General features: G+C 41.2%; 4 protein-coding genes and 3 pseudogenes across 5 annotated transcripts; 5 read left to right on the forward strand and 2 right to left on the reverse strand.

Annotated features, from left to right (window-relative positions):
- Positions 1-23297: 23297 nt before the first annotated feature.
- CD274 (CD274 molecule) lies at positions 23298-40735 on the reverse strand. Its single transcript, XM_054727142.1, has 7 exons — positions 40720-40735; positions 36638-36703; positions 34831-35172; positions 27826-28110; positions 25912-26016; positions 24344-24403; positions 23298-23320 (listed from the first exon to the last, which is right to left on the reverse strand). Exons 1-7 carry the CDS (start codon positions 40733-40735, stop codon positions 23298-23300), a joined length of 897 nt encoding a protein of 298 aa, XP_054583117.1.
- An 8625-nt stretch (positions 40736-49360) lies between these two features.
- PLGRKT (plasminogen receptor with a C-terminal lysine) lies at positions 49361-96577 on the forward strand. Of its 2 annotated transcripts, XM_054727191.1 has the most exons (6): positions 49361-49500; positions 51356-51476; positions 53274-53360; positions 87128-87258; positions 88004-88113; positions 96256-96577. In XM_054727191.1, exons 3-6 carry the CDS (start codon positions 53280-53282, stop codon positions 96375-96377), a joined length of 444 nt encoding a protein of 147 aa, XP_054583166.1. In that variant the 5' UTR covers positions 49361-49500; positions 51356-51476; positions 53274-53279; the 3' UTR covers positions 96378-96577. The 2 variants fall into 2 exon arrangements, with proteins under 2 accessions (XP_054583166.1, XP_028006387.1); XM_028150586.2 differs by lacking the exon at positions 51356-51476.
- LOC103289198 (replication factor C subunit 1-like) lies at positions 60451-74264 on the forward strand (annotated as a pseudogene).
- On the forward strand, positions 68896-69040 carry LOC114232793 (small nucleolar RNA SNORA48; annotated as a pseudogene).
- A 14644-nt stretch (positions 96578-111221) lies between the features above and the next one.
- LOC129151750 (prorelaxin-like) lies at positions 111222-113737 on the forward strand. Its single transcript, XM_054727649.1, has 2 exons — positions 111222-111408; positions 113397-113737. The coding sequence occupies exons 1-2, from the start codon at positions 111222-111224 to the stop codon at positions 113735-113737; spliced, it is 528 nt and encodes a 175-aa protein (XP_054583624.1).
- Positions 113738-121661: 7924 nt separating this feature from the next.
- INSL6 (insulin like 6) lies at positions 121662-127286 on the forward strand. Its single transcript, XM_008145055.3, has 2 exons — positions 121662-121959; positions 126883-127286. Exons 1-2 carry the CDS (start codon positions 121674-121676, stop codon positions 127224-127226), a joined length of 630 nt encoding a protein of 209 aa, XP_008143277.2. The 5' UTR covers positions 121662-121673; the 3' UTR covers positions 127227-127286.
- A 197-nt stretch (positions 127287-127483) lies between these two features.
- On the reverse strand, positions 127484-128745 carry LOC129151751 (26S proteasome regulatory subunit 10B-like; annotated as a pseudogene).
- Between the last annotated feature and the right edge of the window lie 15434 nt (positions 128746-144179).

Here is a 144179-nt window from a genome sequence, read left to right on the forward strand (position 1 = left end):
CATTATAACCCACAAAATAAAAAATGTCCATGATGCCATATTTACGTAACTAATATAATAAATAATCATATGGAGAAAATGAGGCTTTTGCAATGAACAAATATAGATGAAATGAAGGAGAGAAAAAATGTCACAATTAGGCAAACACCCCAGAAATAATTGTTGCATGTAAATCCCACCAATGGTGTTTATAGAGGCTACTCTTTTTCAAATCCTCCTCTCCCTGCTGCCCTACATTCTTAATGATCTTAAGGAAGAAACTGAAGTAGAAACAAAACACACATGAGAAGTCTAAAGATTTAAACAGCAGCCTACCTGAAATTCTTTTAGGAATAAGGTGGGATATGTGTGCATGTGCACATATTATGAAGATTTATAGAAAAAAGAAAGAATTGTTAAAGCTATAGGAGCATTTTTTAATTGTTTTGTGCCACAACTCTCAGCATCCATTAAATGCTTTACTGAGTTAATAAATAAGTGACCCTTCTTGCTCAAGCAATGAAGAACTAAAACTGAATTAAAATTCAGCCTGCTCAGAGTTATGAAAATAGAATTACAGTTGAGGGAAGAAAAGAAAAAGAAGATCTTTCTGCCAGTCTATAACAGGATTTATTGGTCTCATTTAAGTTTGTGAACAAACCTAAAACCAGTGTGTCCCCCTGGAGAACTGAGTGTAGAAAGCGTCCTGGACCCACTGTCAGCATGGAAGGGCTAGGGAGCCAAGAATCGACTTGGTGGCTTGATTTTTCTTTGTCATTTGTTTATCCTTGTAGAAGTAAGTGCCTGTGGTACCAACAACCTTTATCAATTATTTTACTTCCATTTCCCACCATGCCTGAACATAGAGAGTATCCAGAAAGTTAAGTCTTAAGAGTATTTTTATTAACTCCTCTAAGTGATCCTAGACATGTCAATACCTTGCCCACCTCTAAGAGACTTGCTGAACATTTTTAGCAGCCTCTTTAATAATCAAACAACTCATTATATTCTTTGCATTTAGACCCAGTCCTTCATGATGCAGTTCTATTAACTTATTTTCATCTGTTATAACTTTGATAGAGAAAGACACCAGCAGGTAGGCACTATTTTAAACATTTTAATGGTTCCTCAGTAAGTTAGGTCATAAAATTATTATATGATCTTGCAATTCCCCTTCTAAGTATGTACTCAAAAGAACTGAAAAGCAAGTGTTTAAAAAAATGTACAAGAATATTCATAGCAGCACTATTTTCAATAGCCAAAAGGTGAAAAAAAAATCCTTTATTTCTATAAACCAATGAATGGATAAAGGAAATGTGGTATGTCCATACAATGTAATGTTATTTAGCCATAAATCGGAATGAAATACTGATACATGCTAAAATATAAATGAACCTTGGAAAGATTATGCTATGTGAAAGAAGTTAGATACAAAAGGCTTTATGTTATATGAATCCATGTATATGAAATGTCCAGAATAGGCAATCCATAGAGACAGAAAGCAGGTTAGTGGTTGCCAGGGACTGGGGGAAGAGAAAGAAGGAGAGGTAACTGCTTAATGGGTATGGAGTTTCCTATTGGGTGATGATAATGTTATCAAATTTAAAAGTGATGATGGTTGCACAACAGTGTAAATGTACCAAATGTCACTGAGTTGTGCATTGTAAAATGGTGACTTTTATATTATACTAGAGGCGCGGTGCACAAAATTTGTGCACTGGGGGAGGAGGTGTCCCTCAGCCCAGCCTGCACCCTCTCCAATCTGGGACTGCTGGCTCCCAACCGCGTGCCTGCCTGCCAGCCTGATCACCCCCTAACCACTCCCCTGCCAGCCTGATCAATGCCTAACTGCTCCCCTGCCAGCCTGATTGTCCCCAGCTGCCCACCCCTATCAGCCTGGTCACCCCTAACTGCCCTCCCCTGCAGGCCTGGTCCCCCCCCAACTGCCCTTCCCTGCTGGCCTGGTAGCTCCTAACTGCCCTTCCCTGCAGGCCTGGTCCCCCCCAACTACCCTCCCCTGCCAGCCATCTTGTGGCTGCCATCTTTGACCACATGGGAGCGGACATTTTTTGCGAGGACGTGAGGGTAAATTTGCATATTACTTCTTTATTATATAGGACTAGGGCCCAGTGCACAAATTCGTGCACTTTGAAAGAAACTGTGGGCCGCAAGGCTGCGGTGGGCACAGGGGCGGGTATTGGCCCATCCTCTGTGCCCCCCACCCTGGCCCTCCCGCCGTGCCCCCCTCCCCCAATCCCCTCTCTGCTAGCAGCCCCGCTCCCGCTGCTGCCGCTCCCACACGCTGATGGCGTAGAGCGAGTGGGGCCGATGCTGTCAGTGGGTATGAGTGGTGCCTACTGCCCTCAGGAACAGGGGGAGGTGGAGAAGCCCTCAGGGGCAATCTGGGCCAGCAGCCATTGCTCGCACCCACTGACGACGCCAAGCGATTAGGACCGGAGACAGGCACTGGCAGCGGATGCGAGCAGTGGCTCTGGCGCCAGCAGTGGGTGTGAGCGGGGCTGGTGCCAGCAGCAGATGTGAGCACTGACGGGACTGTGGCGCGCGGGAGCAAAGAATTTTCAGTAACCAGCAGAGGCTTGCCCCGATGATAGTGACCAGCACGCCGCCTTGGTCTGGTGCTCCCGCTCACCTGCTCCACCATCCCACCGCAGCCAACACCCGCCATGTTCCACACGCACCCCTTGGTGGTCAGCACATGCCATAGCAATCAGTTGTTTGGATGCTCAATTGTTCAATTGTTCCACCATTCAGTCTATTTGCACATTAGGGTTTTATAGAGAGAGATGTATTTTACCACAATAAAAAGAAATTAATTTCAGAAGAAGGATTATAGGTGAGGGACATGGGGAGGCTACAGGCAGGTAATGAAGATGGAGAAGATGATTGTGAATGCAAACACAAGAGTTAGGCCACTGTAGCCTTCCTTGTAGCCCCACTGTCTGAGAACTTGTGTTGATAATTCTACTTCTTTTATTCAAGGCACTTCCAGTTTAAGTCCTCTGACACTTCCAGTTCTTGAACCAACTCCCAATTGCTTATCCTGATACCTAAAGATATATGGTTGGCTGCTTTCCCCGCCTCTTCACTGCCTACTCTACATTTTGAGTTCCTTGTCACCACAAGACTGTCTATAAAGCAAACACTGTACTTTCTTGCTTTATTTCTTCTGTTTACCCTATATACTGAGGATAAAGTTCAAGATCATAGTAGGCTAAAGATATTAGTAGTGTTTCAGTCAGGCGTTTTAAAAATGTCCCCTTTGAAGAGCTTACAAAGAACTGTTTTCTTCCACCCCAGTGGCCTATCTCTTCTGATGGCAGAGTCCTACTCAGTCCTCAGAGCTCTGGGACATGAGGTCAATTCCAGCCTAGCTTTATCTGTTTGTGTTTACTCAACATGTGGGAAGGAACCCATAGATAGCCTCAGGGGTATTGTGAGGTTGTAATTATTATTATTTTTTAAAATATATTTTTATTGATTTCAGAGAGGAATGGAGAATGAGAGAGAGATAGAAACACCAATGATGAGAGAGAATCATTGATCCACCGCCTCCTGCAGGCCCCCCACTGGGGACCGAGCCTGCAACCCAGGCATGTGCCCTTGACCGGAATCAAACCCGGGACCCTTCAGTCCACAGGCCAATGCTCTGTCCACTGAGCCAAACCGGCTAGGGCGAGGTCATAATTATTTAATTCAGTGATGGGTTCATTAGTGTTCATTTCATTATACTTCAAAACTTATAACTATATTCTCTTATATGTATCTATATTTCATGATACTTTTTTCAAAAATAAAAATAGCTTCAACCCTAAGAACGATGCTAAAAGTTTAAGTCCTCTAAATGTGAAACATTCAAGGACCAACCTGATCTTCCAAAACGGCTGTAGATGAGTTTCTTTCTAGGCTTGCCCACTTAGGATGAGAATTCAAGTGGCTTTAGGGTTGGAAAGGTCCTGCAACCATGTTGATCTACGTTCTCTTTGTCTTCTTCCTTGAAATCAGAAGATAATAAATAATATTAATAAAGATAAATAATAAAGTATTTTCTGATCAACAAGGAAAACTAATCATCTTAACCAACACACAAGTGTAGAGAGTCAATCAGCTCAGGCCCCAAGCATTCCCGCTCTTTCTTGCTGGGTAGGCCAAGGATGCAGCCTGACTGCTCTTTATCTGGGCCATTTCTCAGGGCTGTGTTTGCAGGGAGCAGACTTGAGGAATGAAGTAACCTCTGTCACAAAAAAAGCAGCTGTGCTGACCACTCACCATAAAAGTAGTAGATTTGACAGCTCACTGTTCCTCAGTTAAGTCACAAACCTGCTGCGTCCACCTCAGTGTCCAGTCCAACTAGGCCCACCCCATGCCCTCCACAGGACTTGAGGCACATGGAAAACATCTCATGCTCATCATGAGCCTACTCAGGCTGCTTGCTGCCCTGTGAGTAACAGAGTCTCCTGCCTGCCCCCCTGAAACAGTAACAAGGCTATCCTGTTAACCTGACAGTAGGGTAAATTCCAGCCCCTCACAGAGCCTGCCTGCTTTGGTGACAAAGCTTAGATGCTGATAGAAGCATGGCATTCTGAAAGAGAAAGGACAAGAGCCCTCAGTAAATATGGGTTATTGGGTATAAGAACACTCCCTGAGATCCAGTAGGAAATGCTCTCACCTAGGTGGTGCTGAGGGTGGGAGGGTAGAGTAAGGGTCTCTCACTGTCCTGGGTGTTAAATGAGGCTGAGCAACAAAAGGTAGGGTCAGAACAGATCACCCAGAGGGTACTTTGGTTGTGGCACATTCTCCTCTGGGGGAGAAGGAAGGATGTTATCATGGCAAAAGCCCCACACCTCAGCCCAAAGGTATGCAGGGTGACTGTGGCTGATGGGTCAGAGGTCCCCAATGCTGAAATAATGGTGCCAGCATTGAGGTTACAGAGTTTGGGGTAGACTGCAAAGAAACTTGTTTGTTGAGCCTTGTGGTGGGAGGCCCCGTGAAACAGACTACATGCAAAGGATCGCTTACTGGCACTGAGCGGCTCTCTCCCCGTCTCTCTCTCCCAACTTCAGCAGCATCAGGGAAGAAGGCTGAGTGTTCTGGGGAACCTAAGGGAGGAGAGAGAGGATTCAAAGGCTTATGGCTCTGTTGGACAGAGGTACTCAAGTCTAGTTATTTCCAAGCAGACGTAGGGTGAGCTAAGCACCTGGTGGCCCAAAGTGCTGAGAATACAGGTGTGGATGAAAAAGGGACCCCCTTTTAGACCTGACAAGCTCAGGGGAGGTCTGCATGGCAGGCCTCACAAACCCAGAAACTGAAAATAATCACATAGGATGGTCTGAACATGAAAATTCCCAACTAAAAGTGGGTGATGGTGGTAGTCACGTCCTAGGGCAGTATCTTCCTGACAAAGGTCAGTCTTTTCCTCAATGATGCCTGTCTATTGTCTTTTTTATTCCAAGATAACATACCTTTGAGTAATCATCATTTCCAGACCCGCTGCACTAGAGCACACCCCCCCCACCCCAGATTCTCTCATTATTACCTCATTCCCGACATACCATCTCTATGTGCTGTGTAATGCTAATTTTTAACTATCTCATACACACCAATGTAAAAGAAACATGTGTCTCTTTGCATTTTGCTTTTATCCAATCCTTCAGATTTCCTCACTTTGCTTTCTCCTGCCCCCTTAATCTACCACCAAATGAATTTCATGTAACCTTACATCTCCTCCTTTGATTCCAGTGTATAAGATAAGTTGCAAAACTGCATTCTCCTGAGCTTTTTCTCAACCCATTGAGATTTTGCTTCCCAGCAGTTCTCAGTTTGGTTCAAACAAACTCATAAAAATTATCTATTGGTTTGGATATTTCTTATGTAGACACATGTTAAAATTAGTGACTTCTTTATTTAACAGGAATTCTTACTGTGAACTTTTTGCCAGATGAGGTAGAAAATAAAATAAAAAAGAATTGATATGCAAGCATTGCTTTCCTTAACTATTACTCTAGAATCATAAGGCCATGTGGCTTTAATTTCCAGCTACTCATTCCAGAAAGGATGTTTATTATTTGAACAACATTATTTTCTAGGCACTGGGGATGCAAGACATTGTTTCTGCCTTGGGGGGCGCATGTCCATTGTGGGAAATGGCAAATGAACAGAAATACTGTACCAGGTGATAAATGCAGGCCTAGAGAACGCCCACTGTCTCCCAGCCTGCTCTAAGGACAATCCCACTGGGTGCAGCTGGGGCCTGTCTCTTGGCCTGAGAGGAGGTTGGTAATGAAGGTGAGGGGAAGTATAAGTGTCATAAGACAAGTAGCTACTAGATCCATATATGGAATACAGTGGGGACTAATTAATTTTAAGTTGGATGGCCAGAGAAGGCTTCCCTGTTTTACAAAAGAGGAAACTGAAGCTTAGAGGGATTATGTAAACAGGTGGCCAGTGAGAGGCTGAAGAGCCTTCGGGAACAGCAGGGAGAAGACAGAATCCTGCTCCCTCACTCCCTGGCTCCTCATACCTCAGCCCCTTTCACAGCTCCCTGAAGATAAGGAGCCAGTGAACTTTACTTGGAGCAGCACAGAGGTCATGATCAGAGACCTCTGTCCAAAACTCTGTTTCATCTTTTACCAGCCCTGAGTCCTTGAACTAATGACTTTCTCTTTTGGTTCCTGTTTCATTGTCTGTAATATAGGGATCATAAAAGACCTGCCTTATAGCATTGCTGTATAAATGATTTGAGACACGCAAAGTGCTTCAAACAGGGCCTGTTGGTATATATTAAGTGCTCAATAAATAGTAATTCTATGATTTGTATGCTATCACCTGGTTAGTGTGGCCAACACAAGATCACATTCCCAAAACCTAGCTCAAAGAGCGTATAGGGGGGATAAATGGTGATGGGAGGAGACTTGACTTGAGATGGTAAATACACAACACAATCCTATATAATAAAAGGCTAATATGCAAATTGTACCCTCAACTAATTCAAGGAGTTGGACTGGAATTACACCGGGAGTTCAACCAAGGGGTGGGGCCAGCCAGCCAATTACCCGCAGCCCCTCCCCCCAGCCAGCCCCGCCCCCTATCCTCCCCTCTCACTCGAATTGGGGCAGGCCGGTGGACCCCACCATGTGCACTGGGCCTCTAGTATACAGATGATGTATTATAGAATTGTATACTTGAAACCTATATCACTTTATTAACCAATGTCACCCTAATAAATTCAATAAAGACGTAAAAATCAAAAAAACCTTAGCTTATTTTCTCCCTCAGAATTAAAATATAAAAAGCTACATGATATGCATTTCTAAAATAAATTAAGAGTCTCCATAGAAGTAAATTGAAAATAAACTAAAATATAAAAAGCTTAGGGGTGATTTTTGTTTGTTTTGTTTTTTGCCGGTTGTAAAATGACACATTGTATTATTGTAAAATAATATTTAAATAAAAAAAGAAAAATTACCCAAATACCTAACCCTAGAGTTAATTGTTGTTAATATTTTGGTGACTATAATTCTCTATAGCTCTCTGGATATGTCTATATGAATGGAAGTTTAATTTAAAGTGTCCTTATATCAGAATGCTGCTCAATGAGCTGCTTTTATCACTCATCAAAGATATTATGGGCATCTTTTCATGTCAATAATTATAGATCCCATGATTATTTATAAATCTTAATTACTATTCCATTGTCTAGCTATACCATAATTTATTTAAGCCATCCCCTAGTGATGCCCACTTAGGTTATTTTCAATATTGTTGATATTATAAAAGAACAGCACCACGAATGATGCTGTATAGTTGGCTCTGAGCCCTAGTCTAGTTATTTCCTGGAAACACTTGCTATATGTGGAATCTCTGGGTCAAAGGGTGTGTACCTGAAGACATATGTCCCATGTTGTCAGCCTGCTTGACTGGGCTTTTGTAGAAACTCAGGACCTAGTTGTGGGAATGCAATTAGGCCAATGAACAGTTTGAGGGAACGCAAATAGTTGGAGACTGTCCCTGCCAACAGGTTTGAACATGCTCCTATGCTGGCAGGTAATTTTTCAGGCCTGAGGAGGGACTCTGTGGGAGAATTTACTGACCTCTTTGTTAGATCACCAGTGCCCTACAACTTCTCTGAATAGGTGGCTTTTCTAGGAAATCAGGTTAAGGAAGTTCAATTGGCTGAAAAAATGTTACTTAAACTTTTGAGGAACCTTCTAAGGATATAATGCACAAGGGAATTTTGCTCCCGTCAGGCTTAGGGAAGATTTTTCCTAGCCCCAAAGTTTCCTCTTCACTTAGCCAGTGATCCTGAGCATTATTCCTTAGCAAAAAAGGCTGGAATGTGAGGCAACAAATAAGAGTGGTGGCCATGACACCAGCAGCTTCCACTGGCTAGAGATAATGAAAAACAGAGAATGCAGAGGAAAAGGCCACAGGCTGGGTTGCATCAAGACTTGGCTAGTTCAGACTGGCTCCTGTCATAGGTGGAGGAAGGTAAGGAAACACCTGGCCCCCCACCCTAAGCTAGAGGTCAGCTACACATTTCACGCCAGCCTCCCTTCCTGATGCTCTTCTAGGGTGGAAGCTTGGTGTGGAAGAGTAACCAAGGGATTAGCGGAATGTGCAGTCTATTTCTACTTTTAAGCAATGCTTAACCAAAGAGGAAAACAGTAATACAGGTTAATATTTACAAAGGTCTAAATATTGCCAGAGCAGTTCTAAGTGCTTTACGTGTATGAACTCATTTAACTCTTGCAACAATCCTAGGAGGTAGGTATATTCGTTGTTTATAAGTAGGGAAACTGAGGCACAGATTGTATAGACAATTTGCTGGAGATTACACATTGAGTAAATAAGAGAGCTGATATTTAACCCCCATCACCTAGCTCTGGGTTTTCTTTGTTTACTATTGCTCCTCTTTATTTCTGTAAAAATGGAATCTGCGATTTCTCTTCAACCAGGCACTACTAAAATAATCCTTTAAAAAAATGTATATCAGGGATAGCCTTAGAGAAGCTAATGGGAAGTGAAACCTTTTAAGAATGATCAAAAGCTGATAAATAAGAGAACTGAATGAGCCATCTCCAGACCTGGGAGTGGGAAAGAAAAAAACGTTAGTGGCCGAACCCTGGGGATTCATGACATTATCTGACAGTGACATGCTGTGCATTAAAAGTAGAAGGTATGTGGGCATCTTTGCTTTCTTACTCTTTGTCAACTCTAGTTCTTTTACTTTCCCCTCCCTGTTTCTTCTGTTCCTTCTTCATAGGCTGCAACTGCTTTGTATTCACACTAGACATATACACTACTGATCTCTCTTGTATATGTTCTGTGTGTGTATATATATCGATTTACATCTATCTATATATACAAGCATACATATTTCCTACATAAATAACTTGTCTCCACAAATGATTAATTTTCTAGAAATGTTACTAAGTAATCAGATTTAATAAACATTTTACTCCATGCATTGTATGTCTAAGCTTGTGAAATTATGTCCTGACTTGTTCAAGAGAATAGGAAAATAGTTGGGTCAAACGAGGTACTAAAGACTGCCAGAGGCCCAGTCAGAAGGCCCATTCTTAATATAATACTGAGAGTGAAGAAACAGGAATGCCGGAAAAAGTGACCAAAGTGTGGACAACCCATCATACGGCGGATGGAAAGGAAGGAAACTGGGAGGGTTGGAAGGGCTGATATGACAGGGGGAGCAGCACATTCCATTATGGATATAACAGCCAGGATATTAACTCCCTGTCATACCTTCATCTGGCAGGCAAAACCCTTTCTCTCCTAGCAGGAGACTTAAGGATACTCATGGTAGCCACAAGCTCAATTGCAAAAGACATTTGTTATTTGTTATGTCTTTTCTTTTCAATAGATGTATATGTATGTATGAGTGTGTGTGTGTGTGTGTGTGTGTGTGTGTGTGTGTGTGTGTGTGTGAGAAATTATTCACTTCCAGTAATTTCTTAAAGTTCAAACCAGAGAATTTTCATAACCATCTGATTTTGAGTAAGTAGACTCCTGGTTTACTTCATCCTCTCCACAATTGTAACTCTTGATCTCCCAATTGTAACTCTTCTCTTCATAGCAACCAAACTCAAGGCTTCCCTGACTGTCCACAGAATTTACCAGTGTCAACCTTTCACATAATTCAAAAGAAATATAAAAAAGAAACTTCTTTTCGAGCTCCATGGCCTACATTCATAAATTGTTCTTATTAGCAATTTGTGTTCTCTGGATTCACTGTCTCTAAAAGTCCCAAATTTTTTCAGGACTTAATACTCTTAACTAACCAACCCCCTTGAAAAACAATGAGAAATAATATTTCTTCTTTCTAGGCAATGTAATAAAATCATTTTTGGAATTAAGAAGGATATATATCCTTGGATTTAATGACTATCAAGAAAATCTCAAAAGGACTTAAGGCTGTCAACAGTAGTTTAGATGAAGCAGAGGACGGAATCAGCAATTTGAAAGATGAAGTAGCAAATAACACCCAATCAGAAGAGCAAAAATAAAAAAAATAAAAAAATTAGGATAGTTTAAGGGGACTTTGGGACAAAACCAAGTATAAGAACATTCAAATCATAGGGGTATAAGAAGAGAAGAAAGAGAGCAAGGAATTAAAAACCTACTACTCAGTCATAAAAAGGAAAAAAAAATCTTACTTTTTGCTACAGCATGGATGGACCTTAAGGGTATTATGCTAAGGGAAATAAGCTAGTCAGAGAAAAACAAATATCATATGATTTCACCTATATGTGAAATCAAATGAACAAAATAATAAACAAAATAGAAACAGATTCATAGATACAGAGAGCAGACTGACAGCTGTCAGATGGGAGGGAGTTGGGGGCTAGGTGAAATAGGTGAAGGAATTAAGCAAAAAAAAAAAAACCCAAAACAAAAAAACCCTCATAGACACAGACAAGAGTATGGTGATTACCAAAAGGAAAGGTGGATGGGGGCAGGTAAAAGAGGGTTAAGAGGGGATAAATGGTGACAGAAGGAAACTAGACTTTGGGTGGTGAACACACAATATATAGATGGTGTATTATAGAATTGTATACTTGAAACATAGAATTTTATTTACCAATGTAATCCCAATATATTTTTTAAAAAAATAAAAGAATGCAACTTAAAAAAAAAAAAAAGGAAGAAAAGAAAAAAAATGATGAAAAACTTCTCTAAGCACGCAAAGGAAATAAACATACAAGTCCAGGAAGCATAGAGAGTCCCAAACAAGATAAACCCTAAGAGACCCACACCAAGACACATCATAATTAAAATGCCAAGGGTTAAAGACAACGGGAGAATCTTAAAAGCAGCAACAGAAAAGCATTTAGTTACTTAAAAGGGTGCTCCCATAATACTATAGTTGATTTCTCAACAGAAACTTTGCAGACCAGAGGATTTGGCACCAAATATTCAAAGTGATGAAAAGCATGGACCTACAACCAAGATTACTCTACCCAGCAAAACTATCATTTAGAATCAAAGGACATAAATAGAGAGGATCCAAGATGGTGGCAGAGTAGATGGAAGCTACACTCACCTCCTCCAAAGACTAAATGAATTAACAAAGCATTCAGAACACTGCCTAGCATTTATTAGATACTAAAAAAAGTTAATACTATTTATTAAATCTTTTCCATATGTTCTAGTGTTGTGATATGGCATAAAACATATGGAACTACAAAAATACCGTATTTGGATTAAACTCAGTGGTGCACCAAAATACATAAACTAACTCTCAAAGGTTTGATCAAATTCAACTGAAGCAGTAGAGAGTGTAACAATTGAGTTAAAACTACTTTAAATATTTTCCAGTGACTCAATGTTTGTGTCTATATTTCTGACAAGTCCTGTTATTTGTATGTTTTGTTTTTTTGGGGGGAGTTATGCCCTTAACTAATAATAATATATTTCCATCTTCATGTTTTTAAGGGCAGTGTGAATATCTGGGTCATCTCTGCATTCTCCATAATGCCTAGAAGATACAGTAGATGCTCAACAAATGTTCAATAAAAATGGTAAGTTCTCATTTATGGTGCACTCATTTCTGTGTAGTTAGAAACCAAGCTGTATCATTGTTTTGTTATGATTTTGTGTTCAATTTGACTAAAGAATAGACGGAAATTTAACTTAAGGTATAAAAAGAGAAATTCCTTTCACTAGAAAGCTGTTTGTTCTGAAATTAGCAAAGAATGAAGCATCTTGCTTTAATAACAAAACAAAATATAGTTTATCCAAAAAATTTACTAAATTTCCCTAAAAATGTTATGTTATGCTACACAACTGTTTTACAGTAGCTCCATAATAACTGACATGAGGGATGCCAGCTCAATAAAAAAGGAATTGATGACAGAATTTTAAATGTACAAATTGAAAAAGAAAAGAAATTCTAGTTAAACATTATGAAAAATTCAAAAATTATTAAGACTTGGACCATCAACCCAGCAGAACTTTAATTCAGTTATTTTAACTTTAAAGATAGCAAGAAAAGTTAAATATTTTAACTTAAATGTTTTTAATTTTTTAAAATAAAAATTTAATAAATACAAAATTAATTTTAATAAAACATAATTTTTAAGCCCAGCCAGTGGCTCAATGGTTGAGCCTTGACCCATGAACCAGGAGGTTGCAGTTCGATTCCCGATCAGAGCACATGCCTGGGTTGCAGGCGCAATCCCCAGTGTGGGGTGTGCAGGGGGCAGCCATCAATGATTCTCTCTCATCATTGATGTTTCTCTCTCTCTCTCCCTTCATCTCTGAAATAAATAAAAATATTTTTTTAAAAAGTAGTTTTTAAGTCATTCATAAAAATAACAGTCTGGTTGGATTCATAGCTCTTACACCTTAAAATAATTTAATAAACCATTTCTTGCCACCAGTGATATCAGTAAACAAATTGACTACATCAGGCATTGTATGCCTCATAGAGTCTTTATTCTATTTCACCCATTAGCAAATAGGCTTAGTGAAGTTAAATTACATACCCAAGGTCATAGAATTAATGAAATTAGAACTTGGGTCTGACCAACTGTAGGTTTTTGAGCAAATTCCCAATCTTCCCAATTATACGTACATTTCTCAATACAGCTAGATTTTTTCCCTTTTCATGGTCATCTAGTATAAAGCAACTTTTAGAGCAGTGGTTTGTGTTTGTTTTTTTTCCTTTTTCTTTTTTTAAGTTCTCTGCTAAAAACTTTAATTATTTTAATCTCATTTTAAAGTCCCTAAACACCCTTCATATTCTAGAAAGACATAACTTTGAATGGTTTCATATACATTAGCATTACCTCAAGCTTGCTAAGTTATCTGTGTCCAAAAGGAAGAAAGGTGTTTGACAGCTGAAGGCTGCTGTTAGTCATCTGCTGTTGCTGATATTAGGTGCTTTGTTTTTTTATCACTCAAGTGTGACATGGCATTTTCTCACAATAGTTCTCTTAATCAGTTTCAGTTATGTAAATTTTGTTGTCTTTTGAGTAACATCTCCATGATCTTTCAGTTTTCAGTTTTTACCACTGCAGAGATATTGAGGTGAAACAGCTTTTTTGTGTCTTATCAAACAAAGGCTGGATGCTCAGTTTGGGGGCAGGCAGCCAAAGTTTCCCACAGAGAAGCCAAGATGCTAAAAGGGGAAGCCTAGGTTGGGGGTTTTTATAGTCACCAATATCCCCTAAAATGCTGACCAAATAGCTTCACCTCACTCTTATGCAAAAACTTCACATCCTCAACTCAGTTCTCAGACTGGATAAATATAAGTTGGAATCATTTTTGCAAGCTTTCCCAAGGTCCAAATGTTTTAGTTATTTCGTATCTATGGAAGCATCTTTCATGTCTATTAGCAGTGGGTTGATTTGGTTCATTTGTTTGTTTACAATAATATAATTTACATCATGTGGATCTAAACCCATAGCTGCTTAATTAGAGGCTATAATTTACCTGATCATGCTTCCTCATACTAGAGGTGTGCTGGGGGTGACACCAGTGGAAAATAGAGGAAAATTAAATGGGAAAAAAAATTCAAATCAGTCGGGTTCAAGTCCAGACTGAAATCCGGTGGTGGTGGAATTTAGTTGTTCAAACTTTCTCACAACTGATGTTTGTATTGGACTTATACATTGAGAGTTACTATTTCCTTCAAAGTTTATAAAAATCCCTGGAAGGCAAGTAATTGAGCTCAAACTTTTAAAAACTATAGTTTATTTATTTATGACTAGAGGCCCGATGCATGAAATTTGTGCAAGAGTAGGCCTTCCTTCCCCCGGCTGTCAGCACCGGCATCCCTCTGGCACCTGGAACTCGGGCTTCCCTTGCAGCCCTGGCTTCATCCAAGTTTGTCCAGAAGGACATCTGGTCTAATTAGCATATTATGCTTTTACCAGAGGCCTGGTGCATGAAATTCGTGCATGGGGGTGGGGGTGGGGTGTCCCTCAGCCCAGCTTGCACCCTCTCCAATCTGGGACCCCTCGAGGGATGTCCAACTACCCATTTAGGCCCGATCCCACTGGACATCCCTCTGACAATCCAGGACTGCTGGCTCCCAACTGCTCGCCTGTCTGCCTTCCTGATTTCCCCTAACCGCTTCTGCCTGCCAGCCTGATCACCCCCTAACCACTCCCATGCCAGCTTGATTGATGTCTAACTGCTCCCCTGCCAGCCTGTTTGCCCCCAACTTCCCTCCTCTGCTGGCCTGGTCACCCCTAACTGCCCTCCTCTGCAGGGTTGATCGCCTCCAACTGCCTTCCCTTGCAGGCCTGGTCCCTCTCAACTGCCCTCCCCTGCTGGCCATCTTGTGGTGGCCATCTTGTGTCCACATGGGGGCAGGATCTTTGACCACATAGGGGCAGCTATCTTGACCTTGTGTGTTGGAGTGATGGTCAATCTGCATATTACTCTTTTATTAGATAGGATAGAGGCCTGCTGCATGGGTGGGGACCAGCTGGTTTGCCCTGAAGGGTGTCCTGGATCAGGGTGGGGGTTCCCTTGGGGCGTGGGGTGGCCTGTGTTGGTTTGCAGGCCAGCCATGCCCCTGGCGACCCAAGCAGAGGCCCTGGTATTTGGAATTTATTTACCTTCTACAACTGAAACTTTGTAGCCTGGAGCAGAGCCAAGCTTCCTGCTCACTCCGTGGCCGGCAGCCATTTCGGTTTGGATTCGTTTACCTTCTATAATTGAAACTTTGTATCCTTGAGTGGAGGCCTGGGCCCGCTAGAGTGTGTGGAAAGCTTGGCTTCCTCTGTTGCCAGGGAAACCCAAGCCTCCCTTCTGGCAGCCATCTTGGTTGGGGTTAATTTGCATACTCACCCTGATTGGCTGATGGGCGTGGCTTGGTAGGTGGGCGTGGCTTATGTAGCAGAGTGATGGTTAATTTGCATATTACTCTTTTATTAGAGAGTATTATTATAGACTAGAGGCCCAGTGCACGAAATTCGTGCACAGAGGGGGGTTGTCCCTCAGCCCAGCCTGTACCCTCTCCAATATGGGACCCCGCAAAGGATGTCCGACTCCCCTAAACGGGCAGTCGGACATCCCTCTCACAATCCAGGACTGCTGGCTCCCAACTGCTTGCCTGCCTGCTTTCCTGATTGCCCCTAACCGCTTCTGCCTGCCAGCCTGATCACCCCCTAACCACTCTGCTGCCAGCCTGTTTGCCCGCAATTTCCCTCCTCTGCTGGCCTGGTCACCCCTAACTGCCCTCTCCTGCAGGGCTGATCACCTGCCCTCCCTTGCAGGCCTGGTCCTTCTCAACTGTCCTCCCTTGCAGGCTGGGTGCCTCCCAACTGCCCTCTCCTGCTGGCTATCTTGTGGTGGCCATCTTGTGTCCACATGGGGGCAGGATCTTTGACCACATGGGGGCAGCTATATTGTGGGTTGCAGTAATGATCAATCTGTATATTATTCTTTTATTAGATAGGATAGAGGCCTGGGTCAGGGGTGGGGGCCAGCTGGTTTGCCCTGAAGGGTGTCTCGGATCAGGTGGGGGTTCCCTTGGGGTGTGGGGCGGCCTGAGCGAGGGGCCTGTGGTGGTTTGCAGGCCGGCCACGCCCCCTGGCAACCCAAGCAGAGGCCCTGGTATCTGGAATTTATTTTCCTTCTACAATTGAAACTTTGTAGCCTGGAGCGGAGCCAAGCCTGGGGCTCCCTCCAAGGCCGGCAGCCATTTGTGTTGGGGTTGTAATTGAAACTTTGTTGCCTTAAGCGGGTGGGCCTGGCCAGGGTGTGTGGAAAGCTTTGCTTCCCCTGTTGCTGGCGGCAACCCTGGCCTGCTCTCTCAAGCTCCATTCTGCGGCCATTTGTTTGAATTTGTTTACCTTCTATAATTGAAACTTTGTAGCTTGAGTGGAGGCTTAGGCCTGGCAAGGGCAAGCGGAAAGCTTGGCTTCCTCTGTTACCCAGGAAACCTTGCTCTCTGTGGCTGTAGCCATCTTGGTTTGGGTTAATTTGCATGCTTGCTCTGATTGGATGGTGGGTGTGGCTTGTGGGTGTGGCGGAGATATGATCAATTTGCATATTTGTCTATTATTAGGTAGGATAGGTAATATGTTCACAGGATTCAAAAGCCAAAATATTACACCAGTAAAATTCTCCTACCAGGAACCCAATATGCCACCCCAAAGGCAACCAGTTTTACCAATTTCTTATGCATCCTTTCTGATATATATGTTTTGCATACATGGCAAATATACATTTATATTTTTTCCTTTCAAAGGTGCAAAATGTATATCTGGAAAGATACATACTGCACATAATATATGCTTTAAGTGTACACAGTATACATACTACTAGTAAGTACCTAGTATGCAAAGTAAGTATTCATAGTATACATGTTATATGCATAATAGTGTACAGTGGCTTACTATCCACTGTTCTGTAACTTCCTTTTTAAACAATAAATATATATTGGAGATCTATTTTATAACAGTACAGAATTTCCTTATTTGTTTACATAGCTATCTAATAAAGTATTCTATTGTTTTGATGTGCCACCACATTTAATCAGTTCCCTATTGATGGGTGTTTGGGTTGTTTCCAATGTTTTTATATTATAAAATTGCAATGAATATCTTTTATACATAGATCATTTTACACCTATGAGAATATAGTGTAGGGTTAATTTCGCTAAATGGAATTGCTCTGTCATTTATAATTTTTATAGATATTGCCAAATTATCCTTTTTAGAGATTTTACTAATTTACTAATTTAGATTTCCACTAGAAATATAAGGGATCACAGATTTTCTTCAATCATTAAACTTATCTATAATAATAAAAGCATAATATGCTAATTAGACCAGACAACCTTCCTGAAGAAGCCGGAGCTGCGAGGGAAGCCTGGGGACCAGGTGCCAGAGGGAAGCCAGTGCCAGCAGCTGGGGAAAGGAAGGCCTATTCTCGCATGAATTTTGTGCATCAGGCCTCTAGTCCTTTATAAAAAGAAAAAAACCCTGCTTTCTATACAGCTATGGTTTGAAAGTTTTGGTCCCCCTCTCCGCCCCAAATTCTAATTCCCAAAATGATGGTATTAGGACAATAGGGTCTTTGGGAGGTGCTTAGGTGGAGCTCTCATGAATGAGATTACTGTTCTTATGAAAGAGACCCCACAGAGATCCCTTGTCCCTTCTACCATGCGAGGACACATGAGCCAGGAAGAGGGTCCTGACCACAACACAACCCTGCTGGTGCCTTGATCTTGGATTTCCCAAACTCCAGAAATGTGAGGAAGAAACTGTTGTTGATAAGCCACCTAGTCTGTGGTGTTTTGTTATGGCAGCCTGAGTGGACTAAAATGCACATACTCAGAGGTAGGCACCTCTCCATTCTCCAGGGGCCAAGTGGGATCTGGCCGCCTTGCTGCAGGTTTCCTAGCACCTAGGATTTCCTCCTTCCTCTGCTTCACAGCTTTTGATGTCCTCTCTTCTCACTGTTTTGAGACATTTTCTTAGAGTCTCACATTCCCTAACACTTGAGTTATTATTTAATTCTTCATAATGTATGTATTGCCTCCTCAGACAATAAGCTCCATGACTGCATGAGCCACATTTAATATCTTTAACTTACCCACAATGCACTGTAAATGCCTGGCAAACACCTGGCAGGTGTTATTGTGGTACTTTCTATGTCTGAGCTTTGGCATGGGGCTGGAGAGGGAAATCGACCCTCAGGCTACAAAGAGAGAGAGGAACTACACAGGGAAAATCAGACTAATATGTTGAGGTATATTGCAATCCTGCCACACAGCCTTCTTCTGTTATTATCAAAGCCTATTCAGTTATCTTGAAAATTACCCCTTCTCAAAATGTAGGCACTGAAACACTATTTGAACTCATTACACCACCATCATTGTCATCCCCATGGATATCAACACCTTGAGAACCTTTGTGGGATCCTTTGGCTAGTCCCTAGAGATAATGCAAGTTTAGAGACTGGGCGGGTCATCACCTCCCTTTACCTCACCTTCAACCAGGTTGCTGCTGCTCATTTCCTCAGGCCTATCTCTGCAATGGGTGTCCCTTAACATTTCTGACCTGCCCTCAATCCTTATATCACCCCCTGGTTTGTCGCCTGACTTGAAAGGCTCTGGTGAGGGATTGAATCCTGGTTGTGAATGAGATTTCACTCCATGGCTGCCTATCTCCCAAGCCTGACTTTCTCCTCAGCCAAGATAGGATTAAACACTCATTTTCTGCATGAAGGTATCTCCTACAGAGTTCACACTGAGTGGAAAAAGGAGATGGGGAATCTGTGTTTACCGATAATGTCTCCTCAATGGAAATGGATATTCTAAACTTCCTGTCCATCCAATTGCATTTTTTTATTATAGAATATGTAATCAGATCATTAGTAAGTGGGGAAAATGGAGCCAAAATATGATAGCTTCACAATAATTAAGAAACTAAGAAGTGTATATTTCAGCCAATATTTGGCTCCTTACTGTCCATTCAAAATCAATGTCATAGTCTTATATACAATACTTTTAAATGACCATTTTACATTTTTTTGTTGAGGGAAAAGATGTAATTAAATAAGCAGCAGGAATTTCAGTCAAAACTCTTTTTAAAGCTTCCCCATAATATCACTGTAATTATGCAGTCTTATTTATTTTTGCCTACTTAATGCTCCACTTTTCCTTAACTTTGCTGATTTGGCAGTCATCCAGGCAAACGTGGTTTCCTTGTTTGGAACACCTCCTTTCTGGTTCATAGCATTAAATGAGATAATGTATGTAACTCTTAGTGTCTGACATAGAATATATGCTCAATGAATGGTAATTATCATGATTATTAATTATAGAACCCAACTACTGACACTTGCTTCAGTTTGGTCAAACTTTAACTTTTCTTAAAATAAAAATAATTCTGGAAATATTTAAATTATAACAAGGAGTCTGGCCAGTGTGCCTCAGTGATTGAGTGACAACCCATGAACCAGAAGATCACGGTTTGATTCTCAGTCAGGGCACATGAATGGGTTACAGGCTCAATCGCCAGTAGGGGGTGTACAGGAGGCAGCCAATCAATGATTCTCTCTCACATCAATGTTTCACTCTCACATTGATGTTTCTCTCTCTCCCTTTCCCTGTATGTGTGTATGTATGTGTGTGTGTATATATATATATATATATATATATATATATATATATATACTGTGTATATATATATTTTAAAAAACCATGTAGAATCTGTCATACACTGAGTGGCCATATTATTATGATCTCTGAATGCATAATAATCTGGCCACTCAGTGTGTGTGTATATATATAATTAGAGGCCCAGTGCATGAATTCGTGCATGGGTGGGGTCCGGCCAGCCCGGGGACATGGGCAGTTGGCCAGCCTGCCTGCTGGTTGAACTCCTGGTCGAGGGGTCAATTTGCATATTAGCCTTTTATTATATAGAATATACACTGAGTGACCAGATTATTATGCATTCAGAGATCCTAATAATCTGGCCACTCAGTGTATATTCTTAGAAATCATCACCTTTTGAGTGTCTGATTCAGAGAAATGACCAAAAGTCTCTATAAAGTGAACTTGGTGACTAATTAAGCTAGATGACAGCATTAAAAGTTCTATACTTCCTTGAATGACAAGTGTTGTCATTTGTTGTAAAACCATAAATCTTATGGTAGGACTCTGTATCAGGCCTCAATTCTAACGTTGGCTTTGCTCTAGGTTTCTCACTTCCTATTCAGAACCTGAAGATTGAATTACATCCAGCTTCATGTGGATTGGCTTACATATCCATGTTTACTGATCCGAGAAGAGTACTCGCATTAAGGAAAGCCCCTTAGTTTCCCTATAGTTCTCTTTACCACTCCTTCTCTTCCACTTTCCCATCCTCAACTCTTCAATTTGAATGGCACAATTTTGACAATTTTTTTTATTCTCCTAAAAGAAGCTATTGACAGAGAATAAAAATTTTCAAATATTCTTTTAAAAATAATTCTTTTGATATTTTTCATTATGCAGGACTCAAGAGCATGCTGTGTAGACACAGAAGCTATGAAAAGAAAAGAACTAGGAAGATGGCTGAAGAGCTTTCAAGTAACTGTGTCCACTGGGATGCTAAATTAGGAGTGGTTTTTACAAGACATGTAGAAAACAAAAAATGGTGATGCTGGTGTACTGGAAACACAATAAGAATGTTTTATTAAATTAATGCAGGTGTATACAGTGACAATCAAATGCAGAATTATGTATCATTTCTGCCTGAGTCATTTACAATAAAACACAAGACAAAGGGCTAAAGTGCTTTATAAATCTAATACCATGAAGGCATTAAGACTTAAGAATGGAGTGAATAGACTGGATCCTTGCTTGTACATCACACAAACAAGGGATATTGTACAAATGAACATGTGCAAAAATATAAGAGAAGACATTTTGTTGGAGATCCTGTTTCTTCAGCTTTGACATGTGAAAAAGCAAAGAAGGTTTTCCTTGTCATCAATCCAGGTAAATGGTTAAAAGGGAAGGAATACTCTGGGAGCCTCTGAGAAGGCATCTGAATCTCAACACCTTTGGAAAGCAAGATCTTAAGAGGCCTCTGTAGTGATGAAAACTGGCAGGACTCAAGGGTTTAAGCATAACTCATGGGTCTTTATTGGCACAGATGAGGGTCTAGGGTCAAGGTACTCTACTGGAATTTCCCAAAAGAACATGTAATTTTGCAAGTACAATATCAAAGTCAAGTTTATACTCAAGAGAGAACAGGAGAAAACAAACAAAATAACAACTTGCAGACATGATTCTGTCACACAGAATTAGTAATAAAGTCATCCTTTAGGACTAAATTGACCCAGTTAGAGCCCATTTTGAGAAAGACAAATCCCTCCTCAGTCATAAAGCAAGTACTTTATGAATTGCTGGTTGTCTAAACGTAGATGTGGTACATATTTAGCATGTACTAAGTCTTATGAAAGATACTAAGAGGCTATAGAAAAGGTGCTCTAGAAACTAACAAGACACACTGCCTGACCTCTGGGAACTTCATATTTGTCCCACTGCTACATATAAAATAATATATTAAATAAAAATAGCAAAGTGTACAGCAGGCATGTAATGTGTTACCACACACGTGGAAAAGAGGAAGAAAGAAAAATATATGCTATACCACAGGTCCTTGGGTTACATTCCTACCGCGCAACGTAATGTGATTTTCGCCGTAAGTCGGAACCCACCTACATAAGCACCTACGTCACTCACATGGAGCACATACACAGCAGTAATGAAGTAAGACAGTAACAAAATTTTAAAAGAAAGATAACAATTCCTGACCTTACTTGTGGTAAATAAATAATAAAACACAGAAAGCACATATGAACATACATCGAAATGACGGAACTTGTTTTTTTTATATAAATAAAGGGGAGATGGCGATGTAACCATGAAACTACATACGTTGAATCTGATGTAACCCGAGGACTGTCCGTGTATATATATGTATTTCCACAAACATTCATAGGATATCTTCAGAAGCATAATAAACAAAAGGCTTCTAGAAAGGCAACCTGGATGATACAAGGATGGAGTGGAGACTTTTTAATGTTTCCTAGTTGAGTTTCTGCATTTTGAATCATGGAAAGGTCTAAGTTAAAAATTCAACTGTATTTAAATAAAAAATAACTGTTAAATAATACCAGACACTATATAAATAAGCATCAGGTTGCATGACAAAGCAAATAAATAAGGGATAATATAATGATAGAAAAGAAATTCAAAAGTTATTTTCTACAGTTTTTAAAAATATGACATCTTAAAAACATAAAAAATAAAATTGATATTGTCTCACAAACTAAAATTGCTTTGATTATTAAAGTGTTTTTAGTTGTCCAGGAACACAATGACTGGCCACCAAGAGTATCTCCCACCTCCACCCCCCCTTTTGGCAGCATATCTAAACTTTCTCCCTCTCACTATCTTTCTCCTCCAACACCTTATGCTATGACACTGCACGAAGTGTAATAATACATTTTCCTACCATTCTCCCCATTATGCTATGAGCTCCTTTAGACTCACATCTGTAGCCTCATTGCCTGGCACAGTGATTGGCATGCAAAGGCATTTCCTAAATGTTTGCTGAATGAATGAATTAGCAGCTATAAATTATATTCTAAAAGGATAGTGGGTGACAGTCCGGGAAATCTGAGGTCTGCTATTTACTACTCCCTAATCCTATACAAACCAATGGTTTGTTCATGTGCTTCCTACATAACAATAATTATAGATACAAAGCACCTAACAAATACTATACATTTTCCTGGACACATACAAGTGATTAAGCAGGAAGTTTAGTTTGGTGACAATATATCTTCCAAAGAAAATCATTCACAACCACATTCACACGACAAGACCCCACAACTCAAAATAAATAGAAAGCACTCATATTTAAATACTGTTACAACACCAGCACTCTCAGTCACACAGAAGACAAATCAAGACACTGATTGGAGGCACTTATATAGGAACTGACCAATAAATCAGGGAATCTCAACTTGTTTTCCTAGGAAGAGCGATGGACAATTTGCGTGGAGGCTCATCATTCAGAAGTTTCCTTTCTCCCTTCCATAGGCACTGATGAGTCTCCCTGTCATTCTGAAGTATCAAGGTTTCCTTCGTTCTTTGTTCTCCTCTTCTTTTCCAGCTTCCATTTTCAGTGCTTGAGCCTTTTGAGTCCTACATCGCCTGCAGCCTGCCGGCCTATTGCACACCTCTGGTCATGCTCAGCTCTGACAAACGCAAACCACAGGCTGAGAATCCCTGCTTTAAGACCAGAAGTTTCAATGTTGGATTACGTCTCCTCAAACTGTGTAGCTGGAGAGCAATAATGAGAAATATTTTATATTTGCTAGATGGTATAATACGTTTGCAACAAGATAAAGGAGTATATTTTTGCTCAAATACCTTTACTTGATAAAGGGTGACCAACCATCCCAGTTTGTCCCAGACTGTCCTGATTTTAAAACTGAGAGTCCCCTGACCTGAGAAACCTTTAGTCTTGAGAAAACTGGGATGGTTGGTCACCCTAGGATGACCCAAACAACCTTCACTAGTTAGCTTCATACACAAAGGAAACCACATAATAAAATCTGCCTGAGCTTGTCCAATCTGATTAGATTACTTTAAAGTTGGGCTTCTTGTGAAGTTTGGTTTCTAAATATATTAAAGTAAATTGAAAACATCATTTCTCTTATTTCAGTTGGGTGAGATCTTTCTGACCTTTTATAAATATAAACATTTGTGGCAAAATGGAATCAAGCAGATAGGCTAAGAGTAAGGTTCTATGGTCAAGCTAATGGGCCTCAAAGCCTGATTTTTGTCATTTATCAGCTGTATGTTTTGGTGCAATTTACATGATCTTCTTGGCCCTGTATTCTCAGATATAAAGTGGAGATAATCCTAGTATTTATCTCCTTCATTTGAGGGGTTGGAGGGAATTAAAGGAGGTACTAACACAGTTCCTGACATACAACTTTCATTGATCGATCTATCTACATAAGTCAACTTGGTCCTCTTCCAGGGAGAAGTTAGGATGCAAAGCAATAGAAACCTAGCAGAGAGAAACTGCCTCCCACCTCAGCTCAAGCCTCTTCCCCCTCCACCCCAACACACACAGAGAGCTGCTCATCATTCTTTACTCTCCAGGCCATCTCTAAACCTTCTCAGACTGAGAGGAGTTCTTATATTAGAGTTGTGAGGCAAAAAGAAGCCAGCAGTTCCAACAGCTAGCATTCTTTAAAAAGAAGAGGAATTATGGCTGATAGATTCCTCCTTGTTATTACTTTAGCTTTTTGTTTCCTTTTTCTTCAACTTCTCAATCCCTGCTAATATTCTTACCATTTTGTTTCTTTGAGTTCATGTCTCGAGTGACACATTTTTCCACATCCGTCATTCTCACTTGAAAAAAAACACACCATTTTTATTTCCACAAAACACAATTCTACATCCCACATAGGGACTCAAGTTTAAATTCCAGGTTCTCAAGAAACATTTTTAATCCCTAGGAAATCTGGTAGATTTCCTTATTCCACAGGTCTCAACCCCTGAGGTTAATTCAACAGTTTAGGGCTTTTGCTCCTAGATTTTCTTTATAAGTATATACTTTTATTTTCCATTCTTCCCTCAGAGAAGGACCAAACCTTTAGGTACTTTATCATGCACTGGTTTCCTAGTCATTTCTAATACCAACTAATAATTTCCATAGGAAAATATTCAAAATGCAAGTTGGTAATAGTCACTTCCTTGGACAAATCAACTCCATCTCAGGATCTTCCTATCATTGAAACTTGGTCCTTATATTCTGGCTGTTTGTGTTCTGTTAAGCACGAAGTATTTAGTCTTTAGAATCAGCAACCTCCACTCCCTCAATTACATTACTTTCCCAGATCCCCTCTTAAAGGGTTGTGGGGAATTTCTCAACAACTACTGGAATTCCCTTCCATTTTCTGCTTCCTTATTGACAACAGATAACTCCATGCAAACTACCATTGTGTCCTTTAGTATACTTCTCAAAGAATTGGAGAAATGTTTTCTCTGAGTCATCTTAAAATGGGAAGAAATTATTTAAATAGGCTCATTTTCCTGCATTTCAATTGTTGCCATAAGTAAACAGAGAGATAAGCACATTCAAATTATTTAGAAAATTGCATAATCAGCAAAATACTCTATGGTAAAAGTATCATAGCTCTACAGAAGGAACTATTTTTATAACTTAGAGTATCCAGAAACCAGCTCAATATAACAGTGCAACTAATATAAGACTCAAATTCAACTAAAACCAACAGGTATTTTAGCTTTTTCTCTCCTCTAAGTCTGTGGTTATTAGTTATTTCCATAATAGAAAGAAACTGCATGATGATGATCTTCTGCAACCTTTATTCACTCCTGCTCTCCTACCCCTCACTTCTATACACATGGATTTTCACTCAGCAATCCTGCTCAGCACCACTGTAATTGCTATTAAACAGTAGAATGTCTTTGTGCCACCTTGCAAAGGCAAGTCAGGTTCCCCTGCAGTCATGATCTGTCACTCCCTCAGAAATGCTCCTACAGTGTGCACTGCTGCCCTCCAATGCTGGTGATGCTGCTGGATAGGAGAATGAACAGGGCTAGAGGAAGAGGTGATATACAGGTTCACACGGTGGCATAGCTAACATCTACTTTGCATAATTGAAAACAAGCCCTGAAAGAAAAGGCTAATTAGGAAGGCAGCATTTTATAATGTTTCCTGGTGGGGGTCCTGCAAGCATTTGGGATAGGACTGTTCCCTGTTACGTGGGACTGCCCTGTACATTACAGCAGGTTTAGCATCCTTGGCTCTGCCTACTAAGTACCATTGTGACAACATGAGCACCCCATACATTTCCCCACATCCCCAGTGAAGACCCTTTCAATAAAGGAAATACCATCTTTTTGTAGACAGAAGACCACTGCCAGGGCTACAAATAACAACAGGATGGCTCCCAGAATTGCCCAGCGAATCCTCTTATTTCTTGGAATTGTAGGTGGTTCTGAAAATAAAAACAAAACAAAAATAGATGGGAAGGAGTCAAGAGAATAATCATCTTTGAAAATGATTGAGGTTAGCTTTAGGTTAATTTTCAAAAGTTCCTGGCCAGTGAGTGGCTGGATTGGTGAGATACCTCCAATATGAAAGTGAGAGCAGCATGGAAAAGTAGAAGCAGCCCAGGCTTTGGAAAGATGGACCTGGGGTTAAATTCTGCTGCCACTCACTAGCTTTGACATATCTGACAAGTCCTTTAATCAGCCTACAAGTTGGAAACAATAAGGCTAATGTTTGTAAAGTGCTTAGCACAGTACCACAGTGGGTGGCTGCTCAATCCTAAATGGCAGCCTTGATTATTTCACTTTCTCTAGTATGCTTTAATATTGAAGTTAACAGCCTAATATACATGGCAAAGATGGAACATGAAGGCCAACTAGCACTGCCAAAGAATGCTCACCTCCCTATATCTGTGGTCATGACCAATTTTTATTGGTCATGACCACAGATATAGGGGACCAATTTTTATCTTTTCTTTTCCCACAGTTTGAATCTCGGGACATCTAATCATTAGTGCCTCTCACCAATCTCCCAATCTCTCTGTCTGTGGTCCCATGCAGGAAGAAAAGGTGGTCCCATGACACATGAGGTTCAGAGACTGCTAACCTCCCACCATTAGTCATGATCCCTGACTACCTAGTTCAAGTTTTAAAGCCACATCAGCAGTCAGCCTTAATCTAGTAGCTTACAGTCTATAAAGCCTGCTCATATCTATTTTGAGTCTCAAAATAAGTTTATGAGTTAGGTATGCCAGGTATAAAAAATATCCCCAGGTTACAGATGAGGAAACAGACTCCAAGCAGTTCAAGTTATTCTAAGTCATTCCACAAATAAGCTGTCATAAAACAGCTGTTAAATGGCAGGAAACCACTAATGCAGCTCCTACCAAAGTGACTCATGCTCAGTAAGAGCATCTTTTCCATTAGCTTTTTTTTTGGGGGGGGAGGGGCCTGGATTATATTTTCCTATTGCTCGACTTTTCTACCCATTTTTTTTAAGTTGTTTTCTCTGAAGTACCTAAAGCTTTACTGTCAACGTCTAGTGGGGGAGAGAGTGGTAAAAAGTGCTTCTCAGAATACCTCTGATTTTATTTAACATCATGCTCGCCCACTATACTTTTTCTAAAGGTCTGAGCCTGTCACCAGACTGTTTCCTGCCTTACCCACTTTACCCACTTCTGGAGGGTAGGGGGATAAAAAAAACAAAATAGCTGAATCTATGCAGGTAGAAGTCTAAAATCATTGTCATACACTATAGCTCAAGTAATCCCATGATAATTTTGCCCAACAGGTTATAACCATATGAGGAAAATGAGGCCTAAGGAAGTTGAGTAACTTGCCCAGGGACACACAGCCTTTAGCCCTATCCACTAAGCAGACTGCCCTGAGTTGAAATGTCATAGACTACCTTGAGGGAGGCAGATGGCCTGAACTGAGTATTCCTCAGGTGCTCTCTTGGGTTCCTCAGCCACAACAGCATTTCTGCATGGATGAGATTGCCTGTTTTTTAAATCAGTTTCCTAAAGAATAGGAACTGTCTTACTCTTCTAAGAGCTCCCAATGCCTTGCACATAGGCTATATTCAATAAATATTTGTTGATATATAAATACTCAATAAATATAGCAATATGACTTGAATGAATGGAGATGAGGAAGCAGGCTGTATATTCATTCAACAAACAGGCATGAGCAGGCATCATGCTTGGTGCCAGGGGATAGCACTAGGCACATTTTAATTGAGACTTTCAAAATATTACCTGGGATGACCAACTCAGATGTACTGTTTTCCTCAAAACCTGATCTCCGAAAAGTGCAGTAGAAAATCTCATTAGCTGTTGTGTTGACTCTAAGTGTGCTGGTCACATTGAGAAGTTTCTCATCCCTCTCAGAACTCGTGATGGTGGTTTTGCCATTCAGGACTCGGTGGTCACTGCTTGTCCAGGTGACTTCAGCCTCAGGGTAACCCTCAGCCTGACATGTTAGTTCATATTCAGAGGTGTCCAGATCCACAGAAATTCTTTGGTTGATTTTGCGGTATGGGGCTAGGTCATGAGCAGAAAGAAGAGAAGTCAGGGCTTTCACTTAGCACAGAACTAGACGTGTGGCTTGGTGTTGTCCACATTAGAAAGAATATAAATCCAGGCTGGTTCTCATAGAAATCAGCTTAATGTTCAGATATGTCAGCAGTGGGGAACTGCTAGTTCTGCCTTAACTCTTCTATTCATACTTGGGTCAAGTTTGGACTTAAAGGAACAATTATCTTGCTATACATATCATATAGCTATTTTCATTGGACTCAAAGTAAATATATAGATTAATTTTAAAAGAATTGTTATCGCCCTGATCAGTTTGGCTCAGTGGATAGAGCGTTGGCCTGCAGACTCAAGGGTCCCAGGTTCGATTCCTGTCAAGGGCATGTACCTTGGTTGCGGGCACATCCCCAGTAGGGGGTGTGCAGGAGGCAGCTGATTGATGTTTCTCTCTCATCGATGTTTCTAACTCTCTCTCCCTCTCCCTTCCTCTCTGTAAAAAAATCAATAAAATATATTTTTTTAAAAAAAGAATTGTTATCTTTAAAACAGTAGTCTTTCTATCCAAATATAAAATATGTCTGTCCACTTACTCAAGTCTTCATATGTTCCTCAGTAAAATTTTATAGTTTTTACATAGGGCACATTTCTTTTAAATTTATTTCTGGATATTTTGTTTTTGTTCTTATAATGCACTCTTCATAAACATGAATCTCTCTGCTTCTTAGGCTACCAAATAAAAAAAAAATCTGATTCTATGTGCCATTCACTTTTCAACTTTAGGTCAATGTTCAGAAATTAGGTATGAAAATAGTATGATGTCGTTATAAAAATTGACACATGTCTCCAGATAAAAATTTTTTAAATCTTATTTTTTAAAAAAATATATTTTATTTTACAATAGTTTTAGATTTATGAAAAGTTGCAAAGATAGTGCAGAATTCCTGCATACTTCTCCCCCAGTCTCCCTCACTCTTAACATCTTACTTCACTACAGTACATTTCTTATAACTAAGGAATCAACATTAGTACATTACTATTAAACTAAACTTCACAATTTATTCCATTTCACTAGTTTTTCCCTAACATCCTTTTTCTGTTCTGATCTCATCCAGAATACCACATTAGAGTACTTATTTTTAAAAACTTTTTTTAATGCTGGCTATTTTAATAAATCATTTAAATAACTATACATAAGGAAGAAAGTTTGATTAAATTTTAGAGAATAGGTTAGGGACACTTTTAGAATTAAGATACCCAGTGTACTATTATTTAGTGCATTTATATCACCTAATATCTTTATTCATGTTTATTCATTACAATCATGTTAACGTGTTATTGTTTTGTAGGTATAATCTTTATCTTACTCCTATAATACTTTAGTGTAACCACTACTGGTCCACCTAGAGAGCCTTAGCTCTCTGTTCCTTTAATGAAGTCCTAACAATGGCTTTGTGATATATTTGGAGAGATTTAATATAGCCAGGAACAAATAAAACTGGAAAAATGATGTGATATTTTTGTCCTTTTAAATCAATAAAACCACAAATGAAAACATTGAAAATCAACATAATCACAACTTGAAAGCACATTAAATATGGTTTTCATAAGTACTTGAGTCCTCAACCTCAAATTTGTTACGTTTAAGTATTGAAAAAAACAAATCCACTGATTACACTTCATGAAGTAACATTACCATAACGGTCTAGTTCATATAGACATAGCTTGATTTCTGGACAATTAAAATTTCAAGTCTAAAATCACAGTTAATGGTAAAGCGTTAAAGGTAAAATGTTTGCTTGTTTACTCTTCCATTATCATTTTTAATGGTCCAGGAATGGGGAGAATGTTATTTCATGCCTAAGCATATGTATAAATGTGGCACAATAAGTGAGTGCACGCATTATACTCATTGATTAAATATCTACTACTTTAGTCTTTAAAGTGGGGCACATGTATTGGGGTATAGAAAATATTAAAACTTCTACTTAGATGCATTTTTATTGTAACAATTAAGAAACAATCTAAGCTTAATAAGCTCTACTGATTGACACTGGGCCTCACTTTGTGTGCCACATGAGGGTCTTGTGGGAAGAGAGGAGTTTTATAAAACCAAAGAAAGGACAGCGACTTGTTTGGGCTTATTATAGATGTTCAGATTCTCTTATCTAGTTTTAACTAAACTACTCTGCTTATAAAAGTAAACAACTAATTTAAAAGTTTCCCACAAAAAAACTGAGGATTGACTAATAATTCAAGCACAGACAAAAAGGAAATGTCAGGAGTGACACTTTTTACCATCACTTTATAAAGTTAAAACAGTAAGTACCTGACAATTCAATTCAGTACAGTAATTGAACCTGACAAGGTACTGGTTAAAACAAAACCTCAAGGCTGTCAAGACCATCTTCCTTTGCTAATGATGAATTTCATCTAAGATACAGTATGCCTTAAAATATTAGCAAATGGCCGAAACCGGTTTGGCTCAGTGGATAGAGCATCGGCCTGCGGACTGAAAGGTCCCAGGTTCGATTCCGGTCAAGGGCATGTACCTTGGTTGCGGGCACATCCCCAGTGGGGGGTGTGCAGGAGGCAGCTGATCGATGTTTCTCTCTCATCGATGTTTCTAACTCTCTATTCCCTCTCTCTTCCTCTCTGTAAAGAATCAATAAAATATATTATAAAAAATATTAGCAAATGATAGTGAAGCATCATAATTAGCAAGAAACTGAAAATGTTACTTATTAAATTTTATTGCATTTGTTTAAATTTCTATTTTTGTACATTATAGAATACATAATGTATTGATTTGAACCATATGAAATTGGTGATGTTTAAAAATGTCAATTTCTTATGATATAACCTATGTAATAGCATAATATATTCCCTATACTACACGTACACATGCACATACGTGTGTTAGTTTAACATGCTTTACTGATGGGGTAGATAATAAAAAACATAGGCAGATCCTGGTTTACTAGATCTAGAGCACGCATGGGCTAATGCAATGGTCACATCAAGACCAAGGAAAGCTTATGGTAGTTTTGAAGTCAACACACAAATCAATACACAGTCCGGAGGTATAAACACAGGCAGTAAAACCTGGTTGGTAAGGGCACACATATCAGAGCCAGATTGCTTGAATTTAGAACCTGGCTTCACCACTTAATAGCTGAGTGAACTTGGGCAAATTACTTAATTTCTTTGGAACTCAGTTTCCTCATCCATAAAATAAAAATAACATCACACATCATTGAATCTAAGATGCCATTACTGCTCTGGCTGGTGTGCTCAGTGGTTACAGCCTCCCCCACACATACATGCACACTAAAAGGTAGCAGGTTTGGTTCCCGGTCAAGGGCATGTACCTGGGTTGCAAGTTTGATACTCGGCCTGGCTGGTATGGCACGTGCAAGAGGCAACCAATCAATGTGTCTCTCTCACCTCAATGTTTCTCTCTCTCTCTCTCTCTCTCTCTCTCCCTCCTTCCCTTCCACTCTATCTAAACTCAATGGAAAAATATCCCCAGGTAAGGATTAACAAAAAAACAAACAAACAAGAAAACAAAAAAGATGTCATCGTTGACAGACACCCTCAGATTCACAGATATAAAAATGTAAAAAATATGCATCTTAGGCATGATGAAGTCCCTACTCCATAGAGTTATTTGAGGACTAAATGAGTTAATTTAGGCCAAATGCTTGGGTCAGGGCCTGGCACCTAATAAGAACTACATTAGTATTAATTACTGCTGTTACTATTAGTAGAACTCCTCCTCCTCTTACTACTATCACTTAAGTGCACTCATTTGAAATATGATCTTGGAAATAAATTTTCATACATCCAAATCTGCTCATGTTTCAAACTGTTTAGGCTTATCCTATTTGAGGTAATATTTCATTCATTCATTCAACAAACATTTCTTGTGTGCTCCTGTCACACTACTTCCCTTATATGCCAAGTCTAGGGATGTAGCAATGAACAAAGCATCAAAATCTCTGCCTTTGTGGAGCATCTATTGTAAAAAGAGGAGACAGACAATAAATAAAATAGATTCATTTAAATGACATGCTACATGATAGATTAGATGGGGGAATAAATGTTATAGAGAAAACTTTAAAAGGGCTGGTTGGTAAATTTGGGGAAGAGATGGTGGAGAATAACAGCAGTTAACCCTGGGTCCACAGGAACAAATTAGCTTTATCAGGTTAACTATGCAATATTTGTTCATTCAGTTGCCCAATCCCAATTAGGTCTTGAAAGTATAAAAGGGCACTTCATTTTCCCTGCTATTAGATTCAATGGTTAAAGGAAATCAACAGTTTAAATTGAAAGTCAGGTGCCTGAAAATCTGGTATTTAAACAAAAAAACACGAAGGAGGCCCTAACACCCACACCTAAAGTGATAATAACAATGGAGTTAATCCAAAACTTCAGTTTCTCATTTCAGTTTTGAAATGCCTCACATTTGAAAGGCCATGGTAAGTAAACTCCCTGTGGGGAAGCTATGTACCACATGTTTGCAGTGATGGGAAGAGAAGCCTGATAGAGTTACTGTGAAATCATTTGCATATGGAGATGACTCAGGAGCTCTACTTCCTTAAATTATGTAGCTCAAGTAACCTGGACATCAACTTCTATTGGTGATTCAGCCTTAGCTGAAATTTGGTGGCTGGCTTTCAATGTAGCTCAATTTAACCCCCAAAACTACGATATGACAAGATGGATGGGGAGTAGGATGCCAATTTAGTAATTTATAACACAAAATAGAATAGTCAAATCAGATATTGGTCATCTACAGTATTCCACCAGGGGCCCCACCTTGGAAAAACTATCAGACCCATAGATTTCCTATTATGTCAAACCATAGGAGAGGAAATTATAGCTCCACAGGAGACAGTACAGAGTTCAGGTGACCTGGAAGAACACCTTTCCTCACTGCAGGGTCAGCTGTCCCACTCTGCATAGGACCTGCAAGCTAATGAGAGACTTATACTCTATACTTCTACTTGACTGCCAGGCTTATGCTCTTCTTTCCTACCACAGATATCTGGCTGTTTATAGGATGATATCTTAATAATTTTTTTCATGCATAGAAACACAGTAAAGTGTGTGATATTTGCTGATGGGCTGAAGAAAAGTTAAAAATCCCACTTGGAATCTCACTATTCTATTTTCATGAGTATCACTGTTCTGGAGAAGTATATGGTAAAATACAATGAACATTTAACCTACTTCACAACACAAGTGGCATTTTCTTGACAACAGTAGCATTAATTGAGCCAGAATCAGAGACCTAGTAATACACCATAAAACAGGTGAATTTCTCCTAATTCATATATAATTTTGATTTTGAGATTATAATGACCAGTTATCCCTTTATGATAAATTCAAACTTTTTCTATTTATTGACCTTTAGATTAATTGTAGTTATCCTAGGAATGGAAATGCCAAGAGATGATTTAATTCTAGTCACATTAAAAGGTGAAAAAAAAGTAGGCACATAATTTTAAAACTGTAAGTAAATAGGGCAGATTTCAGCTTAACACCAGAAAGTAATTTCAACAATTGTGGGAAGTATGTGAGCAGAAAACCCTTTGGGGGAATTTCTGTTCCTTGGGAGTTTGGGTTAGCTGCTCTTGCCTGGGATCCTTTCACCTCTCAATTCTAAGAATCTTAACTGTGAAAGCAGAGGTGGTCAGCTAAGGTGTTTTCCTTTACCCAAACTTTGAACCCAGGTGACCTGATGACATATCCGTGGTTCAGAACTCAGGGATTTGTCACTCACAGTTCGTTTTTAACACTCCAAGATAATGCTGGTATAGATTTTTCAAGATGAATGCCCAGTGAGCATAATTTATACCATCGCTAAGGAAGAATAGTTTTCTCTATTCTTGATATAACTATATTTTGCCTTCATAAATTGATTTCAATTCTTTTAAAATGTGAACCTTATAGGGAAATTTGTTTTTAACATTTGTTTTAGTTGAGTATGGCATAGAGAGGTTCAAAGGAAGGAAAATGCTGGCAGACCTAATAAAATAAAAATAGTAGTTGAATTTTTTTTAAAAGCCTGGAGAAAACACATAAATAGTGGTTACCTGGTTATCTCTGCATGTCATGGAAGATGGTGGCGAAGGGTGGAGAGACACTTTTGTAATTCATTTTATTTCCTTCCATAGTATGTATTACTTTTATAATAATAGCAAAGTAAAGACTGAGAATTTATTTTAGGAAAACTGAATATTCTATGGAACATGGTTCTTGTCATGTTTGGCTGTGAATCTCTGGGGACTGACAAGTAGGAGGGGCTCAAGAAATGCTCATGGGGCCCTGGCCAGTGTGACTCAGCTGGTTGGAGTGTCATGCAGTACACCAAAGGGCTGTTGGTTCCATTCCCGGTCAGGACACACTGAAAGTGGTGGGTTGATTCCTGGAGGGGGTGTATATGGGAGGCAATCAATTGATATTTCTCTCATACATTGATGTTTCTATCTTCTATCTCTATCTCTCTCCATTCCCCTCTCTCTAAAATCAGTAAAACATGTAATTGGGTGAAAATTAAAAAGGAAAAAGAAATGCTCATTGGATGGTTGTGTGAATGAATGAATGAATGAATGAACGGATTGCTACTGTGGAGAATAAGAGTGGACTTCCAAGAATGAAAAGTTCTCATCGCTGATATGATTTTAATAAAGGTTGGGCCTCTTTACCTATAATAATTCTTACCATTGACTTTCAAAGTAATCCGCTTGTAGTCGGCACCGCCATAGCTGATCAAGCAATAGTAAACCCCGGCATCCTGCAGTTTCACATCGGTGATCTGAAGTGCAGCCTTTCCCAAAAAGAGCTGGTCTTTCAATAGATGGGCCCTTTGGCTGTAGCTACTGTGTTGAACTTTCAGGTCTTCCTGTCCATTTACAAACTGAATAACTTTCTTTTCTCCCATTTCCCAGTAGACAACTAATGCAAACAGGTTTAATGGTGTTGTTACTGGGAATTTGCATTCCATTGTCACATTGCTGCCATACTCTACCACATATAGGTCCTTGGTAACTGTGATAGTAAATGCTGAAAAGAAAAATGACCAATCTTCAGAACATGGAAAATTCCTTAAAATTTTTACATAATGAGCACACAGTTTACAAACATTTTACTTGGTCACTTATGTGATAATTACGTTTAAGGACTTACTTAAAATATGTATTTTATCTGGTGGGTTTGAAACACATTTTGGGATGCTATATTTAATCTTTGAGATAAAAATAATAAAATTAGCTAAACAAGTTGTCCCAAAATTCATAAACATACATTACTATGGAAATACTATATGGTGATGGGGTACTTAAACCTGAAGACTTTATCTCATGTGGACATCCTCAGAATGTCCTTTTACTGGACACATATTTGCTTTCTGCGTAGTCTGAATGGCAGATTCCAATACAGTCATGCACTGCTTAACAATGGGGATACATTCTGCGAAATGCATTGGTTAGGTGATTCTGCTGTTGTGCAAATACCATAGAGTGCACTTACACATACCTATATGGTATAGCCTACTACATACCTAGGCTATCTGATATAGCCTATTGCTCCTATGTTACAAGCCTGTATGACATTTTACTGTACAAAATAACATGAGATTAAATTAAGCACAAAAGAAAATAATGCAATCAAAAGATGTAAACACAGGATGTATGAGGCTGCTGTTGGCCTAACATGGCATAATGTTTAGAAACAAACCTTTTTTTATAAGTAGAAAGAGTATTCTAAAATAACAATAAAAGGTATAGCATAGTAAATACATAAACCAGTAACAGTCAATTATAAGTATCAAATATTATGTACTCTACATAATTGTATGTGCTCTACTTTTATATGATTAGCAGTAGAGTAGGTTTGTTTATACCAATCTCACCACACACAAGTGAGTAATGCATTGCACTGTGACATTATGATGGCTACAATGTTACTATGTGATAGGAATTTTTCAGTTCCATTATAATCCTAAGGGACCACTGTGGTACATACAGTCCATCATTGACCAAATCATCTTTAAGCATCACATGACTGTAGTCCTAACTCTTGAACAGTTGTCTGGCCTGAAGTATGTGAGTCTGAAGATTTGGGGATGGTCTTAGGATAATGCCAGTACTGTTGTTACCCTGACACTTTCCAGAATTCTTCCTTAGAATATACTCTTCAGGGAACAGCATATCACCAAGCAAGGTAGATAAAATGATCCTTTTGTTGTTTAAAACACGTATCATAGACTATTTCCCCAGATATTTTCAGTAAATATACCTGAGAAATGAACAATGCATAATGAATAATGAGTTAATTTTGTTTTTTGGTTTGTCCATGTTGCCTAAATCTTTGTCCAATGATATGAGATTATGAAATATGTTTATGAAATAAAGGAGGAAAAATAGAATGTCCTCTCTATTAAAAATTATATGTATTTAAATTTATTTTTGCCTTTAACTTATGGTTAAAATATTTAAACTATATGACAAATCCTTATTTTGTGTCTTACCTTTCAACAAATGACAGTAGGCCATGAGTGTAAAACTAGTAAGTATCCTCATTTTTCTGAAATGACCTAATTATAGAAAACACAAGAAGGAAACTGCTTTACTCAATAATTAAATACCCAGACATTATGAGACTTGGCAGTTCTAACTGAAATAGTCTTCAGATAATCAGACAATGACTGACTTGTAAGTGTAGAAATGCAGCAGGGAATTTAGAAATTCAATACCGTCACTTAACATCCCCAAGCCATTTAAAGCCAAATTTTAAGAAAAGCTACTGTGATGAGGATTTTAAAATTTAATTACAAGCCTTGCAAAAAACATACAATGTACACTTAAAAGAAGCCAAGAAGACAATATTGCACCAAAATACTCTCCATTATTTCCTTTTTTCCCCCCTGCAGTATAACATATCTAGAAATCTAAACCTGCCCTGTGCAAAGCCAGGAGAATCTGATTTCCATATCATCCCACCTCTCAATGCTTCTTTTCTTCCCCTACTCCCTCCAGCAGCTGAATACTTTCATCATACCCTTTAATTAACTATTCAAGCCTTCCACACCACTATTCCAACCATGCCAGCTCTCCCCTAGGTGCCATCCTTCAAAAATCTCTTCTGCTTTTCATTTATTCTAGATAATAAATCCTACCTGTGCAATAAATTGATTCCACTAGTAGCAGGGAAAGTGAAAAGTAGAAACAGTTGGATTTGACTAATTCATACTAAGATGTAAATGCCTTACACCACTCTTTGAGGAGTATTTGCCTAGAGGCTATTCTTCATGTTGTCTTCCTGCTTGAAATTCTCCCAATTCTTTCTCAGCAAACACTGACTGAGAAGCTCCTTTGTGCCTGGCACTATTTCAGGCACTGTGGATATATCAGTGAACAGAAAAGGAAACTTACTCCCCTCTTGGAGCTTATATTCAAGAAGATTTGTAATGGATTTCATCCAAGCTGTTTATTTAATAAAATAGTTTCTCTATGGTGTTATACATACATTTATACACGTTGAGAAGAAAGTCAGTTTTCCTCTTAGGGTGTCTTTGACTTCTGCATACGTATAAAAACTCACAAATGACCTACTAATCAATGTGACACATATATAAGGCAGAAGATTAATGCCCCTAATATATAGATAGCTCCTAAAAATCAGTAAGAAATAAAAATCAACAGGAAAATGAAAAAAGGTTCTAACATACAGTTCAGAAGAAATGATATTTAAACAAAAGAATGCTCAATCTCACCAATTTTAAAAAAGCATAAAATTAAAATATAAGATACCATTTTCCACTTATTAGCTTGAGCAAAATTACAAAGATTCTTAATATTTAGTGTTTTTTGAGGATATGAACCTCTCACCCTCTAATGGTAGGAAGGAATATGAAGTTATGTAACCTTTTTATGGAAGGCAATTTTAAACATTAAAAATTTAAATGTGTATGTCATATTAGCTTTCCCTTCCTCTTCTAGAAATATATCCTACAAAAATAAAAACACATACATACAAGAATATATGTAAAGGGAATAGCATTGCTAATATTAGCTCAAAACTGGGAATACTCTAGATAATCTAAGTGGTCAAATAAATTTTGGTATAGTCATACAATGTAATAGCATTAGGACAGAATTAAGTACATGTACATGTATTGATTGTGCAGAGATGTAAAAAGTAAGTCGCAGAACAGTATATGTAGTAGAAATTCATTTAAAAATATGTGTGTATGTGTTTAAACATAGATATCCAGAATAAGCCATATCAAGATGCTGACAGTGATTATCTCCAAGAATGAAATTAGAGGAAGGATAGGTTGGTTTTCACCTCTCTAACAACCTATACAATCCTTCATGTTCATATACATATACAAAAAGAGTAAAATAAAATGAGTCATCATTCTCTTGCTAGTGTGAGGTGCATAATTCTTATTTCTCTCCTTACCATCTGCACTGTAGATGGGAAAGAGATGGCATTCAGGCCTTGAGAACATAAAGGCTGTTGAAATGAAGCTGCTGTATGATAGCTATCTGACTGTCCTTCCTTGGGCCAGAGTTGATATACTACAATTATGAAATACAAATGCACTAGTATAAACAAAAATGCACTTATTGGGCAGAAGAAAACTTAAGACTCCTAGCAAAGAACCATTGAATAAATTAGAGGGACATTATATCTACTCATGGATTTCAACTAAATTTTGCCAATGAGTGTCTGAAGTCCCAGACAAGAACTGATGTGTTCAAAGACAAAGGAAATGTGAACTGGAGGATAAATAATGGTTCATTCAGGATGGGGAAGCAGGTTTGTCCCTGGGAGAACCCAATATAATACTATGGAACTGATACTACTTCTCTACCTCCCATGGCAGAATGGATAGGAGGGAGAGATAGGGAAAGAATTCAAGCTTTATTTCTCAAAAGTAAGAGTATAGAATGATATATGTTGGTTTAAGGTTTCCTTTGATTTTTACCCAATGTATATGAACTATGATTTGATTTTTAAAAATTCTTAGAATCTGATAATGTATCTCCAAATGAACTGAAAACTCACCCCATTAACAGATCAAGAGAGTTGATCAGTGGCCTTCCCTTCAGTGACCCTGAGACACACTTGTACATTTCCCAGGTCTTGCTTTAATTCCCCACAGTATATCTATGGCTTTCTTTATGACTATACACTAATTGTTGTCCTATAACCTCTACTACCTTCTTCCACTGAAAAAAGCTATTTTTTTTCCTTCAAAGTATCATAGTTCTTTAAAATCTGCTAGCAACTGTCAATGTGAACTGGCACAATCTTTCTGGAAGGCAATTTTCATTTCATTTATTTACTATTGAATTTATTGGGGTGATACTAGTTAATAAAATTATATCGTTTCAGGTATATAATTCTACAATGCACCATCTGTACATTATATTGTGTGTTCACCACCCCAAATCAAGTCTCTTTCCATCATCATTTAATTAAAAGGCCTTTAAAATATTCAGACTCTTTGGCTAAGTAGTTATGCTTCTATGAGTTTACCTGAAGGAAATAATCAGCTATGTCCCAGAGAGCAAAAAGTCTAGAATGACTAAAATAGTAAGTCACTGTAACTATAAATAATCTTTTGCCCAACATGGGGGATTATTTCTGTTTGGTTATCCAGCACCATGGAATATAGCCATTTAAAAAAAAAAAAACACACTTACAAGGCTATTTAATCCATAGAAAATCATCCACAGTGTGTCTATATATTTATTTTAGGTGCAAAAAAACAAGATGGGACAATGGTACTTGAAGTACTCCCTGTGTTATAAAACAAACCCAAACTATTCTTGACATAAGCCACAGTCAGTGTGTCTAAGAAATGTTTTAACTCACCCACTTCTTCCCCCTTTCTTCTCCTTCAGGACTTCTTTTAAGTCTCCAGAGCAAATAGGGCAAAGAACTCGGGTTCCAGTATCCTGGGTCTTACCACAGGAAAGGACCTTAGGGAGATGCTGCAGGTGTGCTGACTTATCCACAGTACACTGCTAGTGAGTGGCTGAGGATGGATTTTCAGCCCAGAAATTTTCCAATAGACCTTCTACCAACCTCAGGACCATATTTATGAACTCACAGAAACATATACTTTCAAGATTGACATTAAGCATAACTGGATCCTGCCTAGGGACAGGCCAATCGTGTTACCTGTTCTTATTAACCTTGACAAGTAATTGGCTCTATTGCCCACCCCCACCCCCACCCCCACCCCCACCCATCCAGCTTTCCTTTTCCCTTCTCTCTTCATCTCAAATAAAGGAGACCATAGACCATACATTTTAAAAATGCCAAGTGAGATAGCCAGAGATTCTGGCCAGTGGGCCACTCGCGGAGATAGCACACTCCCTACCTGAGGCGGGCGCTGCGACAGGGACTGCCTGTCGAACTTGTGGAGGGCGGCACGTTAAAGGCGCTCAGAGCGGAAGGGTGGAATCCCCGCCCCCTGCTGCAGAGAGTTCCGCTGGACGTCAGTCAGCCCGGGCTTTCTCTACAGCTAAAAGTAAACTAGCGGATCCTTCTTCCTTGGAAATATACACGCGTGAAACCAAAAATGAAACTTACCACTGAGGTTTCCCATAAATCAGCTTTTAAAAAGGAAAGCTTCATAGTTCAAATCCAATGTTTTAAAAAAAGGTATAAAACAAACCGAAGCCTGAAATCATCACAAACATTCAGTTGGTTTTGGCTTCAGAACCCAGGCACTTTAAATTCTGCCATAAGGTTGCCCCCTTTCGACAAAACAGCTTTTACAAGAAAACAGAACAACTTGACATAATTCTGCAACATATAGAAAGTGAGAGGTCAGGCCAATATGACTTTGGTTTTTATTCTAGAAAGTGGGAGTGTGTGTATAATAGGAAATATATTTTTAAATTTTATATTGTGATACTTCCTCAGAGTTCCTTGACATAATGACACTTCAATTGCTTCGTCATTAAAAGAATTTCCCATCATGACAACAATTTGTAAGAATGCTCTGGGATCACTGCTATCTTGCTATTCAGGTTGGGGGAGCATGTTCTAGATGAGGCTAAGAAGATCCTTCTGGTAACTGATCTGGTAATTGATCAGATGAGCCCAAGCTGAAACCATGTGACTCACACAGAGGGTGGTGACATAATTTACTCAAGCATTCACCACCTTAGACTTTTAGGTGCTTGCCGCTCTTTCTCCTTCCCTCCTCACATCTTTCTTTCTTTATAAACTTTGTAATTTTTAAATTGATATATTGAACTCTTCATGGTTTGCTTTTCCTACTTATTCATTTCAAATGCAATTCAAAATACTGTATAATGAATATTGAGATGTCCATTGGCTTGGTTATGGCATTTCCTTCCCAAGTAAGAACTTACACATTCTCAGAATAGCACATATTTATTTTTAACTTGGAAAACTACTGAGAATTATATTGCCTTAAAAATCTGGTGGGGAGCCCTAGCCAGTGGCTCAGTTAGTTGGAGCATGGTCCTGCACACCAAAAGGTTGTGGGTTTGATCCCGTCAGGGCACATACCTGCAACTAATTAATATTTCTCTCTCTCTCTCTCTCTCTCTCTCTCTCTCTCTCTCTCTCTCTCTCTCTCTCCCTCTCCCTCTCCCTCTCCCTCTCCCTCTCCCTCTCCCTTTCCCTCTCCCTCTCCCTGTCTTTCTTCTCCCCCCTCCCCGCTACACACCCCTTCCTCTTTCACTAAAAAAAAAAAAAAAATCAATAAACATATCTTCCATGAGGGTTTTAAAAAATCTGGTGGGGAATGTGAAATTCTCTTTAGTCTTAATAAAATCGCAATAGACTTGGAGATTAAGCTCAAAATGCTCCCTCTTGCAAATCTCTTTTCAAGGCCACATAGTGGAATAATGCAGTGTTTTCCCAAATTTAGTTCCTCTGATATTTTCTATTTAATGTTTCTTTAAATGACCATCAAGACCCCAAAACATATATTTCATGACCTGCTAGTGTGGTCATGCCTATCAAGTCAGAAAAAAACCAACTCTAGCGTCACCTACCACTAACTAGTGGAGAAGTCTTGGACAAATAATTTATTGAGTAGTCAGGATTAAGTAATCTCCTCTTAGATAGCCTCTATGACCTATGAATGATTTTTAAAACTGGGCAGGGAGCCCTGGCCTGGTAGCTCAGTTAGTTAGAGTGTCGTCCTGATAGGCCCTCCAAAGTGTCAGGTTTGATCTCTAGTCAGGGCACATATAAGAATCAACCAATGAATGCATAAATAAGTGGAACAACAAATTGAGGTTTCTCTCTCAATAAAATTTTTAAAAAACATAAAACTGTGTGTGTGTGGGGGGGGAGGGACTGTTTAGTTCGCTTTTTAAGAGCGCATTCTTTTATTTTCTTTTTAATATTTTTATTGATTTCAGAGAGGAAGGGAGAGGAAGGGAGAGATAGAAACATCAATGATGAGAGACAGACATTGATTAGCTGCCTCCTGCACGCCCTCCAATGGAGATCGAGCCCACAACCCAGGCATGTGCTCTGACCAGGAATAGAATCCGTAACCTCCTGGTTTATAGGTCGATGCTCAACCACTGACCCATGCTGGTCAGGCTTTTTTGTTTTACCCAAGCAGTATTCAAGGTGTACATATGCTCAATAGGAAAAACAGGAGACAAATGGAATTGACCTTTCTCTGAAGTTGTTGATAGGAATGGAAGGTGTTGCTCATCGTGGGGCTCAGTGATTAACATATTAGTAATCTGAGGACTTGTGATCTTGTTCATCTCACCCACCTGTTTCCATCCTTCAGCCATTCATATTCCATACTGTTTATCAAGCTTCTTAATGAAGTTTTGATATACGTACTCTGGAGTTAGAAAAACAGAATATGTTTAGAAAAAAGATTTTATCACTTAAAAATATATGAACATCTAAACAGCTGAGGGGTTGGGGAGCATCAGTCCAAAAACCCTGTGTAGGTTTTATGATTTGGGTGAAGTAGATGGAAAAGTGCTGAGATAGGAGAAGAGCAGACACCCTGATTATCTACAGTATTGCTATTTCCCAGTTATGACCCTCTTACTTTGTTCATTTTTAAGGGTAAAATCTCATCACTGCCGATGTACTGTTTCTGAGGGTCACCTGCATCACAGTTGACTTGAGCTAGGTGTTTAAATACAGATTTCAGGGCTTTAACACAGATCTGTTGAATCCAGTTTTCTGAGGAGTGGTCCTAGGAGTCTACATTTCAACACCAACCAGAGGTGATTCATGTGCACACTGAAATTTTAAATACTGATTGTGTAATGTTTAAGGGAGGAAAATTAAATCAAGTGTTCTTTGCAAGTACAGTTATAACTTCCTTTCCTCCATCTAATTTGGTTGATTAATATCAATACCACCCTTCACTCTACCTCTGCCCACCTTTTGTTGCCTCCATCTTTGCTATCTATTCATTCCGCATAGAGAGGTGCTAGACAGACTTCATTGAGCAGAACACTTTGCCCTGGTTATACAACTGTTTAAAATATAAGAGTAATTAACATGTGTGGATGGCCAGGGGGCAGCAGCTGTCATCACTTGACAACCATGCTCAGATGCTTCACTTACCCCGTATTTGTCTCCTTCCTTTCTATGCTGAGCTGGGAAAGAGCTGGCCAGGGAAAGAGTGCTTGCCTTCAAAAGGCAGCTCCCATGCTGTGCATAATTTAATACAAAAGATGAGGCCTCCAACAATGTTCCCTGTCCTCAAGGAACTTACAAATCCAGACATAAATATGTAATTACTAGAGGCCAGATGCATGGTATTCGTGCACTGGTGGGGGGCGTGGCCTGCGGGAATCAGCCCACTGTGGGAGTGCTGCTCATCCCAGCCAGCAGAGCGGCGCTCCCACTGTGGGAGTGCACTGACCACCAGGGGGAAGCTCCTACATTGAGCATCTGCCCCCTAGTGGTCAGTATGCAGCATAGTGACTGGTCGAGCGGTTGTTCTGGTTGTTCCACCGTTCGGTCTCTGGGCTTTTATTATACAGGATGCCTTGGGTAAATGCTGTGGGAACTTGGGAACACTGTATGGTAAATAATTTTAAGGAATCTCAATAAATGAATTGAAGGCCATGAAAAATAGAGATATCCTTTCAGAGGATAAAGGGAAATGTTTTATTGATTTAATATCCTAGAACTAAATAACCTAACTGAATGTTGTAGAAATGAAAGTCCCCTTGAGTCACTTCACTTGGTTTAAGGAGATGAGTAAGTTCAATGGCTCTTGTGGAATTGCCTCCAGAAATGGTTTTAAACCAAGAACAATATGAGTTCTAGGTCTAAAAGTGTTCAAAACCCCTGCTTTGAAGGGAACAACTGGGTTTTATTTTCTGCTATGAGTAAGTGGTTATTCAAAACCAATTGTAGTCACACCTGGGTTAACAGGATCGTCAACCTAATCCATTTGCCTTTCATGATTATAGACCCATCATAAAAGAATTAGTAGTTTTTTCTTTTCCTTACTTTTTCTGAAAAGAAAATTAGAAATAACCTTTCTTAGGATATCCTTTCTTAGTTTAAAGAGAAAGAGATTCCAAACATAAACTAATAAACTGAAATTTCAGATATTAAAAAGTCCTATTTAAAAAAAGAAAAAAAATTGGTGACCAATATTGCAGAATGCCTGGATGTGAGGCTCCTTTAGTTAAGGTAGCAGGGGAAGGCTTCTCTAAGAGGCGTTATCTGAGACATGAGTTATGAAGACAAGCATGCAAAGATCTGCAGGAAGAGCATTCCTGGCAGAGGAATCATAAGGATGGAACAAAGTTGGAAAGAAGGTCATTGTGTCTGGAATGCAGAGTGAAGGAAGCAGTGGTGGATCAGATCATATCCTGAAGGTCCTTGTAAACCAAGGGAAGAGGTTGGATTCCAATTACAATGGAAAGTCACTGGATGAGTTAAAGCAGGGGAGTTACTTGATGAATGTTCTGAAAATGTGGTCTAAAGACTAGAGGGGCCAGCAAGGAAGCTTGGAGACCTTTAGGAGCTGTTGCTGTAAACCATATTTTGAAAGTAGAACTTACAGAACTTATTAGAAGTAAGGGAGAAAAGGTAATCAAGGATGGTATACAGGGTGGGGCAAAAGTAGGTTTACAATTGTGAGTATGTGAAACAGAGTTTATTCTTATATTATTACTTATTAATTATTGTTTTATTTCCATATGAATAACTTTAAACCTACTTTTTCCCCACCCTGTATATATTTTAATATGCTGTTCCATAATAAAACCAAGAACAATATACAGGGTGTCCCAAAAAATGTATACACACTTTAACACCTGATGGCTCAATTTTGAAAATGAAATGTATTTTAATAAACACTGCCTTTATAATTATTGCCTCTCTTTTAGAGATGCAGATACTGAGGCACAGAGCTTAAGCAACTGGTCTAAGCTTACATAGCTAGGAAATGGCACAGCTGAGGATTCCATCCCAGGTACTACAGCTCCAGTGTCTGGGCTCCTAACTACAATGTATGTGGTAAAATTAGTATCCTTATTCACACCTGGTGGCACTGTGAATTTGTTCAACTTCAAACATTTAAACATAGAGTTACCATATGACTCAGTAATTTCACTCCTACATATTCTCTCCCAAGAGAATTGAAAACATATGTACAAATGTTCATAGCAGCATTATTCATAACATCAAAAAAGTGGGAACAACCCAAATGTCCATCAATTTTGAATGGATAAACAAAATGTGGTATATCCATACACTAGAATATTACTTAGCCACAAAAGGAATGAAATACTAAACAATGTTGCAACTTGGAAAAACCCTGAAAACTTTATGCTAAGTGAAAGAAGCCATATAAAAAAGGCCGTATATTGTATGACTCCATTTATATAAACTGTATAGAATAGGCAAATCTATTGAGACAGAAAGCAGAGTAGGAGTTTCCCAGGACTAGAGGAAGGGGGAGAATAGAGAGTGATTGCTAATGATACAGGGTTTCTTTTTGGGGTGGTGAAAATGTTATGGAATTAAATAGCAACGATGGTTGTACAACCTTTTAAAATACTAAAGAGTTCTAATTTGTACACTTAAAGGGTGAATTTTATGGTATGTGAATTAGATCTCAATTTAAAATTTTCTAGGTAGGGAGAGAACAAGATTTTCTGTCCATTGTTGCCATTATATTACACTGCCACTTGGCATCACTGTTGAGGAATGGCATCACTGCCACTTAGTGTCACTGCATCACTGTTGAGGTTTGTACAAAGCTCAGTAATACTTTGCCGGCTCAGACCATGTCCAGGCTACAGGTGTGCTCCATGATTGAAGTTTAAGGTTAAAATTCAGACCATATTCCCCAGAGCATGGGAAACACCATTCCAAAAAAGCTTAATTGAAGATCTTCTAGCCTTAGCTCCACACACTGTGCAACTACTTGCCCTCCATAACAGACTGAGGTTTTTGGCTAATCCTGGCTCCCATATTAATGGTGAAATTCACACTGTTTTCAAAAGCATCTATGTTAAAAATAAATACCTCTAAGCATATCTTAAACTTTCAAAAAACTTCATTTTTTTTTAAAGAAGTACTTTATGGATATAAAGAGAAATATTGAGTAATTTTCTTTTCCTAGGGTAGGAGGCTTTCAATGAGTTGAGGATTTGACATCAATTCTCTCTAAAATATTTATACTATTTAACCCAGTATTTCCAAACAAAATATTAAAAAGCCATATATATATATATATCATCATGGCCATATATATATATATATATATGTATATATATATATATATCATCATGGCCATATATATATATATATATATATATATATATATATATATATATACCATCAATAATATCATGATGACCATCTTTATGATATATATGAAGATGGTCATCATGATATTATTGACAATAGCAAAAAAGAAATCAGAAATATCCAACAATGGGAATTGTATACATACTTCTGGGAAATCTGACACCTGTTAAAAATGACACACATGAATGCTATTTAACATGAAAATCTTTATGCTCTAATGCAAAATGATTTGTTAAAAGCAACTATTTGTACATGTGTGTAAAAACATATATACACACACACATTTATACAATTAGAAATAATGCATATACCAGTTAGTTATATTCATTCGATTTGAAATAAATTCTTTTAATCCTCTTACTCCCACATTCTTAAAAATATGTTTATATATATATATATATATATATATATATATATATACACACACACACACACACACACACACACACTTATATATATTTCTCTCAATTACCAGGGTATATATTCTCATAGTCACTTTTTCACTTATATTTCAAAATTGTGAACATATCATACATACAAGAGTATTTATAATGTATGTGTACAGCTTCAAGTGTATCCATTGGGTTTCAATCAGGAATCAGAATTATACTCAATTGGTTTGACTAAAGAGATACTAATGTAGTAAAGAGATATTAATGTAGACACTATTTAAAGGGGTGTGGTGAGGTTGAGAGAATCATCCAGCTGAGGCATCCCAACCATCAAGTTGAAGTTAAGAACCACCAACTTGAGAGTCTTGGTTCAACAGCGGGAAGCCTATATCATTTTTAGACTAAAGAGCAAGGGAGGATGCCCTGGCCGATTTGCTCAAAGGTTAGAGCCAAAGGGTCACGGGTTCGATCCGGGTCAAGGACACGTGTGTGAGCTGGAGCCATGGAGGAGAGACATTTGGTCAAGAATTGCAGGTGTGGAGAGACACAGCCACTGCCAGATCCTTACACCGAAACAGAGAAAGAATGGATAAAACCTATCCTACCTCTCTTTTCTCCTGCCTCCAATTTCCTTAATCCTCCATTGTTTAAACCCAGCTAAGAAGAACCAAGGTGATGTTTTCCAAAAAGGTCAGCTTCTGGGGTAAAGAATAGGGCAGGGGAGGGAGAAAAATAAATATGAGTAAATATGAGGGTAGACAAAGAGAAAACCCAGAGAGTCTACCTGTTTTTCCCACCCCAGATTTATTCTTGCCCTTTGCTCAAATGAAGAGAAGCTCATCCCCTGCACATGAGAATCACAGAATCCTACCAATCATCAAATTGCTTTGAGGTGATGTCAATTTGGGTGTAGTCTAGAAACTAAATTATAATATTTGTTTCCACCAGTACACTTCATGTAAAGTAACAGGGAAAGAGGGGCCAGGGAGGTTATAACCAGTTAACATTGTGTATGCAGAGCTACAATAATCCCTGACTCTACAGCTTGTTGCTAAGTTAAAAAATGAGAATCAAAGCTTCCTACTTTATTCATGTATATTTCCCTTGCCTTATGCACTACCATGGTAAATCAGGATTTTTTTACACTTTAATTTTTGCATGGTCTGAAATTTAAGTGGTCCTGACTTTATCAGGTTACTGCAGTTATCTAATGAGCATTATTATTGTAGATGGGAGGAATAAGACAGGTCCAGTGAATCTCTGGGTGTCATGCACAGTTCCCCTTCCCTTCATTGTATAGCTGCAACCCAATTTCCTCTCAGTCATTGGGATCAGTCACCCCAATTCTATCACTATAAGGAACCAAAATAATCAGGGGGCAATCTCAGCTTTCAATTCAATAGAACCATGGCTATATCCTCAAGTGGTAGCATTTCTTTCCTTTGAACTAGGACTTCCAAAAGTGATAAACCCAAGGTTGTAGAAGAGGTGTGCTGGATATTTTCCATTTGTCCTGTCAGTCTTTGTTCCTAGGAGGCTTGCCTCTATAGAATGCACCCACCTGCCTCCTTCTTTCTCTGGCTTCCTGTCAATCCTCAACATTAAATCTATTCTGCCAGTAGAAAAGCCCTTAAAAATGTTTATAAGGATTATATGTTTAAGTGACAACCTCTCACGAGATGCATTCTCTTCCTGGAAACAGATCCAACAGTGGTGGTTGATACCATTTCTAGAGAATAACAGTAAAACAGTTCATTAAAGTCTAGGGAGTCTTAGCAGGGCGCAGGAGCATGGATTCTCATGTACTGACAAAAGTTCACTTGAAGCTTTTAAGTGAGACTGTCTGTCATTCTGCTTCCTCTGCCTCCCCTCAAAATCTGACAGCTCAGTCGCTGGGTTTTGAATTTGCCTCTTCCACCTGCCCCGTGCCAAGTGCATAACACTGCAGGTCTAGGTCCGGCGCGCGGGCCCTTTAAAGAAGGCAAGGGCTGCGCTGATTGGCTAAGGGTTGGCATCCACTGTCAAGGCTAGTCAATCCGCGAGTTGAAACCCGGTTCTTGCCGCGGTCTAGGGGACCGGAAATCTGAAGATCTCTGCGGCCATTACCGTGTCCCGCTCCTCCACTGCCCGCTGCTAGTGATTGAGAGCCAGCCTTGCGGGAACCGGCCGGCCACAGGTGGGTGGAGAGCGCGGGTCCACGTCCTCCTACGCTGAGCTGCCGGGCCCCAGGCGTGCAGGCCCACGCGGCGCTCTCGCTTCTTGTGTGCGCCCGCCCTTGGCTTCCTTCCTGCTCCCAGTGGAGAAGGTCTCCTACTCGTTTCGGAAAGAATCCCTTCCTGTCGACAGGACTCCGGGCCTTTCCCGTAACCTTGTAATCAAATTGGGAAAGTATACAGAGCACTATCCACGGAAATCAGCATACCATTCAGGAAATACCCAGATTACTGTCATCAGGGCGGGTGGAGTTAAATTAGGGAAACCCTCCGGAAGTTGTAGGTTAAGGGCTGGAATTTGCAGGGGAAGTGGACTATTGTGAACGGAACGGAATGCAACGATTTATTGAAAATGATTGTACTGGGGGGTGAGGGCATGTATGGGAATGGGGTTAGGGAGGCAATGGGGGGATATGGATACATATGTTATACCTTAATCAATAAAAAAAGTTAAAAAAAGAAAATGATTGTAATTATGCAACCAGTCATAAATGTAGGTAATTTGATCAAGAAGTGAGTCAGCGCAGAAATTTGGATGACAGAGGTCGTGGGTTATGGGATTATCCATTTAAAAAAAAACAAGTAGAATTAAATGCATGTTCCTAGCGGTGCCTGTAAATTGCAGCCCCAACACTCCTCAGAAATATTCCTTCCCATTGTAATCTATAGCACAGCTGATACTGGGCTAGAGTATTAAAGAGCCCATTTTAAGGCCTCAGGAACAATAAAAGGAAAAATGCAGTCATTAAGAACTCAAACCAGCATTCTCAGTCCTCTGAGACACACTGGTGTCTAAATTTTAAGTATCAAAAAATTTTTCACCAATAGTATAAGTGTTAGAATTTTTGAAAGGCTTATTTATACAACTGAGTGAATTTAGTTATTCCTATTGCGAGATCACTCTTGCTTATTTTCTTCCCCCACTTTTACTGACAAATAATTGACATACATCATTGTCTAATTTTAAGGTATACAGTATGATGGTTGGACTTACATATATTGTGAAATGATTACCACAACACGTTCAGCTAATATCTATCATGTAGACACAGTAAGAAGAAAAGAAAGAAAAAAAGAAAAAACTTTTCCTTCTTGTGATGAGAACTATTAGGATTTATTATCTTAACTTTTCTATGTATCATACAGCAGTATGAACGATAGTCATCATTTTACTAATATTTTGTGAGTCCAGCTGGTGTGGCTCAATGGTTGAGTGTCAACCTATGAACCAGGAGGTCACGGTTCGATTTCCAGTCATGGCACATGCCAGGTTGTAGGTGATCCCCAGTGTGGGGCTTGCAGGAGGCAGCCAATCGATTATTCTCTCTCATCATTGCTGTTACTATCTCTCTCTCTTCCGTCCTCTCTGAAACCAGTATACACACACACACACACACACACACACACACACACACACACACACACACTGAGTGTCCAGATTATTATGTGTTCAGAGATTATAATAATCTGGCCACTCAGTGTATATCCTATATAATAAAGAGCTAATATGCTAATTATATCGAACAGCAGAAGAGACTGTCCGGATGACATTTCGGACGAAGCGGGGCTGTGAGGGCTGACCAGAGCTGCAAGGGCTGAGCCTCTTGCACGATTTCATGCATTGGGCCTCTAGAGTGTGTGTGTGTGTGTGTGTGTGTGTGTGTGTGTGTGTGTGTGTGTGTATAGTGAGTGGGAGAGAGAAGATTGAAAGTATTATGAACACCTTCCAAACACTGGAAAATGGCTATTAGAGTGGGAAAAGTTGAAAATACTGAACTCCAAGATGTACTTTACAAGGTGTGGTGCACTTGTTTCCAGGTGTGATCTCCTGAGGACCACGGGGAAGCTCCTGGGTTTGCTTCTAGCTTTAACCCTTGGGAACGTTGCCTAACACATTCAAACTACAATATAGACCCAAGAGAGCAAGGCCCAGAAAGAGGTAAACTTAAATCCTAACTTTCCACATAGTTTCTTTCCCCTAGATGGCTGATATACAGACTCTTCCTGTACTTCAAGGGAGGATCTTACCCCTTAATAAATAGTAGCAACTGTAAGAGACATAGCTCTGTGACATACTGTGTGTGTGTGTGTGTGTGTGTGTGTAAGAATAGGATTAGGGGACAATTGTTTTCTTTAGAAAGGTTTGCAACATATGTAAAATTTTAATTATCCACTCCTATATGCAGAAGAAAAGTAAGAAATGGCAAGTCACCTGAGCCAGCCTTTCTCTAGTGTCACTCATTGCCTTCTGCAAACTTTTATGGGAAAGAGACATCATGGAGACTGCCAATGTATAATACATTGCTTCTGCCTTCAGGCAATTTCTGGTCTGCTATTGGAGACCATTGACATGGGACAGTCAGAATTTGCACAAATGAGAGAATTTATGCTAGATCTCCCACTCTCAATGGGTGGCCTCCAATTCTGGTCACAGGATGGAGGGTGGCAGTGGTAGAGCAGGAGAGAAACCTCATGACCTCCCAGGCCTGTTCAGGGCCGTGCTTCTATGGTGAATAACTGGCCTCTTCCCAACACTAAAGCTGACTCTGGACCAGAGGCCCCTATAATTCCAGAGTGTGTCTACGGCCTGAATACAGGAAAGCCACTGAAGTCTGGCTTGCAGTTCTCACTCACCTGGACCCCTAATAGAAGAGATAACTCATTTCACTTGGAATGAAATGCTCTCTCTCCATTCTTCTCCACTATTAGCCAGAACCTAAGATTTTCTGATAGGGATATGGAAAACAGAAGCTCCAATGGCTTCCCACAGAATACTATGAATCCTGGTAGAAGCATTAAAACTGGCCCTCTGCTCAACAGCTCACCAAAGAGAATCAGCAGCATTGTTGAGAAGGAAAGAGCAATTGTAACATCCTTGAGTTTTGCATTCTGAAAGTAAAACAACAACTGAAGGTCTTCTGTACCTACCCAATTGGATTAAGAACAAAGTATTAAGAGTTCTGGCCTCCCCAGAATTGACAGCCCACATAAGATAGACAATACCATATATTCATTTAAAAACTGAGTTTCCCATGACATTTAATTATCCTTATGTTTTCTCCCTTGAGAACTTCAGTGGTAGCTTGAAGAGAATAAAGGTGAAACTTGAGGAGGATGGCCAAGGGATGTCAGGAGTGGGTGGCTGGAAATAGAGGGTGTATAGGAGAGGGGCAGGGATTACAAGAAGAATATTGATATAGTGACTCTGAGATACTTAAAACCTCCTAAAACACAAATGCACAGAGCACAGACAAATCTGTCCTCAAAGTACATGATGCATCTTCTGCATCACCCCCTTCTCAGAAACAAAGATTCTATCATCCAACTGTACAGAAGGTAGAGGATAGATGGTATCCACTCTGACACACACACACACACACACACACACACACACACACACACAACCAGAGAGTTTTTTCTGTATGTTTAAGTATTTAGTTCTTCAAGATTTACAGTGCGAAACAAAATCAGGAAAAATGGAGCCAAATATTTACAGAGCATAAGATTTTGGAAGTCGTCTAGTTCAATTAGCTGGTCTTAGTAAGTGACAGCCAAGCCAGTTAAGTTTGCCCACAATCAGACAGTTAGTTGGGAGCAAGGACTAGAATCCACACTGTGTTCCCAGGTTAGAGTTTTTTTCTTACATTGTTATAAGTTCACAATATTCCAAGGCATAGCATATGAGGGATGCATGTAGAATATATTGTTTTAAATCTCTTTACTTTTTTATATTTAGGTCAAGATGGGGTTTATATTTTCAAAATCTATGAACGAAAACATGAAAAACCAACAGGAGTTCATGCTTATGAATGCTCGACTTCAGGTACTTTTAAAATAATTAAGCTTTTACGTTGTTACTAGAGGCCCAGTGCACAAAATCGTGCACATTGAAAGGAAATTAAAAGATTTTAATATCGCTATTCACCCTTTCTCTATAATAGAAGTGTCAACCAAATTCTTGATAGACAATGACAGATGGAAACACATGTGTGTGATTGGCGCCAGTAAGAGCTTTAAATATATAGATAAACTTGTTTAATTAGACCTGCTTTCTGATTTAGCTAAACTTTTTCCAGCCCAGTGAAGCACCCCAACTTCCTTTTCAGGTAATTGTCAGCAACACAGCAGTAAATATCAATGTGAAGCAGATTATTATTGTAGATCACGCAGAGAGAACAAAGGATAAAATATTTAACTGCAGCAGGGTTTGACTATATTCTGAGCAGTGAGAAAACCTGAACTCATTTTCAAGTTCCACCATTTCTTACTTCTTTTCAGTTGGGTCAAGTTTCTAAACTTTCTAAATCTCAGTTTTTCCGGCTAATGAAAAGAAAATAGGATTCTACCAAGTCTCCTATCTACCGGAACTTCTATGAGGATCAACAGAGATGAGGCATGTGAAAACGCTTTCCAGACATTCGGTTAAACTGTAAAATGTTTTCACCTGGCTATAAAGGAAATCATGTTCCTGGGCTGAAGAAACTCCAAGGAGGCTAGTCGCTAGGGAGAGGAAACCGAGCATTGCTACAAGACATAATTACCCGGTGCCCACAGCCACTGTTTCTGGGCTGGGCTGGGCTGGGCTGTGGGCCACATTTTGCGCCATGGGGTCTCGGCAGCGTTGGCTGCGATTTGGTGGGCTGTCACTCTGGGGTGGTGGTGGGGCCTATGTCCCACTTAGGGGAAACCGAGTGCTGCTTTGTGGGTGCCAGATCCTCGGTGCCATTTATTGTTAAACGGCCTGTCGCTAGGGAGAGGAAGCCGGGTATTGCTACATGCGTCATTACCAGTGCCCACAGCCACTGTTTCTGGGCTGGGCTGTGGGCCACATTTTGCACCATGGGGTCTCGGCAGTATCAGCTGCGATTTGGTGAGCTGTCGCTCTGGGGTGGTGGTGGGACCTATGTTGCTTTGTCAATGGTGCCATTTCTCTGTAAACGGCCATTGTGCATCATGGCAGCTCCTGCGTTGAGTGTCTGCCCCCTGGTGGTCAGTGTGCATCATAGTGACCAGTCAAATGGTCAGAAACACAGTATATTAGCCTTTTATATATATAGATGGTGGTTAAAGTTTCTAACATGTGCTCCAGAAGTATGTTCTCTTTGACCCCAAAAGGTAAAATGCTCTTGGGGCTCTATCCTCAAAGCCAAGATGAAATGGATTGTTAATTATCTAGTGAATGGGCTTTTAAAAATCTCCAATTCAGATAGTTGTGTTAAAATGTCCATACCATAGCCCTGGCTGGTTTGGCTCAGTGGATAGAGCATCAGCCCACAGACTGAAGTGTCCCGGGTTTGATTCTGGTCAAGGGCATGTATCTCAGTTGCAGGCAGGCTTTAGGCTGGATCCCCAGCCTCGGGTTAGGGGCAGGAGGCAACCCATCAATAAGTCTCTCTCACTCGATGTTTGTCCATGTCTCTCCCCCTCCCTTCCAAAAATCAATGAAAAAATAACCTCCGATGAGAATTAAAGAAAACAAACAAAACGTTTCTATACCATAGTAAGAGACAACTGCTTACAATGTAGGGTAGGGAGAATGATACCTTCCTCAAAGATATCTGCATCCTGATCCCTTGTGACTGTTTTTCCTTATATGGCAAAAGGACTCTGCAATGTGATTAAGTTAAGAGCTTGAGATGGAGAAGATCCTGTATTATCTTGGATGATCTGGAGGGGCACAATGTAATCACAAGGGTCCTTATAAGGGAAAGAGGGAGTCAGGAGGGCCAGAGGAGGGGCAGGTGGGGAAGGGGGTGGGAGGGAGAGATTTGAAAATGCCTTGCTGCTGGCTTTGAAGATGGAGTAAAGGACCATGAGTCAAGAAACACAACTTCTAGAAAATGGAAAAGTCAAGGATATGGATTCTCCCCTGAAGCCTCCAGAAGCAGTGCAGTTCCACCTGCCCATTTTAGACTGCTGACCTCCAGAACTGTAAGAAAACAAATTTGTGTTGCTTTAAGCTACTAAGTTTGATAATTTGTGCTATAACAATAGGACACTAATACAGAGTATGAAAACTTGACACTGAATTTATGCATAGGCTGCATAGAAAAGATCAAAGCAAAGTAGATTATCTAATTGTCTATATATAGGTTGTCAAAAAGTATTTTAAAATGTTGTATGTCAAAATCAAGTGTTAAAAGTTTGACTGGAATCATCTTCCTAAAATATCAAATAAAGATCTATAGGCTTCTGTGGCTCATTATGGCTCTGAGAATAGGAAGTCCTACTCTGAGAGAGTATATAGAGTGGTTAAAAGTGAGGACTAAAGTCAGGCTGTCTGGTTTTGAACGCTATCTCTACCCCTGACTGACTATAGGTCTGTGCCTCTGTCTCCTAATCTGTAAGCTGGAGGTTATAGTATCCCCTACATAGGATTTATTTTGAAGAGTAAAGATGGTATTGTATAAAAAGTGTGTAGACAAAATTAACGCCAAGAAATCTATGGCATTTCTATACACCAACAGTGAACTTATAGAAAGAGAGACTAAGAGAACAATCCCACTTACCATCGCACCAAAAAATTAAGATACCTAGGAATAAACTTAACTAAGGAGGTAAAAGACCTCTACTCAGAAAACTACAAGACAATGAAAAAAGAGATAAAGGAAGATATAAACAGATGGAAGAGCATACCGTGTTCATGGATTGGTAGAATCAACATAATTAAAATGTCCATACTATCCAAAGCAATCTATAGATTCAATGCACTCCCATTAAAATACCAACGGCATATTTCACAGACCTAGAAAGAACTCTCCAAAAATTCATCTGGAATAAAAAAAGACCCCGAATAGCCACAGCAATCCTGAGAAAGAAGAACAAAGTAGGAGGGATCTCAATACCAGATTTCAAGCTGTATTACAAAGCCACTGTTCTCAAAACAGCCTGGTACTGACACAAGAACAGGCATATAGACCAATGGAATAGAACAGAGAACCCAGATATCGACCCAAACCACTATGCTCAATTAATATTTGACAAAGGAGGCATGTACATACAATGGAGTCAAGACAGTCTCTTCAATAAATGGTGTTAGGAAAATTGGACAGATACATGCAAAAAAATGAAACTAGACCACCAACTTACACCATACACAAAAATAAACTCAAAATGGATAAAGGACTTAAACATAAGACGGGAAACCATAAAAATACTAGAAAAATCCACAGGCAGAGAAATCTCAGACATATGCCGAAGTAATTTCTTCACTGATACCACTCTTAGGGCAATGGAAGCTAAAGAGAAAATAAACAAATGGGACTACATAAAAATAAAAAGCTTTTGCACAGCAAAAGAAACCACCAACAAAACAATAAGAAAGCCCATTGTATGGGAGAGAATATTTGCAAATTTTATCACTGATAAAGGTTTAATCTCCAACATCTACAGGGAACTTATACAACTTACTAAAAGGAAAATAAATGATCCCATTAAAAAAAATGGGCAACAGACCAAAATAGAATATTTTTGAAAGAAGACAGAAGGAAGGCCAAGAGACATATGAAAACATGCTCAAAGTCACTAATCATCCGAGAGATGCAAATCAAAACGACAATGAGGTACCATCTCACACCTGTCAGAATGGCTATCATCAACAAATCAACAAACACAAGTGCTGGTGAGGATGTGGAGAAAAAGGAACCCTCGTGCACTGCTGGTGGGAATGCAGACTGGTGTAGCCACTGTGAAGAACAGTATGGCGTTTCCTCAAAAAACTAAAAATGGAACTCCCATTTGAGCCAGTAATCCCACTCTTAGGAATATATCCTAAGAAACTAGAAACACCAATCAAAAAGGATATAAGCACCCCTATGTTCATAGCAGCATAATTTACAATAGCTAAGATTTGGAAACTGCCTACGTGCCCGTCAGCAGATGACTGGATCAGAAAACTATGGTACATCTACACAGTGGAATACTATGCTGCCATAAAAAGAAGGAATTCTTACCATTTGCAGCAACCTGGATGGAACTGGAGAGCATTATGCTAAGTGAAATAAGCCAGTCAATGAAAGAAAAATACCACATTTTTCACTCATTTGTGGATAATAAAGAACATTATAAACTGATGAACAAAAAGATAGATACAGAGGCAGTAAAGCATCAAACAGACTGTCAATTTACAGCGGGAAGGTTAGGAGAGGTGGGGGAGATAAGAGATCAACCGAAGGACTTGTATGCATGCATATAAGCATAACCAATGGACGCAAGACACTGGGGGGTGAGGGCATGTATGGGAGTGGGGTGGGGGGGCAATATACACATGTATATTGTGTACAATATACAATGTACACATGTAATACCTTAATTAAAAAAATGGGGGAAAAAGTGTGTAGAACAAGACCTCAAGTCTTTAGAACAATGTCTCTCACTCTATAAATATTAGTTGCTGCTGCTGCTGTTGTTATTAAAGAGTGACAAGAGTGTCTTATGCAGGATAATGTATTTTGGGGAATGGAACAATAGAAGGAATGAGCAGCTAAATTACTGCAACAGAGCAGAGTGATCTAGGGAAGACCAGACATTAGGCATACAAAGCAGCTATGAATGTCACATACTCAGAGTCCTTGTCCAAGACCTTTGGAAATGATAGGGATTTTACTCTTACATCAGTCCCCATGAAGTCAGGATCTGTGAAGGAGCTGGGATTTTAATATATTTGAAAGTTAACAAATTAGCCCGTGATCATTTCATGGATGCTGGCAGAATTCAGGATACACCCATGTTAGAGACAGAGAACTTAATTATTCATAACATAGTAAGGAGAATGAGCATGAGGCCTCCAAGAGCCCATTCCCCTCAAGTCTCACAGAGGTTACAAATATCGCTTTAGATGGGTGCTGGGCATTCAGTGGGTTTGTGGCACATTTGAAGAACACCAAGCTTAGGGAATCTACTGCTTTTATAATGAGCGGTGAGCTCCTGGAGTTGGGGAGGGTTATCTTCTTTCTTTTTTTTTTTTCCCCTAATATGTTTTTATTTATTTCAAAGAGGAAGGGAAAGGGAAAGAGAGATAGAACTATCAATGATGAGAGAGAATCATTGATCAGTTGCCTCCTGTACACCCTACACTGGGGATCAAAACGCAACCCAGGCATGTGCCTGACTGGGAATCAAACCATGATCTGGTTCATAGGTTGACACTCAACCACAGAGCCACACCGGCCAGGCAAGTGTTACCTTATTTCTCAAGATTGTTCACTACAAACACAGCCCAGAGAAATGGCCTGAACAAAGAGCACTCTAGGCCTTGCATTCTTGGCCTACCCAGCAAGAATGTGCTGGGACATTCAGGGCCGATGACAGATTCCTCCTCCTGACAACCTGCTCCTCAGCCCAATTGACCAGAGCTTTGAGAACAAACTTGACTTCTGCCCACTGATTCCAGCGACCACCATAGTGGGCACTGAGGTCAGACTGGCAGGAGCACTATTGGTGACATCAGTTTTCAGCTTAGTTCAATCAGAAGTGAAACAGGCCCAGGCATTTAGGAGAATCTTTGTGGGGCCCTTATTGAGCCAGTAGCTTTGCCTTGGGTGGCAGAATGGGATAAAATTTTTCCCAAAGAGGCAGCTGCTACTTTATGCAAAATTGAGATGATAACAGGGCCAGGCCAGCCATGGCCTCAAATACATTTTAATTTGACCAGCAAATGAGCGCTTGCATTGTAGCTGTCCTGTCCTAGTTAACCCAACTAAAATGGAGATGTCAGGTCTAAGTGGCACAAGACTTCCATGGGTCAGGTGTTCATTTTTAACAAGAGCTCTGTAGTAGGTCAACGGCTGCTTCACATTAGTGAATGGGGTATATTACAGGTTCAGTGTGACGCTGCTCCCCTACCCCTAAATTTCTTTGTTAAAGTCCTAACCCTCACTGCCTCAGCATGTGACCTTATTTAGAGATAGATGCTTCACAGAGGTAATCAACTTAAAAGGAGGTCATTAGGGTGAGCCCTAATCCAATATGACTGGCATCCTTATAAAAAAAAGGGGGGGGGGGAAATTTGGACATAGAGATAGGCATACAGGGACAATGCCATGTGAATATGAAATTGGCCATTTATAAACCAAGGAGAGAGGCCTGAACATTACAGCCCCAGCAATGAATTAACCCTGCTGACACCTTAATTTTAGACTTCCAAACTCCAGACTGAGACAATATATTTTTGTTGTTTAAGCCATGCAGTTTGTGGTTACTTTGTTGTGGCAGCTCTAGGAACTAATACAGGATGTATTTGGTGCCTGTGTCCAGCAGGTGACACTGCAGTACTGGGCCTCTCTGGAGATCAGCTGTGATTTTCTGTTTTTCTTTCTGGGATTCTATATTGTTTCTATTAGACCACGGGAAGGGGCCCGGGAATCCCTGAATGAAAGGGTATCCTCTGATCACTATGAATATTTACTATATAAACAAATAACACAATTTCATTACACATTCATATAACAGGGGAAACAACTAAGATCTTGAAGCAGCTCAGAGGTCACTTTTAATTTCCCTTCCTCAAGGCAAACTTTGTTCAAACCCTATTAGTTGAATTCCAGAGCTTTTTTCCCTCTGGGAAAACAGACCAAAGAAATTAACATAGGTAATTCAGGGTTTTTAGCAGTGTTAGGAGATATGCTATCCCCAGCAGCTGGGGGAACTGGGGAGTGCAAAGTGGCAAGGAAGCTTTTTGCCCTTTGGCTCCTGATCCCAGCATGGGTGCAGCTTCCTCCCATGTGCACCCCTGGCCTCCAAGAGCCCTGAGTTTCAGGCATCATTCTTTTAGCCTCTGCTAGTGCCAATACTCTGACTTGTGTGTCATAAGAAACCGCCAAACCCGTAAAGAATTTTTATGAGTTTGTTTGAGCCAAACTGAGGAAAATTTCCAAGAAGCAAAACCTCAATGGATTGAGAAAACACTCCAGAGAATGGCAGCTTTGCAGCTTGCTTTATACATTAAATTCAAAGGAGGAGATGTAAGTAGGGTTACATGAAATTCTTGGCGGTAGATTAAGAGGAAGAAAGCAAAGCAGGGAAATCTGGAGGACTGGATAAAAAGCAAAATGCAAGGAGACATACTGTTTGTACATTGGTGGGTACAGGATAGTTAATAATTAGCATTTACAGCACATAGAGATGGTATGCTGGGAACGAGGTAACACTCTGGTGCAGCGGGTCTGAAAATGATGATTACTCTGACATTGAAAGGTATGTTATCTTAGATGCAAAAAGAAAATAGACAGGCTCCATTAAGGAAAAGACGGACCTTTGTCAGGAAGATAGTGGCTTAGGATGTGACTACCACCATCACCCACTTTTAGTTGGGAATTTTCATGTTCAGACCATGTGGTTATTTTCAATTTCTGGGTTTGTGAGGCCTGCCATGTGTGGTGTCTTTCTCTAGCAAAGTTAAAACAGATGAAAATAAGTTAATTGAACTGTATAATGAAGGATGGATTGGGGGAAAATGCAAAGAATATAATGAGTTGCTTGATTTTAGGTTTTTGGGGTTTTTTTGTTGTCGTTGTTAATCCTCACCTGAGGATATTTTTCCCTTTGATTTTTAGACAGAGTGGAAGGGAGAGGAAGAGACACAGAGATAAAAACATCAATGTGAGAAAGACACATTTATTGATTGTCTCCCACACACGGCGGGGATCAAGCCTGCAACCAAGGCATATACCCTTGACCAGAATCAAACCCAGGACCCTTAAATCCTCAGGTCCATGCTCCAACCACATAGCCAAACCAGTTAGGGTTGAGTTGCTTGATTTTAAAAGCAGCTGCTAAAAATGTTCAGCAAGTCTCTTAAAAGTGGATCAAGGTATTAACATGTCTGGGATCACTTAGAGGAGTTAATAAAAATACTCTAAAGACTTAACTTTCTGGATACTCTCTATGTTCAGGCATGGTGGGAAATGGAAGTAAAATAATTGATAAAGGCTGTTGGTACCACAGGCACTTACTTCTACAAGGATAAACATATGACAAAGAAAAGTCAAGCCACCAAGTCGATTCTTGGCTCCCTAACCCTTCCATGCTGACAGTGGGTCCAGGACGCTTTCTACACTCAGTTCTCCAGGGGGACACACTGGTTTTAGGTTTGTTCACAAACTTAAATGAGACCAATAAATCCTGTTATAGACTGGCAGAAAGATCTTCTTTTTCTTTTCTTCCCTCAACTGTAATTCTATTTTCGTAACTCTGAGCAGGCTGAATTTTAATTCAGTTTTAGTTCTTCATTGCTTGAGCAAGAGGGGCCACTTATTTATTAACTCAGTAAAGCTTTGACAGGATATCTAGTATATAGAGAGTTGTGGCATGAGACTATTAATTAAAAATGCTCCTATAGCTTTAACAATTATTTCTCTTTTATATTTTAAGAAATGTTTAGTTGAAATAACTTTAAATTTGCAGAAAAGTGGCAAAACTAGTACAGAAAGTTTAAATGTACCCTTGTCTAGCTGATTTAACAGTTTACAATGATCAAAACCAGAACATTAGCATCAGTATAATACTATTAATTAAATTACTGATCCATTTGAAATTTCACCAATTGTTCTCATAATGTCCCTTTTATGTTCCAGGACCCAATTCAAGATCTTATATTGCACTTCATTGTTGTGTCTCATTAGTCTCCTCCAGCCTGTGATGTTCCTCATTCTTTCCCTGGCTTTCATGATAAGAACTTTTGATAAGCACTAGTCAGTTATTTAGAAGTTCTCTCACTTGTGGTTTTTCCCAGTATGTTCTCATGATTAGACTGAGATTGTGGTTTGAAGGATTGTTTGGCATACTATTCTTAAACCACAGAGTGCTATTTTGTCTTTCTCATTGCATCATTTCAGAGGACACCTGATGTGATGTCGTATTTCTGGTTCATTTAATCTTGATCTCTTGGTTAAGGCGGTATCCACCAGGTTTCTCACTGTAAAGTTACTCTTTTTTTCTTTTTTCTAACTGATAAATATCTTCGGATATATACTTGAGTCTGTTGATATCTTGCTTCTCTTCAATCTTTTGCCAACTCATTTTAGCATCCATTGGTGGGATTTACATGCAACAATTATTTCTGGGGTGTTTGCCTAATTGTGATTTTATCACCTTCATTTCATCTACATTTGTTCATTGGAAAAGCTGCACCTTCTCCATGATTGTTTATTGCATTCATTATATAAATACTAGAGGCCCAGTGCATGATTGAATCATGCACATGTAGGGTCCCCTACACACTTTCGCTTTCTATCGCGGGGGAGCCGGGTGCCTGTCCGCTGGTGCACCAGGCCTTTCAGAAGCCTCCGGCTCGGCGAAGGCTTCTGAAAGGCCTGGTGCCTGAGCGGACAGGCACCCAGCTCCCCCGCTTTTGATGGTCCGCTGCGGGACGTGAGCTCGATGCTCCAGAGGCCCCTTCTGTTCCGCGGCACAGCCATGGCGCAGACGTTGAGCTCGCGCAGCCGCTGGCCCAATCAGCTACCCCGGCCACCCCAAGTCCCACCCCCTGCGCCTCCCGCTGGCCCAATCGTGGGCGTAGCGGAGTGATGGTAATTTACATATTACCATTTTATTAGGTAGGATGGTCTCATAGACATTTTATGTTGTTGGTTATAATGTAGTTATTTATTTTATGGCTTAAATTGTTTTGGCTATTGGGAACTTCTTCCAGTTGGCTCCTATGTCCTTTTGATAGATGCTTGTTTTCAAGGATAGTTGCTTATTTTCTGGAGTCATAAGATATTACATATCTATTAACCCTGCCCCAGGTCTGGAATTAACCACTTATTCAAGGAGTCTGGTTCCTTTTGTTAGAGAATGGTATTTAGAAATCGAGATCAGGGCTCTAGGTGGGCTTATTGCTATGGCCATTGTTCTTCAGTCCTCTCAACAAGGACATGCACATATACTAACCCATGCATATTCATGCATTCATACCTATTTCTACATCTGCCTGTAAGTATATACAGAGTGGGTCAAAAGTAGATTTACAGTTGTTCATATGGAAAATAATACAATAACTAAGAAATAACAACACAGGAATAAACTGTGGTTGGATTTATTCACAACTGTAAATCTACTTTTGCCCCACCCTGAATAATAAACCATAAATTCATACTGATACCTCTGATTCCAATCCAGAATGACATTTTAGTGGAGCTTTTACCCTTCTTTATTTGCAATTCTTTCTCAGACAGTGAGAAGTTTTTCTAGAGGCTCCCTGAATTTCTTGGCTCATGTTCCCTTCCTCCCTAAGCCAGCAGATTGGCATCTACATGTCTCTCCAACTCTTGACTCTCTTGCCTCCATCATTCACTTAAGGACCCTTTTGTGATTGCATTGGGCCCGTCTCGGTAATTCCAGATAATCTCCCCATCTCAAAATCCTTTTGTTAACCACATCTGCAAACTCCCTTTCTGCCATGTAAGGTAAAAACCCACAAATGCAAGGCACAGATTTCTTTGGTGGGGTGGAGGTATTATTATTCTGCCTACCACAGGTACTTATGATTTCTAATATTTGCTATTATAAACAGTGTTACAATAAATAACCTTGTGCCTTCACATTTTGTACTGTTGGAGGTACATCTTCAAGGTTGATTTCCAGAAGTGGAATTACTGGGTCAAAGGCGGGTGCCTCGGTAGTTTTGTTAGTCTCACCAACAGAATTTGTGGTGCTGCTTTTTAATTTTTGCCACTGTGACAGGCAAAAAAAATGGTATCTTAGTCTTGTTTTAATTTGCATTCATTTAATATGAGTAAACTTGAATATTAATGCATGCTTGAGGGCCTTTTATATATTTTATTTTTGTGAATTGTCACTTCATTTTTTTTTTAATCCCCTGTCCCTCAATTTTTAAGAGTTCTTTATACATTATGGATTTGACCTCTCTTGGAAATATATTGCCATTTTTTCTTCCACATTGTCATTTGTCTTTGTTTATGGTGGTGTTTTGTGTGTTTTTTTGTTTGTTTGTTTTTTTGATGTGTGTGTGCTTTAATATATTTTTATTGATATCAGAGAGGAAGGGATAGAAAGAGAGCGATAGAAACATCAATGATGAGAGAAAATCATTGATCAGCTGCCTCCTGCACACCCCATATTGGGGATCAAGCCCGGAATTTTGGCTTGATTCCTGACTGGGAATTGAACCATGACCTCCTGGTTCATAGACTGATGTTCAAACACTGAGCCCCAGGTCTGGGCTATATTGGGATGTTTTTGCATGAAAAAAATTTTAATTTTTATGTATTCAAATTAACAATCCTTTATTTTATTGCCTCTGTATTTTGAGTCTTTATTTAGAACATCTTTTCCTATACCAAAGTTACAAAAGTAGCCACCTTGTCTCCTTATGGTACTTTTATAGCTTCATTTACTTACATTTAGCTCTCTAATCCATTTGAAATTTGTTCTCATATACAGTGTTAGATATGGATGTAATTTTATCTTTTCCCTAATGACTATCTCATAGTGTCTACGTTTATTAAAAAACCCGTATTTTCCTCCAGTGATTTGAGATGTCACCTTTATTAAGGGTCTATATGTACTTGGGTTTGTCTCTGGACATGCTATTCAACTGGCCAGTATGTCTATTCATATACCAGTATCACACTATCATAATTAGAGATGCTTTTTAGTATGTTTTGATGCCTAGTTAATCTAGTATATACAAATGCAATTTATCTTTTCAGTGTTTATTATGTTTGCTTTTTCATAGAAACTTTAGTTCAACTTGTCCAACTCTGGAACATAGTTTATTGATTTTTCAAAAAATTGGGATTCCATGCATGTATAAATTTATTTAGGAAGAATTATTAAGTCATCCTATCCAAGAACAGGAGATGTTTTTCCATTTATTTAATCTATTTTGTCTTCCAAGAGTTTATACATGAATTATAGACTAAGCAAACGTTTTACTGTGTGTGGAAAAAGGAAATTTTTAAGTTAATTTTTCCTATACATGATTATAAAAATACTAAAGGCCCGGTGCACGAAATTCATGCACAGAGGGGGGGCATGTCCCTCAGCCCAGCCTGCACCCTCTCCAATCCAGGACTGCTGGCTCCCAACTGATCACCTGCCTGCCTTCCTGATTGCCCCTAACCGCTTCTGCCTGCCAGCCTGATCACCCCCTAACCACTCTGCTGCCAGCCTGATTGATGCCTAACTGCTCCCCAGCCAGCCTGTTTGCCCCCAACTTCCCTCCTCTGCCGGCCTGGTCACCCCTAACTGTCCTCCCCTGCAGGGTTGATCGCCTCCAACTGCCCTCCCTTGCAGGCCTGGTGCCTCCCAACTGCCCTCCCTTGCTGGCCATCTTGTGGTGACCATCTTGTGTCCACATGGGGGCAGAATCTTTGACCACATGGGGGCAGCTATATTGTGTGTTGCAGTGATGGTCAATCTGTATATTACTCTTTTATTAGATAGGATAGAGGCCTGATGCATGGGCGAGAGCTGACTGGTTTGCCCTGAAGGGTGGGGGTTCCCTTGGGGCATGGGGCGGCCTGAGCGAGGGGCCTGTGGTGGTTTGCAGGCCGGCCACGCCCCCTGGCGACCCAAGAGGAGGTCCTGGTATCTGGAATTTATTTACCTTCTACAATTGAAACTTTGTAGCCTGGAGCAAAGCCAAGCCTGCTGCCTGCTCCATGCCAGCAGCGATTTCTGTGGGAGTTAATTCACCTTCTATAATTGAAACTTTGTAGCATTGAGTGGAGGCTTAGGCTGGCAACAGGAGGTGAGGAAAGCTTGGCTTCTTTTGTTACCGCAGAAACCCTCCTGCTCTCAGTGGCTGTAGCCATCTTGGTTGGGTTATTTGCATATTTGCTCCTGATTGGCTGGTGGGTGTGACTTGGCTGGTGGGCGTGGCTTAGGCGTAGCAAAGGTGCGGTCAATTTGCATATTACTCTATTATTAGGTAGGATTCTTGCAGTTGAATTTCTTGCATACCTGGCAATGGACTATATTAACAGTGCATATTATGAAGGGACATTCTTACTCTGAAATATGTGAGACTGAAGAGGAGGAAGAGAAAGAATAGCAGATTTTCCAGGCAGGTTGGCGTAACACAATGGAAAATCTAGAAGGGAAAATGGCCATTGCCTGCTACCAGATGGATTTATAGCCAGGACACAGCTGCCAAGGACTATGGTTTCACTCTCCTTGTGTGCAATGAGAAATTCACAGGCATTGGAATCAGACACACCTGGGGCATGCCTGGCTCCATCACTTACTGGTTGTATAACCTTGAATAAATGATGTAGGCTCTCTGAGTCTCAACTTCATCACCTAAGGTGGGGAGAAGGATACCCAAGTACTAGCTTGTATGGCAGAGGTGATGCTCAATAAGTGTTCCCTTCTTTCCCATTTATCTACTTTCTTTTCCTTTTAAATAATCAATCCTGATAATAGGACCAAGGGGCCAATAAGCCTGTCAGATCCACAGCCTAAAGATGACAACACAAAGACACAGAGTTGAGTAGTAGTATAATATTTACATGTTCTGAAATGGTTTACATTATTTCACATAGGGCTTTTCTTGGAAGAAGAAATGGCTGGATCATTTTCAGTAAAGGAAAATTTTGTGTTCTCTTTGAATCGGTTTGATAAATTAATTTTAACTTCATGATTAGGTTCTGTTTAAGTACATTTACTGATGGTAAATTAAAGAAATATGTGAGCCATTAAATTTTGGGTTAATTACACTAATAATATAATTATATAACTTAGGATTTGAATTTTTGTTATGTTTGTTTGTTTTTTAAATCCTTGTACATGGCTTAGATACCACATTATATAATGTAAAATATTTATTTTCTGTTATGGATCCAAAATGAAAAATATTAATTTGAAGCCCTATTTATTTTGAGGAAAATCTGAACATCAAAACTTGAGAGTTTAAGTTATAATATTAGAATGGGAGATTATAGGCAATTTTCCTCTTTTGAAAAATTTTCTGCAATTATATATATCTTTAAAATATGTACAAACAAACAAAAGCACAGTGAGAGCTAAAGTTGTAGACATAGTACTTTAACATTAGCAACTGCTAATCTGCCCACAGGCTTTTGGTAAAAAGTTGTTATTTTTTTGCACATATTATAATAAAAAAATCAATATTACTATAAGAGGTGAATAGGAATATATATTTTAATTACATATTTTCAGTATTTAAACATTTGAATAGTTAAAGGATTTGGGAAGTTGAAGGTAAAGGGAATTCTATTAGGTTATATATTTTTTTTAAATACTGCTAAAGTTAATTCCCTTCTGAGTAATACTTTGTTGCTATGTCCCTTTAATAAATACATCAATTAGAACTTTCATTTGCAAGAACTGTCATTTTCAAGAACTAGAAACACAAAGCACACAACTATGAAGAAAAAATCTGCTTGTTGTGATAGATAAAAGGGAAGAATGAGTAATGTTTAGAAATAAGAGATATATAGTAAAATGCGAACGACACGGGTTTTGTCTACTTTAGGTATTTCTTTCAACAAAAAGCTACTGCCATTGCATACCATAACATGATATGGAATCTCTCTATCTCTCTCTAATAAGTTTAAATAAACATTTATATATTTATATGACATAATTTTGCCTAAAATTTATAATGTAAAAGGAGGTACTTCAGATGTGAACTTGTCCAGTGACAGGATCCCCAAAACACACCTATTTGCTTTACGACCCTCATTTTCTACCATGTGGTGGTGAACAGTGTGAAAAAAATGCCAGCATGTTTATAGCTTTATCAAGCTGAAAAGTTAAAACATCTAAATAGTAACCACTTCAAAATCAAATTGTTGTCTTGTAGACTTCACCAAGGGGAATCAGTGCTCACTCCTCTCACTTTTCCTTCTTCCAGTGGATACTTTGTGCCACTTTCGTGACTTAACAGAATTAACTTCTTCCCTTGGATCACTGACGTAGTCCTTTTAGACAGTTCAGTATCAACATCTCTTCTGTGATTAAGAGCTTATTATTCTTGGGGAGGGCAGTTCTCTGGCAAGCTAAAGTTCATGACTGGGCAGTAGGCTTCTCAAAGCAATTCTGGAGGACAGCCTTCCTCAGTAATTTAGTGAACCCCAGGGAAGCACCTTGGACAACTGTCTGCAGACACCGCACTTCCCCCTCTCCCAGCCACTGTGGACTTGTTTTGCCAAATCTCTGCAAGCCTCCTACACACCATTACTTCATGCTTTCCTTTGTGTGTTCACTTATTCTTTATTCAACAAACGTTAATTGAACACCTACCCTAAGTGATGCAGATATGAAATTGAACTTAGTCACTGATCATATAGAATGTACATTTTAATGGAGATTAAAGACAACACACAAGGGAAATATGTTCAGTTGAGATAAGCAGTAAGATGAATACTAAGACCCCCTGGCAATGGGCAAGGAGACATCTGATTGGTGATGTTGCTCTTATATCAATCAGGGGCAAAGCAGATGTACAGTCCTTAGTTCATCCTAGCTTGATGCCTATGTCGGTGGCCAGAGCTGATTCATGCCTGAGGCACATAAAAAAAAAAAAAAAAGATGAATACTAAGGCTGGATGTGGGGTCAGGGAAGAGCTGTCTCTAAAGAAGACATACACTGAGTGGCCAGATTATTATGATCTCTGAATGCGTAATAATCTGGCCATTCAGTGTATATCCTATATAATAAAAGGCTAATATGCAAATTGTCCTCTCGACCAGGAGTTCAACCAGCATGCAGGCCGGCCAACTGCCCATGTCACCACACACTAGGGGCCCGGTGCACAAAATTCGTGCACTAGGGCGGGGGGTCCCTCAGCCCAGCCTGCCCCCTCTCACACACGGGGAGCGGGCCTAAGCTGTCAGTAGGACATCCCCTGAGGGCATAAGCCACAGTCTGGCCTCCCTTTGTGGGAGGTGACGGGGCTGATCAGGGAAAGGCACCAGCCCCATCATCCCGCTGCTGCAGCCGCTGCCAGTCACTGCAGCCACCAAGGTGTTTTCATCAACACCGACTCTAGTCCCTTCACCATAAAAAAATGACAACTTTCTTTAGGCATTTTCAAGATGTGTCTTTTCATAGAATATGACATTTCTTTCTTCCTTTTTTTTTTTTATCCTCACCTGAGGATATGTTTCCATTGATTTTTAGAGAATGTGGAAGAGAAAGGGAAAGACAGAGAGAAACATTAAAGTGAGAGGAACACTTTGATTGGTTGCCTCCTGCATGAGCTGAGCCCTGACCTGGACCCCAGCCAGGGAGGAGCCTGCAACCTAGGTACGTGCCCTTGATCAGAATTGAACCTGGACCCTGCGGTTGGCAAGCCTAGGCATTATCCACTGAGCCAAACCGGCTAGGGCAGGTTATGACATTTCTTAGCCCTCCAGCAGCGGACCTTCGTTTTTTTCTCCAGGAGTATGGTGGAACAGCCCTAGATCACCTTTTTGGAATCTTATACCCAAGTTACTAAGAATATTACCAGTGGTGTTCAGGGAGCTTAGCCAATTAGCGATCAGAAAAGGTGTTTCCTCTGTAGTTCACACCTATCACCTCTGATCTCCGGCTCCACCCCTGCCAAGGTCTAAAGCCTCGGGGCCTGGGCAGGGGACTCCCAATTCCCTCCTATCACTGGCTCTGCCCCTGCCCAGTTCCCTCCAATCGCGGGCTCCGCCCCTGCACAGGCCCCAAGCCTCTGGCTGAGGTTTGGAGCCTGGGCAGGGGCCCCCCAGCTCCCTCTGATCGCCAGCTCCACCCCTGCCCAGGAGCCCCCTGGCTCAGGCCCTTCCCAGGTTGCTCAAAACCCACGCGGGGCCTACCTCGGAGTGACCTGGGTGCTGAGAAAGTTCCCAGGACCCAGGCTGCTGGGTGCCTATGTATGCAAATTAACCTCCATCTTTGTTGGGTTAATTTGCATACTCACTCTGATTGTGGGCATAGCGGAGGTACAGTCAATTTGCATGTTTGTCTATTATTAGGTATGATACACACACACACTCAGTGGCCAGATTATTATGCATTCAGAGATCATAGTAATCTGGCCACTCAGTGTATATGGGTAGAGGCCTGAGTAAAGTGAGGAGAAAGCCATGTGCAAAATGGAGCAAATTGCAAGATGGGTTACTTCATCCTTTCTGGAAGAAAGTACCTGGGCTCATCTTACCTTATAATAGACAAATATGCAAATTGACCGCACCTTCGCTATGCCCAAGCCACGCCCATCAACCACGCCCACCAGGAAACCGTTGCAGGGAAGCTGGGGTGCGGCAGAGCCCAAGGCCCGGAAAGCCGCCCGAGGCTTTCCGGGCCTTGGGCGCCAGCGGGGTGCCTGCTCCGATGGCAGGAGCGAGCCGACCTGGGGGGTCGGCTCGCTCCTGCGATCGGGTCGCAGGGACGCTGGGGTGCGGCGGAGCCCAAGGCCACCGCCCAGGGCCAAGCCAGGACCCTGAAAGAAGGTAGAAGGCGGTGCCGGCAGAAAACTGGTGCAGGCAGCCAGGTGAATGAAGGTCTATTGCATGAATCTTCGTGCAAACGGGTTACTAGTTTCCTAATAAGTTGGTTCACCTGTTGCCACTAATAGGAAGCCCACATTTTGTTTTGGAGCCCTCACCTACATAATTAGCAATAAAATATTGGCTTCCATCGTAGAACTTTACTCCATAGAGAATATAAAAAATGGAATTAAATTTTAAACTTTTGGTTAAAACTGTATTTTTTCAATTCTCTTTAGCAGGATAATAGTCTTATTTATGCCTTTATTCTTATTATAAAGAATTAATCACTTCAAAATTTACAACTTTAATGACGAGAATCATGGCAGTTCCCAGAAGGCTTTGAGTGAAGCAGCTTGGAAGTGGGCAACCTGGAAGTCACTTAAGCCACTGGAGCAGTACAGGGCTGGATGCATAGTCTTTGACATCAGCTTCTGGGACCCTCAAGAAACACTGGAGTCTAGAACATACTAAGGATATTTAGAAATTCTTTGGGATTATACCAAGTGGAAAGAAACCTGCAAGTGAAACAGTAAAGAAGAATGAGAAAACAAAGTTTGCTGAAGAAACTGAAAGCCAAAAAAGGAATAAAGGAAGTCAGGCAAATAATTCTTGTAAAGAAAATTACTCTAAGCAGAAGCAACCAAACAAGAAAAAAAGGATCATCTATGATTCAGATTCAGAATCAAAGGAGACAGTGCAGGTAAAAAAAAAATGCCAAAACACAACCAGAAAAATTGCCATTATCTCCTAAATGTGGTAAAATTCTGATAATTATCTACAAATAATTATCTTGGGGCATCAAACATAAAAAAGAATGAAGAAAACACTAAGACCAAGAGTATGCCTTTATCACCAATAAAACTTACCCTACATCAGTGCTTGATTATTTTGGAACTGGAAGTGTCCAAAGAAGAGGGTGGCAAATAAAAGAGCTTTCACAAAATGCAGATTCCAGATTAAATGATGAAGTCGTCACCAAACAATTACAACTTGATGAAAATGCAGAGCTGAGAAGACAACTGAATGAAGATGAAGAGTTTGCCAGAACATCCGCCATGTTGGATAAAGAACAACAAAAAGTCTTAAAAAAAGAAAAAGGCTTGAAAAGACCCCAAAGAGAGTAATAGTTTCATCTATACAAGTCAATTTAAGTAAAGCAGAAAAACATAAATATCGTCATAAAGTAAAAACAGACCTATTTCCTGATGAAAGAACTGCAGTCTTAAGAAGCAAACTAAATATGAAAAAGTACAAAAGAATCTCAGCAACATTCCAATCATCAACTCACAAAATAGGAGAAACTACTTTTCCCTATGCTAGTTCCAACCTTTTGGGGGAGACAGGGAAAAATAAAGAAGGAAGTTAGTTATTCTAAAGAAACAGAACCTATCACCTCAAAAAGAAAAGAAAGTGCCATTGAATTGAGAGACAAAAACTCCTAAGAAAACCAAAAGTTCTCCAGCAAAAAAAATAATTTATGTCCTGAAAATTCTGAAGAGATGCACTAATTATCATGCTTATCAAACTAACATAAGTAGAGAAAGTACCAAAGATCTGGGCTCTAAAGAATTACTAAAGGGAGCTGAAAATTGCTTATATTTGAAATCACTGGTGTGCTGGAGTCCATTAAAAAAGATGAAGCCAGCCCTAGCTGGTTTGGCTCAGTGAATAGAGCATTGGACTGTGGACTGGAAGGTCCTGGGTTTGATTCCGGTCAAGGGCACATGCTCTGGTTGCGGGCTTGATCCCTAGTAGGGGGCATGAAGGAGGCAGCCGATCAATGATACTCTCTCATCATGAATGTTTCTATCTCTCCCTCTCCCTTCCTCTCTGAAATCAATAAAAAAAATAAAAAAGATAAAGCCAAGTCTCTAATGGAACATTACAGAGCAAAAAGTAACTGGAAATGTCAGCAAGAAAACAAACTACCTTGTCATGGGTCATGATAGTGGACAGTCCACTATCCTTGGGGACGTTGGGAACAACCTTGGGAACAAAAATTATTGATGAGGATGGCATATTAGATCTGATTCAAACTATGCCAGGCAAGAAGTCCAAATATGAAATAGTTGAAGCTGAGATGAATAGAGAAAAGTATAAGTTGCAGAGCACACTCCCCAAAAAATGACCAAGGAAAAAAATTAGTCCAACTAAGAAGGAATCAGAATCCAAAAGACAAAAGTGACTTGTAAAAGGAACAGCTCTATAAAGTCAGGAAAAAAGAAAACAAGTGTGTTTCGGAGAGGCCTGGACTTCAAGGAGCAGGTCACTTGAGGAGACAAATGGTGTTAGCCAAGCTAGGAATTTAGCTAATGACAGTAGTGAAGACAAAGTGGAAAATTTGCTCTGGGTGAATAAATATAAGCCAACCTCACTCAAGACCATAATTGGACAGCAAGGCAACCTGATCTGTGCCAATAAATTCCTACGCTGCCTCCAAAACTGGCACAAGGATCTATCTGAAGATAAGAAACACTCAAAGTTTGGTAAATTTGTCGGCAAAGATGATGGCTCTAGTTTTAAAAAAGCATTGCTCTCAGGCCTTCCGGTGGTTGGCAAATTGGAACTGAATGCAAGTGATACTCACAGTAAGAACAGTTTGAGGGAGACTGTTGCTGTGCCACTAAATAATAGCAGCATCGAAGGCATTTATTCAAGGGGAGCACCCCATTTGGTAAGCTCAAAGTATGGCATGGCAGGCAATGAGGACAGGGGAGGAATTCAGTTTCTTACCTTCCCAAGCTGGTTTGAGTAAGTACTTGTCTATGGGCAAACACAAATGTACTGTTCAAGAGTCTCAGAACTTACTCCAGCTAAAGGACTATGCCTATACCAGTAGATGATCTGTCACACATAAGGGATGCATTTGTACAGCCCTTGATCTCACAAGGGGTAGGAGTACAGGATGTTGTTGCTCTTATGGATGTATTATTTTATGAAAAAAGACTTAGAGAATATCATGTAAATTAGCAGCTGGGATGGCAAATCTAGTCCCTTCTCCAAGATCCCAAAGTGAAAGCAGCCTTTACAAAGCAAGAGCAAGCACTAAGGAAAAGCTTACACCTTACTCCATATTCACTGCAGGCAAGCACAGGCCTAGCACTGGATTCTGAGCTCAACCGAGATAAATGAAGATGATTCTCAATCTGATGAGAAAGAGCAAGACGCTATGGAAACTGATGCTGAGATTAAGAAAAAGACAAAATCGTCAAGGCCTTCAAAATCAGAAACAGATAAGGAGTGCAGAAAAGGAGAAGGAAAAATTTCAAAGAAATGAAATCATTTTTTATTATGGACAGTCACTTTTTATTCACCCTGTTGACCAGCCTCGCTGGTCTAGAGAATGCCTTGTTTTTTTCCAAAGAACCATATTTTAGCATAATAGGGTGACGGAGTGGTCCCATTATAAATAAATAGTGATACAGTTAGAAGGGTGATGTGAGAGAGACACATTGATTGGTTGCCTCCTACACATGCCCCGACCTGGGCCAGGGATCAAGCTTGTAACCAAGGTACGTGCTTTGCAACCCGAATCAAACCTGGGACCCTTCAGTCTGCGAGTCAACGCTCTATCTACTGAGCCAAACTGTCGAGGGCACTAATGCACACTTCTGATAGAGGTTGATAGGACTGCTTGGGTTAGATTGTACCTCAAAATGACTGTGCATAATCAGAACTAGAAAATACAGGTGGGCTTTGGAATCAGATTTTAATTAACAATAATATGCTTGGGAACAGCGGTAATAAGGTGACTTTTGTAAGGTTAACAATTTATCCTAAAGACTTTGATAAGGACCAGTGCTGATTTTTTTAAAGGTAGTTACTATTATGTGGTGAAATTTTGTAAATAAATTATAATACAAAACAATCAACACCTAAGATGTCATTCTTTATACACTGTCAGATATCTTGCAAAATGTAAATTAGGAATAAAAATGTTCCACATGATACATGTGAAAAAAATAAAGAATGAAAATCATTCCATGATCCTTCAACTTACTATAAAACAAAGGTCCTAATTTTGGTGAGACAAATTGTTTCAGTCCTTGTAGCTTTAGAACTATCCACACTGGCTTCCATCTATTACATTAAGACCAACAGTGATATAAATGTCTCCTAGTACAGACTGCCCAGAAAGCAAAAGTATTTTCCTTCCTCTTTATTTAATATTTTTCCGTTCAGAGACAAATCCAGGTATAGGGATAAAGGGTTCTAATCATTATGTCATTTTCTGTCCCGTATTCTCTCTCTTATTTCCCATTCTAATTGTTCTCTTTATGTACCTTGATTGTGTTCTTGGTTTCCCTTGAATGTCTAGTAGCCCTTGGTTGCCTGTACATATATATGAAGAAGTAGGTTGATTAATGTAAGTAACTGGCATGGATTTCAAATGCAATCTGTGGGCAACATGTGCTAACACAAGATCTTCTCTTTAGGGTGAATGAGCAAGGGGCAGGTTTAAGAACCCCACAACTATCAAAAAACAAAGATTTATTTGGGGATTGAGCATGGTATCATATTCAGACTGAATAAACTGCCTTTCCTTTTTTCTTTCTTCCTCTATCACTGAAGTCCAGTATTGCTTTAATATCATCTCTTCTCTCTGACCCAATCCAGTAGAATAGGAGATTTTCTTTGGAGAAGATTTGACTAGGAATAAACACCACTAACTCTCTCTATATGTTGGAGGGGTGGGGTACCATTTATGTCACATGGGCAGTTGTATAATTAAGCCTCTCCAGCATTTTTATAGACAGAGGAGTCCTACCCTGAGACTGTTTTAGGTTGTAGATTCTTCTACTCTTGTTTTACCATCATTCTAATCTCATCTGCTTTCTCTCTTTCAGAAATTCCTCAAAATTTCTGACTTGCTGATGGCATCCTTTCTTGTTGTCCAGGCACCATTATCGATTTATTCTTTTAAAAAATGTTACTAGTTTATTTTATGTAAATAACTATAAAACATAAAAAAAATGAATAGTCTCTAATTTCACTATCCAGTAATCTCTACTTACACTTTTATATTTTTAACTACAGGCCTGGTGCACAAAATTCATGCATGGGTGTGTGTGTGTGTCCCTCAGCCCAGCCTGCACCCTCTCCAATCTGGGACCCCTCAAGGGATGTCCAACTGCCTGGTAGGATCAGGCCTAAAAGGGCAGTCGGACATCCCTCTCACAACCCAGGACTGCTGGCCCCCAACTGCTCGCTTGCCTCCCTTCCTGATAGCCCCTAACCACTTCTTCCTGCCAGCCTGATCACCCCCTAACCACTCCCCTGCCAGCCTGATTGATGCCTAACTGCTCCCCTGCCAGCCTGATTGCCCCTTACTGCCCTCCCTGCAGGCCTGGTCCCCCCAACTGCTCTCCCCTACAGGCTTGGGTCCCCCTCAACTGCCCTTCCCTGCATGCCTGGTTGCCCCCAACTTCCCTCCTCTGCTGGCTTGGTCACCCCTAACTGCCCTCCCCTGCAGGCTTGATTGCCCCCAACTGCTCTCCCTTGCAGGCCTGGTCCCTCCCAACTGCCTTCCCCTGCTGGCCATCTTGTGTCCACATGGGGGCAGCCATCTTGTGTGTTGGAGTGATGGTCAATTTGCATATTACTTTTTATTAGATAGGATAAAGGCCTGGTGCACGGGTGGGGGTCAGCTGGTTTGCCCTGAAGGGTATATCAGATCAGGGTGGGGGTTCCCTTGGGGCGTGGGGTGGCTGGGCAAGGGGCCTGTGGTGGTTTGCAGGCTGGCCATGCCCCCCGGCGACCGAAGCAGAGGCCCTGGTATCTGGGATTTATTTATCTTTTACTAGAGGCCCGGTGCACAAAATTTGTGCACGGGGGAGGGGTGTCCCTCAGCCCAGCCTGCAGCCTCTCCAATCTGGGACCCCTTGAGGGATGTCCGACTGCCCATTTAGGCAGTCGGACATCCCTCTCACAATCCAGGACTGCTGGCTCCCAACTGCTTGCCTTCCTGCTTTCCTGCTTGCCCCTAACCGCTTCTGCCTGCCAGCCTGATCACCCCCTAACCACTCCTGCCAGCCTGATTGATGCCTAACTGCTCCCCTGCCAGCCTGTTTGCCCCCAACTTCCCTCCTCTGCCGGCCTGGTCACCCCTAACTGCCCTCCCCTGCAGGCTTGATCGCCCCCAACTGCCCTCCCTTGTAGGCCTGGTCCCTCCCAACTGCCCTCCCCTGCTGGCCTGATCGCCCACAACTGCCCTCCCTTGCAGGCCTGGTCCCTCCCAACTGCCCTCCCCTGCTGGCCATCTTGTGTCCACATGGGAGCAGGATCTTTGACCACATGGGGGCAGCCATCTTGTGTGTTGGAGTGATGGTCAATTTGCATATTACTCTTTTATTAGATAGGATAGAGGCCTGGTGCACAGGTGGGGGCCAGCTGGTTTGCCCTGAAGGGTGTCCCAGATCAGGGAGGGGGTTCTCTTGGGGTGTGGGGCGGCCTGGGTGAGGGGCCTGTGGTGGTTTGCAGGCTGGCCACGCCCCCCGGAGACCCAAGTGAAGGCCCTGGTATCTGGGATTTATTTATCTTCTACAATTGAAACTTTGTAGCCTGGAGTGGAGCCAAGCCTTCTGCTTGCTCTGTGGCGGCAGCCATTTCTGTTGGGATTCATTTATCTTCTATAATTGAAACTTTGTAACCTTAAGCAGAGGCCAGGGCGGGCCAGTGCAGGTGGAAAGCTTGGCTTCCTCCATCTCCGGGGGCAACTCAAGCCTCCTGTTCTCTCTAGCTCCGTGACTGCCGCCATTTTTGTTGAGATTTATTTATCTTTTATCATTGAAACTTTGTAGCATTGAGTGGAGGCCTGGGCTGGCAAGGGCAGGCGGAAAGCTTGGCTTACTCCATTGCCGGGGAAACCCAAGCCTCCCTCCTGCTCTCTGTGGCCGCAGCCATCTTGGTTGGGTATATTTGCATATTCGCTCCTGATTGGCTGGTGGGCGTGACTGGTGGGTGTGGCTTGTGGGTGTAGCAGAGTTATGGTCAATTTGCATATTACTCTTTTATTAGATAGGATGATTGAAACTTTGTAGCCTTGAGCGGAGGCCAGGACAGGACAGGGAGGCGGAAAGCTTGGCTTCCTCCATCGCCAGGGAAACCCAAGCCTCCTGCTCACTCTGTGGCTGCAGCCATTTTTGTTGGGATTTATTTATCTTCTATAATTGAAACTTTGTAGCCTTGAGTGGAGTCCAGGGCCAGCCAGGGTGTGCAGGAAGTTTGGCTTCCTCCATTGCCGGGGAAACCCAAGCCTCCTGCTCGTTCCATGGCCGCAGCCATCTTGGTTGGGTTAATTTGCATACTCGCTCCTGATTGGCTGGTGGGAGTGGCTTGTGGGTATGGCAGAGGTACAGTCAATTTTCATATTACCCTTTTATTAGATAGGATATAGAATTTTATTATATTTTATATTTTATAATACAGAATAATAAAAATGTTTAGAAGGAAGAAAATACTACCATACACAATGGAATACTACATGGCTATAAAAAAAAAGAACTCTTACCATTCACAACAGCATGGATGGACCTGGAGAGCATTATGCTAAGCAAAATAAGCCAGAGAAAGATAAATATCACATGATCTCACTCATTTGTGGAATAAAAAGAACATCATAACTGATGAACAAAAATAGATCCAGAGACAGAGAAGGATCAAATAGACTGTCAAACTTCAGGGGGAAGACAGGGGAGGGCTTGGGGGGAGGTAAGGGATCAACCAAAGGACTTATATGCATGCATATAAGCATAACCAATGGACACAGACACTAGGGTGGTGAGGGCAAGTGCCATGGAGGGGGGGTGCCCGGGGTAAGGTCAATGGGAAAAAGGAAACATAGGTAATACTATATGTAATACTTTCAACAATAAAAACAAAACAATAAAAACTACCATACAGCTATGGCCCCAACACAACCTTACTTAAAATTTATCCCAGTCTTTTAAAAAAATCTATTTTTTTATTACTGATTTCAGAGGAAGCGAGAGATAGAAACATCAATGATGAGAGAATCATTGATTGGCTGCCTCCTGCACACCCTACACTGGGGATCAAGCCCGAAACCCAGGCATGTGCCCTGACTAGGAACTGAACCGTGATCACCTGGTTCCTAGGTTAATACTCAACCACTGAGCAATACTGGCTGGGCTAATATTTAATTTTTAATATATAAAATGTGTTCATCTTTTCCTTCATGTGTCCTCTCTTCCTTGAAAAGGCCTTTGCCTTCCTAAGCTTATAAAGGCAGTCTCCAAATTTTACTTACAAATTTATTTCATTTGGTAGATTTACGGCTTTAATTCACCTGAAATTCATTTTCTGTTTGATTTAATAGGGATTGGTATCTTCTTCCATACTGTCAATGATGCTAGTTTCTATTGTTCATGAATGCTCATACTTTTCCCTTTCCACCATGCTCTCTTTTCAGCCCCTGCCCAACAAGGGCTGAAACTGAGCCATTATTGTTTTTAATACTTCATATCTTATCTTGCTTGTCAGTACTATCAAATTAATCTTTAGTTTTCAGCAAAAGAAGTCAGTGTGAATAGACAGCCCACAATAAAAAATGTACCCCTTTCTTATTAAGAAAAAAATCAGGAAGATTATAAAAGAAAAATTTGACATAAACTTAATTACATTTAAATTTCTCAATATATGTCATTCCATTTAATTACATAAAACATAATTACATTTATGTGTCTGTTTGACTTTTCCCTATCTGTGGCAATTCAGTTTGGGTTTTTATTTAGCACTAGAGGCACAGTGCATGAAATTTCTGCAAGGGGTTTAGCCCTCACAGCCCTGGCTTTGTCCGGAAGGTCATCCAGACTGCCGTTCGGTCTAATTAGCATATTAGCTAATCATTATTATATAGGACTAGTGGCCTGGTGCACAAAATTCATGCATGGTGGGAGGAGGGGGTTCCCTCACCCCAGCCTGCACCCTCTCCAATGGGGGACCCCTTAGGGGATGTCCAACCACCGGTCAGACATCCCTCTCGCAATCTGGGACCGCTGGCTTCTAACCACTCACCTGCCTGCCTGATTGCTCCTAACCCCTCTGCCTGACTGACTGATCACCCCTAATCTCTCTGCCTGCCTTCCTGCCTGATCACCCCTAGCTGCCTCTGCCTGCCTGTCTGATCGCCCCTAACTGCCCTCCCTGCTGGCCTGATCTTGCCCCACCTGCCCTCCCCTGCTGGCCTGATCTCACCCCCAACTGCCCTCCCCTGCTGGCCTGGTTGCCCCCAACTGCCTTCCCCTGCCAGCTTGATTTCACCCCCAATGACCCTCCCCTACCAGCCTGATCTCACCCCTAATTGTCCTCCCCTGCTGGCCTGATCACCCCTATCTGCCTCTTCGCCCCTAACTGCCCTCCCCTGCCAGCCTGATCTCGCCCCCAACTGCCCTCCCCTGCTGGCATGATAGCCCCTAACCCCTTGCTGGCCTGATCTCGCCCCCCCCCCAACTGCCCTCCCCTGCCAGCCTGATCACCCCTAACTGCCTCTTCCTTGGCTCCCACCACCATGACTTTGTGCGGAAGGAAGTCAGACTTCCGGAAGATGGCCAGTTGACCCCGTCTAGCATATTACCCTTTTATTAGTATAGATAGATTATATAGGATAGGATTGCTTAAATGGGAGTGGGGAGCCCTTTTTCAGCAGGAGATGCTCTTGGCAGACAAAAACACATAATCCCTATATTTGAACTGATAGCCAGCCATATGCACTATATTGCCAAAGTGATCATTAAAAAATTGAACCACTTTCTTACACTTACACCAAACAGCTATTGCCCTTAAAACCCCTCCTCAGCCCCCACCTTAGGTTCTGCCTTCACAGTTCACCCAGATTACGTTCTGATTGGTCAGTTTCTATGCCAGCCAGCATCAAAAGCTCTGCCTCCTAGGCAGCCATTGGCTCCTGGCACTTCACCCAGATTTGGTACTGACTGGTCAGTTTCTATGCCAGTCAGCATCAAAAGCTCCGCCTCCTAGGCAGCCACTGGCTCCTGGCACTTCACCCAGATTTGGTTCTGATTGGTTGGTTTCTATGCCAGTCAGCATCTCCGGGCCTGTCTCTGGGCCTGATCAAAGAGATGGGGCTGATCAGCAGCCCCCCCGGAGTCCCAGAGAGAAACGGAGGGATGGCTACTGGTGAAGCCCAGAGAGAAGGAGAGAGGCAACAGCTGATCAACAGCTGCCACTGAGGCTGCGGATCAGACCCTGCCTCTCTCTCTGCAGGCCTCTCTCCGGGCCTAATCTGCAGCGCCCTCAGCAGTCAGTGCTGGGTCGCCACAGCAACCCAGCACTGACTTCTGGTGTTAGGTTGAGCCATTGGTCGTTCAGACTCTGGCTTTTTATATATATAGACTGTAGTAAAGGAAGAATGAATGTCACAATAGGAATTAAATAAGAGCAAATCTAAAATTTATTGGTTATGATTGGGTCAGACTTATCTTTCTGTAGAAGTCTTAGACCCATACAAGTCAGAACAAGACAGAATGTAAAAATAACTATTTTTCCATTTCAGGAATTAATGGTTATTTCCTTATAATAATGAGATGATATTTTATTTTTGAAATCACGTGAACATGGATAGTGGAATTATTATTTCCCAGAAATGGATAACTAAATGATGAATTCTTTCCATAATCTACTTTGGCTTTTATACTGAAATCAGGTTTAAATAAGACATTTCTAAGTTAAAGGCTTGGCTAAAATTATTTAGAATTGGAGATGACCTGCCCTAGGAATTCTTCCTAATAAAAATCTTTATATCACTAGATTATGTTTTTTATGTTAACTGGGTTCTGATTTTAGCAACTGTATAAATGTATTTTCTTCTAAATAAAAAAAAAATCTACAGATTAATAATTATCCAAGCTGAACTCCCAAAATACTTTTCAAAAGTGATGATGGGTTGACATTTGAGCAATGTTTTAATGCAGGAATGGGTAACATCTGACCTGCATATAAGGCCCACAAAATCATTTGGTCTGGCCCTACCAAGGCAACCACAGGTAGGACTCAAAATTCAATAAATCTAGGAGCTTTATTCACAGCAAAATAAATTTATATTAAGTCAATTATATTAAGAGAATGATGTTATAAATATTCAAATGGCCCTTGGCAGAAAAAAAGGTTCCCCACCCCTGTACGAAGACAGATCAGTTCAACCCACCCTTTTGACCAAAACTTTGCTTTGGTGTAGATTGTACCTCTTTAGGGCAGTAACTTTTAATACTCATGGAAGGTGATATTAGCATTAGGGATAGGGAAGCTTGAAGGGAAAAAAGAAACATTTACAGAGAAAAATCAGTGTCATCCCCACCTCCTACTACTGCAAAGAAAATTCAGGTAGTGTAATTTTATTATGAGAATAGAAAAAATAAGGAGTATGAAGCTCAAAAGTAATTATTTAGGAAAAGGAATATATATAACACCAAACAGTCTTTCCTTCACTCTTTGATAAATATTTTATTTATGAAATGTTTTATTATAAAGTTATAAAGTCTTTACATCTGAATAAAATTATTTCTTAATCTAATGGTCCAGATGTTTTTAAACAATTGTTGAGAGTGGACCACGAAAGACCTGGAATAATTGTATGGTCAGGCAACTATACCACAGATCTTTCTTATTTTTCATAGTGATTTAAAATAAACATGCTGTTATTTACCTATTATGACCAATGCTGAAAGGATACCCTGTTCCACTTCTAGTTTTTAAAACACTTTTGTTGAGGTATAATTTACATAGTATAAAATCCACCCACTGTAAGGGTAAAATTCCATGATTTTTAGTGCATTTATAGAGTTGTGCTACCATCACCATAATCCAGTTTTAGAATATTTCTGTCATCTCCCAAGATTCCTTTGTGTTCATTTATGGTTTATCTTTGATCTTGGCCCTTTACCTAGGAAATCACTAATCTACTTTCTTTTTCTTTTAATATATTTTATTGATTTTTTACAGAGAGGAAGGGAGAGGGACAGAGAGTCAAACATCGATCAGCCGCCTCCTGCACACCTCCTACTGGGGATGTGCCCGCAGCCACGGTACATGCCCTTGACTGGAATCGAACCTGGGACCTTTCAGTCCACCGGCCGATGCTCTATCCACTGAGCCAAACCAGTTAGGGCTAATCTACTTTCTATCTTAGTATATTTGCCTTTTCTAGACATAAATGGAATCATAAAATATATAGTCTTTTTTGTCTGGTTTATTTTACTTCACATAATATTTTTGAGGTTCATTCATAATGTAACATATTTTCTGCTTCAAGGGAATTTTAGAATCAGTTTTTCAAGCAAACTTAAAAATAAGGAAAAAAAATCCTGTCAACCAGGAGGAAAGGCCTTTGCTCAACATGGCCTTTAATCCTCCTTACTTGTTTCTTGCTTAGAATTCCTCCATCTTTTAAAGCATTTTTTGAGGAATTATTTTATATTCAGAACATTTCTGAATGGAACAAAACCACATGAAAGTACAAAAAGTACTTTTTGTTGAATAAAAACATTTAGTTTTCAGGATTGCATGAAGATACAGAAATGTAGGACCAGAAAAGCATAACTCACTAAGAAGACAGAAGGGAAACTAAATAAAGAACATTCTCATAGTTATAGTTAGTTGTGTTTAGTTTTGTCTTTTTGTTTTACTTCTCTTTTGCAAGTAAGTACTTTAATTTTCTGGCTATTATTATAAACTAGAGGCTCAGTGCACGAAATTCGTGCATGGGGGGGTAGCGTGTGTGTGACTCAGCCCAGCCTGCACCCTTTCCAATCTGGGACCCCTCTCACAATCCAGGACTGCTGGCTCCCAACCGCTCGCCTGCCTGCCTGCCTGATTACCCCTAACCGCTTCTGCCAAGCCTGATCACCCCCTAACCACTCCTACCAGCCTGATCGACGCCTAACTGCTCCCCTGCCGGCCCGATTGCCCCTAACTGCCCTCCCCTGCAGACCTGGTCACCCCCAACTACCCTCCCCTGCTGGCCCGGTCACCCTTTACTGCTTTCCCTTGCCAGCCTGTTCCCCCCTAACTGCCCTCCCCTGTCGGCCATCTTGTGATGGCCATCTTGTGTCCACATGGAGGTGGCCATCTTTGACCACATGGTGGCGGCCATTTTGTGTGTTGGAGTGATAGTTAATTTGCATATTACCTCTTTATTATATAGGATGGTATAAACAATATTACTCTCCAAATCATTTTAACTATAATGCCATCTCATTAGACCAAAGTCATATAACTGACAACCTCTTATCTGGAACATGATGAGGAAGCAAGAAAAAGTATTTAAAGACAAAAGAACCAAATAATTATAACAAGGCCATGTTGTAAAATGTATGCAACATATTCATAGGAAGCCCCCTGGCTTCCCAGTCCTCATTAGGAACTAAATACTTTTATTTTATACACAGTTCTATAAAGGTTTGTTCTTTCACTGCCTCAGTGGTCGGCAAACTCATTAGTCAACAGAGCCAAATATCAACAGTACAACGATTGAAATTTCTTTTGAGAGCCAAATGTTTTAAATTTAAACTTCTTCTAACGCCACTTCTTCAAAATAGACTCGCTCAGGCCATGGTATTTTTGTGGAAGAGCCACACTCAAGGGGCTAAAGAGCCGCATGTGGCTCACGAGCCGCAGTTTGCCGACAATGGCCCTAGACAATCAAAAACAACAGATCATTGAGAAATCAAGAGGAAGAGACAGAGGAGGAAGAGAAGCCAGGAGAGATTGGTCCTTAGAGAAGGACTTATTGCTAAGAGTGGGAAATAACAGGGCGACAGAGAAGGAGACAGAAAATGGACACAAAGGCCTGGACCATCCGGTGAACTCTGACAGCACCACTGCATGAGACAGTGTGGGAGAGTTAACGATGACTCTCTGTCTCTATGAAAAGAAGTTTCCTTATATTCAAACTACCTCCACTCCTTCCTGGAAGAGGAGTAGGTTGGGCAAAAGTAGGTTTATAGCTGTGAGTGCACAAAACAGAGATTATCCTTCTATTATTATTTATTAATTGTTATATTATTTTCCATACAAACAACTGTAAACCTACTTTTGCCCCATGCTGTATATGACAACTATTTAATTAAATTTATAAATAAATAAACAACCAAGCAATTTTTATTTGCTATCTAATAATAAACAAATATGCAAATTGACCGCACCTTCGCTACACCTAAGCCACGCCCACCAGCCAAGCCACGCCCACAACCAATCAGGACGAGTATGCAAATTACCCCAACAAAGATGGCGGCTAATTTGCATATCAAGACAGCGTCGAAAGGGGGGGAGGGGAGGAGAAGGGAGGAGCGAAGTCAGGGCTGGGGGCGAACGGAAAAGCAGGCGGGCTGGAGGAGAAGGCGGGGCGGGAGACAAGGGCGGGGCGGAGGCGGGGCCGGGGGCGAACGGAAACGCGGGCGGGCTGGAGGAGAAGGCGGGGCAGGTGACAAGGGAGGAGCGGAGGCGGGGCCGGGGGCGAACGGAAACGCAGGCGGGCTGGAGGAGAAGGCAGGGCGGGCGACAATGGCGGAGCGGAGACGGGCCGGGGGCGAACGGAAATGCGGGCGGGCTGGAGGAGAAGGTGAGGCGGGGGACAAGGGAGGAACGGAGGCGGGGTAGAGTGCAGCAGGAAATCCTATTGCAGGATTTTTCCTGCAACAGGAAAGCTAGTATCCTATAATGAAGGCAGCAGTATATTATAGCTTTTAGACAACTGTCTATTAAAGTAGCTAGAATTCTTACAGAGAGGAAGGCTGTGTGAGAATGAAGGCAGAGATTAAAGTGATGCATCACAAGCCAGGAAATTCTAAGAATTGCTGGCAGCCATAATAGTCTAGGGGAGATCAACACATTCCACGAGATTTTTTACTTTGACAAAGAATGATCAAATCTTTTTTTTTTTTAGTAAACACTGTTTCAGAGGCAGAACAGCTTTCATATATTTTTATTGATTTCAGAGAGAAAGTGAGAGGGAGAGAGAGATAGAAACATCAATGATGTTGCCCTAACCGGTTTGGCTCAGTGGATAGAACATCAGCCTGCGGAGATAGAACATCAAGAGCATGTATCTTGGTTGCGGGCACATCCCCAGGAGGTGTGCAGGAGGCAGCTGATCGATGTTTTTCTCTCATCGATGTTTCTAACTCTCTATCCCTCTCCCTTCCTCTCTGTAAAAACATTAATAAAATATATTTTTTAAAATATGACCAGGAATCAAACTGTGATCTCCTGGTTCATGGATCGACACTCAACCACTGAGCTACACCATAGCCAGGAAAAAATGACCAAATCTTAACTCCTAAAGAACCTGTTTACTTCCAGTGCAAGATTTGCCTATGATGAAATTAACCAGGAATGATGCATTTGATAATGATGAAAAAGAAGAGATGGTCCTTGGGCCTGAAGAAGAAATGATACCTGGAGATTAAGAAAAATCTACATGTGTGCTAAATGGGACAAACAAATGTTTGTTTCTTGCTCAGTGGGGGTTCCCAAACCCCAGATCCAACACATGTCTTTTTTTAATTAATATATTTTTATTGATTTCAGAGAGGAAGGGATAGGAAGGGAGAGACAGAAATATCAATGATGAGAAAGAATCAATGACCGGCTGCTTCCTGCATGCCCCCTACTGGGGATCGAGTCCACAACCCAGGCATGTGCCTTGACCAGGAATTGAACCATGACCTCCTGGTTCATAGGTCGATGCTTACTTAACCACTGAGCCATGCCAGCTGGGCCAAGCCCTATCTTTATATCTAAAATCTCATTCTCCTCTCCGAGTTTCTTCAAACAGTAGAAAGAAGATATGGAAGGGAAACTGAGTCACATAATATTTCACCCAATGGTTTACATCATGAATTCTATGCTTGCTATTTTCTATGCTTTTGCTAATAATACACTGTGCCAAGATTTTAGAATGGAAAATGACAACTTTTCTCTCTCAAGAATCTGACTCCAAATAATGGACTGGGGCTTTTAGATTGTTGTATCTCTTGTGTTTTCTAAAAAAAAAGATTAATCAAAGCAATTGAAGAATAAAAATTCACTGGAAAAGCAGATTATTTACTCTGCTCAAGTTCAAAAGGGGAGTAACCATACTTTTTCTTTCTTTCTTTTGTTCAGCTGGAAAGACAGCTAATGATGCAGAACGAAATGAGAGAAAGACAAATGGCCATGCAGGTTGCTTGGTCTCGGGAATTCCTCAAATATTTTGGAACATTTTTTGGCATTGCAACCATCTCTTTAACAGCTGGGTATGTTTGTTATTTACTTTAAAATTTTCTTAAGTAATTTATTTATTTTGTCTTTGCCATTATCATATTACTAGAGGCTGGCGCACGAAATTCGTGCATGGGGTGTGTGTCCCTCAGCCCAGCCTGCACCCTCTCCAATCTGGGAACCCTCAAGGGCTGTCCAACTGCCTGTTTAGGCTTGTTGGTGTAGTGGAGGTGTGGTCAGTTTGCATATTACTCTTTTATTAGATAGGATTATTCAGTTGGCCAAGACAGGACTTTGGTCCAAATTCTGCGCATGTAAACAAGTAATCCATTATAGCTTAATCCCTGGAGGTAATTCTGTAGAAACAGGTAGCAATAGTTAATTCTGCCTTTAGTTTATTAGATTGCCTCTGTTCTTTTCTCCATTTTACAAGTTAGAGAACTAACTTAGCACTGAGACAGGAGGCTTCTACAAGTTTATCTCTACAATCCTTAAATGGTAGATATCAACACTTCACTATTTATAAAATGAGTAATCTGAGCCTCAACATCAAATACAAAGAGTAATTCATAGACCCTGCCTGTCCTGGAGAACTGTAGAATCTGGTGAGGGGTTATGGGTAAGGAAATCCTATTTTCAAAGAAGATGCAAATGAATTAAGTAACTTTTGAAATGAAGGACATTCTTTCAAAAAGGAGGTAAATTTTTTTTTCATCGAGTATAAAGATATGTATTTACTGGTCATTTCTTGATATTTATTTTTCTTTGTTCTTGAACCAGAGCAATAAAAAAGAAGAAGCCAGCCTTCCTCTTCCCTATCATTCCATTAGGCTTTGTCCTCACCTACCAGTATGACTTGGGCTATGGAACTCTTCTACAAAGAATGAAAGGTAAGCTTTTGATAAACCAGACTCTATTTCTTACTCATTATCTGGTTAAAGGGTCCCTTTCTTATGATTCCTTGACTTAGGAAGATTCTGATAAGACCCTCTCCCTGGGTTTTAAATATAATAATTATTAAAATTTAGATTATATAAACTTACAATGAAATAAATTACAAAAAAATAGGCATTATATTAAAAAGTACTCAACTGATCAGCTTCTAATTATTATACTATAATCTACACATTTAGATTATATAAGTCTATACTCTTAAGTTATGAATATCTATTGTATCTGTATGGTAGAAATGCAGATACAATATACAAATACAATAAAATACAGATACAACTCTGACTTTAGTGACATCCCATTGGTACCCTTGAAGTTGATTGTGGTGCAAGTATTTACACCATGGAAATCTGCAAATATTAAATCAAGACTTGACTTATTTTGTTGTTGTTGTTTATTTAGACCAGGAGTTTGTATACTATGGCCTGTGGGCTGGCCACCTGTTTTTGAAAATAAAGTTTTATTGGAACATTGACATGCCATTCATTTTTTTAGTTGGCTTTGGCTGCTTTTCATTACCATGACAGAGATGCCTCATTGGAACAGAAACAAAAGGCCTCACACAAGCCTAAAATATTTACTGTCTGGCCCTTTAACAAAGTTTACCAACCCATGATCTAGACTTAAGATAGTGATGAAGGCTATGTTAATAATGCAGATTATGTTTAAAAGTGTGTTGTGTCCATAGCCATTACATTGTGAATGGCTTTTTTAAAAAATGAGGAAATATTCTCCCAATATTTAAAAAACTGTTATCTGATTTAGCAAAGTTGTTCATATCATTCTCAAATGAGTAAAGTTCCAACATATGTCATTGTTTCACTTTTGTCATACTCATTAATGTAAAAGAAAACACCAACCATCATTCATTGTGGAATTATACTCGTTCACCAACTGCTATTATAGGCTAGCTATGACTACAAGGGTTCAGCAAAAATCAATGAAAACATTCTGTGAGAACCAATTTGCTACTTGGAATTTATGATACAATGTATTGTACATTTTATTATTTATAACTTGTGTGCTACATATATTTTCTATAAGTAAATCTATAATAAACATATGTGCTTAATAAACTTTACATTTTATCTGCCTCCCCCCCGGCCCAGAGCTGGTTGTTAAATATTCACCAGACTGTGCTGCTCTCACAGAACCTTGGCTGTCACTGCCCTAGCAAATAGCACTGCTGTCAGAAGCCATTCCTATCCTAGGAAGATAGTTTCCCATTAGTCTAGGACAGTGGTCGGCAAACTCATTAGTCAACAGAGCCAAATATCAACAGTACAACGAGTGAAATTTCTTTTGAGAGCCAAAAACTGACTTCTGCACACGGGCCATAAAGTTCCAATCGCACTGTGTGTGCGCGCCTGCACGTGGTATTTTGTGGAAGAGCCACACTCAAGGGGACAAAGAGCCGCATGTGGCTTTCAAGCTGCGGTTTGCCGACTACTGGTCTAGGATATTCCTGCTTCCAAATTCCTACCACTTCTCTGGGAACTGCACTCATACGAGTATCCCTGTGTCCCCACTTCTCGAGCCTTTAACCCATAGAACATTGGAAACAGTATTTTCCCAAGCCTTCATTTTGCCATCCTGCTCTCTCCTGGGCTATGGGCCCATCCTTGAAGCTTTGTGGGAACTGCTTTATGTGGTAAAGGAGGAGGTACAGGCTTGGGAGTAGGGAGTAGAACATCTCATTCCAGGGCCTGGGGAAATGGAGGGATTATATGTTCTGAAAAAAAAAAAATTGAAAATGGAAATATATTTCTGCATAGATGCTATGTAAAAGTGTTCTTTGTGGTCAGATGTTATTGATATCACAGTTCAGCTATAGAGTTCTTTGTTGATGGCCTAGAAATTTATTTATAGCATTATTAATATGGGAAAATGTGTTCTGAGTACTAAAATGCTGATCTACAAATTAATTTTTTTGGTACAATCCCATTTGAAGCTGGGAATTAACTAGCTCACTTTCACATCACTCATCTGCTAAAGGTTTCATTAGTCTGAGCCCAACTGAGCAACTATGTCTCACTGTTTTATAATGGACATTAGAATTCACAGAGTAAATTTACTTTCTGGAAACAATTTGATTGTATATTTTTAAAGTAATTTTATTACAGGTCCATCAGAGTCTACAGAATTCAAAATTTTATACTTTCAGGGCATATTGTGGAAATTTCTTGTAAAAAGAAATACATCTTTAGAATCTACCAGGAAACTTACCATATTAGAAACTTAGGTTATCACATTTAGCATTGTTAACTAATGATGACCCCACAATATAAAATCCCTGTTTGACTAAATTTATCATCAGCCATTCTGTAAACACATACTGAGATTTGCTACATGCCAGCAAGACATTCTCACATGGAAACATCTAGTCTGTCATCAGTGGCCGGCCTAATTATATCAAGTTAGAATGATCTTTACTTACTATTTGAGAGTGAAGAAAGAAGTGTTGGGAGATGGTTGAAATACTCTTATAATTTGAAAAATTTTGGTCTGTTAGGTTTGGAGTATAAATTGTGTGCTAGAAGATAAGAACTTAAAGAAAGCATTTGCCTTCATTCCCAAAGTTTATAAAATGTCAATGTGTATTATGACACAATTTTAAAATTAATTTTGCTGGAGCGCCAAAGCTTTGCTGCACCAAGACCCGGCCCATAAACATGTCTCCTGCACAGTAACTCTTCCTTTATAGACAAAGAGAGCCCCCCCAGTGACACCAACAACAATCAAGACTTAACTATACAAAGGAGGACCAAGATGGAGGCATAGGGCGGAAGCCTGATTGTTGCCTACCACAACAACTTGGAGACTACGACAAGAGAGCAGAGCAGACACCATCCAAGACCACCATAGGGCTGGCTAAGTAGATGCTCTACAACTAGAATAAAAGAGGGGTATGTGGGATGATGCTGATGCCGGTGACCCAAAGACCACACTTTAAGAACTACGGCTCAGGCGACACAAAAGAACTATGGCTCAGGCGATACAACAGCGGCCTGGAACGTGCTCGGAGCAGTTCCCCCGGCGGTCTCCGGCTGAGGGGACTGCTCCACTGGCAGCCAAGCACGGACAGACGAGCCCCTATGAGACATGGGGTGGGAGACTCCGCGCTTGCTGACCTCTGAGTCCGTCAAGAATCTCAACGCACCGGAAGCGGCCAGGTGCGCATGCTCGACGACCGGCCACCGATGCAGACCCAAGGGCCGACGCAGCGACGTCAGACCGGCCCACCGCCATGCACCGGGTGCACCGGAGCTTCGCCGAGCCGCCGCCCGACGAGTTCTGCAGCAGCCATACTGGAGCTCTGGAAGGATGGCCAGGGGAATTGCTGAGGGGGGAATGACCAGCAGGAATTGGGATCGGGAAGACGGGGCCCCGCTGAGACCCGGGTGCGGGCGGGGTTGCGCGCCTCTGGGCTCGGGTGTGGTCACACGCCTCTGGGTATAAGTGAGGCCTCAAGTCCCTGGGTCTAGGTGAGGCCACATGCCCTGGGTCCAGGTGAGGCCGGACTCCAGCTGGGTGAGGCCAAGTGCCCCTGGACCCAGATGACGCTGGATCCCGTCTCCGGGCGAGGCCAAGCGCCCCTGGGTCTGGGAGAGCCCACACACCCCTGGGTCCAGGCGAGACCATGTGTCCCTGGATCCGGGTGAGGCCACGTGCACCTAGGCCCGGGTGAGCCCAAGTGGCCCTGGGTCTGGGAGAGGCCAAGCATCCCTGGGTACGGGTGAGACCATGTGTCCCTGGACCCGGATGAGGCCTCGTGCACCTAGGCCCGGGTGAGCCCAAGTGGCCCTGGGTCTGGGAGAGGCCAAGCGTCCCTGGGTCCGGGTGAGACCATGCGTCCCTGGATCCGGATGAGGCCTCGTGCACCTAGGCCCGGGTGAGCTCAAGTGGCCCTGGGTCTGGGAGAGGCCAAGCGTCCCTGGGTCCGGGTGAGACCATGTGTCCCAGGATCCGGGTGAGGCCTCGTGCACCTAGGCCCGGGTGAGTCCAAGTGGCCCTGGGTCTGGGAGAGGCCAAGCATCCCTGGGTCCGGGTGAGACCATGTGTCCCTGGATCCGGGTGAGGCCTCGTGCACCTAGGCCCGGGTGAGCCCAAGTGGCCCTGGGTCGGGGAGAGGCCAAGCGTCCCTGGGTCCGGGTGAGACCATGTGTCCCTGGATCCGGGTGAGGCCTCGTGCACCTAGGCCCGGGTGAGCCCAAGTGGCCCTGGGTCTGGGAGAGGCCAAGCATCCCTGGGTCCGGGTGAGACCATGTGTCCCAGGATCCGGGTGAGGCCTCGTGCACCTAGGCCCAGGTGAGCCCAAATGGCCCTGGGTCTGGGAGAGGCCAAGCGTCCCTGGGTCCGGGTGAGACCATGCGTCCCTGGATCTGGATGAGGCCTCGTGCACCTAGGCCCGGGTGAGCCCAAGTGGCCCTGGGTCTGGGAGAGGCTAAGCGTCCCTGGGTCCGGGTGAGACCATGTGTCCCTGGATCTGGGTGAGGTCTCGTGCACCTAGGCCCGAGTGAGGCCACGTGCCCCTGGGTCTGGGAGAGGCTAAACGTCCCTGGGTCCGGGTGAGACCATGTGTCCCTGGATCCGGGTGAGGCCTCGTGCACCTAGGCCCGGGTGAGCCCAAGTGGCCCTGGGTCGGGGAGAGGCCAAGTGTCCCTGGGTCTGGGTGAGACCATGTGTCCCTGGATCCGGGTGAGGCCTCGTGCACCTAGGCCCGGGTGAGCCCAAGTGGCCCTGGGTCTGGGAGAGTCCAAGCATCCCTGGGTCCAGGTGAGACCATGTGTCCCTGGATCCGGATGAGGCCTCGTGCACCTAGGCCCGGGTGAGCCCAAGTGGCCCTGGGTCTGGGAGAGGCCAAGCGTCCCTGGGTCCGGGTGAGACCATGTGTCCCTGGATCCGGATGAGGCCTCGTGCACCTAGGCCGGGGTGAGGCCACGTTCCCCTGGGTCTGGGAGAGGCTAAGCGTCCCTGGGTCCGGGTGAGACCATGTGTCCCTGGATCTGGGTGAGGCCTCGTGCACCTAGGCCCGGGTGAGCCCAAGTGGCCCTGGGTCTGGGAGTGGCCAAACGTTCCTGGGTCTGGGTGAGACCATGTGTCCCTGGATCCGGGTGAGGCCTCGTGAACCTAGGCCCGGGTGAGGCCACGTGCCCCTGGGTCTGGGAGAGGCCAAGCGTCCCTGGGTCCGGGTGAGACCATGCGTCCCTGGATCCGGATGAGGCCTCGTGCACCTAGGCCCGGGTGAGCCCAAGTGGCCCTGGGTCTGGGAGAGGCCAAGCGTCCCTGGGTCCGGGTGAGACCATGTGTCCCAGGATCTGGGTGAGGCCTCGTGCACCTAGGCCCGGGTGAGCCCAAGTGGCCCTGGGTCTGGGAGAGGCCAAGCGTCCCTGGGTCCGGGTGAGACCATGTGTCCCTGGATCCGGGTGAGGCCTCGTGCACCTAGGCCCGGGTGAGCCCAAGTGGCCCTGGGTCTGGGAGAGGCCAAGCATCCCTGGGTCCGGGTGAGACCATGTGTCCCTGGATCCGGGTGAGGCCTCGTGCACCTAGGCCCGAGTGAGCCCAAGTGGCCCTGGGTCGGGGAGAGGCCAAGCGTCCCTGGGTCCGGGTGAGACCATGTGTCCCTGGATCCGGGTGAGGCCTCGTGCACCTAGGCCCGGGTGAGCCCAAGTGGCCCTGGGTCTGTGAGAGGCCAAGCATCCCTGGGTCCGGGTGAGACCATGTGTCCCAGGATCCGGGTGAGGCCTCGTGCACCTAGGCCCGGGTGAGCCCAAGTGGCCCTGGGTCTGGGAGAGGCCAAGCGTCCCTGGGTCCGGGTGAGACCATGCGTCCCTGGATCCGGATGAGGCCTCGTGCACCTAGGCCCGGGTGAGCCCAAGTGGCCCTGGGTCTGGGAGAGGCCAAGCGTCCCTGGGTCCGGGTGAGACCATGTGTCCCTGGATCTGGATGAGGCCTCGTGCACCTAGGCCCGGGTGAGGCCACGTGCCCCTGGGTCTGGGAGAGGCTAAGCGTCCCTGGGTCCGGGTGAGACCATGTGTCCCTGGATCTGGGTGAGGCCTCGTGCACCTAGGCCCGGGTGAGCCCAAGTGCCCCTGGGTCTGGGAGTGGCCAAACGTTCCTGGGTCTGGGTGAGACCATGTGTCCCTGGATCCGGGTGAGGCCTCGTGCACCTAGGCCCGGGTGAGCCCAAGTGGCCCTGGGTCGGGGAGAGGCCAAGTGTCCCTGGGTCCGGGTGAGACCATGTGTCCCTGGATCCGGGTGAGGCCTCGTGCACCTAGGCCCGGGTGAGCCCAAGTGGCCCTGGGTCTGGGAGAGTCCAAGCATCCCTGGGTCCAGGTGAGACCATGTGTCCCTGGATCCGGATGAGGCCTCGTGCACCTAGGCCCGGGTGAGCCCAAGTGGCCCTGGGTCTGGGAGAGGCCAAGCGTCCCTGGGTCCGGGTGAGACCATGTGTCCCTGGATCCGGATGAGGCCTCGTGCACCTAGGCCCGGGTGAGCCCAAGTGGCCCTGGGTCTGGGAGTGGCCAAACGTTCCTGGGTCTGGGTGAGACCATGTGTCCTTGGATCCGGGTGAGGCCTCGTGAACCTAGGCCCGGGTGAGGCCACGTGCCCCTGGGTCTGGGAGAGGCCAAGCGTCCCTGGGTCAGGGTGAGACCATGCGTCCCTGGATCCGGATGAGGCCTCGTGCACCTAGGCCCGGGTGAGCCCAAGTGGCCCTGGGTCTGGGAGAGGCCAAGCGTCCCTGGGTCCGGGAGAGACCATGTGTCCCTGGATCCAGGTGAGGCCTTGTGCAACTAAGCCCGGGTGAGGCCACGTGCCCCTGGGTCTGGGAGAGGCCAAGCGACCCTGGGTACGGGTGAAGCCAGATCCTGGGTTCGGGTGAGGCCGTGCGCCCCTGGATCCATCCGGGTGAGGCTGGGTCCCAGGCCCGGGTGAGTCCACGCGCCCCTTGGGTATGGGTGAGGCCACGTGCCCCTTAGTCCGGGTGACGCCGTGCCCCTGGGTTCGGCCGAGACCAAACCAGAGGGAGTCGGACCTCCGTTACCACCATTTGTCCACCATCCAGAGCTGAGGGGTAAGTGTTGACATGTACACATAAGGAACTACTGGACATCGAAATTGGGTCTCAAAAGAACTGTTGGTCCAGGGGGAAGCTCGCTACAGATTGATTCATTTGCCTGTCAGCATAAATATTATTGCTCGTCTCACATTCAGTTCTTATTAGTATATATCTAGTGACATATGATCTCGTTCATCTAGAGGAAATGATGAACAACATAGACTGAGGAACAAGAACAGAACCAGAAGCAAGGAGGCATCGATCGGACTATCGAGCCTCAGAGGGAGGATAGGGGAGGGTAGGGGGAGGGTGAGGGGAGGGGGAGAGTTCAACCAAAGGACCTGTATGCATGCATATAAGCCTATCCAACGGTTAAGTTCAACAGGGGATTGGGGCATGCGTGGGGAGAGGGGTGGGATGGGAATGGGGGGATGAGGACAAATATGTGACACCTTAATGAATAAAGAAATTAAATAAATAAATAAATAAAAATAAAAAATAAAATTAATTTTGCTAATTAGTCTTCAACATTAAAAGTTGGCAAATGTTAATGGGTCCAACAAATTACTAGCTGTTATCTGAAAGAGGAACTATTTATAGTATTGTGTAGATGTGTGTGTATGTAGGCATACAGACTAAAGAATATTTAATATTATTTGGGGTATTTACAAGTAGTTTCAGGTCAAATATTGGCTTTCCTAAAAATTTAGAATTTTCAGTAAATTTTATTTTCTCACATGTCACTTATGATATATTAAGAGGCAAAAGGAAGGGGACTACCTCAAACCCCCTCCAAACACAACTAATCTTTAGCACCCTGACTTTCTGTCAAATAAAATGGCATCTGATTTATCTTTCTGTGAGTCTTCAGAATTCATCACTATATTTCCTTTGGGAGATCACTTCTGAGGATAGCGGGTGAAATATTTAACTGTAAGATTTGAGGAACACAGCAAGTAGGTCTTCTCACAAACTGCTGATACTCCATTGTCACCTTGTCTATGTCTGTACTTTATTTAAGGTGAAGCTGAGAACATACTGGAAATAGAAAAGAGTAAGTTACAGCTGCCAAAAGGAATGATTACTTTTGAAAGCCTTGAAAAAGCCAGAAGGGAACAAAGTAAATTCTTCATCGACAAATGATATCATGTTTACCCACTGAAATTCAAAACACAAAATTGTTGACTTGAATAATGGTTTTCACAATTGTTTAAGTGTTCAAGATTTTGATATAATGGATTTTATTTTAAAATATTAAAATATAAGATCAGGTTTGTTAAGCTATTTTGAAATAAAATTTATAGCATTAAACAAAAAAGGAGGTATTCTAAGTAACTTTTAGATTTCCCATATATGTATATTATAAATATGTAAATATGAAGATAATAAACTATATTGTTTTGAATTCCTGAAAGCAAATGCCCTACAGCTCTCATTTTTCTGTCTCACACACCTTCCCCATCACATTCATCTTTAATTTGGATTTGTCAGTTGTGTCCTGTCTCCACCTGACAGAAACAACTCATATAATGACTAATATGTATATTGTGCTTCCTATGGCCAGTCACTCTTCTGAGTGGTTTGCATAGATCTAGTATAGGAAGGACTGCTTCTCTGCAGAGATTACATTTGAGCTGAGAACTGAATAATGAATGAGCCAGTTGTATAAAAAGCAGGTATGGGGGCAGGGAAGGGCTTTCTAGGCAAAGGGAAGAGCCAGAGGAAAGGCTCTGAGACTTGTCAAAGAATGGAAAGAAGCCCAGGGAGAATCGTAGGAGATGAAATCTGAAGGAGAGAAACAAGCACAAATACATGGCTCATGAAGCTGATGATACATTAACATATGGCTTTGATACAATTATAGTTGAAGAGAACCTTGGGGCCAGGTCTTGAAGGATCCATTGAGTTCTCCATGAAGACAAGGGGGTGAAGAGGAAGTGCATCCTTTGCAGAAAAAGAAGAATGACTAAAGGGAGTGCTATCCTGTCAAGTCCAGGGATTTGCTGCTGGTTATTGGGTTTGCCTGGGGGAAGAGGTTCCTTACTTGGGAGACTGTTAAGAAATAAGCCTGGAGGCACAGTTCAGCTCCTTTGGTGTAACACCAGGGAGGTTGTGCTCTATCCTATGGGGACTAAAATTACAACTCAATCAAGTTTATATGGTATTCCACCTAATTCAGTTTGTGTTTGGGGATAATTCTGAAGGGTCCTTATGGTATAGTATTTAACTGCACTTTGTAAAAGATTATAGCAGTGCCCCAGATCCACTCAAAACAGTTTTAGTAACAAATATTGAAACTATATTGTCAAGATGTTAAAGAAGGAAGGAAGACCCTTAGAAATGATCTAGTCCAAATCCCATTTTACAGTTGAGAAAATGGGAGGTTCATAGTGATTTACCTAAAGTTCCACATCTGGTAATGGTAGTGGAGAAAATGGGAGGTTCATAGTGATTTACCTAAAGTTCCACATCTGGTAATGGTAGTGGGTACTAAAACCCTGGTGTCTGATATCCCTCGAAAGATTCTTTCCAATGCAACATGCTTCTTGACTTCAAAAGAAAGTGACAAAGTAAATATCAAAAATAATTTTTAAAAATTATGACATATGCTCAATTTCAGAGCCTTAGAAAATGTCCCAGAGATAGGGTTAGAACAGGATAGGGAAGTAGCAGAGTCAGACTGAAAAAATAATCTACAACCAATGTAATTGGAATATGAGTAATCTGAAGTTGATACTATATTTTATAGGCTTCAACAATTTTAATATATGCATGTTCAAATGTGATATTTTAGAGACACTAGCCAGAACCCAGAAAGTTTTTCTGCTCCACTCTTATTTACCCTTGCTGGGAAAATATTATTAATTAAGCCTTCTTACTCATGCATTGTGGTGTCTCTTAGCCTTGGAATATGTCTGTTCTGTGAGAGGGTTGGAAATGCTCTCCTAGGTTTGGCCTTGTGGGTGCCTACAGGAGATTTCAGAAATACTGAAATACTACAAATACTTGCAAACTACAAACTGTCCAATTTGAAGAAAGTAGTTTCTAATATTCAGGGCTGACTATTTAGCATCTCTACTGATTTTTTTACTGGTAACTTTGGGTCTGGGAGTTTATGAAGATTGAAGCAGTACTTGGGCTGCAGGTGTACCGGGAAGCCCAGGCTGGCTGGAAGCAGAGGAGCGTGGGGGGTAACAGGTGAGAAAAGCCTAGAAAATAAGAGAGCCAAGGAAGAGTAGTCTTTATGAAGGGATGGAGCTGACTCAAATGCCTCTCACAGTAAATGGCTGCCAGGGTTCCATTATTGGCTTGCTTGTGGGAGCTGAGCTCCCTAGGGACCAAAGTCACCCATGGGATCCCCTCACAGGCCTGTTTATTTTGCTGTGATAACTTGTTCCTTTGGCTACTTGGATGGTAGTAAGAAGTGTGTCTGGAACAACACAAATTTATCATGACTGCTGATAAAAGTAACTGGAACCCTACATCCCACTGATACTCAGTGGTCACTGAGTCTGAGGTTTAGATAGCATTTCTGGTTCATTATTTCTCAGTCCACAAGTGTCATGGGGTTAAAAGATAGATTGCTAACCTCAGTTTATTTATTCTTTTTCTTGGAGGACTTCACCTGTGGTCAGAAGCACTGTGTAGATGTTTTCTGCTCTGCCTGGACATGAAGGACAGGCAACCCCTGAGCCTGAGTTGGTTTGGGCATTTTATTTGGTGTTAAAGAACAGAGTTTAGAATATGTCTCATGAAGTCACATCCTAGAGAGGACTGGCAATCTGGGATTCTAGCTTGGTGGGGATTTCAAAAAACTATAAGGAAACAGCTGTTGAAGGTATGTAAAAGTCAATGGATTTCAATCAATTGAAATGAAATAAGGAAGGTCTGTGAAAAGTTATCAGTGTCAGGATTGGGCTTTGAGGAACATCTATAACTATTTTTCCTAACATTCCCACACCATTAATTTTCTGCTGATGAAGATCTGACACAAGTAGAAGATAGTATCAACTGTATCTACCAAGGTGATCTTGAGAGAGAGAGAGAGAGAGAGAGAGAGAGAGAGAGAGAAGAGAGAGAGAGAGAGAGAGAGAGAGAGAGAGAGAGAGAGAGAGAGAGAGATACATTCCATAGAAATTCAATATGGATTCTGGATACTCGACAATTTCATTTCTTGAAAACTCCAGAAAAGACTTGGCATCCAAAATGCTTTTCATCTTCAAGGAACTAAGATATTTCAAAGGAGTCCAACTAATGCTATGTATTTCAAACTAACAATAACAAAAAGACACCTATGGTTTGAATAGTTTGTGCCTCTAGGTCAGGGGTGGGGAACATCCAGCCTGCAGGCCTTATAAAGTCCCTGAAATCATTTGGTCTGGCCCTACCAAGGCATTAGGGGTGAGTTAATTAAATGTTTGACCAAATATAACAGCCTAATTTTTAAATTGATAATTTTGTATAGCCTGAGAATGATGTTATAAATATCCAAATGGCCCTTGGCAGAAAAAAGGTTCCCCAACCCTACTCTAGATAGTTACTTCTTTGAATTCAATAGCTATGAGAAACACAGGATGCTAAACTGACCTTCCATCCAGTTTTCTTGTATGGACTGAAAGCAAAGGACAAGCCTACCACCTCTGAAATAGCCTGAAAGTCTTACTAGGCAGGTGAAGGGGATTTTGTTCATCTACTGACTTTCATAATTGCTTTTCAGCAATTCAAGCAGACATCAATTTCCTACTAAAATAGGTGTGTTATAGGAAAAGTTCAAATGGGCTCATAGTTAAGATATTCTGTTCTTCCTTCCATTTCTTTATCTCTTTTTAGATAATCCTATCTCAATATAGGATTTCCCCAAAGCAGATTTGGCACCCATCACTTGAGCAAGTCATTGATTTTGGAGGTGATCCCAAAAACATTGATGGGGAATTGAGGAAGTAGAGAGGACAGAGAAGGAAACTAGTAAATGAAGTCTAACCCAGAAAGTGACCTTTGCAGACCACTGTAGCTTAATCCCAATGAAGAACTCTGGGAAATTGTTTAAAACATCCCCTACCCCCACCTGAGTTATCCAATCTAAGGAGTGAAATTTTCCCAGCTTACAATGTACAGGCAAAGTGGGCTCTGGAAACCAGAATAAACCTCAAGCAAGAAATGCAGATGTTAGACACTGGAAGTCAGATCAGCTCAAACTGAAACGATAAGGGGTAATAAGTAGTTGAAAGCAACTCATATTTTAGTCACAGATAGGGCCGTGGTCTGTAAACTGCGGCTCGCGAGCCACATGTGGCTCTTTGGCCCCTTGAGTGTGGCTCTTCCACAAAATACCACGGCCTAGGTGAGTCTATTTTGAAGAAGTGGCGTTAGATGAAGTTTAAGTTTTAAAAATTTGGCTCTCAAAAGAAATTTCAATCGTTGTACTGTTGATATTTGGTTCTGTTGACTAATGAGTTTGCCGACCACTGTGATAGGGTTACTTTAACTTTACATCTCTAAGTAACATTCCGGTGTAGCTATTTCTTAATGTTTCAAATATATATTATTTCTTGACATATCATAAAGATAATAAAGAATTAGCTCTCTTAACTCCCCAAACCCCAACAGCCACCACCACATGCATCTATTTCTCCATCCTTTCAATAATGTTATGCGATCATTTTGGTTGGATCAATATTCATTGTTTACATTATAATGATGCTGCAAACACTGTTCATAACTGTGTCATATAATAAAGTATAATTACTTCCTTTTTTTGCTCAGCTTCCTGATTTCTCTAGAATTAGTAAGTCTTTTGTTGTTTTATGTGCTTAATGTTCTTTATAACTTCATTAACCTCAAATTCTTTGTTGGTTTTTAAATCTCCTCCAAAGACATACATTCACATCAGGTATTTTATCAATACCTTCTTGAAAAAAAATTGGAGACTTCTGACGTGTTCTCACCTGTACTGTTTTTTTTTTGTGGGTTTTTTTTCCTACATCTAAAAGGCAGCTCTCTCCTCCTGAGTTTTCCCTTCACCACCATGGTGGAGGGGGAGGGTCCTTTCTTCTTATACCGAGGTTGGATCTTTTGTTTCCTATATTCTATGTTGTGCTCCCTCATTTGCTGGAACTCATCCCTCCTTAGCTTTGTGACAAAGAGTGAGTGGAAAATAAAAATGTTGAGACCTTATATATCTAAAAATAACTTTCTCTTCTTACACTTGATTGATAAATTGGCCGGGTACAGAATTCCTGGTTGTTAATGACTTTCCATCAGGATTTCTAAGGCATTTCTCAGCCTGCTTGGATGTCAACACTCTGCTGGAAAGCCCTCCTACACCAATCCTCCTCCTCACCTTGCTTGAGCTCCATCCACTCATGCTGGCCACCCATCACATAGTTTGATATATTCCTCATCCCATTCAAATGCTAACACCACTAGCCTGCACCACCCTGCAAAAGCCTTTCTTAACCAGTTCAGGCTCACACATCTCTCACTGGGGTCACCTTCCCTTCCTCCCTGCTCCCAGTGTGGATGCCTTCCTCACTCTTCTCAGATTACAACACCCCCATGGGAACCACCAGAGCCTTCCCCTACACCTGCCAGCATGGATACGTCCTTTGTCCTGCCCAAATGAATGGATTTAGCAAGAAGTTATTCAGAATAGAAGGGAAAAGAAAAAATAAAATAACTGAATTTTAATCTTTGTCATCTAATACATATATTTAGAATTTTTTAAACAAAATTGTTTTTGTTTATTTTTGTGTGTTCAAGTAACCCTTATTTTTTTAATTTTTATTCAATTTATTGGGGGTGACAGCCTGTCTAATAAAAGAGTAATATGCAAATTGACCATCACTCCAAGACACAATATGGCTGCCCCCATGTGGTCAAAGATGGCTGCCCCATGTGAACACAAGATGGCTGCCACAAGATGGTCTGCAGGGGAGGGCAGTTGTGGGCAGTTAGGGTTGACCAGATCAGCAGGAGAGGGCAGTTGGGGGAGACCAGGCCAGCAAGGGAGGGCAGTTGGGGGGAACCCAGGCCTACAGGGGAGGACAGCTGCGGGGGACCAGGCCTGCAGGGGAGGGCAGTTGTGGGCAATCATGCAAGCAGGGAGGGCAGTTAGGGGTAACCGGGCCGGCAGAGGAGGGCAGTTGGGGGGAACCAGGCCTGCAGAGGAGGGCAGTTGTGGGTGATCAGGCAAGCAGGGAGGGCAGTTAGGGGTAACCAGGCCAGCAGAGGAGGGCAGTTGGGGGGGACCAGGAATGTAAGGGAGGGCATTTGGGGGGGCAGGCCTGCAGGAAAGGGCAGTTGGGGGGGACCAGGCCTGTGGTGGGGGACAGTTGGGGGGGACCAGGACTTCAGCAGAGGACAGTTGGGGGGGGGGGACCAGGCCTGCAGGGAAGGGCAGTTGGGGGCGACCAGACTGCCAGGGGAGGGCAGTTATGGGTGACCAGGATGGCAGGGGAGGGCAGTTAGGGGAAATCGGGCCAGCAAGGGAGCAGTTAGGCATTGATCAGGCTGGCAGGGGAGTGGTTAGGGGGTGATCAGGCTGGCAGGCAGAAGCAGTTAGGGGCAATCAGGCAGGCAGGTAGGTGAGGTTTGGGAGCCAGCAGTTCTGGATTGTGAGGGGTCCCAGATTGGAGAGGGTGCAGACTGGGCTGAGGGACACCCCCCTCCAGTGCACGAATTTCATGCACCAGGCCTCTAGTTAATAAAATTATATAGGTTTCAAGTGTACAATTCTATAATACATCATCTGTACATTGTATAGTGTGTTCACCATTCACAGTGAAGTCTTTTTCCATCTCCATTTATCCCCTCTTTACCCTTTTCTACTTCTCCCCACCACTCTTTTCCTTCTTGTAATCCCCATAATGTTGTCTGTATCTATGAGTTTTATTCGTAATCCCTTTACCTTTTTCAACCTGCCCACTCCAAACCTGTCCCTTCTGACATATGTCAGTCTGTTTTCTGTATCTATAAGTCTGCTTCTATTTAGTTTGTTTATTTTGTTCATTAGATTCCACATATAAGTGAAATCATATGGCAACTGTCTTTCTCTGATTGGCTTATATCACTTAGCATAATATTCTCTAGATCCATCTATACTGTCACAAAAAGGTAAGAGCTCCTTTTTTTTTTTTTAATGGTTGAGTAGTACTCCATTGTGTAAATGTACCACAGCATTTTTATTCACTCATCTACTGATGAACATTTGGGCTACTTCCAAATCTTGGCTATTGTAAATAATGCTGCAATGAACCTAGGGATGCACGTGTTCTTTTGAATTAGTGTTTCAGGTTTCTTCAGCTATAGTCCCAGAAGTAGAATTGCTGGGTCATAAGGCAGCTCTATTTTAAATTTTTTGAGGTAACTCCATATTGTTTTCCATAGTGGCTACTTATTTAGTAAGTAGATATTTTTCTTTATGTTCTATTCTTTTTATTAACTTAGTTCTCAACCCTCAAATTTTCAAAGGGTAGACAGGAAGAGTCCACATATCTCTACAGGGATCCTAATTAGGGCAGGATTTTAGAACTAATATTTTAAACTTGTTGATTTGCCATAAGTGTATAAAGAGTCATAAAATGTGCCCTTCATCCTCAAAGGATGAAGGTTTGTATTACATACGTGCATATGATAACTATAAAAATTAAAATTATTGATTTGATTTTGAAAATTGACTATATGTCATTGCTGTGCTGACTGCTCAGTAGGCACTAAGGGGACATGAAACTTTCATGTGATTAAAAAAAGACACTGAACTTGATATCTGAAGTCTTTGCTTGAGTCCCACCACAAACTCTCACTAATTGTGTGATCTCTGACAAAGCATTCTGAGTATCCTATCTAATAATAGACAAATATGCAAATTGACCATACCTCCAACACGCCCAACAAGCCACGCCCACCATCCAATGAGAGCGAGTATGCAAATTAACCCAAACCAAGATGGCTACAGCCACAGAGAGCAAGGTTTCCTAGGTAACAGAGGAAGCCAAGCTTTCTGCCAGCCGTTGCAGGCCTAAGCCTCCACTCAAGCTACAAAGTTTCAATTATAGAAGGTAAACAAATTCAAACAAATGGTGGCAGAATGGAGCTTGAGAGAGCAGGCCAGGGTTGCCACCAGCAACAGGGGAAGCAAAGCTTTCCGCACACCCTGGCCAGGCCCACCCGCTTAAGGCAACAAAGTTTCAATTATAACCCAACACAAATGGCTGTGGGCCTCGGAGGGAGCCCCAAGCTTGGCTCCGCTCCAGGCTACAAAGTTTCAATTGTAGAAGGAAAATGAATTCCAGACACCAGGAGTTATGTTCAAACTTGTTACTATAAAAATAATAACTCTTGAAAATCAACAGAATTGTAGTTTTTCTAAAGCTTTAAAATGTCATTCTGGCATGCTAATAAGTGCTTAAAATTGTTTGAAAACACTTGTAAGGATTATTCTGAGATGTTTCAAGGTTAGTATATTAAGCCAGGTACAAGTAAATATTAAATATAACTTGTTAATCTCTTCAAATATATGCAGATTATAAGTGACATTTGATATCCTTGCAAAATAAGCAAGCTTGACTATTCTTGAAAGTCAAGAAAGAAGAAATAAAGTATGACTGGTCAGGTTCTATATTCATTACTGAACATCTCTGTACTAATTTTTCACTTATGCTATTGTTACAAGATTGAAGCAGAATAATCCTAATAAAAGAGAAACATGCAAATTGACCTTACCTCCGCTACGCCCACAAGCCACGCCCACCAGCCAATCAGGAGCAATTATGCAAATTAACCCAACAAATATGGTGGTGGCCACAGAACTGGAGTAAGCAGGAGGCTTGGACTGCCCCCAGCAATGAAGGAAGCCAAGCTTCCTGTCCGCCCTGGCTGGCCCTGGCCTCCGTTCAAGGCTACAAAGTTTCAATTATCGAAGATAAATAAATCCCAGATACCAGGGCCTCCACTTGGGTCGCCGGGGGGCGTGGCCGGCTTGCAAACCACCACAGGCCCCACACCCAGGCCGCCGCACACCCCAAGGGAACCCCCACTCTGATCCAGAACACACTTCAGGGCAAACCAGCCAGCCCCCACCCGTGCACCAGGCCTCTATCCTATCTAATAAAAGAGTAATATGCAAATTGACCATCACTCCAACACACAAGATGGCTGCCCCCATGTGGACACAAGATGGCCAGCAGGGGAGGGCAGCTGGGAGGGACCAGGCCTGCAAGGGAGGGCAGTTGTGGGCGATCAGGCCAGCAGGGGAGGGCAGTTGGGAGGGACCAGGCCTGCAAGGAGGGCAGTTGGGGGTGATCAAGCCTGCAGGGAAGGGCAGTTAGGGGTGACCAGGCCAGTAGAGGAGGGCAGTTGGGGGCGACCGGGCCTGCAGGGAGGGGCAGTTGGGGGGGGACCCAGGCCTGCAGGAGAGGACAGTTAGTGGTGACCAGGCCTGCATTGGAAGGCAGTTAGGGGTGACCAGTCCTGCAGGGGAGGGCAGTTAGGGGCAATCAGGCTGGCAGGGGAGCAGTTAGGCATCAATCAGGCTGGCAGGGGAGTGATTAGGGGGTGATCAGGCTGGCAGGCAGAAGTGGTTACAGGCAATCAGGAAGGCAGGCAGGTGAGCAGTTGGAAGCCAGCAGTCCTGGATTGTGAGAGGGATGTCCCAGATTGGAGAGGATGCAGGCTTGGCTGAGGGACACACCCCACCGTGCACAAATTCGTGCACCGGGCCTCTAGTGTGTTTCTATAAAAACATTGGCTAGGATTCCAAAATGGTGGCAGAGTAAGTGGAAGCTACACTGACACTCTCCCAGGACCAAACTGGAAATACAACTTAAAATACAGAAGAACCACCCTGAAAAATCAATGGAAGACTAGCTGGAGAGAACTCTGATAACCTAGAATAGAAAGTGGAGACTGCACAGAGACTGATAGGAAGTGCAGAGGTTTGAAAGGGCTGACTTTCCCAAAGATAGCAGCTGAAGTTCTGAAATGATATCTCACCTCTGGGGAGTTCCCACTGAGAACTCTGGTGTTTAAACCCCAAGCAGGGTTCCCCAGCCCAGAGCACCAGAACTGAGAAAGGTGCAAACATAACATCAGGCTGTGAAAAGCAGCAGGGTTGCTGCTGACCAGCGAGAGACAGCTGGAAATGCAGGCACTCTCTTAAAGGGCCAATGCACAAAATTTTGTGTGCAGCCACTCACCTTGTGCTCTGGCAGAGGGAGGGCAGAGTGGACTGGAGCTGTGTAACCAAACGCCAGGAATAGGGGCTCTGGGGTTGGAGCACAGAGGGCAGCCACCCTGGTTTCCTGTGCTGAGTGATTCTCTCATGCTACAGAGGAAATCTTTCTCCAGGGACCTTTGCTACCCAGGCAGTTTATGCCTGGGGAGAAGGCAGTTGCCCCACCCTATGAGTGATAGCCTGAGGCTAATCAAGTCGCAGTGTCAATGGGACTGCAGGCATAGCTGGGTCTCTGGAGGCTTTGAGTCTTTGCCTGATCTAATCCCAGGCCCAGAGTTAGGAAAAACAGACCTTGGTGCACATCTTGGTCCTTTACAAAGGCACCCAGCCCCAGCAGATGGAGTCACAAGCTATGAGTTGCTGATAGCTCCAAATAGTGTTCTAAGGACAAGTCACAAACAGTGTCTGACACTGTCCTGCACTAGAGATTGGGAGTCGTAGCAGATATACCTACTACACAGAAACAAACCCAAACAGGCAACCAAAATGGGGAGACAAAAAAAATCCCCAAATGAAAAAATAATAGAATTCTCCAGAGGAAGAGCTAAATGAAATGGAGATAAGAAATTTATCAGACATATGAGTTCAGAATAATGGTGGCAAAGATGCTCAAGAGCATGAAAAAAGATACAGTAACTATAAAAAATAGCATAGCACTAATAAAGAACACAGTGGATGGAATACACAGCAGATTAGGGGAAGCCAAGGATCAGATCAGTGAATTAGAAGACAGGGTAGAAAAAAGTCACTCAGAGAACCAAAAAGAAGGCCTGGGGCAGGGAAACAGGGGCAGGCTAGAAGGGGCGATGGGGAGAAAGGGGGACATATGTAATACTTTTAACAATAAAAAATTACTTTTAAAAAATGAAAAAATATAAAACATGTGCTAGAATAAGAAAACATGAAATAGTCATTTGCAACCATATGGATGAATCTTGAGAGTATCATGCTAAGCCAAATAAATCCGACAGAAAAGGACAAAAAACGTGACTTCATTCTTACGTGAGATATAAAACAGAAAGCAATAAATGAACAAAAAACAAACTCATAGACACATGCAATAGAAGGGTGATTACCAGAGACAAAGAAGAATGGGGAGAGAATAAAAAGAGTAAAGAGGGTCAAATATATGGTGAGAGACCAAGATTAGACTTAGAGTGGTGAACAGATAATGTCATTAACCAATGTCTTCACAATAAATTTAAATTTTTTAAAACTGGCTAAAACCTTAGACAAGTTACAAAACATATTTCCTTTTCCATAATACACATTTGTTTTTCACCATATTAATTAGCACATCCTTATATTAGCTCTTTACAAGACATTTAAAGTATTGCATACACATTCATGCTGAAGACTGGTATATTCAGGAATTTCAATCTTATCATTTTTTTTGGATTGTTAAGTAAAAAATTCAATGGAATTATTCCCAAAATCTTCTATCAGATTCTTGCTCCTCACCCTCCCTGACCTATCTTTATAATGGCAAAGTACTTTGTGCTCCTGGACTTCCAGTTAAATATCTCTGGAACTTAATTCAATGGACTTAAGTGGGGGAGTAGTTGCCTGAGAATAAGCTGAATGGATAAGGAAATTATTTACATACTAGAGGCCTGATGCACGAAGATTCGTGCAAGAATAGGCCTTCCTTCCCCTGGCTGCCAGCATCACCTTCGCTCCGGCCCGGAGCCGCCTTTCTGCCTTCGCTCTGGCCTGGAGCCGCCTTCTGCCTCTTGCCTTGTCGTGTCAATTTGCATATTCCCTCTTTATTGGCTGTGGGTGCCGCCATCTTTGTTGTGGAGTTACAGTCAATTTGCATATTCCACCTTTATTTGATAGGATATAAAAGCCTAATATGCAAAGTGTCCCGTCGGGAGTTTGACCAGGAGACCAGGAGTGAAATCGCTAGCTATGACATGCACTGAATGAATGGGCGGCACAGAATGAAGGTAGGCCCCGGTTGGCAGCCAGCAGCAGGGAAGGAAGGCCCCAGCCGGCAGCCAGAAGGCCCCATCGGCCCTGATCACTGGCCAGGCCTAGGGACCCTACCCATGCATGAATTTCGTGTACTGGGCCTCTAGTATCCAACATACTTCTCAACAAGTTATAACTTTCTATCATTCATATCCCTAATGGCAGGTGCCTAAATCATACAAACTGGGAGTGGAATGGCTATGAGAGACAGTATCAGGCTTGACTGGTCTAGCTTTCCTATGGCCCTGCTCACTATGATCCCACATATTGGGTACAGCAAAAGAGAAATATGCCAGTGTATGTACTATTTTTGCATACTAAGATACATATTTCTTGCTTCTTATTAACTTACTAGAGGCCTGGTGCACAGATTTGTGCACTGGTGGGGTCCCTTAGCCTGGCCTGTGGAGACTGGGCTGAAACCGGCTCTCCTACATCCCACAAGGTCCCAGATTGTGAGAGGGCAGTTCTCGAGTGACAAACCCCTGAATCAGGCTCCCTCCTCTTTGATTCTGGGTGCGTCACCTGAGAACTGCAGCTGCCAAGTCACCACAACTCGGCAGCTCCTGCATTGAGTGTCTGGCCCCTGGTGGTCAGTGCACATCACAGCTACCGGTTGGAGCGTCTGCCCCTGGTGGTCATTGCGCATCATAGCTACTGGTCAGACGGTCAAACGGTCTGATGGTCACTTAGGCTTTTATATATATAGATTATTTTTTTTATTTTTTCCTACCAAACACACTGCTTATTTTATTAGCCTAGAGGTTTTTATTGAAATTTTGAAAAGATACTTACTTTTTAAAATGTCTAAAGAGAAGGCTATGTGAAAATTTCTGGTTGGCCTGATATATTTTCTTACTGTATTCTTTTTGAAGCCATTAATAGTTATATATTATACTGGCTCCAAGTCCATTAGAAAAACTATGTAATCTCTTTTTTTTTTTTAATCCTTACCCAAGAATATTTTTCCATTGAGTTTTAGAGACAGTGGAAGAGAAAGATGAAGAGAAATATGAATGTGAAAGAAACACATCAATTGGTTGCCTCCCACACGTGCCGCAACCAGGGCCTGGGCCAGGGAGGAGCCTGCAACTGAGGTACATGCCCTTGATAGGAATTGAACCCGGGACCCTTCAGTTCCCAGGCTGACGCTCTATCCACTGAGCAAAACTGGCTAGGGCAAAACTATGTAATCTTTTTAATTCTGTATTTCAATACTATACCAAGGGAAGATTTCACAATTAAATGTTTAAGTTTGAAATGTGGACAAAAGAAAGATCCCAATTGCACGTATATATAAAATTGTTTTACATAGCAATGTGTATCTTATTTAAAAAGAAAATCTTCGGATGCACTTTTGCTGTGCCTCGAAAGAAAGATGTATTTTGAAACTGGCTTAAGAGATCTATGTGATTCCCAGGTCATATGCTTAAGGACTGTTTCATATGCAACTATTGTTTTTTTCTACCAAACCCTCTTCTACCTAATATGTTATCCAGGGAATGTTTCTAACCAAATAAAATAAAAAGGTTTGTGTCATTGAAAAAAAATTACCTCACCAAATACAGCAAACATAGGACAGTAAAAACAACAACAAAAACCCACATGATTTTTATGCTGTAACATGTACTATCAAAATTTTCTTCCTGTAATTGTGGGATTCTACTGCTTTTTTTCCCTTTTATGGTTTGTTTCTCTCTCTTTCTGTGTGTGTGTGTGTGTGTGTGTGTGTGTGTGTGTGTGTGTGTGTGTTCTCTAGTCTCTGAAATATAAAATGCAACATCAAATTAAAGTATTCAAGAAACTGGGTTGCTATCAAACCACCTCCCAGAGAAATTGGAGGAAAGTCAGTGGAGAAAGTGCATGGCAAACTTAAGATATTGTGCAAGTCTAAAGTGATGCATTGAGAATTTTAATGTTTCTACTGCAATTTAGATAAAAATTCATCAGTTTTCCCTATCTTGTCAATAACTTATAATTTCATTCATTATATTTTTATAGATTGATATACCACATACTATACTCATTAATCTAACTATAATCTTATTTAGATCAACAGGTTATGCAGCAAATGTTCATACTGGGAAACTCTAGGTTGTAAGAATATGAATTACTATTTTATTTATTTTTTAAAATATATTTTTATTGAATTCAGAGAGGAAGAAAGAGAGAGAGAGAGAGATAGAAACATCAATGATATAAGAGAATCATTGATCAGCTGCCTCCTGCACGCCCCACACTGGAGATTGAGCCTACAACCCAGGCATGTGTCCTGACCAGGAATTGAACCATGACTTCCTGGTTCATAGGTTGACACTCAACCACTAAGCCACACCAGCTGGGAAATTCCTATTTTATTTTTGTTGATAAATTTAGTGTAATGGCCAGACTAGCTTTATAATAAAGGAAATACTTCAAATATTGACTAGCTTTACTTAAGTATACAAAATGGCTTGAGGATAAGGAAAGAGGGTAAAAAATACAACTATAAGAGGGACAAGAACAGAAAGATGGGCAAATGGAGGAACGGTTGGAAAGATAAATTTGAGCTGGGGAAGAGAGGTAGGGGTAGTGGATTACAAGGAGCTGGGTAGGAACAGGGGTGGAGCTTGGACCATTGCCTCAAGGTCTAAGTGGTATTGAGAGCTATAAAAGCCTGGTGGAACCAAGGGAAAGTATCCTGAAGTCCAGGATTGGCACACTGGCAGAGGCTGGTAGGTGGCAGCAGCTGCAGTCTCTAGACAAAGGCTGAAATGCCCAGAGCAAGAGAGATAAGGTCTAGGATGCTGCGCCTGTTCTTGTTCCACCTGCTACTGAGTCAACTTTCCAGAGAGGTCCAAGGCCAGGACATGGAAGTTTTTACTATGTGCAACCTCGAATTAGTCCGTTTCTTCATCCGTGTCTGCGGCACTCACATCTGGGCAGAGGACATGAGGAAGCGGCGTAAGACAAGATCTGGACCATCTGCAGGTGAGAGCTGCTGGTGCCTAAATTTTGGGTTGTTCCCTTATAACTTGCTTTCCTAGTAAGGGTCTTACCAGGGATCTTGCCAGAGCAAGGCAAAGCTATGGGAACAGTAAACGGTATTATCTGAGAGGCATGCCCTTCACCTCCTGGCAGGCAGGGAAACTCGGTGGGGAGAAGGGGATAGACACAGAGGAGATAAGGCTGCCCAAAGACCTGTAAAAGGCAGGGCAAATTGGGGCTAGACCCCAGAGTCAAGGTCTGTGGCCTGGAGAGCAGGATTGCTGCTGGCTGGGGCAATTGGACAGGGCATCTTGAGAGGATAGGGGGAAGTGAGGTATGAACCGGTTATCATACCTCACAGAACTCAAGAGACCTCTCATAGGGTCCTGGAGAGGTGGACATGAAAGCCTTGGATTTAACAACTCTCTTTCTCTGAAAAAAAAAAGCTGGGCCATGGCCCATGCCATTGAAAACCTCCTATTTTGTTTTATGTATTTTTTTTAAACTTCACCAAAGGGGAGAGCCTAGCTTTTTCTGATATTTTAGAGGGAGATGGAGAAAGAGAGAAAAACATTGATGAATTAGAGAAACATCAATCAGTGAGAGAAACACTGATTGGTTGCCTCCTGCACACCCCCTACTGGGGATTGAGCCCATCCCCAAGGCAGGCATGTGTCCTGACCAAGAATGGAGCTGGCAAACTCTAGGTGCATGGGACAACACTCAATCAACTGAGCCACACCAGCCAGGGCCCCATAGCTTTGAACTGGGTCTTGAAATTCATTTGTGAGAGAAGGGATTGAAGATAAAGAAAAGGGCCTTGTCACCTCCAGGAGAAATTGCAAGGGACCAAGAGTCAAAGGAAGTTTGCCCTTCAGACAGCTAAATGATTTTGTTGCAGAATCACCACCCAAAATTCAGGTGTGTGTATTTATGTGCTAGTAGGCCAAAACATTGAGACACTGGTTCTTGGAGATAGAGAAAGGTGTATTCAATTTGGCTGAGGTGACAGGATGGGAGAGCAAGATCTCACAAATCCATCTGTCCCTAAAAGCAAAAGTAGGGAGTTTTTATGTAGCTAGGGAGTAGGGGAAGGAGAGTTCCAGAGAACTGAGAGAGAAGTCTGTATATCTTTAGTCACAGATGATGCTTTTTCATATCAGACTCCTGAGTGTTAACAGCTGGTCTCAGCTACTTTGAAGACATTCTTTCCTTTTGCAAAACAAACTCAAAAACTCTCCTGGCAACCCTGTATTTATTTCCTGCTTGACAAAGAGATAGTACATCAGCAATTTGAGTCCATTTGTGAGAACAAAAGAGTTGAGTAGGAAAAGTGCTTAACATGTGAACAAAGACCTGATTAAGAATTAAATTATTTAATTCTAGTCAAAAATACTAGGGGCATTAAAATCACAAGGGGATCAGCTACAATTTGGAGTAAATATTCTGAAGAAGAGAAATCGTTAAATAGTAGATGTATGAGGGTGTCAAGGACTGGTTTCACCTCCCTAAGAGATTGGAACAGCTGAAAATTCTGCCTTTTTAACTTTATCTTGAAGCGGTAATTTTCTACCATGGAATATTTGATAGTTTAAAATAACTAATATACTCTTCAAGGGTTATTATAACTCAGTGGTTACTTAGCAATGGAAGAAAATTATATGTGGTCAAACTGAGTGTTTTTAATGACCAAGATGACTTCAGCTATGTCGGGGAGAGGTGAAGGCCTTTGATGAAAGCATTAAGGGGACATAAGGAGAAGTAACAGACGGTCCAAGTGGAATGAAGCATTATAACCTTAGTAAATTTGTAGTATTTTATACTGCCCAACTATATGAACTAAATTGTTTACATATCAGGATACTTGCTGATTATTTTGATATTTAATTTTATTAAGGCAATGCTTTCCTTTATATCTATGCAAATTTTTAGTTTTCCTGATGTCCACTGACATGAGTATTTTTTCTTCTCCCCCTCTTTTTTTAACTTAGAAATCATGCCATTTTCCACCAAGAATCCAGAACCCTTAAATATGAGGATGGAATTCATTCCTACTTCTCAACAGGAACTGAAGACAACACTGGGTGAGAGGCAGACATTATTGAAAGAGCTACTACAACAAGCTTCATCAAAGGATATAAATCTTAACTTTGAAGAATTTAAGAAAAATGGTCTCGAGAGACAAAGTGAAGCAGAAAACAAAAGTCTTTCAGAATTAAAAAATATACGCTTAGTTAAACATTTCCTAAAAAAGAGAGAGGCCCCTTATCTATTATCTAATAAGTGTTGTGATGTAGGCTGTACCAAAAAAGAGGTGGCTGTCTTCTGCTGAGATGAAACTAATTGTGCATTTCATGTAATGTTCACATGTATTTGCAATGACATTCACTAATGCCTCTGTCACCCCACTGATTATTAGAATATGAGAAATCGTTATTAGTGTTTGGGTTTTTAATTTTGTGTGTAAGAAAATATTCCTTGCATTATTGTAGTTTCTGTTAATAAATATTTTCATGCAAAAAGTATTTTGTCTTTCTTATTAATGGAATTTTGTTAACTGATTTTTTAATGCTGATAACTTAAAGTGGCAATAAAATCTTTATCATTTCAACCACACACAAATAACTCAACTTAAAAATTTTTTAACTAGATAGTAAAACTCTATGTCTTGCATTAGTAAGAATGGATGTCTATTTTTGAAACTTGTATTTGATAACTTATGATCTGTCACCCATTTTTCCCTCAAGATTTAATATCCAAATGTTCTTTCACTACTTAATATTAAACAAATTATTTTAATAGCAAAATTAAAAATAATTCAGTGCACATAATGACGAACAGGTCCATAAAATGGACCAAAATATTTTTATTGATATTAACTCATATCAGATATTCAAAGAGTCACAAAACTTAGGACTTTTTGACAACATTTTTAAAGATTTTTGTGTTGTATTGGACTATCAATTGCAAACAATAAGATTGGACACTATTTAATTCATTTGGGACCAAATAAACTTAAATATTTTTCAAACTAGAGTTCTTCCCTTAATTCTACTGCCTAAGAAGCTGAAAAGTAAATTATGTTTTTTTAAGGGGAAAAATAAATAGCTATAGATAAGAAAATAAGGAACTCAGTGTCCTTATTTATATTACAGAAGAAGTGGTTTAACAGGGGAATGTACTTTATATTTACTACTAGAGGACCAGTGCATGGATTTGTGCACCGGTGGGGTCCCTCAGCCTGGCCTGCAGGGATTGGGCCAAAACTGGCTCTCCGACATCCCCCACAGGGTCCCCAATTGTGAGAGGGCAGTTCTCGGGTAACACACCCTGGAATCGGGCTCCTTCCTCTCTGGTTCCGGGGGCATCACCCAAGAACTGCAGCTGCCAAGTCACTGCAGTTCAGCAGCTCCTGCATTGAGTGTCTGCCTCCTGGTGGTCAGTGTGCAACATAGCTACCAGTCAGATGGTTGAACGGTTGGAGTCGCTTAGGCTTTTATATATATAGACTATAGAATTTACAAACCATTTCTATAACAAAGTAACTGTGAATTGATATGAAAACTTGTTAGAATAGTAAATTAACAAACATATCATTTTAGTATTTACCTAGTTCCTTCAATTTACATAGACATAAAATTTTAGACAAATTCACTTAAATACCAAGTAAATCTCCACCATATGTCTGTGAATAGAATTTAAAGGTTTTAAGACAGTAATTCCCATATTTCAAATACTCATACATGATTAATAATAACCAGGCTTTATTAAGTCCTCACCAAGGATAACTTATAAACCTTCATATATGGCTGCAGAACATCAGAGGCCATAAGACATCTTGGACAAAGCCAGGAAGAGTTCTGTCTGAAATGAGAAGTCCAACACAAAAGAACAAGGGCAGTGACCAGGAAACTTACAGCCCAGACAGGACAAAGAGACATCCCTGGACACAGAAGGCATCTCCCCAGACCCTGCCATGGCCCATGGCCCTCATCTGCTCCTCCACAAAAACCCTGGAGGCAGAACTCCTGGTCCAGAATCTGTATTCACTACCTCTGATGATACAGCTACTTTAAAAAAATTTTTTTAATTGATTTCAGAGAAGGGAGAGAAAGATAGAAACATCAATGATGAGAAAGAATCATTGATCACTGCCTCCTGTACAACCCCTATTGGGGATCAAGCCTGCAACTGGGCCATGTGCCCTGACTGGGAATCAAACTGTGACCTCCTGGTTCATAAGTTGATACTCAACCACTGAGCCATGCCAGTCAGGCTATATTTTTATTATTAACTTAAGTCTATAGTTTACATTAGGGCTCATTCTTTGTGTTATAAATTCTATTTTTTAATTAATTGACTTTGTTTTTAGACTAGTTTTAGGTTCACAGAAAATCTGAGTGAAAAGTATAGAAAGCTCCCATATATTCCCGTCCTTTCCAGGGCACCTACTCCCCTACCCCCCAATATTTGTACATTTGTTACAATTGATAAATCAACATTGACATATTGTTGTCAACCAAAGCCCATAGTTTACACCTGGTGTTGTACATTCTATAGATTTTGAGAAATGTATAATGACATGTATCCATTCTTATAGTACCATATAGGACAATGTCATTGTCCTAAAATTCCCTCCCTTCCCCCAAATCTCTGCTACCAATTCTTTTACTGTCCCCACAGTTTTGCCTCTCCAGAAACTCATTAGTTATCACACAGTAAATAGCCTTTTCAGATTGTCTTCTTTCACTTAGTAATATGTCTTAATATTTCTCCATGTTTTTTCAAAGCTTGATTATTCATTTCTAATGACACTGAATAACATTGGCATGGAAGAACCACAGTTCTTTTATTCATTCATCTTGGCTGCAATCAAGTTTTGACAATTATGGATAGAGCTGCTATAAAAACATTCATGTGCAGGTTTTTGTGTGAACATGTTTTCAACTCATGTGGGTAAATAGCAAGAAACATAATTGCTAGATGAAATGGTAAGAGGATGTTTAGTTTTTTAAAAAAAAAAAAAAAACTTCTAGAAGAGTAACAGACAGTAATTTTGAGAAATGTTGAAGAAAGTTTTAAGACATTTTCTCTTCATGAAAACATTCTCTCTTTAGCATTCAGTATGTTATACTTTATAAGATTTCATTATTTGTAAAATGGGGTTATGAAATCTATTATTTAGCTTCCATGAAGAATGTTGGGAAAATAATGTTTAAAATGTGAAAGAATGGTGTGACCAGTGTGGCTCAATTAGTTGAGCATCATCCCATGAACCAGGGGGTCGCTGGATGGATTTTCAGTCAGGGCATATGCCCAGGTTGCAGGCTCAATCCCCAGTAGGGAATGTGCATGTTTTTCTCTTATTGGCATTTCTATCTCTCCTTCTCCCTTCCTTTCTCTAAAATCAATAATATTTTTTAAAAATATGACAGAGTATATATTGGATGTCTTTAAGAAATTTGATAGCTGAAAAATATATAAATAAAAATGTTATTACTAAAATCTACTGTTTTAGAATGGCAATATACTTCTGTCAACCACAGAAAAGAGAAAATAAAGTGACTGATCTGAAAAAAAAAAAAACACACAAAAACTTCTAAGCTGTCTTTCAAAGTGGCTGTACCATTTTACATTACCAGCAGCAATGAATGAGTTCCTCTTACTCAGATCCTCCACAGCATTAAGTGCTGTCAGTGTTCTGGATTTTGGTCATTCTAATAGGTGTAATGGTATCTCGTTGTTGTTTTAATTGAATTTATTGGGGTGACATTGGTTAATAAAAGTATACAAGTTCCAGGTATACAATTCTATAATTCTATATCATCTGAATATTGTATTGTGTTTACCACCGCAAGTCAAGTCTTCTTCTTCCATCACCATTTATACCCCTTTACCTTCTTCTACCTCCCCCATGCCTCCTTCCCTTTGGCAATCACTATACTGTTGTCTGTGTTCATGAGTCTTTCTTTTTTTCTTTGCTTAATCCCTTCACCTTCTCGCCCATTCTGTTCTCTGTATCCATGAGTCTGTCTCCATATGGTTAGTTTATTTTTGTTCATTAAATCCCATATATGAGGGAAATCATGTGGTACTTGTGTTTTTCTAACTGGCTTATCTCACTCAGCATAATACTCTCCAGGTCTATCCATGCTATTATGAAACGTAAGATTTTCTTCTTTGTTATGGCTGAGTAGTATTCCTATTGTGTAAATGTAACACAACTTTTTTCTCCCACTCATCTGCTGATGGGCACTTGAGCTCCTTCCAAACTTGGCTATTGGAAATAGAACTGCAATGAACACAGGGGTGCATATATTCTTTCAAATCTGCGTTTCAATTTTCTTTGGATATAATATCAGAAGTAGAGTAGCTGGGTCAAAAGGCAGTTACATTTTTAAGTTTTTGAGGAAACTCTACACTGTTTTCCATAGTGGCTGTACCAATTTGCATTATGGCCAACAGTGCACTAGGGTTCCCTTTTCTCCACATCCTCGCCAACACTTGTCATTTGTGGATTTATTGATGATAGCCATTCTGAGAGATGTGAGGTGATATCTCATTGTGGTTTTAATTCACATTTCTCTGATAATTAGTGACATTTGGTATCTTTTCATATATATATTGGCCATCTGTATATCTTCTTTGGAGAAGTGTCTAATCAGGTTCTTTGCCTGTTTTGAAATTGGATTATTTGGGGGGGAGGGTTGTTTATTTTTTGGTGTTGAGTTGTTTGAGTTCTTCATAAATTTTGGAATATTAACTCCTTATCAGAAGTATCATTGGCGAATATGACTTCCTATTCTGTGGGTTGTCTTTTCATTTTGTTCATGATTTCTCTTGCTATGAAAAAATGTTTAGTTTGATGCAGTCCCATTTGTTTGTTTTTTTCTTTTGTTTCCCTTGCCCTAGGAGATATATCAGAAAAAATATTGCTACAAGAAATAGCTAAGATTTTACTCTGGTAACTGATGAGTCCACCCTTTGAGTGTGTTACTCATGAAGGTGGTTGAATGGTGCTCCAGCATGGTCTGAAGCTGTCCATTGGGTGTCCTGGCTCTGGGGCCTCAGTCACCAGCTCTTGGTGAAGTATTTGCCAAGGTGTTCTGCCCAGTGAGCAAGAAGGGACAGTGCATCTGTGCTCTGGCTCACACAGTTCAGTGACACAGGTGGAACAGGCCTTGTTAGGCCTCAGCTTAGAGCTCTCGTGAGAAATCCTTTTCTAGGTAACTTAGTCTGTCTTGGTCTGAGGGAAAAACACTAGCTTGTTAATTGGTACTTGGGCAGGGATCTCGGATTTCAAAGGAAGTTTGTGTTCTTCTCTGGTGATTCATATAGTAACTGCTTGCTTTGATTGAGCTCTTACCATGGAATAAGAGTTCTCATTCCTTTCTTATTCTCTTTCTTACTTAATCTTGACCTTTTTTAAGTTTCTGCCTTCTCATACAAACAGCCCCTATAGCTTGGAATTGTGTTAATAACTTCTTCCCTTGGAACATCTTTCCAAGAAGTTGCACCTGGCCCTGGTTCTTAAAGGAGCATCGCCTCCCCAGTGCATTCCTCTGACTCAGCCCAGCTCTGGGCCTGGGACTACATGAACTCTGTTGAGGTGCCTGTGCCCAACTATGGTTACCCCTGTCATTCCCTTTTCTTTTCAAAGCAGAACTAAAAAGAGACTAATTACCAGAAGCCTAGCTTTTTCCTAAGAACCTGCAGAAAAAAGCTGTGCCCAAGGGTGGGAATGAGGGCAGAAGACATGTCAATTAAGAGTATGCCTTGGATCCACTTTGCTAGGCCCTGGTAGCTTGGCTCCTTATTTGGGCTTAACTGACCACAAAAAGGAGAATAACATCTGTGTTCTTAGCATTTGGGATGGAGGGCTTCACCTAGGGACCTGCACAGTTTTAGCCTCTGTCAACCAGGTGTCGGGGTCTTTAAAGCAACCCCCGGCCCTACCCTTGGTTCTACTCTACAGGACTCTGCCAACCAAGACCATTTACTTGGAAACCCCAGCCCCCAATTAGCAGTAACACCACTGCTCCTTGCTGAATTGGATTGCTGATGTGTAGTTCAGAGGTACAAAATTAGCTGGTAATTAGACTATTACTTGATGTCACCAGCCTGAAATGCAGTCACCTAGTAAGAAATAAAGCAGGCATCCCTATACATTAAAAAAAAAAAGTTCCACTCCTCAATAAGCTTATAACTAATAAAGAGATAATTACCAGTACATGATTTTTTTCAAAATTCACCATAGTGCAACAAAGAACTGTAATTATGACATAAACATAAAATAGGATATAAAGTAACAAGTAGTCATTCTTTTTTTTTCTTTTTTAAAAATATATTTTATTGATTTTTTACAGAGAGGAAGGGAGAGGGAGAGAGAGAAACATCGATGAGAGAGAAACATCAATCAGCTGCCTCCTGCACACCACCCACTGGGGATGTGCCCGCAACCAAGGTACATGCCCTTGACCGGAATCGAACCTGGGACCCTTGAGTCCGCAGGCTGACGCTCTATCCACTGAGCCAAACCGGTTAGGGCAAATAGTCAATTCTTAGGAAGCTTATTCAGTTATTCTTTCATTCACCAAATGTGATATGATTGTTAATTGTTAATTGTTAATTGATATTAACATTTCATTTATTATTTGTTATTCATTATTAGTTATAATTATTAATGTTAAGTTATCACTGAGAACCAACTATGTGCCAGACACTGTTCAAAAAAAATGATATCAAGGTAGACAAAATTAATAAAATCACTGCCTACATGGAGCTCACGTTCTGGAAGAGACTAATAGTAAACATATAGAGAAGTAAAATATATAGCATGTTAGTTTGTAATGAATGATATGAAGAAATATAAAGCAGAGCAAGGGTATAGAAAGTGCAAAGAGAATGAGAGTATAAATCGAATTTGCCAGTTTCTGACACATATTGCTTATTGTGTGTGAGTGTGTAATCTTCCTTTCAGTTGTAACAAATATTTTCCTTTTTCACAGGGTTTCGCTGATAAAGTTCTGACTAGGACTCATGGCCCACTGTAGTTTGGACATTAGTTGTTTTTTAAGGAAGGCAATGAAATCAAGCTAATCAAATCACATCAACCTTTAAAACTGACTGCCAGTTAATTTAACAGTATTCATGGATGCCACTGGGAAAGCAGGGCAAAGCTAGAGAAAGGAAAAACGGAGAAAAAGACAGAGTCAGGAGGCAGAAAGAAAGGGGGAGAGAAAAATTAAAATGGGAAGGGAAATGGAGAACATCACTGACAACTGCTGGCGCCTCTCCAAGGCTTTGTCATCCTGAGATGGCCCCTGACTGCCCCCTCGTGGCTGGTAGTACTTGCTTCATAGCCAACACTAACACACAAAAAAATTTAAAGTGACAAAGCGACCTATAGAAACCACACTGCTCTTTCCTGCCCTTTTCCTCCTAATTTAACAAAATTCTGTTATTCTTAGAAGGCAAATCCTCTACGAGTCCCTGTCACGGACTAATTACCATATGGCAATAGTCAGTCCTCTGTAATCTATAACCAAAAGAACCAGATTATCATCCCGGGTACCCGAGGCCCATTTCTCCCTGTGGAACGGGTAGAAATTGTCTGAAGAAGCTCTGACTCTGACTTTAAAACACACGTTACACATACTCTAGCACACATTACGTTTCAACATATTTCATTGCCAACGACGTGTCAGGCCCTGAGGCACAAGGGGAGACAACAGCAGACACAGGTCCTGCCTTCGCCAAGCTTGGGGGTGTAGAGGAAGAAGTTCCTCAGCAAGCACACACAGGAGAACAAACCTCCTGAGATAAGCACCATGAAGGAAATGAGAGGTTTCTCGGAGGAAGTGACGCCCCACTAACAACCGAGGAAAAAAAAAAAAAAAAAGCTACACCGGAAGGAACAACACATCTTCCGTGAGTTTTTCCGTTAACTGGGGCCCCATGTTTCATTTGATTCGTCCCCCTAGTGAGGGAGGCAAGAAAAATGAAATCAACCATGGTACTTACCACCGTCTGAGAGCCCGGGGGAGCGCGGGAGGCCCAGGCCCAACCACCACCTCGCACCGCGTCCTGCCGGTGTTCTCACGAGGTCCCCACGGTCCGCACGTGCTCAGTAGACCTGCAGGTGTGCGCGCATGCGTGCGCACGTGCCCAGCTCCGGCGCATGCGCAGGGCCATGGGGCCGTTAGCGTGCGTGCGTGCGTGCGTGCGTGCGTGGCAGGCCTATCTCGGGGGAGGGGTCGGTGGGAGAGATGCCTCCGCTCCTCCACCTGTGTCTGCTGTGGCTCGGGCTCCTGCTGGTTCGGCTCTCCCAAGAGCAAAGCTATGAGAGCAGAGCCAGGAAGCTGTGCGGCAGGCACCTCCTGAGGGGAATAGTAAAGCTCTGTGGCGATGCTGACTGGAGCCACTCCAAGGAGAACACCCCTTTAAAAAAGCAGCTGGCTCTCCAGGACCTGGAGAAGGTGGAAAGCTTCCTCCCCGGCCGGTCGAAAAGCTCCCCAAACACTTCCCGGGTCCGGGGGAGAGGCGCAAACGCAGGTAAACATCTAAACCGAAGGCCTGTTGGACTCTCTGTGTATGTCTTATCCCTGAATCTGCTCTGCCAGATGGCGAACTTCCCCAAGAAATGGAGTTGGTGCCTAGTACACAGCTAGATTAAAAAAAAAAAAATTGTAAACCAGTGTATTGTGGATATACAAAACCTCTAGGAAGCTCGCTTTCTTTTTTTTTTTTTTTTTAAACTGAGGGGAAATAAATGTACATATGTAAGTCTGCACATTTATGTAAGAATGCTGCTTCGTCCCCAGCTTTCCCTTTCTGGAGGACCCTGGTCACCTGGCGAACCCCCTTTGACCTTCAAAGGCTGACCTAGGTATCATTTTCCCCTGTGAAGTCGTCACGGACCGTGCCGTGGCTTCTCCGTTCTCCGTTCTAGCGCAGTAGTAACACTCGGCTCCATTGGACTGTCCTTCGGACCCGCTACATGATGGGCCTGGCCCAGTGCAAGCAGCAGGAAGGGACCACTGAGGTTGCTAAAATATAAAGCTCCCCTTACCCCCCCCCCCGCCCCTTTTTCTTGTGCGTATCATCTCCACGGTCCATTGTCCCACCAGACTTCAAAGTTCAAAGATAAAATTATTGAGAATTTCAAGACCGCGACAGTTGAGCATTAAACAAAATTTGGGGTCCTTCGAAGCACCATGTCTGTGCGACTGCACGAGCCTTTCTCCGGTAACCCCAGCCTCCTGTACCATGCCATGGTACAGCGGCTGTCTCAGGCATGTTTTTATTCCACGTGCCTAGCAGAGGGCCTAGCGCATTGTATGTGCTTAATATATATTGAAGGCATCCTGAATGCTTTTAAGCAGTTTTTAGGAAGAATATTCTTGTTTCAGAGCTAGTGTTATCTCCCAACTATGTTTTTTACATTTGGTGACTAACACATTTTAGTCCCATAGGGTTTACCATTTTTTCAAAAAGAAAATGCATTTTATTTATAGGTGGTCCATAGCATAGTCGGATCAAAATTATGGTCTTTTTAAGGTAATTACATGTATTTGCACAAATTTTGCAAAAGTCAAGATTTCTGAAGTTAAGACTAGGAGTATCATGTCAAAAAAAAAAAAAGAAGAGAGACCTTAATGTAGTTGACTGAAACAAGTAAAAAAGTGCCTATCTCATTGTAGGCACTCATTAACTTATTTTTTAATGAAGGAATGAAGGAATGAAACTTACAATATTAGTGCTGCAATGGGAATGAAACTTTTAAAGACAGACAACATAGAAACCATCAGACTGAATCTTGACCATTTCCCACCATCAAACCTACCTACATATAAATTCACTTTATTCTGCTCTTATAAAGGAAGAAGTGTCTCCCTGAAATCTTCCAATTGTACATTAATTTAGTGATTTTCACACTTTAACATGCATATGAATCACCTGGTGAATACTATTACTATACAGACTCTGATTCAGTAGGTCTGGGGTGGGACTAGAGAATCTACAATTTTACAAGCTCCCAGATGATATTGATGCTGTTGGTTGGATGATGCTTTCTGAGTAACATGGGTCTAGTACACCTCTCTATCTATTCCTTATTCTTTTCTCCCAGACATGCAAGGAGGACCTTCACTTTCTACATCGTGTTGGGTGGGCATTTCTCTCACATCTAATACTGTATTTTCACTAGCTATGTTACAGTCAAAGTTTTACTTTCAGATATCCAAGCTCGAGTTTGTTATTTTAAAAGAGCTTGGAATCACTTTTCTTGACAAAGCCTGCTATGGAGACAATTTTCTTAATTAAAAAAAAAAAAAAGTCACCGGGCTGCATGGCTCAGTGGTTGAGCATCAACATATGAACCAGGAGGTCATAGTTCAATTCCCAGTCAGGGCACATACCCAGGTTGCAGGCTCAATCTCCAGTGAGAGGTGTGCAGGAGGTAGTTGATCAATGATTCTCTCATTGTTGATGTTTCTATCTCTCTCTACCCCTCCCTTCCTCTCTGAAATCAATAAAAATATTTAAAAAAAATAAATCTCTTCCCCTTTTTCATTAATTTTCCCAACCCCTCTCCCATCTAGCAACTGTCCAAATGTTCTTTGTATATATGAGTGTGTTTCTGTTCTGCTTGCTTGTTTATTTTGTTTTTTAGATTCCATATATAAGTAAAATCATCTAGCATCTTAATCTTCTGATGATATATTTACCTCCAACAATGGAAAAGATAGTTTGGTACACTGATATTAAAAACATTTTTTTAAAGCTACTCATACATAACTTGAATCTGATATTGTGTACTTTTTGTTAGTGGATCCTGAATGTATGGGCCATGTCTCCAAGACCTACCCCAAAATGTGGCTTTATGATATTTCTAAATTCTGGCTGAGTATATTGTGCCTCTCAGATCTTAGTGCAGGTAAAAATATTAATGTTTCATCACCAACTTTTCATAATCCATAACACCTGTTCCAGTTATCTGTATATATAATTTATATATATAAAAGGCTAATATGCAAAGTGTGCCCTCGGGAGTTCAACTGGGAGACCAGGAGTTCGATCGTTTGCTATGATGTGCGCTGACCACCAGGGGGCAACATGGAATGAAGGAAGGCCCCGGCCGGCAACCAACAGCCAGGGATGGGAGGCCCTGGCCAGCAGCCAGAAGGCCATGATCAGCCCTGATTGCTGGCCAGGCCTAGGGATCCTACCCATGCACAGATTTCACGTACCAGGCCTCTAGTATTGACCATATTCCCCTATCTTGATATTCATTCATGTATTCTTCATTGTTGTTTGCTTGTTAGATATCATTATCAAAACTGGGCCATGAAGGCCCCCTCTCTATATTAATTCAATAACATTTGAGTGTCTCTTGTAGGCTAGGTATTTTTCTTGATAATCTATATTCTATATACCGTATTTTCCGGCATATAAGACAACTAGGCGTATAAGACGACCCCCAACTTTTCCAGTTAAAATATATAGTTTGGGAAGATGACACCCGGCGTATAAGATGACCCCCGACTATGAGAAGATTTTCCTGGGTTAAAAAGTCGTCTTATATGCCGGAAAATACAGTATATAAAAGGCTAATATGCTGTGTCCTTCCCTCTGTCCAATGGGTCACTATGACATATACTGACCACCAGGGGGCAGACGCTCAATGCAGGAGCTGCTGTGATGCACACTTGCCATTTACAGAGAAACGGCAGCACAGACCTGGCTGACAAAGCAACATTTGGCTTCCCCTAAGTGGGACACAGGCACCACCACCCCAGAGCGACAGCCCACCAAATCACAGCTGACACTGCCGAGACCCCATGGCCAGCCTGGAAACAGTCACTGTGGGTGCTGGGTAATGACATCACGTAGCAACGCCCAGCTTCCTTTCCCTAGTGACTAGCCTCCTTGGAGTTTCTTCAGCCAGGAACATGACTTGCTTTATACCCGGGTGGAACATTTACACTTTAACCAAATGTCTGTGAAGCGTTTTCCCATGCCTCATCTCATTTGATCCTCACAGAAGTCCTGGAGTAGGTGGATAGGAGACTTGGTGGAACCCTATTTTCTATTCATTAGCCGGAAAAACTGAGATTTAGAAAGCTTAGAAACTTGACCCGACTGAAAAGAAGTAAGAAATGGTAGAACTTGAAAATGACTTCAGGTTTTCTCACTGCACAGAATATAGTCAAACACTGCTGCAGTTAAATATTTTATCCTTTGTTCTCTCTGCGTGATCTACAATAATAATATGCTTCATGTTGATATTTACTGCTGTGTTGCTGACAATTACCTAAAAGAGAAGTTGGGGTGCTTCACTGGGCTGGAAAAAGTTTAGCTAAATCAGAAAGCAGTTCTAATTAAACAAGTTTATTCTATATCTATAAAAGGCTAAGTTGACTTGTGCATGTGCGATATATATAAAGCTCTCGCTGGAGCCAATCACACAGGTGTGTTTTGATCTATCATTGTCAGTTGTGAATTTGGTTGTCACTTCTATTATAGAGAAAGGGCGAATAGCGATATTAAAATATTTATTTTAATTAATTTCCTTTCAGTGTTCACAAATCCATGCACTGGGCCACTAGTAGGCATATAAAGGTGAATGAACAGTTTCACTCTGGAAGAAGGAAAGGCTCCTGTCCTCATGAAGCTAGCAGAATAGTGAAGATAGATAATAAACATAAGTAAATTATACAGTATGTACATATACATACAACAAGGATGAACTTTGAAAACATTATGCTAAGTCAGTGGTCGGCAAACTCATTAGTCAACAGAGCCAAATATCAACAGTACAACGATTGAAATTTCTTTTGAGAGCCAAATGTTTTAAACTTAAACTTCTTCTAATGCCACTTCTTCAAAATAGACTCGCCCAGGCCGTGGTATTTTGTGGAAGAGCCACACTCAAGGGGCCTAAGAGCCGCATGTGGCTCACGAGCTGCAGTTTGCCGACCATGGTGCTAAGTGAAAGAAACCTACACAAAAGGCCATATGTGGTATGATTTCATTTTCATAATAGGAAAATCCGTAGAAACAGAAACATTAGTTTACAGGGACTGAAGGATGTGGGAAATGGGAGAGACCACTGATGGGTATGAGATTTCTTTTCGGTGTGATAGAAATGTTACGCAATTACATAGTGGTGATGGCTGTACAATCTTGTGAATACATTAAAAAGTCACTGAATGTATGCTTTAAAATGCTGAATTTTATGGCATGTGAATATCTCAAAAAATGTTTTTTGCATGTCTAAGCCTTTTTATAGGAAAACACTGCCTACAAGTATTTTATTTAAAAATATATATTACTGCTGAATAAACATTTTATTGTTTAAAATGTGATTACTTGTTTTTTAAAATAATTTACTGACTTTAGTATTCCAGTATTATGATTAAATTTACAGCTAGAGGATGATTTTAATATAGTAGAATTTTTCTCATTTCTCAACAGTCTCTTCTACTGCCTCTCAGGAAGAAGCAACAAACAATTTGGAGATACAGTCACCTCCTGAGTATCAGTATAACAAGGCCAACTTGCTACCTAATAAGACAAGAGAACTTGCCTCATCACGAGCTATTAGTTCATATGTTCATGAGATTGTAGAATTTCAGAAGCAAAATACAAACAAAATTAAAACCTTAAGGAAATTGTTTTGGGGGAATCATCCCCAAAGGGTACGCAGAGGATATTCAGAAAAGTGTTGTCTTAGAGGATGTACAGAAGAAGAACTTATTATTGCATGCCTTCCATATATTGATTATAAAAACTTAAAGAAAGAGGACTCTCAGTTGTGACTAAGATGTATTAATTATCATAGGAATTATACCAACTTAATAAAAGCTTAATATTTTTTATTTATTTATTTATTTATTTATTTTTATAATTGTCCTTGTAGGTTATCTGCTGTGAACACCTAAATGTACTTGCAAGCACCTGACAATACTTTATGGTGATAATAGGAATCAGTATTTTCTTGGTTGACCTCTATTTTTCATTATTTTTGTAAATGAAGATGTTATTGGATGGCATGATCCATGTAGACATCTAAGAACTACCCGTTCATCCTTTTAAAAAATTTTTTCTTTATTAAGGCATTACATATGTGTCCTTATCCTCCCATTGCCCCCACTACTCTCCCTCTCGTGCCCTCACTCTCCTAGTGTCTGTGTCCATTGGTTATGCTTTTATGCATCCATACAAGTCCTTTGGTTGATCTCTCCCCCTCTTCCCCACCCTCCCCTGCCTTCCCTCTGAGGTTTGATGGTCTGATCGATGCTTCTCTGTCTCTGGATCTGTTTTTGTTCATCAGGTTATGTTGTTCATTATATTCCACAAATGATGCATGGCTGATGATCTTTATAATTAAACGTTTCTCTAATCAAATAAGCACTTTCCTCCTTGCACTTGTCTGCAATAGAACTAGAAACAACGTTTAAGAAATTGCAGTCCAGCCTGGCCGACATGGTTCAGTGGTTGAGCATTGACCTATGAACCAAGAGGTCATGGTTCGATTCCTGGTCAGAACACATGCCTGGGTTGTGAGCTTATTCCCCAGTGTGGACATGCAGGAGGCAGACGATCAATGATTCTCAACATTGATGTTTCTATCTCTCTCTTCCTCTCTGAAATAAATAAAAATATATTTTAAAAAAGAAATTGCAGTCTAGTTGGATAACAACAGCTCTTTTTATTAGTGTTTTTCCTATAACTATTGGTCCACATAATAACAGCCTTTTAGAAGTATTACTCCTACCCTGGAATAATTCTAGGTTTGTCAGAGGTAGTTCTATTACCTCTCTTAATTCCCTGATCTGTTCTAATAATCCCCAGTCTTAGAAAAAAGAAATATTCCCTGTGTCTTTATGAGACATGCTATAAACCAGTGGATCTTAACAAATACCTTTGTAATCATATTAAAGCAATTCTTGTTCCTGGCTTCAGGTTACTTTTTCAAGGTGAATTTGTAGATTTAACAATGAATTTTTCTTCCATTAATTCCTTAAGTACTTCACCCGCTATCTGCCCAAATTTGGTGATTGTGGAGCTGGCCTTGATTGTTCCCTTAGCTGTTTAAAACAGCTGTTGATCTTGTGCTCCAAGCATTTTGTTTTATGATAGTCTTGAAGCTCATTATCTCTATGATCTGCAATGATGAGATGCTATCACTCATAGAGGATGCCAAGAATGGCCATGGCATATATGACAAACCCACTGCTAATATTATACTCAATGGGGAAAACTAAAAGCATTTCTCTTAAGATAAGGAACAAGACAGGATGTTCACTATCACCACTCTTATTTAACATAGTACTGGAAGTCCTAGCCACAGCAGACAAAAAAAAAAAAAAAACAACAACAACCAACCAAACAAACAAACAAAAAACACAACAACAACAAAACAGAAATAAAAGGCATCCAAATTGGAAAGGAAGAAATAAAACTCTCATTATTTGCAGATAACATGATACTGTATATAAGTAACCCTAAAGACTCCATTAAAATCTATTAGAGCTGGTAAATGAATTCAGGAAAGCAGCAGGATATAAAATTAATACTTAGAAATCAGTTGCATTTTATATACCATTAATTAGCTATCAGAAAGGGAAACTTAATTTTCATTTATAATTGCATTAAAAAATACTACCTCAGAATAAATTTAACCAAGGATGTAAAAGACCTATACTCAGAAAATTATAAGGCACTAAAGAAAAAAAAAAAACCTGAAGAAAATACAAATAAGTGGAAGCATATACTGTGTTCATTGATAGGTAGAATTAACATCATTAAAATGTCCATACTACCCACAGCAATCTATAGATTCAATGCAATTCTTATCAAAATGCCAATGCTGTTTTTCACAGAACTAGAACAAATAATCCAAAAATGTATATGGAACCACACAAAAAGCCCAAATAACATCAGCAATATTGATAAAGAAGAACAAAGTTGGAGGTATCATACTAGCTGATATCAAATTATACTAGAAGTCCATAGTAATCAAAGCAGCATGGTACTGGCATAAAAACAGACATATAGATCAATAGAACAGAATAGAAAACCCAGAAATAAACCCATACCTTTATGGCCAATTAATATTTGACAAAGGGGGCAAGAACATACAATGGGATAAAGACAGTCTATTCAATAAATGGTGCTGGGAAAATGGAACAGATACTTGCAAAAAATGAAACTAGATCAATTTATATAAAAGAATAAACTCAAAATAGATTAAAGACTTAAATGTCAGATTGAAATCATGAAAATCCTAGAAGAAAACATAGGCAGTATAATCTCTGACATTTCTCAACATTTTTTCTAATGTATCTTCTCAGGGAAGGGAAACAAAAGAAAAAATAAACAAATGGAATTAAATCAACTAAAAAGTTTTTGCACAACAAAGGAAACCACCATCAAAATGAAGAGATAATCTATTGAATGAGAGAACATATTTGCCAGTGATACATCCAATAAGGGATTAATATCCAAAATTATAAGAACTCAGACAACTAACACCAGAAAAACAACCCAATTATAAAGTGGTCAGAAGACCTGAATAGACACTTCTCCAAAGAAGACATATAGATGACCAATAGACATAGGAAAGGTTGCTCAATATCACTAATTGTCAGAAAAATGCAAATCAAAATGAGATATCAACTCATAGCTTTCAGAATGGCTATCATCAATAAATCAATAAACAAGTGTTGGAGAGGATGTGGAGAAAAGGAAACCCTTGTGCACTGTTGGTGAGAATGCAGATTGGTGCAGCCACTTAGAAACAGTATGGAGTTTCCTCAAAAAATTAAAAATGAAACTGCCTTATGACCCAGTGATTCCACTTCTGGGAATTTAGCCAAAGAAACTCGAAATACAAATTTGAAAAAATATATACACACCCATGTTCATTTCTGCATTATTTACAATAGCCAAGATACAGAAGCAACTTAAGTGCCCATCAATAGATGAGTGGATTAAAAAGGCAGTGGCAAATACATACAATGGAATATTATTCAGCCATAAAAAAGGATGAAATCTTACCAGCATGGATGGACCTAGAGGGTATTATACTCAGTGAAGTAAGTCAGTCAGAGAAAGACAAATACCATGTGATTTCACTTATACATGAAATCTAAAGAACAAAATAAAATTTAAACAGACTCATAGACAAAGAGAGCCAACTGGTGATTGCCAGAGGGGAGAGTGTTGGGGACTGGGTGAAAGAGGTGAAGGGATTAGGAAATACAAGTACAGATTGGGAGTTACAAAATAGTCACAGGGATTAAGTAAAGTCAAAAGAATACAATTATAGTCAACAATATTGCAGTAACTATGTCTGGTGCCAGTTGGGGAATTGGAAATATTGAGAGAATACTATGTAAACTATATGATTGATTAATCACCAAACTGTGCACCTGAAACCAATATAAAATAAAATTTATAGGAAAAAAAGGCCATGGCCACTGGGGTGGGGGAAGAGGTAGGATGAGGGAGGAGAGCAGCACTGGAAGTAGGAGGATGAATGGCTCTGCCCAATCCAATTTTAAGGAAATCACAAAGAAGAAAATATTTTAAACTTGCCCTCAGATTCATCATCTGGTTCTCTTTATTCCTTTATTATAGTATCAAATTTCCATGTGGTATAAATTTCTGTCTGAAGAACAGAACTTCCTTTATTATTTCTTGTGGTACAGGTAAGCTAATGATGAGTTTTCTCAGCTTTTGATTTTCTGAAAAAGTCTTTATTTTGGATGATATTTTATATAAAACTCTTTACTTTGAAGGATATTTTTATTTTGGATATTTTATATAATTCCAAGTTAATAGTTTTTAATGCACCTTGGTGTGACTGTGTTGTGTTCCTTCTACTTAGGGCTCATGATCTTTAATTTGAGTGTTTATTATTTGGAATTTAGAAAAATTTCACTCTTTCTTCAAAATTTTAAATTCTCCTGTTTATTCTGGAGCTCCATTACACAGATTATACTGCCTGATAGTATCCCCCAGGTCAGGGATAGTCTGGTTTTTGTTTGCTTGCTTGTGTTTTCTCTTTGTGCTTCAGCTTAGATAGCTTCTATTGGAACCATTATAAGACTCACCTCGTTTGTTTCCCTTCTCTTAGGGAAGCACAGTTGTGTCTATTATCCAATATCTGAATTTAGGTGTTTTGTTTTCTTCTCCACTTCCTTATAGAGGAAGGGCAAACCTGGTTCAAATTACACTATAAGGCCAGAAGCAGACACTTCAGCTTAATTTTTAAGGAAAGAAAAATCAAATCAGACATGGGCATACCATCAGATTACCATTCTTAGATGGCAATTTGACTTCAAACTTCAGTGAGAAAGTAGAGTTAATCAGAGAAAAAAGCTCTCATGTTTCCACTACCAAATCTATAAACCTACCTGTATCTACTCCATTTTACCATCTTCCCCATAGCTGTAAAAGTGTCCATGATCTATTAAAGAGATATTTCTCTCTTGTGCTCTGGATCGCATTCAAAATTTCACTCCTTTTATGATTCTCGCCCCAACATCATCAGTCCCTCTCTTTCTCTATGACTCAAGCCATCACGATATAAAAGTGGTTTAAGATCTCCCAACTAAAAACTTCACACCCACATGAAGTTTCACCTTATTTTCCTGCTTTCCTTCAGGGCAAAACTTCTCAAAACAGTTGTCTATATTTACTGTCTCCACTTCTTTACCAATCTCATTTCTTTAACCTGATAGAGTCTGGAAGCTTATCCTTTGAACTTATCCATCAGGTCACAGTGCTTCTATTACTTGGTCCTTCAGTAAATACATTCAACAGAGTTGACCACTTTCTCCTACTTAAGGCACATTGTTCTCTTGCTTTCATGAAACCACACTCTCTCACTTCACTGACCATTCTTGGTCTGCCTCCTCATCCTCAATGGATTGTCTCAGGTTCTGATCTTTTACTTGCTTCCTTTTTCTAACAACACTTTCTTACATTACCTTAACTATATCCATTATTTAAATGACTACCTATGTGACATTTCTACTTGGATATCCAATAGGCATCTCAAATTTAACATTTTCAGATTTGGAATTCTTCAAAATGGAATTCTTCTAACCGCCCCCCCCCTCATAGCAACTAGATGGATGATATTTGCTCAAACCAAAACCTAAGAGACATGCTTGATTTGTTTCTTTTTTCTAACCCCTCCCATCCAATTTATCAGTAGCATACTTTCTTCTACTCTCCATTTCTATCCCCACTTCTCTAGTTCAAGCTACAAGGTACTTTCAGAAAATGGTGAGTAAACTAGTCTAGCTGGATTGGAAAGTTATTATTGATGAATAGTGGGAGAAAAATCCAGGTAAGGCAGTTTAAGACATGTTTTGAAGGTCTTAAAATGACAGAATCCTCATTTACAAAGGGGAGCAGAAGAAGTTATCCCTCCTGAGCATAATTCTCCTGAAAAGTGGTACATTTTCAATAACTTAAAATATATTGGCATAACAGATGTTAATATTATAATAAAAGGATGCTAGTTAAAGGTATATGAAAGTTAATACAAGGAGACAGGTGGAAAAGGTAGTCAAATGATGGTATCTTTAAAAAGTACTTTCTTCCTGTTGTTCAATCAACACAGCAGGCCCTACCCCAGATTCTTTTGATGTTAAAATCTGGCTCCGACTCTGGTGACACTCTGGGGTGTTGAACTTTATTCTGCAGGAAATGGGGTGAGTTGAAAAGCTTTTGAGCAGAAGAGTGACATGGTTAAAACTGTACTATACTATGGGAATAACGTTCTGACAGTGATGTGTAGGACTAATGAGAAAATGTAGAAAGAGTAATTAGGTTATTACAATAGAACAGACATGAAATTATAAGGGAGAGCAAAATATGAGATTGATGGAGGCAGTGAGGAGAAAGATTGGAAAGAGTACAAGAAATAAAAACAAGAATCAAATGTTTTTATTCAAGGATTCTCATCTCTGATGACAAGAGAATTATGGTGTCATTATGATGACTAAGTACATTAGGAAGGGAGGTTATTTTGTGGAGAAAAATACAATGTGTTCTGCCTACAAGTTCTGAACCGACAGCTGTAAATAATAGTTATGTATGGCTGTACTTGGCATAATTCTCTGAGTCATTCACCATCATACAAAATAATTTTGCAACCTTGGTTCTAGGTTTACACTTCCAAGGTTATTTACCTAATTCCAATATATTAAATATATACTTGCTATATTATATGCATAACTGATACTGCTTCAGTTTTACCTACCACTTACTTCCTCTACTGCCAATTCATCAAAAGTAACTTCCTTTTAGAGATATGTTACTTCTTCATGTTCTGTTTTTCCCCCTAGATATTTGCAAGTTATCTTTGTAATGCTTTCTAAAGATACATCCTACTCCGTTCTCAACTAAAAATCCCTGAGCATCTGAACATGTTTGTTCACTAACAGTGTTTAGCATAGTGCCTTGTTCACTGTAGGCTCTCAAAAAAGATTTGTTAAAAGGTTAAATAAGTAAAGTTTATGGTTTGTTTATAACCCGGGCTCATTTCTTCAAAAGTAAGGTAATTTAGCATGTTTTAGTATATACAGCATCCATCAGAGTCAGAAGAGCTGGTCTTTAGCCTGGCTTTGTTCTTATTCAGATCTGTGATGTAGAGTTAAGGTAACTTCTTTGGACTTAACTATAAAATGGCTTCAACTAAACCTTTGATCCTCTTCTTGCACCCCAGTAATCCTCCTTCACGTAGCAAATATTATGGTGACTTTGGAAAACATGATTCAGTTCCTTAAACAACCATATATATATATATATACATATATATATGTCTAGACTTGAAAGTGTTCAATTTAAATAATAGTCAGAGGTCATCCAACACAAGTTTTATAAAAAGTTCATTTACTTTTTATAAAATATGTTATTGATTTTTAGAAAGAGGAAGGGAGAGGAAGAGAGGATAGAAACATCCATGTGAGAAAAGCATCAACATCAATCTGCTGCCTCTGCATGCCCCCTACTGGGGATCGAGCCCACAACCTGGGCATGTGTCCTGACCTGGAATTGAACTGGTGATCTCTTGGTACATGGGTTGATGCTCAACCACTGAGCAACATTGGTCGGGGAGTTCATTTACTTTCAACTTTCCTCATCCTTACATTGCTCCTTTCACAAAGACTTACTTTCTACATTTAATCAAATTGTTGTGCACTTTATTTTGTTTATAGGACAGGATATAATTAGTTATCCAACTAAAAATATACTTGTTTATACTGGGAACTAAAATGATTTTGTCATCTAGCTACCTAAGAAATGTAACTGCAGAGTTTATCTACTTTATTGCTGTTTTATATGTATGCTGCCAAAACTGGTAAAGGCAGCATGATGAAGTGATATAAACTCTGGTATTGGAATCTGACTGCCTAAATGAAAATTCCAGCAATTCCAGCATCCATTCTTTCTACATGTAGGATCTGGGAATTTATTGTATCTTGCTAAACTTCAGTCTGCACGCATTTAAAATGAGAAAAAAATATCACCTACCTCATAGTTGTATGGATAAAATGAGATAGTCCACAAAAGAGGGACATTACTCCTACCCAAAGTGTACTAAAGATTTAATGCAATCCCTATCAAAATCCCAATGACACTTTTTGTGGAAATAGAAAAAACCACCTTAAAATTCATATGGAATCTCAAGGGACACCAAATAACCAAAAGTTTTTTTTTAAAAAAAACTACAACAATGTGGAAAGTCTCACACTTCCCTATTTTAAAACTTACTACCAAAGCTACAGTGATCAAAACAATATGATACTGGCATAAAAACAAACATATAAACCAATGGAAAAAATGAAGAGCTCAGAAATAAACTCTCACATATACAGCCTTTTTTTTTTTTTTTTAATTTAGAAAGAAAGAACTCTACTAAAAATATAGCCATTAAGTAGGCCAATTGGAGCTAAAAGAAAATTACCTTGGGCCTGGCCAGTGTGGCTCAGTTGGTTGGTTGTCATCTCATGCACCAGGTCACTGGTCCAATTCCTAGTCAGGGCACATGCCTGGGTTGCAGGCTTGATCCCCAGTAGTGGGTGTGCAGGAGGCAGCCAACTGATGTTTCTCTCTCTCATCAATGTTTCTGTCTCTCTCTTCTTCTCCCTTCCTCTCTCTGAAATCAATAAAAACATTAAAAAAAATATTGGAGTTCACTCATCTTTAAAAAAAGAAAAGAAAAAAGAAAATGACCTAGGTAATTACTAGAGCCAAAGAATTTTAAAATATATATATATTTTATTGATTTTTTTTTTAGAGAGAGGAAGGGAGAGGGATAGAGAGTTAGAAACATCAATCAGCTGCCTCCTGCACACTTCCTACTGGGGATGTGCCCACAACCAATCAAGGGCATGTACCTTGGTGATGTGCCCGCAACCAAGGTGCATGCCCTTGACCGGAATCGAACCTGGGACTTTTCAGTCCCCAGGCCGACGCTCTATCCACTGAGCAAAACCAGTTAGGGCTAGAGCCAAAGAATTTTTGGCATTTGATTGAGTTATGCTCTAACTCAATACTCTAACCTTACACAGTTATTTTAGTAATCCTAAAATAAGAAATATTAAAAAATGTTAGGAAAATCCCATTAAATGTGAATTTAATATTAGATCTGAAACAATTTTTAGAAATTCCCTTTTCCCAGCATCATATTCATTGTTCCTTAGGTCTCAGATGTCTAAATCATTTTTAGGAAATAGACTGTTCTTTTATATATATATATAAGTATATATATAAATAATATATATATATATATTTATTCTCTCCCTCTCCCTTCCTCTCTGAAATCAATAATATATAGGGAGAGGGAGAGAAACATCAATGATGAGAACGAATCATGGATTGGCTGCCTCCTGCACGCCCTACACTGGGAATCAAATCCGCAACCCGCACATGTGTCCTGACCGGGAATCGAACCGTGACCTCCTGGTTCACAGTTCAATGCTCAACCACTGAGCAACACTGACGGGCAATAGACTGTTCTTTACAGTACTATCAACTTTTGGAAATGTCTTCCTCTGTAATAGTTTTGGAAATAAATGGGTCTCCTGAAGAGCTGGTGGTAAAATTTATTTGGGTGGAAATAGAAGGCTGTCCCTGGGTTTCCAATGTCCCATCTCCATTCCTCCTGCCATGGGAAAAGCCCAAACTTGTCTTCATCAAGGCCAAAATAAAGGCCAGTGTCCAGAGTTCTGTTTCATATTAAAGCTTAGTCCTTTGGAGCCCATGCAGTTTGCTACAGGCCCCAGGTGGGACTGCCAAACCCACATGGTTACTATGGAGAGTAACAAATGGGGCCAGCGTAGGTCCCTGAGTGAGAGAGAACTCTGCGCCCTGGGATTATATTATCTCGACTTGGACCAGGAGCTTTTCTAAAATAACCAATCAACTTCCCAAACTTCCTGGGCCTTCTGATGGGTCCACCTCCCAACCAATCCTTCCTTTCCCCAGGCTAGATTGACAGGCTATGGTTGCTATTTTGGCTTCTACTATGCATGCCTCATAGAAGCGCCTCCCCCTGGGCCATTTGGACTTCTACTGCACATGTGCTTACCTCCCTCTTTAGTGTTCTATGTCTTCCCCCAGTGATCTGTGGGGAACAGACTGGTGGTTCGGGGGTAGGGGGGTGGTGGGTGGGGGGGTGAGGGGTGGGAAGGGGCAGGGAGTGTGCGTGAAGCTACAACTTCCTGGTGAAGCAAGCAGGGTCATGCTTCCCATTTGATCATGCTTAATAATGTCTGCTTCCCTTTGCTTTCTTCCTTAATATCTAGCTAACTCCGCTAACAGCTGTAAACAATAATACAAACACTCAAGTGGGCGCTGCACAGGGCTTACTTACACCTCATGGTTCTTTAATATCTTCAGCTGACTGTCTTCAGATATAGCCTTCTGAATCAGATCTATTCTTTAAAATGAACTTAGCATTTTGTTATTATAAAAACCTTTGCTGTTATAAATCTTTAACTCTGATAATAGCTGCTCAACATTTTGAGATGATCATTAAGGCCTATGAGACTTAATATGAAAAATCTAAAGAAACTACAGGAGATATCTAAAAAAACATGACGCTAAAAGCCTTTTCTGTTCTGGCACTCTTGTTGCTCAAAAGTGGCCAAAGGCTCCTAAAAAACCACTTTCCCTTCTATGTGGGACATAATATCCCAGGAATGAGCCTTTCCAGCTGTGAGGGACTAACAATGGGATGACATACAAAATGAGCCACCTCCCAATGGAGGATGAAGGATGCTTTAACAACTGATCAGTACTGCTTTCCAATAATTGATGAGCAATGCTTTCAAGGAAAAATCTTGAAAAGCGGGAAAATGTAAAAAATAATATAAACAGAGAGCCGCTTTAAAATGGAGCTGGAGCTGTGCTGCCAGAGGAACTACCTCAAATCTTTGGAATGTTAAAATAGGTCAAAAGAACCTTTGGACTGGGCTTAGGCAAACATTGTGTCCCCGAGAACTCTTTACAAAGATAACAAGAAAGCAGTTCTCATGACTAATGGGCTGACCACCAAACTCCAAATTAAATTTAAAACATTGTTTAAAATCAATATCATTATCTGCACCAGTAGAAATGCCTTCCTTCTATTAATGTAATTGTCCTCCTTCTCTTTCTCATAAATACCCACTGCTTGTCTCCTAACTGAAACACTATTTGGGCTTCTACCTGAATCAGTGCATCCCAAATACCCATTTTTACTGATTTTAAAGAAGTATTTGTTGCCTCTCACTTTGAAAGGCTTTTTAATTTTGATTGGGAAAAAAAAAATATATATATATATATATACACATACATATATATATATATACATACATGTATGTATATATATATATTAGAAGCCGGTTGCACGAAGTTTCGTGCAATAGACTTTCCTTCACCTGGCTGCCAGCACCAGTTTTCCGCCAGCACCAGTTTTCGTCTGGCCACCCGCTGATCAGAGCGCCTCCCGCCAGCACCAGTTTTCCTCTGGCCACCCGCCGATCGGAGCGCCTCCCGAAGGCTGAGGGCGGGACTCGGGAAGCGCTCTGATCTGGGGGGTGGCCAGAGGAAAACTGGTGCCGGCAGCCACGCAATCAGCCACCCCGAATTCCGCCACTGGCTTCTTCCGCCGGCCCCATGGGTCCTCCAGCAGCACCGGCCATTTAGGCCGGCGGGAGGAGCGGGGGGCGGGGACTCGTGAGTCCCCGCCCCAGCTCCTACTGCCAGCCAATCGGCCACCCTGAGTCCCGCCCCCCGCACCTCCAGCTGGCCCAATTGTGGGCGTAGTGGAGTGATGCAATTTGCATATTACCTTTTTATTATGTAGGATATATATATATATATATATATATATATATATATAGAGAGAGAGAGAGAGAGAGAGAGAGAGAGAGGAAGAAACATTGATGCAAGAGAGAGACATGGATCGGCTGCTTCCCACACACTCCGATTGGGAATCAAACCTGTAACCTAAGTATGTACACCAACAGGGAATCAAACCCACAGTCTTCTTTTGGTGCACAGGACGACACTCCAACAGAACCACATTGGCTAGGTCCCTTTTTAAGTTAACACAGTTGTTGGCCAAGTAACAAAAGTCTACTCACATTCCTGAATGCATGTTGGAACTTTAAATCAACCTTTAGGAGTTTATTAACCAACCACTAGACACCACTACATCCTGCATATGCATGAACTTTCAGAACTGTTGCCTGTAATCAATCAAAAAGTAGTAAATATTTCTTCCTACCAACTGGGCACCTACCATAAAACTGCCTCTACATCACCTTTTCCCACACCTGTTACCTGTACGAATGTAAATTCTTCCAAAACAACTTACATCTTTCTTCCTCAAAACATCTATCCTACCTAATAATAGACAAATATGCAAATTGACCACACCTCTGCTACACACAAGCCACGCCCACCAGTCCAAGCCACGCCCACCAGCCAATCAAACCAAGATGGCTACAGCCACAGAGAGCAAGGTTTCCCAGGCAACAGAGGGAAACAAGCTTTCCGCCTGCCCTTGACAGGCCTAAGCCTCCACTCAAGCTACAAAGTTTCCATTACAGAAGGTAAAAAAATTCAAACAGAATGGCGGCAGCCACAGAGCTGGAGAGACCAGGCCAGGGTTGCCCACGGTAACGGAGAAAGCAAAGCTTTCCGCACACCCTGGCTGGGCTCAGGCCTCTGCTTAAGTTTCAATTGTAGAAGGTAAATAAATTCCAGATACCAGTGCCTCTGCTTGGGTCGCCAGGGGGCGTGGCTGGCCTGCAAACCACCACAGGCCCCTTGCTCAGGCTGCCCCATGCCCCAAGGGAACCCCCACCCTTATCTGGAACACCCTTCAGGGCAAACCAGCTGGCCCCCACTCCTGCACCAGGCCTCTATCCTATCTAATAAAAGAGTAATATGCAGATTGACTACCACTCCAACACACAATATGTCTGCCCCCATGTGGTCAAAGATCCTGCCCCCATGTGGACACAAGATGGCCACCACAAGATGGCCAGCAGGGGAGGGCAGTTGGGAGGCACCTGGCCTGCAAGGGAGGGAAGTTGGAGGCGATCAACCCTGCAGGGGAGGGCAGTTAGGGGTGACCGGGCCAGCAGAGGAGGGAAGTTGGGGCAAACAGGCTGGCAGGGGAGCAATTAGGCATCAATCAGGCTGGCAGCGGAGTGGTTAGGCGGTGATCAGGCTGGCAGGCAGAAGCGGTTAGGGGCAATCAAGAAGGCAGGCAGGTGAGCAGTTGGGAGCCAGCAATCCTGGATTGTGAGAGAGATAACCAACTGCCCAGTCAGACATCCCTTGAGGGGTCCCAGATTGGAGAGGGTACAGGCTGGGCTGAGGGACATCCCCCCCTCCGTGCATGAATTTCGTGCACCGGGCCTCTAGTATATATATATAAAAGGCTAATATGCTAAGTGTCCCTCTACCCATCCAACTGGTCACTATGGCACACACCAACCACCAGGGAGCAGACATTCAATGCAGGAGCTGCCAAGCTGCAGTGACTTGGCAGCGGCAGTTCTCGGGTGATGCACTGCAAAACCAGAGAGGAGGGAGCCTGATTCCTCATGGGGCCACGTGATTCCACCTTTGGCTGTGGGTTATGTTGTTGCTGGGGCACTGTCGGCCCTGAATCTGGTTTACTGCACATTATCATTTGCATTCCACACCCTGTATGACAGCAACTTTGCAGAGTGCCCTCTCACACTCTGGGACCCCTCAGGGGATGTCGGAGAGCTGTTTTGGCCTGATCCCTGCAGGCCAGGCTGTGGGACTCCACCTGCCGGAGGGACCCCGCTCACTCCACAGACACCGGGGAGGGACCGCAGGAGATTGGCTCCAGGGTGTGTCTGGCCTGTCTCGTCCAGTCCCACCCGCTGGTCACCTTCTAATTAATTTCCTTTCAATGTGCACGAATCCATGCACCGGGTCACTAGTAATGTATAAAAGTGCCCATCAACGCCATAATGGCAGACATGTTTATCTTTTCTATGTAGTTTTGCTGATGTAGTTTAGACTTCTGCCCCAGGATCTGGACCTTTTCTGGCTAGCATATGGCTCAATAAACCCTTAAAGCTTTCGGCTGTGAAAGTTCTTTTGTTTGTTTGAACACAATCTTTTCCTTACCATCCTGCACTATTAATGTTATTTATCAACAGTCAGATCTAAAATCTGTTTCTGTCTGTTCACACTACTCAAAGCTGACTTACTTGACCCTGATAAATATCATTTATAGGAGTGCTTCCTACTACAGTTATTAAAAACAAAACTATTCACAAAACCTAAGAATATGGATAATTGGAACAAGGATTCTGAGAGCTCTTTTAACTCTCTCATTTTATAAATTTGTTATAGTTATGTTCAAAAATAAGATGTTAAGCGATTGCTATGCATAGAAAGACCTTATAACGGAATGTTTATGTAGTGTAAGCCCTGACAGTTGGGTTTTCTCCTTTTAAATGTACAAGTCAAGCTGACGGCTGAGACATCCACTTCAAAGAAGGTTATCTCCAATAAACACACTGCAGCCACAGTTCTAGAAGACCCAGGGGCCTGTCTCCACCAAGGCTCTTTTGCTTTAAAGATCTTGGTTAATTACAACAAATGAGCATTTGGGCCACGTGTGTTCTTTTCTTCCCAAGCTTTAAATTCCTGCTCTTATGTTTCAGAGTGAGCCCATGAAAGCCCAAGCCCCAACACTTGAAAGCAGAACCTCAGGCTAGTGCATGTCCCTCTCTGCCTCGCCCCTCCTTCTCCCATCCCTCTCCCTTTCCCATCCTTCCATCCCAACAGTGATGGTTATTGCTAAATGGCAATCATAACAAGAACCTTGGAACCGGTCTAACCACAACGTTAGTTACTGAGAGGCTGAGACCAACACACAAAACAAATCATTAACAAGTTTTAAAGCCGTATTAAGAAAGATTGGTGTTTCACTGGAGACAAGGCTTTTCTTTATACATTTGTAAGCCTGAAAAAGAATGAACCATATTTAGGGCCTGCACCAATTAAGCAATGCTATCTGGCAGAAGCACAATATAAATTAATTTTGTAACCTAAAAAAACCACATATTGCAAAAAAGTAAAAATATTAAATATTTTAATAATTAGGTATATAATGCACATTTTACTAAGTATTTGATTCATATGAGAAGTTAAAGGCTTGACTATAAATTTGACTAATGTGAACATTTTAAAATTCTCTTCTCTCAGTGTCATTCTGAAATCTCTCTAATGTTACTATCAGCATCATGAAACATTTAACAGCTAGTTACCTTGAAATCAATTACAACCAACCGAAACCTGGGCGTAAACACAAAATTTCTGATATTCATACTCTGATTTTTTTCTTAAATAAAATGAAGTTTATCTCATATAATCTAGTCTTCCACTTGGGTAATCCTGATAGCATCCTTATTCTTATTATTTATTCTAATAATAGAGGCCTGGTGCACAAAATTCATGCACTGGGGGGCGGTGTGGGATGTTGCAGGGGTGTCCCTCAGCCCTGCCTGTGCCCTCTCACAGTCCAGGATCCCTTGGGGGATGTCTGACTGCTGGCTTGCAGTCCAGGGCTCTCGCAGTCCTGGACCCCTCACTCCTTACCACCCGCCTGCAGCGGAGGGGGTAGAGGCTCCTGCCACCACTGCTACACTCACCAGCTGGGAGCCCAGCTTCTGGCTGAGCAGTGCTCCCCCTGTGGGAGTGCACTGACCACCAGAGGGCAGTTCCTGCATTGAGCATCTGACCCCTGGTGGTCAGTACATGTCATAGCAACTGGCCGTTCCACTGTTCAGTTGATTTGCATGTTAGGGTTTTATTATATAGTACTAGAGGCCTGGTGCACGAAATTCGTGCATGGGGGGAGGGGGGTAACCCTCAGCCCAGCCTGCACCCTCTCCAATCTGGGACCCCTTGAGGGATGTCCAACTGCCATTTAGGCCCAATCCCGGTGGACTGCTGGCTCCCAACCGCTCACTTGCCTGCCTGCCTGATTGCTCCTAACCGCTTCTGCCTGCCAGCCTGATCACTCCCTAACCACTCCCCTGCCAGCCTGATAGACGCCTAACTGCTACGCTGCTGGCCTGTTTATCCCTAACTGCCCTCCCCTGCAGGCCTGGTTGCCCCCAACTGCCCTCCCCTGCAGGCCTGGTCCCCCACAACTGCCCTCCCCTGCAGGCCTGGTCCCCCGCAACTGCCCTCCTCTGCAGGCCTGGTCACCCCCAACTGCCCTCCCCTGCAAGCCTGGGTCCCCCTCAACTGCCCCCCTCTGCAGGCCTGGTCATCCCTAACTGCCCTCTCCTGCAGGCCAGGTCCCCCACAACTGCCCTTCCCTGCTGGCTTGATCACCCCCAGCTGCCCTCCCCTTCAGGCCTGGTCCCCCAAACTGCCCTCCCCTGCAGGCCTGGTCCCCCCAACTGCCCTCCTCTGCCGGCCCGGTCACACCTAATTGCCCTCCCCTGCCGGCCATCTTGTGTCCACATGGGGGCAGCCATCTTGTGTCTTGGAGTGGCGGTCAATTTGCATATTACTCTTTTATTAGATAGGATAGCACAGTGAAAAAGCTTTAGTAAGTAACACTGGAAAACCAAAGAAACTTTCATTAGAAATCATTTAAATACCAGAACTAGAGTGGATATGGTAATGTTCATAAGAACATGCAGTAGTTGGTAGTAATCTTAGGAAGCATTTCTTTAAAAAAAAATCTAAAGGCAAGTTTACTGTTATAAAAGGCTTTCTCTGCACATTCCTAAACCAATGTGTATACCCCTACTTCCTTGGTGGAGGTATTTACAAGACAATAAAAAAGAAAATAACTTCTGAATATTTATTACATCAATATTTCAATTTTGTGGGAACATGCTAAAGGCACAATTGAAAAAATAACACAGTCTTCATAAACTGGCCATATAACATCACCCCAGGGAGAATGGCTCCCAGGTATAGAACTGTGGGTATTTTCTAATGTCTACTCCATAATAGAATTATTTAAATAAAATTGAAATATCAGAAGTTATAGTTGTGATAAAAATTTCACTTGACTTTATAGCAGAAATCTTGGGTTATAAGAAAACACTCCTTCACAGCAAATTACAGTGTACTGGCAGCACATGTATAAATAACATAAAAAAAGTGACTGTTTCCCAAAGAAGGTAGCTATGGATATAAGGAATTATTTATATAAAGACTGTATAATTTACTATACCAGA

The sequence above is a fragment of the Eptesicus fuscus genome, chromosome 15, assembly GCF_027574615.1.
Source record: "Eptesicus fuscus isolate TK198812 chromosome 15, DD_ASM_mEF_20220401, whole genome shotgun sequence".
NCBI lineage: Eukaryota > Metazoa > Chordata > Mammalia > Chiroptera > Vespertilionidae > Eptesicus > Eptesicus fuscus.

Bases quoted from the DNA above. Each gene is read 5' to 3' on its own strand.
- LOC129151750 (XM_054727649.1), top strand. From the start codon at position 111,222: ATGCTGCGCCTGTTCTTGTTCCACCTGCTACTGAGTCAACTTTCCAGA. The intron at 111,409-113,396 runs GTGAGAGCTGCT...TTTTTAACTTAG, and splicing joins AAGATCTGGACCATCTGCAG to AAATCATGCCATTTTCCACC.
- INSL6 (XM_008145055.3), top strand. From the start codon at position 121,674: ATGCCTCCGCTCCTCCACCTGTGTCTGCTGTGGCTCGGGCTCCTGCTG. The intron at 121,960-126,882 runs GTAAACATCTAA...ATTTCTCAACAG, and splicing joins GGGGAGAGGCGCAAACGCAG to TCTCTTCTACTGCCTCTCAG.
- PLGRKT (XM_054727191.1), top strand. From the start codon at position 53,280: ATGGGGTTTATATTTTCAAAATCTATGAACGAAAACATGAAAAACCAA. The intron at 87,259-88,003 runs GTATGTTTGTTA...TTCTTGAACCAG, and splicing joins ACCATCTCTTTAACAGCTGG to AGCAATAAAAAAGAAGAAGC. The intron at 88,114-96,255 runs GTAAGCTTTTGA...ACTTTATTTAAG, and splicing joins TCTTCTACAAAGAATGAAAG to GTGAAGCTGAGAACATACTG.
- CD274 (XM_054727142.1), bottom strand. The intron at 35,173-36,637 runs GTAAGACACAAA...TTTTCTTTTCAG, and splicing joins CTACTGTCATTTGTTGAAAG to CATTTACTATCACAGTTACC. The intron at 26,017-27,825 runs GTAATATTTTGA...TTTTATTTTCAG, and splicing joins ATCTGAGTTGGTCATCCCAG to AACCACCTACAATTCCAAGA.